Source organism: Ursus arctos, unplaced genomic scaffold (genome assembly GCF_023065955.2).
Source record: "Ursus arctos isolate Adak ecotype North America unplaced genomic scaffold, UrsArc2.0 scaffold_29, whole genome shotgun sequence".
In the NCBI taxonomy this organism is placed as follows: Eukaryota; Metazoa; Chordata; class Mammalia; order Carnivora; family Ursidae; genus Ursus; species Ursus arctos.
Genome location: NW_026622974.1, coordinates 5,464,663 through 5,602,016, shown reverse-complemented (window position 1 = coordinate 5,602,016; position 137,354 = coordinate 5,464,663). Strand labels below are relative to the sequence as shown.

Below are 137,354 nucleotides of genomic sequence, written 5' to 3'. Positions count from 1 at the left end.
ATATCATGTAAAGCTGACAAACCAATAGTAGAAGCCCAAATAAGACCAGCAGGATCTTACCTGGGCAATATAGAAAGATACTAGCATAAAGAATCACTACAACAAAACCACAAGCATTCCTTAACATCAAAAGAAATAATTCTTTTTAACTTTTGCTGAAGCAATCAAGGAAAACAGACTTATGATAAAAATAATACACATAATAAATGTAACAAAATATTATGATAGAATTGAAATCAAATCTGTCAAATCATTAATTCAAATTATCTTAATTCACCTATTTTTTTAAGATTTATTTTTTATTTTAGAGAGAGAGCTCATGCACATGAGCGGAGGAGGGGCAGCGGGAGAGGGAGAGAGAATCTCAAGCAGACTCCCCAGTGACTGCAGAGCTCCGTCTCACAACCCCGAGACCATGACCTGAGCCAAAATCAAAAGTCTTGGACGCTTAACCGTCTGAGCCACCCAGGAGCCCCTTAATTCACCTATTAAAGAAAACAATTTTCAGGTTGGCTCACAAAAGCAAAATCCAACTCTGTGTCTAAAAGACAGACCTAAAAAAAAGTGATTTGAAAGTCTAAAAACAAAAAAATGGGTAAAGGTATATTAGTCAAATGCAAACAAAACGAAGTAAGAGTTGTAATCTTAATATCTGGCAGTGTATAATACAGGACAAAAAGCATTAAATGAGAAAAAGAAGGTTTTTAAAATTTTTAATTCCAGTGCAGTGTTATAACTTACAGTGTTATATTCATTTCAGGCGTACAATATAGTGATTCGACAATTCTCTACATTACTCAGTGCTCATCATGACAGGTGCATGCCTTAATCCCCATCACCTGTTTCACCCATCCTCCCCACCCACCTCCCCTCTGGGAACCACCAGTTTGTTCTCTACAATTAAGAGTCTGGTTTTGGTTTGTCTAAAAAGAAGATACTTTTATAATGTTAATGGATACAGTTAACAATAAAGATAGAAATACATTAATATTAACCCACCCGTTTTCAGTCCAAACTAAGTCAAATGAACAATTTTAATCAAAAAGATAAATCTGGAGTGCCTGGATGGCTCACTCGGTTAAGCATCCAACTCTTGGTTTTAGGTCAGGTCATGATCTCCCAGTCATGAGATCGAGACCCTCATTGGGTGAAGAGTCTGCTTCAGATTCTCTCTCCCTCTCCCTCCCTCCCTCCCGCATGTGCGCTCGCTTGCTTTCTCTCTCTCTCTCATGCAATAAATAAATAAAATCTTAAAAAAAAAAAGGTAAATCTTCTGGGTATGTATCTAACTTTGCATCCTGTTGAAGTAGACACACCTTCAAATGTATGTAGAGTCAGTCCCCAAATTGAGCGTGTATTAGGTCACAAGGAAAACTTGGTAAGTTCCATAAAATAAAAACAATAAAAACAGTACTTTCTGGTCATTAGGTGATAAAAGTAAAAATTGAATTACAAAATAAAAATCAAAACCTCTTCCACTTGGAAATTTTAAATCTGTTAAGTAATCCTTCAGCCAAAAGGAAGAGATCAACACAAACGGCAGAATTCTTTAAAAAATAAGGATAGGGGCGCCTGGGTGGCACAGCGGTTAAGCGTCTGCCATCGGTTCAGGGCGTGATCCTGGCCAGCGTTATGGGATCGAGCCCCACATCAGGCTCCTCCGCTATGAGCCTGCTTCTTCCTCTCCCACTCCCCCTGCTTGTGTTCCCTCTCTCGCTGGCTGTCTCTCTCTCTGTCGAATAAATAAATAAAATCTTTTAAAAAATAAAATAAAAAGAAAAAATAAGGATAATCTTGGGTGCCTGTGTAGCTCAGTCGGTTAAGTGTTCAACTCTTAATTTCGGCTTGGGTCATGATCTCAGGGTCCTGGGATCGAGCCCCATGTCAGGCTCTCTGCTCAGCAGGGAGTCTGTTTCTCCCTCTGCCTCTCCCCCTTGCTCATTCTCTCTCTCTCTCAAATAAATAAAATCTTTTTAAAAAATAAATAAATTTTTAAAAAGCCCTTTCATTGATCTTTTCTATTGTCTTTTTAATCTCTATTTCATTTATTTCCCCTCTGGTTTTCGTTATTTCCTTCCTTCCACTAACTTCAGGCTTAGTTTGTTCTTTTTTTCTAGCTCCTTGAGGTGTAAAGTTAAGTTGTTCACTTGATATCTTTCTTGTTCCTCAACATAAGCATTTATTACTATCAACTTCTCTTTTAGACTTGCTTTTGCTGCATACCATAAGTTTTGGTATGTTCTATTTCCATTTTCACTTGCCTGAAAGTATATTTTTATTCTTCTTTTCATTTCTTCTTTGACCCATTGGTTGCTCAGGAACATGTTGTTTATCTTCATACATTTGTGAACTTTCCAGTCTTCCTCTTGTAATTGATTTTTATTTTCACACCATCATGGTCACAAAAGATACTTGATATGATTTCAGTCTTCTTTTTTTTTTTAAGATTTTATTTATTTATTCGACAGAGATAGAGACAGCCAGCGAGAGAGGGAACACAAGCAGGGGGAGTGGGAGAGGAAGAGGCAAGCTCCCAGCGGAGGAGCCTGATGTGGGGCTCGATCCCATAACGCCGGGATCACGCCCTGAGCCGAAGGCAGATGCTTAACCGCTGTGCCACCCAGGCGCCCCTGATTTCAGTCTTCTTTAAATGTAAAAAGACTTATTTTGTGCCCTTGCAATTACTTTTAAATATTCTAGCAGAGTGTTTCCAAAAAATGTACAGTACAGACATGCGAGGCCCTAATTATGTGCCTCAAGTAATAATACAGTATCGTGATGGTACTTAAGCTCCCAAGCTTGGAATAAAAGGCTTTTATTTCCACTGAGCTCCGGGGTTTGGTCTCCCAGCTGAGCTCTGGTGGGTCAGAATGTGGGTCACTTGCCCACTCTAGCCATACTTATGTGAGACTGTTTTGTATTAGAAAGTGAAATTGGGGGGGGGCGCCTGGGTGGCTTAGTTGGTTAAGCGCATCTGCCTTCAGTTCAGGTCATGATCTCAGGGTCCTGGGATCGAGCCCCAAATTGGGCTTCCTGCTCAGTGGGGAGTCTGCTTCTCCTTCTCCCTCTGCCCCTACCCCCCCAACTCAAGCTCCCTCTCTCTCTCTCAAATAAATAAATAATTTTTAATTGAAGTTATTTTAAGATTTACTTATTTAGGGGCGCTTGGGTGGCACAGCGGTTAAGCGTCTGCCTTCGGCTCAGGGCGTGATCCCGGCGTTATGGGATCGAGCCCCACATCAGGCTCCTCCGCTATGAGCCTGCTTCTTCCTCTCCCACTCCCCCTGCTCGTGTTCCCTCTCTCGCTGGCTGTCTCTATCTCTGTCAAATAAATAAATAAAATCTTTTGGAAAAAAAAAAAGATTTACTTATTTATTTAAGAGAGAAAGAGAGAGAGCGCACACACAAGCAGGGGAGGGCTAAAGGGAGGGGCAGAGGAAGACAAGCAGACTTCCACTGAGCAGGGAGCCTGGCACAGGTCAATGCCAGGACGCTGAGATCATGACCTGAGCCAAAATCAAGAGTTGGTCACCTAACCCACTGAGCCACCTGGGCACCCCTGGAAAGTGAAATTTTTTATACTCACACATATCATTTTCTAGGTCTAAACCCTACTTGGGAAAATAAATGAGGTTCAGAATGGAGCTGAACTTAAAATATCAGATCAGAAGGATGATACTTCCCTTAAGCGTGAGAATATTCTGATGGCTTTTTCTCTGCCTCTTCAAACTCTAACCATCCTCCCTGGTTGCACTCATTTAAGCGTGGGTCTTTCTTTTCCAACAGCTCTTGGGTTTTGCAAATCAGGGACCTTGTCTTTTTGCTCCATATAAACCCCCCATAGTGCATACCTAGCCCAACACAGGGCCTCTGGTGGACTGTCCATATTATTGGCTAAAGACATGGGCAACCCAGATGCCAGACTCCACAGCACTTGTCCTCCTAGTGTCTCACCAAAACCCTCCACACAAACTGCCCCACCTGCTGGGATGTCAAAGGTCCCTCTGTGTTGGGTGTCTATGAGCTACTCCATAGGAGAAAATTATAAATAACTGATAACTTCATAAAGATCGGATAATACAAAACCGTGGCACAGAACTCACATAGGAATTTGTGGAAGAGGCTCAAGTGGAATAAATGTATCGTATTTCTTTTCATAAGGCACTCTGAAAAACAGAACAGACAACCATATAATCGGTATGGCTTGGCAGAGGGATCGATACATTTTTTTTTAAGTGAAAATGTCTTCTTTTCTGGTTTTAATGGCCACCTATGGGCTTCAAAACTGTAAAGGTCATGATTCTTATTACAATTTTTACTAAACATCATTAAACCAAACATGATTATTTTTTTAAAATATGAATGTAATATACTAACTATTTTTCTTTTAACTTAATGAACCTCCCTTTCTCCTCAATCACTTTGGTCTGAGATTAGTTCCAAGGGTACATCAATCCAAACTGTAGTCGCTAATAAACAATCTGACTCGGTATGAAACTGAAAAGACTTCGGATTCATGGTAACAATAATAGGGACAAAATTAACAACCCCCTTTTTGTAGTCAAGATCCTGTGTATAATTTCAATTACACACACGCACACGTGTGGACGCTAAGGGACTAGGGATGAACTTTTTTAGAAATTGTCAGCAACCATGTTTGTTGGAATCTACTCTTTATGAAATATAACATATATAGTACGGAGAGATATAAGTCCTTTAAAATTAACAAACGAACCCTAGTATTCACATACACTTACATGGAGAAATTCACTGGTGGGAGAGTTGATCCCCCTTTGTGGAAGTCTTTACTCTGTTCTGGGTACATATATGGATTATCTCCTGGAGTTAACTTTGGTATTCCATTCCTAGGATCAATATCTGTGAAAAATATTTAAAAACAAGATCATAAAAAGGACTGACGGTAATCCAAAGATAGGCTCTATCGATATGACAATGGGAACTAGATAATTTCATGTTTCATTATGAGGTACATATTATTATTGTGTTTGTGATGGTCTTGCCTTGAGAAGATGAAAAGTGTGCCTGACAAACGCTGTGTTTGGGAGATTTTCCAGAAAGTGTCATGATTACCCCAGCCTGGGAAAGAAGAATAGCTTAGGTTCAGAGGGGATGTTTTGGTGTAAAGTGAACAGTGAATCAAGGGTATCTGCAAAGGATAAGCAAGAAGTCTGCTTAAAATCTGAGCATTGGTGCACTTTGAATCCCTGTGTCCTATAAAGCTTAACAAACAACCGTAATTGGGCTCTGTCTCTCCGACTGGATCTCAGAAGGAAATTAGCTAATGAGGAAGAGCTGCAGAAGAGAAAAATTATATTTTCAGGTCAATTTCCCTACGACCTACAACCACAGATGACATTTTATTATTCCTTCTATGGCAACAAATTAGGCCTTTAAGGAACTCCACCAATGGCCTGATGATCATAGCTAATGGGTTAGAGCCAACCATTAATGAAACATAATTTGATTCGTTTTTTTCTATAATAAAGGTGTTGAATTTCAGTTCATAATGGAAGCTGACTGGCAGTCATGATGCTGCCTGTCCATCTTATCCAAGAAATAACAAGAGAGAAGAGAATGTCACGAAAGAAAAAAATGTCCAGTGCCAAGCTTAAAAGTATCGAGCGCTGCAAGAGATCGAGGAAGAGAAAAAAACGGGAAAAGACCATTGTATTTCGGGTTTAAAGAAGTCATTGGATGTCACCTAAGAAGTAATCACACTAAAAGGAATCAAGCCTATAGGTCCAACTCTCAGTTTACAAGAAATACATAGGACAGAGAAACCAGTTAAATGGTACCAAGGGGTGTAATCAGCAAAATCCTGACTGTGGCAAACTCTGCAGGATACATGACCTAGTTTCTTTTTTTTTTTTTTAAGCCATTATTTATTTATTTGAAAGAGAGCGAGTGGGTGAGAGAGCACATGCAGCGGGAGCAGCAGAGGGTGAGGGAGAACACGCTCCCCACTGAGCCGGGAGCCCAATGCAGGGCTCGATCCCAGGACCCTGAGATCATGACCTGAGCCAAAGGCAGACGCTTAACCGATTGAGCCACCCAGGTGCCCATGACCTAGTTTCTACACCAAATAAATTGCAAGAAAAAAGAAGGGGAGGACTTATTAAAAAGAGACTTGAAGGACACCTGGGTGGCTCAGTCCATTTGGCGTCTGCCTTCAGCTCAGGTCATGATTCCGGGGTCCTGGGATCCATCCTGAGTTGGGTTCTGAGCTCAGCAGGGATTCTGCTTCTCCCTCTGCTCCTCCCCCCATTCATGTTCTCTCTCTCTCTCTCATAAATAAATAAATAAATAATTTAAAAAGAGAGAGAGAGAGACTTGAGAGACATTTTAACTAATTGCCAAGTGTGGACCTTATTTGGATCCTGATTCAAACTAGAAATATTTTTAAATATTTCATTTGTGAGGCAATTGAGTATTTGAACACTGACTGGATACTTGGTGATATGAAGGAATTCTTGTTCGTTTTTTTAAGATATGAAAATGGTATTGTGGTCATATAAATAAAAATAATCCATATCTATTAGATGTACACACTGAAAATGTATACAGATGCAATTATCTGCTGCCTGGAACTTGCTTTAAAATAATCCCTGGGGGAGAGGGGTAAAAATGAACCCGGATAAGCCACCTGTTGATAACTGTTGAAGCTAAGCGATCAGGTAATATTATGCTCTTCTCTCAACTTTGGCACATGTTTGAAAATGTCCCCAGTAAAAAGTTTTTCTTTGTAATAAAGGTAGAATAGGGGTTCTCAGTGGAGTTGGGGGGAAAGATGTCGTATTCAGGAAGGGGCCTCTCGGAACCTTTGAATATAAAGACAATACTCCATTTCTTAAATGGAATAAGGAGCACGCAAGTGATTGTGATACCTTATTCTATATATTCCATAAATATTTCAAAATTGCACCTTTGCATTTATTCAGTATGTATAGAGATCATAAAAGAAAGGAAGGAGGGAACGAATGAAGGAAGGAAGCACGGAAGGGAAATAATAATACACAAAATTCAGGATAATGTTTACTTTGAGTTAGAAGGGGAGTGATGCATGAGGGTTAGGATTTGAGTCCATCGTGATAATCCCATTTATCCTTGATAAACACTTGCCGCTGGCCCAGGTCTAGGCAGTGAGACACAGGTGGAAGGACGTCTCCTAAGGACCATATGAGAAAATTTTCCCTTCGTTCTAAAAGGGAAAGGCAACAAGAGAGATTCCTCTTTTTCATGTTTCGAAATATAGATGTGATGCTTGGAACTGCAACAGTTCTCTTATGACCATAAGATTATGGTCAGTGTGAAGACAAAACTCCAACACAATCTGAGAATAGCAGCACAGAAAGACAAAATGAGCCTGTATCTTCAATGACATCACTGGGCAACCAGTCCATATATAGGCCACCTAGATTTCAAAGTTTCTAGTTAAATATATAATAAATATCTTAAAAAAAAAAAAGCACATATTATCTGGGGCACCTGGGTGGCTCAGATGGTTAAGCATCTGCCTTCAGCTCAGGTCATGATTTCAGAGTCCTGGGAGCAAGCCCCACATCAGGCTCCCTGTTCAGTGGGGAGTCTGCTTCTCCCTCTCCCTCTGCCTCTCCCTGCTTACGCTCCCTCTCTCAAATGAATAAAGAAAATCTTTTTTAAAAAAAAAAAGCATATAATATCTTACAATTTAAGCCTCTGACAATTTGGTTTTCATCCTACTGTGGCCAAGAGCATTCCTAAGTACCATACAGCTAAACTTAGTCCCTTCCTGATTTTTCCCACTTGTTTCATATTTAAATAGATCTTTCTTATTCTACCCGATGGCTGCATCTCAGCTGAGGGTGAGAAGTCAGGGTGTGCACAGGCTCACATGCTATCAGGGCTTTGGTGGAAGGCTTTGGGTCCAGGGTCACTGACTGCAAACCACACTGGAATCTGATATTCACCTTATCTCCGCTACTCTCTGAAGGCTGGCATTTGCTTCTGTTGTCTGCTAACATGTGTCATCTAGTCTGATCCTCAGCAAGCCAGCCCCCTCCACAATGCATCAGGTGAAGCAACAGTTTATTCTCCTACGATCCCTGGCTTGATGGTCCCCAGCGCGTCATACGGTGGTCTCCCAGCATTTCAGTTGCGAGACCTGGGCAGCCCTCCCGGCTTGCTACCTTTGTTTCATTCTTTCTCTGGGTCCCAACCTCCATAGTCTTCACAGGGCACAAAAAAAGCAGCTATTCCTCCATATCTCCCGGGTGGGTGAGACCCTGAGGCCAGCTTTCTGCCCAGACATTGCCCACAGCTCTCGAGGCTCTGCTGCTCAGTAGAGCTGGGGCCACTTCACGCTAAGGCTCAAGGTCTCGTCCCAGCCACGCTCTGAGGCAGAAACCCCAGCTAGAGGCCCATCTGATCACGGGCTAGACTTTGATGCAGGACTCCTCAAGCCTCCCCCACACCTCCTCTAGAATGGCTTCTTGTGTGTCCTCTATCCAAACGAAAGCCTTGATCTTCAAAACTATTTGTCTCTGCTCTGAGTTTAAAAGCCTATTTTGAAACTCAAAAACGAGAACTTTCTATTTCTTTCTCTCTGTATTCCTGCTACAGCAATCCATGAAGCAATGGCTGCCTCCCATACAGGTATTTCCTGAGAAGAATGTGCTATCACGGTCCATTGGTACTCAGCAACCCTAGGATTGTTCCATAAATCTATTATGTAGGTTGGGACAGAGAACTCACCATGTTCCAAACTCTTTCTCTCTCTCTCTCTCCCTATATACATATATATACACATCTCAATTACCTTTAATTAAATAAGCTATGAAATAACAGGCTAAGGTTTATGGGATATTTTCCTTTTGAAGAATATAATGTACAATTTAAATACACATGATGGGCAGCATCTAACTGAAACATAAATTATTTTCTGCAGACTTGAATGAAGGTTTCTATTAATAAGTATCTGAGAGAACTTATCTGAGGACTTAAATGTCACATTAGCATTTTATGAAATTCAGAGAAAAACAAAAATGTGGATCAGCATATGTTGTGAGTTCTTTGCCAGAAAATGCAGTCTGCCAACCATCCCCTTCACTTTCCCATCTTCCTGGCTGCACTAGAGTGACATGGTGACCCCAGAGGGCGGAGGCCAGCCATGGAATGTTGAACCACATCCAGAGTGTATTTTTAGGCATGGCACAGTCAAGGTCCAGGAGGAAAATATTACCATATTTCTTCCTCCCAAAGCACTTGTCCACCATTCTCTCTGACAGAGACCTCCTGTTGCCGAGGAAGACGCCATTAAAGAAACACTGCTTTCCAACGTGGTAGGTGTGGATATTGCTGCTAAATCTCGGGTAAAATGTCCATTCCGGACGCTGCCCATCTTCTGCAAGACATCAGAAATCCTTCCATCAGCATCGCTCCCAGCCTCACATAATGCAATTAAATGACAGAAAAGTCGTCCCAGACGTTCTCTGACTGGCCTGTACTTTATCAACCTGTATAATCCCTTGGCTCTATATCAGGAGCAGTGTTAACCTCTGGGAGACGAGGCCCAAAAAGAAGGGAAGTGGGGAGAAAGGTATCTAAGAGGCCTTTTTCCCCTTTTCACCCTCTCCTCCAAAAATAAAGCCAATTTTATGGTTGGAAGTGATGTATGGAATGGGAAGCTCAGAGACACTTTCACACACACCTACGATCCAACCTTCACTCTGAGAAGTGGGTAGGAAGAACAGAATGCCCATCAGCCAGCGAAGGGCTGGGCAAACCACGGCAACTTAGCCTGATGGACTGCAGTGTGGGCAGCAGCAATGGCACACGCATGCGCTGGAGTGACAGGCAGATGAGAAAGGCCCGTGTGGAACCTCAGGCAAATTGCTGGACCTGTCTGTGTCTTTGCTTCCTCATTCAATACTTTTCCTATAAACCGCTAAAGCGATTTTAAACAATGAGAGACTCCCTAACAGCTTTAGGGTTGCTTGAGAAGCCCTTGGGCTCCATGGTGGCCGAGAAAGCACACAGGCTCTGGAGTCAGGCGTGTTCGGATTCTGATCCCACCACTGTACTTCCTAGCTGGGTGTTCTCGTATGAGTGACTAAGTCTCTCCGAGCCTCAGTTGCCTTCTGTGTAAAATGGGTAGGTCTATATTAGCCACCTAGATTTATATGTATGACACAAAAAGAGGTCCATGATCTATTTGCCTTGAGTGAAAATAGTTTGTATCCTATTTTCCACAAGTGCAAGTATGGTTGTATATATACTACAACCCATATATACCTAAGTACGTACATACACGCCCATACATGTTTCAAAATGCCTCACGGCTAGAGGGCATAATGGGGTTACTGCGGGAAAACACTGGGGAAGGGGTTTCTATACTATAAATATTCCTTTATTATTATTTTAATAATTTGCCATGGTACTTTTATGGTTTTTATATAAAGCCATTTTAGTTTTGGAAAATACATAATGACAGCTCCCCCGCAGTCACTATGAGAATTAGAGATGAAGCATGTCAGGCACGCGGCACTTCCTGAGTCTCCAGCGAACGGTGCCCGACAGTATGGCAGACTTCCGGAAAGCCCTGGGCGCGGAGGCACGCAGGGGCGGGGCTATGACGTACTCACTTGTCTGCAATTTAAGCAGGCTGAACTCCTCAGGATATTTCTCTTTTGGGACTTCAGGCAATGAGGTTTCAGAGGAGTGATCAGAATGTGAGGAGGAGGATTTCAGATCCAAATCTGCAGCCAGGCTGGAAAGGAAGCGGAAGGATTAGATTCTTCCATGTGTTTAAATTGGTAGTTAGAACCTGATTTTACATGTCTTACGCTACAATAACCCTTCCTCACGACAACTAGGCCTGCCGTTCCATAAATGTCCATGACATATCATTTATTTACTCACAATTTGAGGGGACTGACATAGTTGAAAGATGCATTTTTAAAAACAGTGTAGTGGTTCCCCAAAAAGTTAAATATAGAATTATGCTGTAACCCAGCAATTCCACTCCTAGCCATATACCCCCAAAGAATTGCACACAGAGACTCAGATACTTGTAAACCAACGTTCTTTGCAGCGTTACTCACATCAGCCACACAGTGGAAACCACCCAAATGCTCACTGACCGATGAATGGAGGCATTGACATGCAATGGAATATTATTCAGCCATAAAAAGGAATGGCGTTCTGATACATGTTACAACATGAATGAAACTTGTAACACTGTGTTAAGTGAAATAAGCCAAACACAAAAGGACAAATATTGTATGACTCCGTTTATATGAGATATCTAGCTAGGTAAATCCAGAGAGACAGAAAGTCGATCAGGTTAGTAGATTAGGGTAGATTAGAGTACCAGGATCTGGGGAAAGGGGAGAATGGGGAATTGTTGCTTAATGAGTAAAGCGCTTCTGTTTGGACTGATGAAAATGTTTTAAAAGTAGTAATGTTGGGGGTGCCTGGGTGGCTCAGTCATTAAGCGTCTGCCCTTGGCTCAGGTCACGACCTTGGGGTCCTGGGATAGAGCCCTGAGTGGGGCTCCCTGCTCAGCAGGGAGCCTTCTTCTCCCTCTCCCACTGTTGCCCTCCCGCTTGTGTGTGCTCCCTCCCTCCCTCTCTCTCTGTGCCAAATAAATATATAAAATCCTTAAAAAAAGATGGCAGTGATGGTTGAAAGGTAATTAATATCAATGGGCAAAAAGGGATAAAATGGCAAATGTTATGTTATATATAATTCACTCCTATTTTTTTAAAAAAAGGAATGATGTACTGATATATGTTGTAACATAGACGAACCTTGAAAACATAACACTGAATGAAAGAAGCCAGACACCAAAGACCACATATTCCATTTATATGAAAGGTCCAGAATAGGCAAGTCTATAGAGATAAGAAGTACATCAGTGATTATCTAGGCCTGGGGGAGTAGGGGACATGGAGTGACTGCTCAAGAGGACGGGCTTCTTTTTAGGGGTGATGAAATGTCCTAAAATTGATTGTGGTAATGGTTTAGTGAATATACTAAAAACCATTGAGTTGCACACTTTAGAAGGGTGAAGATTTTTTTTTCTTATGCACATAAAAAAATAACATCAAAATGTTAACACTAAGGGAGCCTGGCTGGCTCAGTCTGTGGAACGTGCGACTCTTGACCTCAGGGTTGTGAGTTCAAGCCCCACATTGAGTGCAGAGATGACTTAAAAATAAAGCTTTAAAAAATACATTAAAATTGATTCTCTAAGGGGTGGAATTACCATGATTTTTATTTTTAATATTGTTTTTATTCTTTCAAAATTTCTACAGTGTACTTACTTTCCTTGTAACAAAAGCGATTAGAAAAAAGGGCTTCCAAAACTTTTTACTGTAAAGAAATCTAAACAGAGAAAAGTACTCACAACCAATACAGTTTTATAAATAATTATAAAGCCAGCCCTCCCCTCCCACTCTTCCCCCAACCCACTGCTCACTAGGAACCATTTGTGTGTCCCCATCCGCGAGGATTAACCACTCTCCTGACTCTGACTCTTATGGTAATCATGGCTTTGCTTTTCTTTAAGATTTACCACCTAAGTATGTATTCCAAAAAATATAGCTTAGTTTCCCTTGCTTTTGAACTTCATAATGACAAGCATGCATACAACACGTGTTGTGTGTCATGGAGTCTTCCAATCACTTTCCCTGTATTAACTCACTTAAACCTTAAAATAATTCTATGAAGTATTATCTCCATTTTACAGATGAGAAAACTGAGGCCCAGGAAGGTAAAGTAATTTTCCCAAGTTCACACAGACGAACTTGGCAGAGCTGGGGTTTGAACCTAGACAGTCCGGCTCCAGAATCCACGCTCTTGCCAAACATGTCATGACCTCTCAGAATGCTGGCTTCCTGGTCAGAATCTATCCCAATAGTTAGGTCTTTACTGCACCCTTACTTACTCTAGGTGAACGGACGCTTTGCAGAGGCCTGGAGGCTCACTCACACTAAGACATGTTTCAACAGAAGAGGAGGGGCCGGCCTTTCTGCCAGAGGATGTTGTGTTGGCCAAGCATCCCTTAGATTCCAGAAAACCCCTGTGTTTAGTACCTGTAACACATCACCATTGGATTTCATCAATGAAATGAAATACCTACCACTCCATCTTACTATTTTTTATTGTTCCCTAGATTATATACATTATTTTTTTAAACTAACATTTATTGTGCGTGTATCGTATATAGAAGATTATGTTAACATTTTATACGCGTTATCCCACTTTAATTCCCATTAACACCACCCCACAGATAAGTATTGCTTATCCTTCCATTTTACTGATGAGGGAACTAAGGCAACTTGCCTAAGGTCATGCAGAAAATAAACACCTAGGTCCAGGTTTGATCGCAGCCCTTGTGACACTGAAGTCAAAAATCCCAACCACTAGGCTAGACTACTTGTGTCTCCAGAGTTTACCCACTTGGAGTTAAACGGAAGGGACAACATCTGAATCAAGCTAGGTATCTGTACATCGTACTGAGCATCTCAAGACAATCTTCCAAAGGATTTATTCCTGGAAAGACTGATGAATAATCCAAAGAACTGCCATCAGAAATTTCCACGGGTTCCCCCACGCTGTAGCATCGTCATTAACTTATATACACATCTTCCCCAGCAGACTTATGTCTTATTCATCTTCACAGCACCCAGAACAGTGCCTGACACAAAGTAGATGCTCAACAAATATTCGAGCAAATAAGTGAAAAAGAATTGTAACTCCTCGGGGCGCCCGGGTGGCGCAGCGGTTTAGCGTCTGCCTTCGGTGCAGGGCGTGATCCCGGCGTTATGGGATCGAGCCCCGCATCAGGCTCCTCCGCTATGAGCCTGCTTCTTCCTCTCCCACTCCCCCTGCTTGTGTTCCCTCTCTCGCTGGCTGTCTCTAGCTCTGTCGAATAAATAAATAAAATCTTAAAAAAAAAAAAAGAATTGTAACTCCTCAAACTCCCCAAGTAAGGGAGTCCTGAAAGCCAGTGTTCTCAAATACAAAATCATAACCATTATCTTCACTCTGCTGTAGTTACTGATTCGTGAAAGTCAGTCTGTTCTCTCATCATTCTATGGAGCTATGTGCCTGCCCAGCCACTTAAAAAAAAAAAAAGTCAGAGGAATGGATATCGTATTTCTATATGCATAGCTTTCTAGTGCATAAAAGCTTGATAGATACAATGTAGCCTCTGGTTATAAGAAAAATTACAAAAACTAGGAGTCAGACTTCTGTGACTCTTGAGTATGTTTCCCTCCCCTCCCAGGATCCCCATTCTCGGTTTTTCCAGGGTATGGCATAAGGACTGCCTGTGTCGGAATTACCTGAGAAGCCTGTTAAAAATACAGATTCTCGGGACACTTGCGTGGCTGAGTCAGTTGAGTGTCTGCCTTCGGCTCAGGTCATGATCCTGGAGTCCTGGGATCAAGCCCCAGGTCTGGGCTTCCCTGCTCAGTGGGGAGTCTGCTTCTCTCTCTCCCTCTGACTCTCTCCTGCCCCACTCCTGCTCTAGCGTGCTCTTTCTCTCTCAAATGAATAAATAAAAAGTCTTTTTAAAAAATAAATAAATAAATAAAAATACAGATTCTCAAATCCCATCACAGACCCACTGAATTAGAATCTCTCTAAGTGAGGCCTGGGAACCCACATTTTGAGCAAGTCCTCCTTCCCCTGCAGCAATTAGACTCACGTTCTGCAGTGATATTCCTCCTTTTCAAGTCTAGCTCCACCACTGCATTCTATCCCATCCCACTTCCTGATCCCCAACTGCACAGAGTTTCTCGAATTTGCTGAGTCATGAGGATCACCTTGGGACACTTCAACACTCGGATCCCAGGGCTCTGACCCAGACCTACAGGGGAAGACCTGGGTGTCAGTATGGTTAAGAAGCACCGCAAGTGATTCTCAGAGCTGGCCAAGCATGGGAAGAGCTGTTCTGGAATATGCCACGGCACCTAGAGAGCCCCAGGTAAAGGAAGGGTCAACTGGTTGCTTGAGGTGTGAGGAGCTGGGTGGAGTGGAGCCCAGGGGGAGGGGCTGAGAAAGACACAGAGCTATGAAGAGGAGAGCACAGTTTCCCAGGAGCCAGAGGAGTAACCACCCATCTATGAGCCCTAAAAGTAGTGTCAACAGATGTAACACAGACCACACTCTCTGACCACAATGCAATACAATTAGAAATCAATAATAAAAAGACAGCCAAAAACATCTGTACGTTTGGAAACTCAAACCACACTTCTAAATATTTCATATGAAAGAGGACATCGCGATGGAAATCATGAGGTGCTTAATGGTCAATGACATAAGTACTATAAATCAAAACTTGTGGTTATCCAAGTAAAGCAGTAAGTAGAAACTAGAGCCTGAAATGCATTTACTGTCTATCCTGTATTTCACCAAATATGAAGCCTCAGCACTTACAATAACATTAGTATTTTATGTACCACAAAGAACAAAGGCTGCCAATTAAACTATGACAGAATGCTTTACCACTTCGGTTTTTTTAAGATTTTATTTATTCATTTGTCAGAGAGAGAGAGAGACAAGAGAGAGGACAGAGAGAGCACAAGTAGGGGGGAGTGACAAGCAGAGGGAGAAGCAGGCTCCCCAATGAGCAGGGAGCCCAATGCAGGACTCGATCCTAGGACCCTGGGATCATGACCTGAGCCAAAGGCAGACACTTAACCGACTGCGCCGCCCAGGTGCCCCTACCACTTCGTTTTTATTATATATTTATTGAAGCACTCTTTCAGACTTACTTAGATGTAGATTTTAAGCACATATTATTCATGCACATGTTTAAAGAAGGAAAACATAAGCAAAGCAAATTGGTGAAACCATTCTGAAAACTTGCATTTAAAAGTCTGATTACTGAACCGCCTTTCAACTCAATCACTGATTTCCACATTTTCCACCTAAATTGACCTCAGTGCAACAAGCACATGGCTGATGCAGCACTTCTTAAGTGAGTGTTCCTCAAATGCCTCTGGAATGTTCTTCCAAGACACAGATACACCTTCTGCATTATTCAGTGCTCATTCAGCGAAGTTTCTAACAACTACTTCACACCTGCTGCTGGGCCCAGTGTACTAGTAAGACCAATCCAACCTCAGAGATGCAAACTCTGAAAAATGTCCATCTTAGAATTGACAGGTTATAGTGCTAAAAAAACCAAAGATTCCAGGGGTGCCTGGGTGCCACAGTCAGTTAAACATCCGACTCTTGGGTTCGGCTCAGGTCATGATCTCAGGGTCATAAGATCGAGCCCCCCATCGGGCTCCATGCTCAGCACGGAGTCTGCTTGAGATTCTCTCTCCCTCTCCCTCTACCCCTCCCACTGGTGCTCTCTCTCTCTCTCCCTCTCTCTCTCTAAAACAAATAAGTAAATCTTTAAAAACAAACAAAAAAACAAAGATTCCAAAATTAATGAGCTAAACTTGCAATGCAAGAAATAAGGAAAGAAAGAATAAACCTCCCAAAATGATTTTTAAAAAAGGATATCATAAAATAAAAACAGAAATGAATGAAATAAAGATTATTAGAACTATGGCCTCATGGAAAAAAAGAATAATGTAGATAAACAAAGTTCAAGAAAAACAGATTTTTAAGAAAAGTAAACAGTATTAGCAATGAAATACCATAATTGCAAATAAAATAGAAATAACTTTACACATAAAGAAATTAAGCGTCCAATTACTTGTTCAAGGTTACAAAGCTATAGAGTATAATTTATAAAATGTAGCTTCATGTTACAATAATCGAGATGGTACTGACACTAACCCTAACAGATAAATCAAGAGAACAAAAGAGAAAATGCAGATAGAATAAAATTTTATATAATAGTGGTATTTCACGTCCATGAGGAAAGAATGGATTATTCAAAAATATTGCTGAAACAGGGGCGCCTGGGTGGCTCAGTGGTTAAGCGTCTGCCTTCGGCTCAGGATGTGATCCTGGCGTTCTGGGATCGAGCCCCACATCAGGCTCCTCCGCTGGTAGCCTGCTTCTTCCTCTCCCACTCCCCCTGTGTTCCCTCTCTCGCTGGCTGTCTCTCTGTCTGTCAAATAAATAAATAAAATCTTTAAAAAAAAATATTGCTGAAACAATGAATTAACCATTTGCAATGAAAATAAAATAAATTAATTAGTTAATTTCCAGATAAATTCCAGATGAATTATAGATTTGAATATAAAACTTCAAATAAATGATGTACCTGAAAAAATGATAATTGAATGTTTATATAATCTTAGCTTGGGAAAGTTATTTCTAAGGAAGATATCAAATATAGGCAAAAAAAAAAGGAAAAGACGCATAGATTTATTTTTTTTTAAAGATTTTATTTATTTATTCGACAGCCAGCGAGAGAGGGAACACAAGCAGGGGGAGTGGGAGAGGAAGAAGCAGGCTCACAGCGGAGGAGCCTGATGTGGGGCTCGATCCCAGAACATTGGGATCACGCCCTGAGCCGAAGGCAGACGCTTAACCGCTGTGCCACCCAGGCGCCCCATGACGCATAGATTTAAATACATATACATTTAAAACTTCCATAGCAAAGTATAAACCAGGGGAAAGTTTATAGCATACACAGTAAGAAAAAGAATTAATGGTCATGACAAATTATGAGTTTTTATACATTTATAAGATGAAAATAAATACCCAAAGAGAAAAAAAATGGGCAAAGGACATGATTAGGTGATTCATTAAAACACACACACATACACACATATGCACAAATAACCAACACACACTTGGAAAAAAAATTCATCCTTCCTAGTAATCAAAGAGCTGAATTTAAAACGAGATACCAGTATTTGCTATGAGCTTGCAAATACCCCAGGTTGGCTCAGCTTGGAGGAATGGCATTCTTGTACATTGCTGGTGGAAACGTCTCCATCTTACTAAAAAGCACCTTGGCCATATGCACCCTCTAAAGCCTGTGAGAAGGGCACTTTTGATCCAGTGGTTCTACTTCTAGAAACATATCTATGAAAACTATACGAAATTTATCTATAAGGATGCAGAAAGGATCCACACATGTAGAGAAGAAGTAAGAGCAAGAGTAGAGATATCTTCCGGGTTGATACTCATATGTAAGTTCTGAGTTATTTATTAGAGCACTTACTTATAATGATTTTTGCCCATAGGTTTTAACAGTTTAAACAATGGTTGCTTTTTTTTAAGATTTTATTTATTTATTTATTTGAGAGAGAACAAGAGAGCACAAGGGGGAGCAGTAGAAGGAGAGGGAGAAGCAGGCTCCCCACCAAACAGGGAGACCGATGACAGGCTCGATCCCAGGACCCTGGGATCATGACCTGAGCCAAAGGCAGACGCTTAACCATCTGAGCCACCCAGGCACCCAGGTTGCCTTTTTTTTTTTTTTTAAGATTTATTTATTTTAGAGAGAGAAGGAGAGAGCACTTTGGGGGTGGGGGTGGCGGTGGGGAGGGAGCAGGGGGGCAAGGGGAGAGAATCTTAAACATCTTAAGCAGGCTCCACACCCAGCCCGGAGCCTGAAGTGGGGCTTGATCCCATGACCCTGAGATCATGACCTGAGCCAAAGTCAAGAGTCAGATGCTTAACCTACGGAGCCGCCCAGGCGCCCCAGTGGTTGTCTTTTCATAGCATGTAAACAAGTCTAATGGTATGTTTGCCACTAGAGGACTTGAGAGTTCACCAAAGCAAGAATTTGTTGCTATGGATGGCATCACAAGTTTCTTGGTTTGTTTTTCTAATTTTTTCATTTTAGGGGCAAAACTGAAATATATTACATAACCTGGGCCGCAAGCAGTGAAATCGCTGTCTACAAATTTAGCATATTTCCTTGTTTGTTTAAGAAGTCTCGTGTTGGCAACTGTCTAGAAGGTGGCCGCCGTAACAGGGAAGGCTTGTCTGACAGGCAGGGGTAGGAGGAGCGGTCTCTCTGCTCAACAGGCAGAGAGCACATCCTCCAAACCCAGCTGACTGCAGGATCTTCCTGGAAGAAGAATACAACCCGGAGACACTTAGACACGGCCTCTGGCTGCGTCTCCCCATCTCCTCAAGTAGAAGAGGGCTGGAACTGCCAAGTCTGACCCCTTCCGTTCTGACAGTAACGCTCCCATCGTGTAAAGTAACCTCCAGTTACTTCCAGCAAGTCGATGACCTCTCCAGCCCCGCTCCCCACACTTCCCCTACCTCTCCAGCGCAGGAGGCTGCAGGTGACACAGAGAAGCTAAGGCACACCCTTCTTGAAAAGGTCATCACTTAGCGAGGTCATTGTTATTCAAATTCCACGTCCTGTAATCCATACCATAGGAAGCTCTAACAGGTGCACTAAAACGGGAGGATAAGATGACTCAACAGAAAGGACCGAGAGAAGGTTCTGGCAACTAGAAAGGGATTTAGGCGGAAACAGGGAGTTAAGAAGAAAGTCTGTTTCTTTGGTACCATCTGGGGAATTGACGCTAATTATTTCCATGTCTTTGGGCAGGAATAACACCTTACATAACCAAGGCCGTCTCACACACTTGTCATCATAGCTCATTTTCACAATAGCATGGTCTGGCGGCAGAAAATAATACATCACACCAAGTTAGTTCAATGTGTTTACCTTTTAAACAAACACTCAGTTTCTCACCCCTGCTTATCGGCTCAACAAACAGCCTGAGGGTCCAGGATGGTGGTTTTTAACCCTTTTTTCGATCACAGACTCCCCTGAGAAGTCATGAAAGCAATGGGCCCTCCTTGCTGGAAAAATGCACCTCCACCCCCAGTTTTGCGTTCATCTTCAACTATTTCATGGAACCCCTTCCTTCCTGACACCGGTGGATTCCACGTTAAGCTGAGCACAGATGTGTTCTCCTGAGGGGACACACCTACAGGGCAGAAAAGGAAGTCACAGATCTTTGGGGATCTCAGGGTCCGGGGCTCTTCCAGTACCCCTAACTCAAAAACATGAAGCGCCTCTACCCCACCTTTAAAGCAGCAGCTCCCTCCCTTGCCTGAGCTCAACCTGCAGATTATTGAAAAGTCTGGAGCTTAAAGCTAGAATCCCAAAGCCTTTTTCTCCTTGCTGACCTAGCCACATTGGACATTATTGGTTCTAACTCCTGCTCTTCTGGTCCCCGCTTATAGGTGCATATGGGACTCAGACTTCCCTCCTCTCCATGCACTTGTAAAGGAGAATGAGATGGGAGATCTGTAATACAGAAGACTGAGGACCAAGCTATGATTCCAGTGGGGCAGAGACAGAACATTCTACAATGTTCCCTTTCTGCAGCATACAGGCCACTCACAAATGCCAACGCAGGCATATACCCGCTCCAAGGTTTCCTGAGAGACCGTGGCTGTTCTGCTCCATGGCCATGTTCTGTAAAGGCAGTGCGCCCCCAAACATCCTTTTCAGCCTTTAGAACCAATTAGGGAGCCGCCATCCATTATTTAATGTAAGCCTTTCCTTAAAATGTTCATACTTTCCACCTGAGCTGTCCCATCCAATAAACAGTGCCCCAAGTCTACTGTCTGAGCAAAGAAAAAGAATGAAAAGGCACGGGTTTGGGGACAGGAAGACTGGTCAAATCTCAGCTTTTACTGACTGAAGCCTTGGGCAGGTCAAACCTCTGGCTCTCTCTACACATTAGTAATACACCTCTGGGGCTGTTACGGGATCCAAGGGGGTAACCTGTGAGAACCTCTGCTCTGAGCTACTATCTGCCTCATGAGATTCTGGGGTAAGGGGCAAGCCTCTCGGGTCCCTCCCTCTTCAGGAGCTTTGTACTATCACTCCATAAACTTTGTTTTTAAAAAAAAAAAAAAGATCTTGGGTTAACACAGACATAGGCTACTATTCAAGGAATTCTTTTAATATGCCCGCAAACTGGCCTCCCTTTAAACTTCAAGTGGTTGGAACTTCCCGGCCTCGGTATACTTGGATCTGGTGACCAAATCCACACCCAGCCCTCCCGACTTCTTCAACTCAACTGTCTCTCTTCTCCACCGTGGTCATGTCGGAGTCTCCTTTCTCTTGAACTTTCTCCAGCTCTCTGCTGCAGGGCGCTCTGCAGATGGAGGGGAGAGGACAGTCCCGTGGACCGTTTCAAAAGTACGTGGACTCAACCTCGAGTGTTGATTTTAAGTATTAAAAGCAACACGGAGACCAAGAAAAGACCTTTGTAAGAAAGGCATCAATCAAAGCAATGAGAAAGTCTACAAGCCATTGAAAAGTCCAGAGGGCAGGGTTGGCATCTTAATCCGAGCTTCCGACCCTCCTCCCTCTCGCCGAGCTTTTCTCGGTCGGGACGTCCCCGGAGTTCCCGTGGGTTCTCTCCCGCGCCCAGACTCACTGCCCCGCCCGTCCCAGGTGTTCCTTCCCTTTCCACCTCCCGGGCTTGCACCCGTTCCCCCAGAGGAGACCTCCCCCGAGAGGGCGGCGAGCTCAACGCACCAACCGGCGGCAGAAGTGCCGGGCGCCGGACGAGCCAAGAACCGGAGCGCAGGGCAAGAGCGCAGCGGGGCCGCCGGCTTCCGGCGCAGAGACGCGTTCCGGGGTTGCCAGGACACCAGCTGCGCGCGCTCCCGCCCTCCGCCCTCCGCCCCGCGCGCTCCCGCCCTCCGCCCCGCGCCGGGGTCCCGGGAAGAGCGGCGCTACCCACCCCCAGCCACTCGGGCGGGCGGCGCAGGCCGGGACCTCTGGGAGAGCTGCTCAGTGTTTCCGGATTTTTTTTTTTTTTTTTAAGTTGTGGTTTTTCTCCAGGCGGATTTTGTTATTGGAACTGCAGCCTCTGGTGGCAGTGAAGGATGGGCCCCGCACAGAGCTTGCAGATGCCTGTTCATAATTGGCATTGATGAGGCGGGATCACCTACCACTTTTCTGGGCCAGGCGCCCTGCTGGATGTTATCTTCCCTAAGCAGCCAGCTGCATTTTTCAAAATAGAAAGCTGAATTTGAGCAAGGACTTGCTCAAGGTCACCCAGAAAAACTAAGATTCATATCCAAGCTTCCTCGCTCCAAATCGACCACTCTTTCCCTCATACCAACTTGAATGTGTCTCTAGTGCTTTCCAGCATCTAATTAATCTTGCATGGAAAATTTTTCCCCAAATCTGGTTTAAGTCCCTCAATTCAAATTCAGACCTAATTTCTCCCTTGGTGAAGTGGGAAAAAAATTAGACTGTGTTTTTTTTTCTTCTTCTTCTTTTTTTCTAAAGATTTTGTTTATTTATGTGAGAGAGAGAGAGCATGGGGGGGGGGGAAGCGGAGGGAGAGGGAGAAGCAGACTCCCCCTGAGCAGAGCCCTGATGTGGGGCTCCATCCCAGGACCCTGGGATCATGACCTGAGCTGAGGTCAGCCGCTCAACTGCTCAATCCACTGAGCCACCCAAGCGCTCCCGTGTTTTTATTCTGAATGACAATTATAAAAGAAATAAATGGTCACTGCAGAAATCTTGGAAAATATAGAAAAGCAGTGTTGATACCCAGAATCCCAAATCCTAATAAACCACTTTTCCTGGATATCTATTGCCGTATAACAAATCACCCCCAAACTCTGGGGCTTTAAACAACCATCATTATTAGCTCCCGAGTTGGGGGGTTGGCGAGGCTAAGCTAGGCTGTTCGTGCTTGGGGTCTCTCATGAGGTTGCAGTCAGAAGGTGCCTGGAGCTTCCTCCTTCATGTCTGGTGACTTGTATTGGCCATCAGCTGGGACCTCAGCTGGGGCTCTGGCGTACATACACTTCTAGCAGTTTCCACAGCGAGGTCAATGGGAGGTAGCCTGGTCTTTAGCCCCCACTTTCCTACTTTGACGTGGGTTCGTGTTCACGGACCCAGACAGGGGTCAGCTCTGAGAAGGGACAACAGACAGAAGGCAGGGTGGGGTAAGCAGGTTGATGAGGCAAGCTGCTGCAAGCCCCAGCTCGGGAGGGTCCATTCCCGTTCTCACCTGGATCCGATGCCGCCTGTGACCCCCAGACCCTTGGAGCAGCTGGGACAGTTCTAACAATTAGGTGCCCAGGGATTCAGAAGAAACCAGATAGCAGACGCATGAATCGTATTGAATAAACTCAACCCCGTTCCTTTTTTGGCCAGGGCCAAACACAAAGTGCCTGAGAAATTTGAGCCTACAAAGATGGCATTATCCGATGGCCAAATGGTCGGGGACGTTGCTATAAAGCCTCTTGTGTTTGGTAAGCCTCATGAGTTGCAAGCTAAATTGGGGAGGGGGTCTTAAACACCACCTCTCCCCACAAGAGCACTGCAAAGAGCCCCTATAGGGGGGCCTCTCTTCTCCAATGTCAAGAAAAAGTCACCGCCAACCCTCCTTTAACATGCTTGTCCCGCAAGCGCACGGCAGAGGGCAGTGTAAGCCAGGCCATGGGAAGTACAAGGTGCCGGAGTCTACTGTTGCCCTCAGGCTGAGGCATCACAGGGCCTCCGACAAAGAGGGCGCTGGGAAAATGGATTACTGACACACAATCACCTTCGAAGACCTTCAGTGCTAGGCAAGGGGGCTCTACAGAGACAAGGGAGAGGAGCATTAATTACATCGGAACCCGATAACGCTTCCAGCACCCAAATCCTCCGTTCGGGTCAGGAAATAGCTCCCAAGCACCTGCTACGTGCTGGCCCCTGTGCTGGGGGCAGGGATTCAAAGGTGAGTAAAGCCCAGCCCCTTCCCGACGGGAGCGCCTCTGATGTGCCACTTTCTTTACATTCATGATCTCATTTAATCCTTAGGAGAGGAAAGAGCTGTAAGAGCCATCCCCACAGATGAGGAAAGACAGACTCCAGGGGGTGAAGCACTAGTCCAATCAGGAACGCACAAAGTTGGAGTGTAAACCCAATCTCTCTAGATTCGGAGCTGAGAGTCTCAGCCACTCCACGAGAACCTTCTTGCCTTCAGTATGTGCTCTGAGCAGGATGAGGGTCCATTTGCCATCTCCGTGCCGACCAGGCTATTCCCATCCTCGGCTGCCAGACTGCCCCGGAGAGGCCCGTGGTGATGCTTGTCCCCACAAGCACAAAACTCCCCTTGGCCTGGATATCAAAGTAACATAAACCAATAAGATTTTAAATATATATAAATAACATACACAATATATAAAACAGACACACAGCATAAGGATACCAGCAAATGGAGTGCAAGGCCCATTCTCTATAGATTCAGAAGGGAGAAGGCTGAATGTGATGGGGTTGCTGTGAATTCCTTGAAGAGCAGGTTTGACCCAATAAGACATGGTCCCTGCACATCCCTCGTTGGAAGAAGGAGGCGAAAGTGGTGTATGCCACGTATCCTCATATCCTCCCTGTGCCTCTCCGGGTCCACTTCCCACTGTCCCCACCCTACTCCGTGCCCAGAGGCTGACCTGTATGGAATGCATTCCCCAGCAACCTCGAGAGGCAGTGGAAATAAGGAAGAAAGAGGAGGGAGGGCTGGGGGGAGGCAGCTGTGCACCTCCAGGGAAGCTCCTGAGCTTCTGTGAGGCTCAGTTTCCTCATCTCTAAAGGAGGACAATGGTAGTACCCACTCTGAAAGGTAATTGAGAGGATTAATGAATAAACACGCATAAAGCACTTAGAATGACAGGCACATGGTAAGAAGCCAGCAAGTGTGCACTTTTGTTAAGAGCATTTCCTGCTATGACTAGATTTCTATAATGAAGTACAAACTCAAATCTGATGCAAGAGGACCCGAACAACATTTGGCCTGTTCTCTCGGGGAAAGAGAGAGGAGAGAAAACAGTAGAAGCCATTTTCATTGTTGCAGGTTGTTGAAGAGTCAGAGGCCTTTGGGGAGGGAGTGAGGGCATCCCCCTTACCCCATCACCACATGCTCTGTGAAGAGGGGGGCTAAATCCCCTTGTGTCCCCACTCAGCTATTGAACCAGGACCAAGGACAAAGAGCCCCCCGAAGGACCGATTATTGGAAGCAAATGCTTTCTGGGGCAAATGGGCTCCTCTACACAAACGCTAAGAAAAATGTAAAAATGGCTGGGCAGGGAGCCCAGTGATCTGGAAAATTCTCCCCCTGGAAAAGGAGAGCACAAGACAGAACCGAGCAGTCATATACAGTAGGTGAGGAAAATAAATGCAAGTGAGTGTTTAGAGAACAGTCTCGCTAAGTCTACCGCAGCTGAAGTTGTGATAAGGTCATCTGATCCTTTTTATTCCCCATAGGTGTGACAGAGGGGCTTCCCAGCTCGCGGTGGAAGAGCCAACTAGAAAATAGTGCTGCCCACAGCCCAAGCTGGTGTAAGGTGGGGCACCCTTCTGAGCTCGGCCATCTGTTCCTCGGGTCCGCCTCCACCTTGCTCTCCCCTACAAGCTTCAGAATAAACAGACTTCCCTGAGAAAACAAGAGGGACAACAAAAGCCAGTGACTTTGGACTGATGTGGACTGAACAAGAACGTAAAAAATGGTGGGAGAACTGCTTTCTGCTCGGAGTAGGCCAGTAAGAGTTCAGGACTTCATAATCCATTGGGTGGAATTCCTGTCTTTATGAAAGATCTAGGCTCAGAAAAACAAGATGTGTCAATTCCTTCCCGAACACTGGATATCAGTTCTTGTTACAAAATGGCAGCATGGTCATTGGTGGAGGGCCTCACTCTGTGCCGGGCATTGTGGCAGGGGCTCACTGTCTCTCACACCTCAGGACAAGCCTATGGGGTAGGTACTAAGACTATTTCCGTTCTCCAACTCTCCGTAGGAAGAGATTAAATTACTTCCCCAAGGTCACAAGACCTTACAGACCCCAGCTCACACCAGGCTTATGTGCTTCCAAGGGCCCATCCCAGGAGCACCTGGCAGGCTCAGTCAGTAAAGGGTGCAACTCTTGATCTCGGGGTCATGAGTTTGAGCCCCACATTGGATGTAGAGATTACTTAAAAATAAAATCTTTAAAAAAAAAAACAAAACCATTTCGGTAACTGGGTGATGGACATTAAGGAGGGCATGGGATGGAATGAGCACTGGGTGTTATATAAGCCTGATGAATCACTGACCTCTACCTCTGAAACCAATAATACACTATATATTAATTAACTGAATTTAAATTAAAAAAAAACACATTTTGATGGTGCTAATACCCATTCAGCAGAGTTCTGTCCTTAGATCTCACATGCCCCACCTCTCCATTAGTGCTCCATCCATATATTGCAACCACGAGCCCAGGTAGACCCTAAAATTGGGAGTCTACACCTTCCTAGGAATCCAACACCGACTCCCTCCCCAGAAACCTCCCAGATGACACTGAACAATGACACCAGAAAAGCCCACTGCTCATCAAAGGCACAGAGGGGCTAGGGTGTGTGTGTGTGTGTGTGTGTGTTGCTCCCATGCCACGGCCCATCGCAATATCTGCAGGAGCTGCGGCAACTCTAATACTCCTTGCCTCTTGTCCTCACCTTATTCTTCTTGGAGGCCCTTCCCTACTCGCTTTTTGTGCAGGCCCCACCGTCACTTCCTTCCTTAGGCATTAACCGTCTGCTTCACTTAACCTTCTACTCTCTGCTTCTGCATTTTGGCCTTTGCATTAGTCAGCTATTGCCATAATACTGCCCTGTAACAAACTTCCCCAAATCTTAGCAGCCTACAACAAGCATGTATTCAATCATTCACGAATTTAGAGGCCAACAAGGTCAATATACTTTAGGCTGCGGGTCAGCCTGGCTCCAAGGTACAGCTCAGATTCAGGTTTGCTCCCTGAGATTGGCCTCATGCTCCTGGATCAGCATCTCCCCGAGGCATGCTCTTCTCACGTCAACTGGCATGAGCACAAGGGGGCTGAGTGAAACGGCGTGCTGTCACTTCCGCCCATATTCTGTTGGCCAAAGCAAGTTATGTGGGAAAGCCTAAAACCACTGAAGGGAGGACAGAGCCTCCATCCATACCAGTGGGGGAATAAACACAAACTCACGTGGCACAGGGCGTGGCCGTGTACTTCCAATACAGGAAGGGCATTATGCTTTGAGAACCATAATTTCATCCAATGAAACTTATCCATCCTCAGTAGTCCCTCCAAAACAACAGGGGTTAAAGGTTGTTGGTCCTTGTTACTTTATTTTTTTTTTAAGATTTTATTTATTTATTTGAGACAGAGAGAAAGAGAGAGAGAGAAAGCATGCGCAAGCAAGGGAACAGCAGAGGGCGCTGCAGAGGGAGAGGGAGAAGCCGACTCCCAGCTGAGCAGAGAGCCCGATGAGGGACTCGATTCCAGGACCCTGGGATCATGACCTGAGCCAAAGGCAGACACTTGACCGACTGAGCCACCCAGGTGCCCCGGTCCTTGTTACTTTAAAGTGGAGGGAAACACAGCTTCTCTTCTGTCTTCTCCAACTCCTGTGACAAAATTCTGATCCACTTTTCTGACGCCTGGACCGCTCACTGGGTTGGTTCTATGAGGCTCTGGAGAGAGGGAGGCCTCATTTGCAGGACTGCCCGCTTCCTCCAAACCAAATGTCCTCACGATTCTCAAGCTCTGGAATAAGGCATGGACACATTCCCCCAACACACTCCAATCTTTTCAAATTCTGATTCTGCTTTTTCATTTTCCAGAAACACTCTAAACCAGATGTGCCTTTCCCCCGGATGAAACAGGTCTTTATAAGTTCCAGCTGTTCCTTGCTCAGCTACACAGGATTCAGACTTAGGGGAGGAATTGGGGCAGGAACGAGGCAGAACTGCATACTTAACACATTTTTCTTCTAAGCAGAGACGCTTGAATACGAAAACTTCATATTTAGAGAGCAAGCCTTTCAGAGCAGATGAAGAAGAAAAATTCAGAAATCATCACTATTGGAAGCAGCATCCTTCAAACATGGCTTCGATTTATTCTAAGAGATGGCATTCAAACCACCACCGAGCACTTAACCAAATCCACTTAACGGAAGGAATCCACTGATTACTGTGACAGGCAAGAGCAGTTCACTGGGCAGCTCCTGTTACTCACGCTGGAGACCACGATCCGACTCTGAAACATTAGCGGCAGAGCAGTTCTCCCAGTGATGATAGGAAATGAGAGAAAAATCTATGAGAACAGTCTTCAAGCACCTTTGCTGGCTGGGGACTGTCAGCACTCAGCTGGACATTAATTAATTTACACCAGTAAAAGGAAACGAGAGGCACATTGTGTCTGGTCTTAGGGCCACAGGCAGTCCACTTCCTATCAGAAGTTCACGGCCCTGCAGGAGGTCCCCGGAGAAGTCAAATGCATAGAGACAGAAGCAGAATGCTGGTTCCCCGGGGAACTGGGGAGGGGCGTAGGGAGCTGGTGTTGCCTGGGGACACAGTTTCAGCTGAGATAGACGAAAACATTCTGGAGACGGGTGGTGGTGATGGTGGCCCAGCAATGCAACTGTCCTGAATGCCACCGAATTGTACACTTAAAACAGTTAGAATGGTAAGGATGTTCTGTATATTTCACAAGAAAAATACATTTCTTAAGCCCATGACGATCGGAAAATCCATCCAGCAGTTCACCTAAATGCACTTTTCTGCACCTATATTATATTTCAATGACAAGGTTAAAAATGGTGGAGGGGCGCCTGGGTGGCTCAGTCGGTGAAGCGTCTGCCTTTGGCTCAGGTCATGATCTCAGGGTCCCAGGATTGAGCCCTGGGTCAGGCTCCCCGCTCAGCATCATGCTCTCTCTCAAATAAATAATTTTTTTAAATGGAGGGAAATAAATGTGAAGATGAGAGATACAAAAAAGTACTGTGAAGAAAGTGAAACCGGGTAGGGGGACAGAAAATGCAGAGGGGGACGCAGAGCTCGGGACACAGGGCTTCCTAGCCTAGGCTGCAGATTTCACTCTCTCCTAAGAACATCAGGAAGCAATTTATACTTTTCTTTTTTTTTTGCAGGGAGCTATTAAATTAAAATTCAAGTACTTAGCTCAGTGTGCCAAAGAGTTACTATTCAATAGATTTATCTATTATGTCAAAGAGGACAATGTTCATTACAAGTAAACAGAAGCCTTCTTATTTATAATTGAAATTTCATTTCAGCAAAATTCAAGGGCTTTTTGTTTTGATACTTTATTTATTTCATTTTTAGGATCTTTTTTATCCGGCCACAGTTTTGCATGAAAAACAAATTGTGACAAGTGTTCCTTAAAAGTCAAAGAAAAACATTTATGTTTTTTTAATTTAAAAGATTTCATTTATGGGGCGCCTGGGTGGCTCAGTCGTTAAGTATCTGCCTTCGGCCCAGGGCGTGATCCCAGGGTCCTGGGATCGAGCCCCGCATCGGGCTCCCTGCTCTGCTGGGAGCCTGCTTCTTCCTCTCGCACTCCCCCTGCTTGTGTTCCCTCTCTTGCTGGCTGTGTCTCTCTCTGTCAAATAAATAAATAAAATCTTTTAAAAAAAAGATTGCATTTATCTATTTGAGAGAGAGAGAACACAAGCAGGGAGGAGGTGCAAAGGGTAAGGGAGAAGCAGACCCCCCACTGAGCAGGGAGCCCACTGTGGGGCTCGATCCCAGGACCCTAAGATCATGACCTGAGCTGAAGGCAGATGCTTAACTGACTGAGCCATCCAGGCACCCCAAAGAAAAACATTTATATGTATATATACGTACATACATATATGTGTACATATATATACACACAGGTATATGTATGTGTGTGTGCACATATATGGGGGGGCAAGTTTCCTTAAAATAAAATTTAAGCAATTTTCTTAAAAATCCATGACCAGCCTGGTGGCTCAGTGGGTTAAGCATCTGACTTCAGCTCAGGTCATGATCTCAGGGTCCTGGGATCGAGCCCTCCCCCTCCCCCCGTGGTGGCAGGCTCCTAGCTTCCACTCCACGCTGTGCGTGGAGCCAGCAAGTTCCCTTCCCTCTGCCCCTCCCCCAGTTTGCACCTTTTCTCTTTCTCTCTCTCTCAAATAAATAAATAAAATCTTTTTTAAAAATCCATGACCATATACTGCTAAATTTTGGCTTGATTAGGGCTCAGCTAAAATCAGACCCAAGTCCTAACTCTGGGGACTAGAAAGGTAAAGAAAGTCTGGGGTGAGGTCCCAAGGAAGCTAGCCTCAAACCCCATTCCAGGGAAAGACAGCTCTCCTGACTGCTCTACGCTGTCTTTCCTAGCTTCTCCTCTGTGTTCTGCAGCTCACCCCTCTACCCCAACTGCCACAGTCTGGATGCTTCTCCTGAGTTCGTAGTGTCTGGGGAAAAGAAAATGTCAAGTGTCTTTCAGGCATCAATATTTCACGAGACTGCTCCAAAGTCATTAATTACTGCCTTTCTTTCTCAGGCTGCCAAGTGCCCTCTAATACCTTCAATTTATCATTCCCAACAGTCCCCTGCTCCAGGGAGGGTAACATCATCATCCACAGAACTGACAACTGGAGTTAAAAACCTTGCCCATTATCTCTCAGCCTGTCATTGAGGGCGAGAGAGTGAGCCAACCCGTCCTTTCGTGACCACACGCTTAATTTCTGAGGCCACTCCTTCAGCTCTTACCGCTACTTAACGATGAAAGAACAGACACTATTAGCTAAGACCCTCCTGATTGCTGGAGGATATATCCTAGGTAACATCTGCTTACCCACATCCCTACCCTCAAGCTTACCGGAATCTGTCCTACGCATGGGAAGATCTTGGAAGGAGAAGGAAAGGAAAAAGAGGGAAACTCGAGATGTTAGTTTCGTGAGTTACATTTCTCAAGGCAGAGAATCCTCAGAACGGGCTTTTCAGCTCCAGCTTCCATAACACACAGGTACTCCTCTCTTTAAGGAAAGTGTAACACTGGCAGGAGCTAGAACCATGGCCAGCAAAGCTTCCACTCAGCCTTAGGACTCTGCTTGCAGATTCCTCCAGAAAGCCTCGCCCGATGCCCCAGGTCAGGGTCAGTATGTGCCCACCAACGTTGATGACTTTTTATGTCCACGTGCTCACCTGCCAGTGTCCTTGTACACCCCCCACTTGACTGTAAGCACCCTGAGGGCAAGGGCTCTGTTGGCCCATAGCAGCCTTTCCATAAATATTTGTGGGACCGAACTGAATTTCTATCCTCCCCATATTACAAAAACCAAGTGGAGTATACTCCTTTTTCTGCCAGCATTGAGAAAGTTTCCGGGATGTTTCCAAACACGTAATGTGGCCCCTATTAGGCCTCAAACCCTGTTACTGAGCTCTTTCTAAAATGCTTTGAATATTTCCTTGGTTTGTTAACAAAATGCAGCAAACATAATGTAACCTTTCCTCGACGTCCTAGGTGTATTCATTGGCTTGTGAGTTTGGCTGCTCTGAGGGAGAGATTTAAAATGGCTTAAATGAGGGGCGCCTGGGTGGCTCAGTCGTTAAGCGTCTGCCTTCGGCTCAGGACGTGATCCTGGAGTCCTGGGATCGAGCCCCACATCAGGCTCCTCCGCTGGGAGCCTGCTTCTTCCTCTCCCACTCCCCCTGCCTGTGTTCCCTCTCTCGCTGGCTGTCTCTCTCTCTGTCAAATAAATAAACAAAATCTTTCTTAAAAAATAAAAATAAATAAAATGGGTTAAATGAGAAAGTTCGTTCTCTTGCCCGGAACACAAGAAGGCCTGGTCCAGGGCGCCCGATGCGACTCCCCAGGATCGGGGTGAAGCTGTTTTCGTCCCTTGCTGTTATCCCTGGAGGTTTCCCTTCTCACCACCCGGACCCCTAAGACCACATCCCAGCCTGTGGAGAGAAAAAGGCAGAGGGCAGAGCTTGTGCGAATGGGCACATCTCACTTCTCCGAGTCCAGCGGCCAAAATTTAGCCACTCGGCCATGCTTAGCAGTAAGAGAGACCCAGCAGGTGCGGTCCATGGGAAATTTGGGGAGTTCTCGCACTAAGAGAGAGAAGGGGATGTTGAACGTCAGGGCCGGCTTATAGTGTCTGCCACAGCCGTCCTTTATACATTTATTCATCATGGCTTTACCCTGAACCGTGCAGGGCTGACTCCTAGCAAGGACCCAGATTGCTCAGGGTTGTGAGTTCTTCCGCTCCATCACCATGAGGCCATCTCTTGATGTTACGAATATGCTTGCTTCCAGTGGCCCCACTATTAATGTGCTGAGAGCTGGAAAACCGACTAGCCAAGGTTTTTAGTTTTAAACACGCGCATGCATGCACGCACGCGTGCAAACACACGCTCAGCCGGGAAGTCAGGAGAAGTGGTTGATAAGCTAGGCTCGGGAGCCGGGCTGCCTGGGTTGAAATTCCTGTTCTATCCCTCACTGTCTGTATACCCTTAAGCAATCAGTTAACCTCCCTCAGTTTCTTCATCCATAAAATGGGAACAATAATAGCAATTTACCTCGTTGGGTTGTGAGGATTAACTAAGTTGTTACATAGAAAGCATGTTACCTGGCACATAGTAAGTGCCCAATAAGGGAAAGCTATTATTATTAATATAAAATACGTTACTAATTCCACAGGCCCTGAGTGAGGGGGGGAAGGACCCTCCTTAACTGAGCTTCTCGAGCTTTAAGGCAGCTCTTCTTGCGGCTCAGGGGATCTTTGTCCTCACCCACATGCTCTGGGCTGGGCCCCAGATGGCTAAAGCCTCTAGAAGCCAGAGGGCCAGAGCAATGGAGTGGCAGTGGAAATTGGAGTCAATCTGAATTTTGATCTGTTTCATCTCATGCACATCCTGCATGTATTTTTAACAGCATCTCAGAGACAACGGAGTAAGCTGATAGCAAATGAAAATCGCATTAAGGTTAGGATTCCTTATTCTGTGTTTGGTTTTGCATTCTCCAGACAAACTCGCAGACAGACAGAGGCCCCGTTTCGAGACGGGATAATGGAAGTCTGTGTTCTAATTTATTCAATACATTTTGCGTAAGGGCTTCTCATCAGAAGTCTCGAGACCAAAGCCAGAGTGACGACCTCTCCATCCCTAAAAGCTCAAGCAACAAGGTGGGAGCCACAGGGAAGTCAGATACCCTGGCGAGTCACCGGATTTGATTCCCAGGAACCACAAACATCACATAATGTCTGCTTTTGTAGCATGTGCTCTAGAAGACAACATTATCCTGCATCCCCCGAGTCCCACAAAGGCAGGGGTCTGCCCACGTATCTCTATGAAAGGGGAAGCATGTGATGATAAACACACCTATAGTATAAACAAACAAAATTTAAAAAAAAACAAAGAGAAATAAAATCAACCAATAAATTCGATCAATAAAATCAAAGTATTGTACCTTGACACATTTGTTAAGACACAGAGTCTTGGGGGCGCCTGGGTGGCTCAGTCGGTTGAGCATCCGACTCTTGATTTCGGCTCAGGTCATGATCTCAGGGTCGTGGGATCAAGCCCCGCGTCCAGCTCCTCGCTGGGCGTGGAGCCTTCTTAAGATTCTCTCTCTCTCCCCCCCCGCCCCTCCCCCTCTCAAAAAAAAAAAAAGACAAAGTCTGTCTGTCACAGTGTAGTGCTGGTCCTTATGACTGAAATCGTGATTAGTCAGGGAATGCCGAAGCCCATAAAAATTAACCCTTTTTATTTGTTCCATACTATAATTTTGAATAGGAATCCACGTACATATGTTGCAAAATCAAACACTATAGAAAGCTATACAAGGCAAACCTCGCTCCCATCGCTTCCCCCATCCAGCCAGGCCCTACCTCCACCCATCCCAACGGAACCCACCGTTACTGCTGTGTGCCCCTTCCAGAGCTAGCCAAGCAAATGTGAGTATGTTTTCTCTCTATCCCTTTGTGCACAGCACTAGCATACGTTCACACGATTCTCTCACCGTTGGAGGTATTTTCATAGCATTACATACAGAATTTCTTTATCATTTTTTAAAGCAAACTCAACCCCCAACATGGGGCTCGAACTCACAACCCTGAGAACAAGAGCCATTTGCTCTATCGACTGAGCCATCCAGGCGCCCCCAGAATTTCTTCTTTCCAGATTCTCTCAAGGAAAGAAAAAACACAACCCAGGACCCCTGGCCATGGTCAACACTGATAAGAGAATAGATTCATACTCGTGCAACCCCTAAGAAAGCTTCTCAGGCACTTCCGCCAATGCCAGTGAGGGGCTAGTCGAAGCCACTGCTGAGCAACGGGGCAGGGCTCAGGGACATGCTCTCTGTGTATTGTTAAAATGAAAACCACAGGCCCAACATGGTGTCACTTAGGTTAAGGCTCCAAGTCAGTAAACCCAGACTTAATACCTAACCTAATTGCAGGGTCAACCCCTCGGAAATGTGGCCTTTCACCTGTCAACACAGGAATTTCCTGGGCAGCCCTAAGAAATTTACTGACACACCCCTGCAGTTCCCCTGAGGAGGGCGACCTTGCCTAAAACAATGGATTCTTTGCTGATCATTTCCTTTTTCCCATTCCCTCTCCACCTTTAAAAATAATTCCTTTTCTGTAGCCCTTTGGAGATCTCCTTTACTTGCTAGACGGGGTGCTGTCCAATTTATGAATCGATTAATAAAGCCAATTCGATCTTTCGAATTTCCGCAGTTGAACGTTTGTTATTTAACACCTTACCCCCTCTTCCAGCCCCTCGCAGCACCAGAGTATCTCAGGCCCACAATGGAAAGGTGTTTTCCCACCCAACACAACCTCATCATTCGCAACCACACTGAAATGAAGCTACTCAAATCTTCAGCTTTTTTACAATACACATGAACTTCTTCTGAAATCAGAAAAAAACTTAATAAATACTACTTTTTACATACAAATCAGTAAGCGATGTTGCGCCATTAACACGTGGCCTACAAGCTCTGTGTCTGTTTCCCCACTGTCTAAAATGAAGATCTCGAAATTCACCTTATTTCAAATGCATTTCACAACATGTTACAAATATCAGAAAACTTTATCCCCTAAACAGTTCAGCATTGCATGTCATCAACTAGACTCAATATCGGTTTAGGGGTGTGTTTTTTTTAATTACACACAATGAAATGTTTTGACACAAGTCTTGACAAACGCCTACAATACCTCCGTTAGCCAAGATCGTGACGATGCGTAATTTTCTATCTGCCAGTCAGGTAGAGGCTGCTCTGTTAGGAGCTGCTGCTGGGATGGTGAGAGAAAATCCCATCAGACTCAACATCAGTGGTAAGTGGAGACTTGATTTAGCTCAAACCAAAGATGCGCTGTAGGAATAGAATGTTACAGAAAGATGCCACTTTCCAAAGCATGGGAAGTGGCTCCATGTACCAGCTGGGAAGGATAAGTGGGAGGCATGAAAAACTCACAGGATTAAATCCAAACAGAAGCCACAGAGACTATAAACCCTGAAAAGGATCTGACTTAAATAGGGTATTCAGCTGGCGATCTGTCTCTACAATCAGCCTTTCTTCTTTCTTAGCACCTCCCACCCCCCAACCAGGGGTGACCTTAGGTACCTCTGATTCCTGCATGCAAAGTGTGGTTAAGAAGTCATTGAAAATACCCAGGGGATAACTGACGTAAGATGTCACAACCTAATCCATTGTGTCACCTGAAGGAAAAAAATCTGGTAACGGAAGAAGTGTAGTATCTGGAAAGGAGAAGACCACAGGTCAAGAACGTGGGAATGTGTCTCCAGCCCTGTCCAGGGCAGAGTGTGCTAAGTCCGGCCAAGGCAAACATTCCAGCTGGACCTGCAGGCCTGCATCCAACCAGCCTAAGTCAGTGTCAGCCACTAACCCAGCATCCCACTCATTCCCTCGCTATGTTGCTCTGCTCGCTAAGGAGGCTTCTGTAGATATTGGTTTCTCAAGCCCACAGGAGAGAAAATGCAATGGCCATCTGCCCCAAGCATCTGATCCACTCAGCAATTCCCAATCTCACCGTTCTGGTTTGTTAGTAAACTCCCGTGAAGGGGGCTAGCAGGATCTGGGCACACATGGGGCACTCAGATGTTTTCATTTCTGGATTCGCAATCCTGAGAACCTAACCCTGAGCCCTGGTACTATCTTGGCCTTTGGAAATCCTGCCCAAGTGGCAAGCTGAATTCCACTAGCTCACATTGCTATCTTGGCTCTCTTGAGCTTTAAGTGCCTAAGACAACAGGAAAACCAGTAAGTACTATATGTAATCTCCTTGTCCAAGGACATTCAAAGGTAGATTCCAATTGCCCTCCTTCTTCCCCACTCTCCATACCTGGTCACCTTGATCCTTTTACTCTTTCCTGTTCTACCCTGGCACCCATGTACCTCCAGGGTCCTAGTTCTAGGCCAGCTGGTCCCCCACAGTTTCCCCCTGAGGACCTTTGCATTGTTGGAGGGGTCCCCTCAGCCTCTTGAGGCCCCGTTCACTAAAGGACTCTCACTCCTTCGCAGCAAACCTTCCCCAAGACGAATAAAATTTCCCCCAAGAAAAGATCACGAAAACTTCAAATACAAAGAGAAGTTGAAAGAATAATACAGTGAGCACTCATATGCCCACCGGGATTCTACAGTTGTTAACTTTTGTCTGTATGTGCCCTGTCCCCACACCACACACCTATCCCATCCGTCAATGAATCCGTTTCTGATGCAATTCAAAGTCAGTTCAAAGTCAGTTGCAAATATCAGGACACTCCACTCCACTCCTAAACACTTTGGCAGGCTTACCATCAACTAGACTCTATTTGTTTAGAGAGGTTTTTTAAGCCTTTTCTACCCTTTACTCTTGCTATCAAAAGAGTTCACGGGGCGCCTGGGTGGCTCAGTCAGTTAAGCATCAGACTCCTGATTTCGGCTCAGGTCATGATCTCAGGGTCCTGAGATCAAGCCCCGGTGTCAAACTCCACAGCAAGTGTGGAGTCTGCTTCAGATTCTCTCCCTGTCCCTCTCCCTCTGCCCCTCCCAGCAGCCCAGGCTCTCGGGCATACATGCACTTGCGTGTGCTCGTGCTCTCTCTCTAAAAAAATAAAATAATAAATAGTTCAACTCCTCTTGCACATTTAGTGTTGTGGGTTTTTCAGTCATCTACTGTGTGCTTGCTTCGGTAGCGTACATACTAAAACTAAAACGATACGGAGACCTGCACGGTCCCTGCACAAGGATCGCATGCGAATTTGTGACGTGTTCCACATATTAAAAAAAAACTTGCATGTATATGTAATATGTAACACCTTACATCCATTAGGATGGCTACCATGAGAAAAATACCAAATAACAAGTGTTAAGGGTATGGGGCCCCTGGTGCACTGCTGACAGGAATGCATAGCAGCCACTGTGGGGTGCCTGGTGGCTCAGTCAGTTAGGCCGCTCTTTTTTTTATACTTTTTTTAAAATATTTTATTTATTTTATTTGAGAGAGAGAGACCATAAGCAGGGGGAGCAGCGGAAGGAGGGAGAAGCAGATTCCCCACAGAGCAGAGAGCATGACGTGGGGCTCGATCCCAGGACCCCAGGATCATGACCTGAGCCAAAGGCAGATGCTTAACCGACTGAGCCTCCCAGGGGCCCTTCTGACTTTTTTTTTTTTTAAGATTTTATTTATTTATTTGAGAGAGAGAGGGAGAGGGAGAAGCAGGCTTCCCGCTGAGCAAGCAGCCCAATGCAGGGCTCAATTCCAGGATCCTGGGATCATGACCTGAGCCAAAGGAGGACGCTTAAGGACTGAGCCACCCAGGTGCCCCTCTTTACTTTTTTTAAAGATTTTATTTATTTTTTTGAGAGAAAGAAAGAGAGCGCGTGTGCTCATGAGCATGCTTGAGTGGGGGGAGGGGAAGAGGGAGAGAGAGAATCCTCAAGCAGACTCCCCTGCTGAGTGTGGAACCCCTCGTGGTGCTCAATCCCAGGACCCTGAAATCATGACCTGATCCAAAACCAAGAGCAGGTCAACGAACCGAGCCACCCAGGTGCCCCCAAGTCTTTCTGTTTTTATTCAAGTATAACTGACATAGGCCGTTGTGTTAGTTTCAGGGGCACAACATAATGATTCCACTATTCATATACATTGAGATATTTATAGACATGATCACCACAATAAATCCAGCTACCATCTGTTACCCTACAGAGTCACAAACAAGTTATTATTACTCCGGATCTGAAATGAGCAGCCAACACTGTCCTGAGATCCTGCATCAAGCCCTGCACCCCAGCTCCCTGCTCAGCAGGGAGTCTGCTTCTCCCTCTCCCTCTGCCCCTCCCCTCCCCCGCCCCCTCCCCCTGCTCACGCATGCGCTCTCTCTCTCAAATAAAAAATAAAATCTTTAAAAAACAGAATCAAATGCATGTTTGCTTTAAAGGAGCTTTTCAAGGCAGCAGTTTCATCTCTTCTGCTCACTACGTGTTCACTAAGGAAGTAGACCCAGGAGGAGGAGTACTCCCGCGCTGTCCCAGCCCTACCTCCACCGGCCTCCTAGCATTGGTATCCGAACCGCCTTCCCGAACCATATGATAGAAGGAGTGTCACAGCCCCTGGCTGTGGCCTATGTCTCCACTTTGTACTGAAGTTTTCAATCTCTTCAAATACTTAAAAACTTTGCCGCTGCAGTAATCCTCTCGTTCCCTGGCTTGATCACGTTTCTTCTCTGGGCCGGATCCTACGTATCTGCACACAGACAAGCCGTAATGTGGCTGTTCTTACAAAGAAAGAAACATGGTCTTTTGAGCCCACAGCCCCTTCCAGCCTCTACTATTTTTTTCCTGCTTCTCTTCCTGCCAGTTCCCTCCAAAGCTGTCTGTATTTCCTGGGTCCGCCTTCTCAGCACCCCCCCCCCCATCGCCTTGGCCTTTCCTTCCCAGCCGCCCACTGACACTTCTCCAATCTCACTCCGTCCTCTGGTCAGGTCTCCACTCTCATCTTGCCCAACCCTCAGCAGCACTTGATACAACTGGCCACTCCCTCCTTCTCGAACATCATCTCCTCTTCTTGAGGCTTTGGGGTGAATACCCTCTTTCTCGTTTTCCTCCTGAGCCCCAGTGCTTTCTCAAGCTTTCCTGTGGGACTCTGCTCTTCCAGCTCCCCAGGATGCAGCTGAGGACTGAGCCTCTCTGCTTCTCCTTCATCTCGCTCTTCCGCTAGAAGATCTTAGCTCAGCCAGGACCCCCGGTGTACTAGAGACTGCCCTGTCTATAGCTGCAACTCTGACTTGCCCCTGCATTCCAGACTTGTGTACCCGTCAAGTGACATCTCCAAGATGTCTGAACTTAGTATGTTCAAAGCAAACTCTTCTTTTCCCTTCCACAGACCTGCCCCTTCTGCAGGCTTCTCCCATGCCACTGAATGGCAGCACCAGGCGCCCAGTTCCTCAGGTCATAAACTTAGAAATGAGTCTCTTCCCTCCTACCCCGCATCCCATTCATAGCTGTGTCCACATATGGCCTGAATCCAAGCACTTCTTCTCTCTGCTGCTTCAGTCTTGTCCTAAACAACATCCTAATAGGCATTCCTGCTTCCCCCTCATGCCCTCATAGTCCCTCCTCTCACAGTGGAAGGATCTTTCAAAAGCATAAAGCAGGTCATGTCACTCCTGTGCTTAAAATCTTCTAATGGAGAGGCGCCTGGGTGGCTCAGTTGGTTAAGCGTCTGACTCTTGATTTCAGCTCAGGTCATGATCTCAGGGTGAGATGGAGTCCTGCATCAGACTCTGTGCTGGGTGAGGAGCCTGCTTCAGATTCTTTCTCCTGTTCCATCTGCCCCCACTTCCCTCCTGCCACCTGCTCTCTTTCTCTCTAAAAAAACCCAAAAAACAAAAAACCCACCTCTAATGGAGCATTTTATCTGTAAATAGATATTCTTCCTATTTCTGTCCCCCATAAAAACCTAGAAACAATGACTAACCCAGTAGCAATGAGCATCCCTAGCACCCAGTTTGTAGTTTGGAAATATCGTTTCCCACTAAAAGTAACCAGGACTTTTGGAAATGGCAGTTTTAAGGCAAAAAAAATGTGCCATGTGAGCCAGAAATATTTCGCCATAACAGAAAGCAAGAAACCTATCAGTGACTACCAGGGTCAAGACAAAAGGACTTGGAAGTCAAATCTAAGGGGCTCCCGCTGAAGAAAGATGGAGCAATCGGTTTGAACATGGAGTTTTAACAGAGATAATAATTGCAATGGACTGCAACCATCAAATATGCTGCAGTTCATGAGTTCATAATTATACTGAAAAATATAATAATAGGTCACTTCGAAGGGTGGTAGGAAACAAATTCATTATCTTATTTTTTTTAAAGATTTTATTTATTTATTTGACAGAGAGAGAGACAGCCAGGGAGAGAGGGAACACAAGCAGGGGGAGTGGGAGAGGAAGAAGCATGCTCTCGGTGGAGGAGCCTGCCGGTGGAGGAGCCTGACGTGGGGCTCAATCCCAGAGCTCTGGGATCACACCCTGAGCCAAAGGCAGACGCTTAACGACTGCGCCACCCAGGCACCCCACAAATTATCTTAAACACTGATAACTCAATGGGGAAAAGTCAACCATCTATCCTGTCTTTTCTGCATTAACTGTACCACTGGTGAAAAAAAATAAGATTAGAAGAAGCATCTCTTTTTAGAAAGAGTCCAACTAGGGGCGCCTGGGTGGCACAGCGGTTAAGCGTCTGCCTTCGGCTCAGGGCGTGATCCCGGCGTTCTGGGATCGAGCCCCACATCAGGCTCTTCCGCTATGAGCCTGCTTCTTCCTCTCCCACTCCCCTGCTGTGTTCCCTCTCTCGCTGGCTGTCTCTATCTCTGTCGAATAAATAAATAAAATATTAAAAAAATATATAAAGAGTCCAACTAATAAATGAAAAAGAGATGATAAGATGTGAATATCACCATGTTGCACCGTTCAGTGAATTAACAGATACAGACATCCTGTATATGTCGCTGTGAAGATCATAGATTGGTAACCAGACGTCAGTGTGCCCTCTGGGGAAGGGTATCCACATAGAGTCTCACCAAAGGGGTCCAGACCTGTGTCTGATTACCATTCTGGATCCCCACGTACTAATCTGATTGAAATAAGAGAGGGCAGAGGAACACGTTCAATGAGTTGATAATTGAATATGCCGTCAGCAAAGACAGACTGAAAAATTCTACACTCTATAAGAAAAAGGAGATTAAGAGGGAATCCACAGATAAAAAGACCGAAAATGCATTTCGAGTATGCTTTTTAAAATACATCTAAGGATGTGATACATCTAAGGGGTGATAAAACTATAAAGACACCCCAAACCGTGATTACTATGAAAATCACGGTAGTGGTCACCTTTGGAAAGAGGAAGGTGTTTGGGTAGGGGAAGAGTCCAGGGGTTGCTGCAAAGTTCTATTTTGCGATCTGGATGGTGGATACAAAGATGTTTGCCTTCTAATAATTATGCTAAACATTTGGTTTGGTTGGCTTTTCTACATCTGTGTTTTATTATGTGATTTAGAAAATATATATATATATATTTCATATATATTTCATATTTATATATATATGAAAGAAAAACCACCTCTTAACACAGGCGTTGGCCATTTTTTCCCCAGAGGGCCAGAGAGAAAATGTTTTAGATTTTCCTGGCCAAGAAGCAACTCGAGGATAGGTAGGTACCTATATATAACCATTTAAAATGTTATCATTTTTTAAAAATGCCTAAGGACAAACGCGGGCATGGCGACGCTGAGAGTCCACTCATCGCTGAATTCCCGATCCCAGGAGGCCCCCATCCGTGGAGCCGCGCAGCCCGCGGGCGCCGCTCCACTCCCATCCCCCGCCGCCGCTCCCCTCAACCTCCGCGTCTCTTAGCAACAGGAGGACGCAGACGCCACCCTCGCGTGGACTCGAGCTGGAGCCCGTGAGAGCGAGCACGCATGCGCACGAGGAATTCCTGGCTCCACCCACTCGCTCAGGGAAAAAAGGGGACCCCGCCCCAAGGAAAACTTTGTGTCCCGACTCTGACCATGAGTCGTCTACCACAGTCTCATCACTCGAGATATGGTCTAGTAGGCTAGGAACAACAACAGCATCACCTAGGAGCCTACTAGATCTACAGAATTTCGAGCTTACCCAGACCTACTGAATCAGTGTTTGCATTTTTAGCAAGATCCCAGGAAATCCCTATGCATACTGAAGTTTGACAAATGTTGCTTTCACAATCCAGAGAAGGCAAAGCTGTAAATCAATCAATCAATCAATTAATTAATTAAAAAAACTAGGAATACCTCTTACAGGTTGAACTTTTAACCTCGACACTAAAAGACAGCTTTTATGATGAGGAAGTTCCCAAAGCTGAGTTCCCTATGCTCAGTAAGGGTAAAAATTCCCTTGTGTCTCCTCTGACCATCAGTCCAGGACAGAATGCATCACTGACCTCAGGTTCCTGCTCTCAAAGCCAATGGGGAAATCAGGAAGGACCATTTCCATTCCCAGAGTAAGGGCATTGCTTCTCATGAATAAGGTGAAAACAGAAGGCGCAAAGAATGGGTGCCTTGCACCTGCCAAGAGAAGTAAGTCAAACAACACAGGAGCAATCCCAGACCAGGGAAGGCAGCGGCCAAACCCAGCTGAACAGCTCCCAGGAAACACACTCAATTTGCGTTTTAAACCTCAAAATGAAATGCTTTTTAAGATTTTTATTTACTTATTTGAGAGAGAGAGAGAGAGAGAGCACAAGCAGGGGGAAGGGCAGAAGGAGAGGGAGAAGCAGGCTCCCCGCTGAGCAGGGAGCCCAATGTGGGGCTCCACCCTAGGACCCCAAGATCATGACCTGAGCTAAAGGCAGACACTTAGCTGACTGAGCCACCTAGGCACCCCCCAAAATGAAATTCTTATAAATACTAAGACAGAGACAATAAGTGCTGCTGAGAGAAGTTCCCAGGTCAGTAACTTCCCAGTCTGGTGAGTTCTCTCCACACATATCTGTCCTGAGAAACTGCAGACCTTAAGCTTCACTTCCTCACCCGAGGACAGTGGCAAATCAGAACAGATACACGGCAATCCTAAAAGAGCCACTTGGCTTCCCTGGGGAAAAAAAGAGACTGACTTACCAGAGAATACCACAATTAAAGAAAATGATCTTTTTTTTAATGGCAGGGACAAAATAATAAGATGGAGGAAAAACGCTTCCTCAAACAGAGAACAACTCAAAAAACGCATTTCTAAAAATCCACAATACATGCTATTACATGGACGAACCATTATGCTAACTGAGCCAGTTACAAAGGACCATGTATTGTGTGATTCCGTTTATACGAAACGTTCAGAACAGGCAAAGCTACAGACACAGAGAGTAGACTAGTAGTTGCCTAGGGCTGAGAGGGCTGGACGGGCGGTTAACAGCTAAAGGGTGTGAGGTTTCTTCTGGGGGGAAAGTGATTATGGTAACCGATAAGGACTCTGGGAAGGTACCGAAAGTCACTGGATTGTACCTGTTAAATGAGTGAACTGGAGGGTATGTGAATTATATTTTAATAAAGCTGTTTCGGAAAAAAAAAAAAAAATCCATGGCTCCACACCAGATCCATGTTAGTCTAAAAACACAGAGTTCCAGGGACGCCTAGGTGGCTGTTGGTTAAGTGTCTGACTCCTGGTTTTGGTTCGGGTGGTGATCCCAGGGTCATGAGATCAAGCTCCGAGTCAGGCTCTGCGCTCAGCACCGAGTCAGCTTGAGATTCTTTCCCCCTCCCTCCCACTCTCCCTCTGCTCCTCCCCCTGCCTTGTTCGCACTCTCTCTCTAAAATAAATAAATAAACAAAATCTTTAAAAACACCGATCTCCTACTATAATACAAAAAGTTTCTGGAAAAAATCTGAAAAAGAAAGAAAGTTGACATCAGTGCTGGTTAGAGGCCCCAGCTAGATTTCTCTAGCAAAACACTCCCATCTCAGTTTGGGGAAGAATTTCACAGTCTTGTCTCAAGATCATCAATCTCACAGAAATCCCCATCTGGTCTAGGTTCCTGTTCCAAAAACATTGGAAAAACCAAAACAGGCAAAACACACTTTCAAAACAACTCTTTTAATCTACGTGGGCAAGGGAGGAAACAGAGGAGCATGGGATATATGCTATGTGCTCTGTCAGAATACAAAGCTGACAATCCACTATTGCTATAGAAACTCAAGTCCAAAAAAGACTACACATTTCCCGAGGAAACCATGTTTCAAAAGCCCCTAAATAACATAACTCATAAAGAATGAGCAAAAGAGCCCACATGGATGGCTGAGGCCTTGTAGGTAAACACACTGATTTCAGCTCTGCTGCCCCTGTTGGGCTTTAACCTCCGCAATGTCTCTTCTTAACCTGCTTAATTTCTCAAACCAAGATCAGAGGTTATCGTGAGAAGCCCCTGAGGACCCTGGCTGTACCCACAAGGATCTGTGTCAGCACCACGGTCACAGCTGTTACCGTGGAGAAAAAGACAGAAGTGGGAGGCGGAACAGGTATCTCTCTTACCCTAATGCAGAGCCCACAAAACCCTAGGGCATCGGGAAGCTGAGAGAGGGAGAGAAGCCTTTGCAGCTATTGGTCAACAGCTTCATTGATTCTCTCTCGTCCCCTGGCAAATTAAAAGACCAAATGTTATTAAGCAGTTAATAATGGAGCAGATGCTGTTTGGCTTCGGTCTCCACTAGGCTCCTGTTCCAGAGGGCCTGCTTCGGTCCCTAAGAACAAAACAGTCATTTCCAATGCCAAGGGCAAAGGGCATTGGCAAGTGTCTAGAACAGTGCCTGGCACATAGTTGATAATCGATATATATTTCTTTAAAAGATTTTATTTATATAAGAGACAGGGTGAGAGAGAGAGAGGAGCAGGGGGGAGGGAGAAGCAGATTCCCCACTGAGCAGGGAGCCCTACATGGGACTCGATGGCAGGACCCCGGGATCACGACCTGAGTGCAAGGCAGATGCTTAACCAACTGAGCCACCCAGATGCCCCTCGATATGTATTTATTGAATGCTTCTTGAATCAATGTTGATATTACCTCTCTTGGCACTCTGCCTTCTTCCCTCAGCCTGAAAACGCAAACACACATGCGCACACACATGAAGTTGAATCCATGCCTGTTCACCACAACTCCAGTTGTAACCTTGCAAAATTAATAAATAGAACAATTACTACTACAATACAAATTTCTGGAGAGCAAGGATTTTTGTTAATGTTGTGACTAATATACCTTAAGGGCCTAAAACAATGCCTGGCACTAGTAGGCTCTAAATGAATATTTGTTTAATGACGAATGAAGTAAGGGCCTACTACGTGCCGGGCAGCTGTGCTAGCTACGCCTACTCCTGCTGAAGTCCCCTTCTGAATCACTCTACCCGGCGGTAGAGACTGCCTAGAGTCCTCCTACCGCCAGGGGCCGCTGTATAAAGCGCTCGGTTTCCTTTTCACGTTACCATCTATCCCCGTGGTGCCCTTTGACCCCGTGAAGTCACTGCCCCGAGTTAAGATGGCGGTATCGATGGCAGCTGCCGCCGGGCGACTGAGGCGGGCCATTCGAAGGTCGCCCCTGTGGAAGGGCCCCAGCCGTCGGCCGCTCTCATCCGAGCCTCCTGCAGCCCAGGCCAGGGCCGTGCGGGACGCCTTCCTGAACTTCTTTCGGGACCGCCATGGCCACCGGCTAGTGCCGTCCGCTTCCGTGCGGCCCCGCGGCGACCCCAGCTTGCTTTTCGTCAATGCGGGCATGAACCAGGTGGGGGCTGAGCCACCCTAATCGGGGGCGGAGTTTGTGGTTTTTTGCAGGGAGAAAGGCGCCGCGGGATTGGGCGAAAGAAGTGAGGGGCGGAGCTCATGGCTTCTGGGGCAAGGGCAGTTCGTGGTTGGGCTAAGTGCTTGGGGGCACAAGTTTGGGCTTGGGGAGGGTTCGACTGGGGAACTTCCGGGTTTGGATTGAGCTTTAGGTCCAAGAGTGGAGGGTGTGGAGTTTTGTGGGTGCAGACTGGTGGGGGAAGCCTGGCTTCATTTATTCATGCTTTAAATAAAGATAACTAATTCATTAAATAAATGTTTATTGAGCGCTTACTATGTGCTAGACTGTGTTCTCTTAAGCTTTTGACTTTGAGCACCACTTACCCTCTAGATTTGTCTTCATCTGTAAAATGGGCGAGGAGGGGGGAGTAGGTTAACCCTAGAAGCTGTTAAATGCTGACTTTGTGAGACATGCCCTGTGGTCTCGGTTTTATACCCTGAGGTTTTTGGGTGTGGTTTGAAGAAGCTGAAATGGAGGATGAAGCCATTCAGTGCCCTGTTTCCAGCCACCAACACATTCCTCTTGATTTTACCTTGTCTAGTGTACTAGCAGAGGGTCTCTGTTTCATGATTTATTTACCCCTTGTCAGCTACGTAAACATCAGAGACGGGCCCCTCCAGGTTCCCAGATTGCCCCATTGGCCAAGCCCACACTGTACTCTCAGGGGCACAGTCAGCCTTCAGTCTGAACACCCCACTCCCTTCCTCCTCCTTCTGTTGAAGGAATGAGAACTGGAACCTTCATGTGTTTCCAGTTCAAGCCAATTTTCCTGGGCACTGTGAATCCACGAAGCGAGATGGCAGCCTTCCGACGTGTGGCCAACAGCCAGAAATGTGTGAGGGCTGGAGGACGCCACAGCGACCTGGAGGATGTGGGCCGAGACCTTTCCCATCATACCTTCTTCGAGATGCTCGGCAATTGGGCTTTTGGGGGTGAATATTTTAAGGTGAGTCTCCAGGAAGCCCTGGAGTTACGAAAGGGTCAGTGGTCAACCAAGAAGGGCTCAAGATTAGTCCTGCCTCCATTCTTAGTGTCTGCTTAGACAGGACTCATACTGGACACAGAGGCGAAGTGCTAGGTGAACATGTATGGTACGAACGTATTTCACTTCCCTAACTGGATTGTAAGCTGCTTGAGGGCCAGGACTGTGCTTCTTGCCTAATGGCTAATCAGTAATTGTATGAATAAATGGTCAGGCAGAAATACTAAAATGCAGGAGTTAGAAATCAGCCCACGTTAGGGTGGAAAGGATGGAGAGGATGGGACTTGAAAGAAAGGATTTAGAAGAAGGGGAGGAGCTTCCTGGGCAGGAAAAAAAAGTCAAGCAGAAAGGGTCATGGCTTGTTCTGGAAACAAGGTGGGCAGTGGAATTTTGGTTGAGGGCTGAGGGCTGAAACTCACGTGGCTTGATTGGCACTTCAGTTGGGCCCTCTTACCCATTTTCCTCCTCCCACCCCATGTGGGTTTCCCCTGCAGGAGGAGGCTTGCAGCATGGCCTGGGAACTGCTGACTCAGGTCTATGGGATCCCTGAGGACAGGCTCTGGGTCTCCTACTTTGGTGGCAACCCCAAGGCAGGGTTGGACCCAGACCTGGAGAGCAGGGACATCTGGCTCAACTTAGGGTAAGTCTGCCTCTGCCCATTATTCCACTTTTGGAGGGCAAGAGGACTGGCAAATAGTACCAGCATCAGTCCCCAGAATCACAGCGTATCCTAGGAGTCTGGGGTCAGCCCTGTTTGTCCTCTTGCTGAGCTTGATGGAGAGGCTGTCATGGCAGAGGGGGTTCTGGCTTCCAGGTTTGTCTCCCTACCACTCACCTGGCTTTCTTCTCAGGGTACGTGACAGCCATGTGCTTTCCTTTGGACCAGAAGAGAACTTCTGGGAGATGGGGGACACTGGCCCTTGTGGACCCTGTACCGAGATCCATTATGACCTCGCTGGTAGGGTGGGAGCCCCTCAGCTGGTGGAGCTTTGGAATCTGGTCTTCATTCAACACAACAGGTAATAGGGTGCTGAAGAAGGAGGAAAATCCCTGGCCAAAAGTGGAAAAAATAGCAGTCAGGAGACTTTGATCCATTTCTTATAAAAAACAAACACTTAAATGGTGCTTACTGTGGACCAGGCACATTTCTAAATACTTTCCAGATAATTGATTTTAACTCTAGTCTGTGCTCATACCTGTTTGTATTCATTTATTTTTTTAGAGTGCAAGAGCACACAGGAGTTGGGTGGGGGGAGGCGATGCAGAAAGAGAGAGAGAGAGAGAATCCCAAACAGGCTCCATGCTCAGTGTGGAACCCAGTACGGGACCTGATCCCACAACCCCGAGATCATGACGCCAGCCGAAACCAAGTCAGATGCCCAACCGACTGTGCTTATAATGGTTTAAACTAGTCACTGCTGCTCTCAGGCGTCTGCTCTTTTATCACATGGTGAAGCTGAACTTCATGATCTCTAAGATTTTCTTCCAGCCTTGACCTGTCTCTTTCTCAGGGCAAAGAATTCTGTCCCAGAAGGGGGATGTGTGGGTCCAGGCAAGGGCCCAAGCAGGGGTGAGGGTGGAGCTCACCCTTTATGAGAAAGTACTGACAGGAACCAAGGCCATCTCTGTGTGCCTTTGGTGGGGAGGGGTGGGTACTGCCTTCTGGTTCCTCCCCCTGTCAGCCCCTGCCTCATCCCTCCACTGCACTTGGGCATCTGCCTCCCCCCTGTAATCCTGTGTGGGGCCTCACCTTGCACACCTTCCCTGGCCAGAGAGGCAGATGGAAGCCTGCAGCCCCTGCCCCAGCGGCACGTGGACACAGGAATGGGCCTGGAAAGGCTCGTGGCTGTGCTGCAAGGCACACGCTCCACGTACGACACTGACCTCTTTTCCCCGCTGCTCAAGGCCATACACCAGGTGAGCCTGCCTCTTCCCTTCCAGAAGCTACTGCTTTCCGTTTTTGTTGAGAACTCCGCATATTCCCGCATGTGGAAAGAGTGACCAACCAAGGACACCAGGGTCAAACATGAGGCTGGGGTTCATGTTTATTACCTGATATTGCTCCTAACTCCTTCCTTCCTTCATTGACTCAAAAAAATGTGTGTTAAGTTCCTACTTTGGGTGAAGTCCTTTGTGCTTGGTACAGGAGAACAGCCGTAAACAGAAAAGAGATCGTGGAGATTACATTGTAACCTAAAAGATAAATAGTAATATATTTAATGTATTTAAGAACAAGATGGTAGATTTGAACAAGATTGCATTTTGTGACCAGGCAGTAAACATGGGTCATAGTACCTGGGCGGGAGCCGTGGTACAGAGGAATCTTAAACCAAGTGTTTGGGGAAGGCTCAGCAAGCAGATGATCTCTGAGCTGGAACCTAAAAGAGGAGGAGCCAGCCACAGGAAGCTCCTTCCAGGTAGAGGGGATAGCAGGTACCAAGGCCCTGAGGCAGGAAAAGAAGGCAAGGGTGGCCCGCTAGCTAAAGAAGAATCACGTGGGATGTAGCTGGAGAATGTGTCTCTGAGATTTTGCTGTGTAACAAACCACCTAACACTTCGTAGTTACTCCGCGTATGAGTCTGTGGGCTGGCAACGTTGGCCAGGCTCTTGAGTTCATACATCTGTAGTCAGCTGCTAGGCAGTTCTACTTGAGGGTCGGCTGGCTGGCTGGCTGTTTGGGGCACTGCGGGTGACCAGGCTGTGTCAAGCAGCAGGCTAGCTGGGGCTTGTTCACATCACAGCTCAGCAAGGTTCTAAGAAGGAGAACAGAAGCACGCGAGGCTTCTTGAGGCCTAGGCTCAGAGCATTGTCACGTCCACCTCTTTCTGTGGGCCAGAGCAGGTGACAAGGCTAGCCCAGATTCAAGGGGTGGAGAAATAGTTCTGTCCCTGGATGGGAAGAATCTCTTATCCGCAGCTGTGGTCACGTTGTAACGTCGCATGCACACAGAAGAGGAAAAGATTGTGGCCATTTTTGCAAACAGTCTAACATACAAAGGAAAGCAGAAGTCAAACCTTGTGGGGCCTTGAAGTCCAAAGTGGGGCTTTTATTCTAAGTGTGGTGACAAGTGTTCCGAGGCGGGGAGGAGTGTGATCTGACTGACACTTTTAAAAGCCATTCTTGTTGCTGTGTGGAGGATGGGCTGGAGGGAGACCTGAGAAGGCCAAGAAGCCAACCGGGAGGCTACATCATAGTCCAAGGAGGAGACTAGGGCAGGGCTTAGGCTGGAGACTGTGGAAGTGGAGAAGAGTAATTGATTTGAAAGATCTCACAGACATAGGAGCAAAAGGCCCCAGTGATGGATGGGATGGGGAGGGGAAATAAAAGTGAAGGCCTGCTCCCTAGTTTTTGCCTTGCGCAGTGTGGTGAGTGGCAGGACTGTTCATGGAGAGGGGGGAGCTTGGGGAGGAGACAGGTTTGGAGCTCCAGGTGCGGAGCTGGAAGAACCAGGCATCTGCTTTGCCTGCCCGCCACGAAGGCTGGAGGAGTGGCTGTGGGCAGCGGAGAGCGCCTGGAGTCCGACGGCCAGCTTCAGGTCTCTGATCTGCTCCGATGCGTCGCGTGGCCTGTGGCACTCAGCTAGCTCCTCTACGCCTCCGTTTCCCCTTTAAAGCGAGGCCAGTAGTACCTCCCAGAGCAGGGTGTTTCGGATCTCAGACAACGCGTCGTTCAAGCACCCACCCCGTTCTGGTAGCAGAAATTCAGGACGGGGTCACAGCCGTCATCATCTAGTGCTGAATGTGGCCCCGGGAGGCCAGGGACTGGCCTCCTTTCACATTGGAAGCTTCTCCAGCCAGGACGTTCCAGATGTGGTCGGCTTTAGGGGTGAGGGCAGATGCTCTAGGGCCGGTGAAGAGCACCCCACCTGGACCACATCCGGCAGGACCAGCAGCCGTGTCTCCTTGTCTCCCACTTGCCAGGGTTGCGGGGCACCCCCTTACTTGGGCCGGGTAGGGGCAGCAGACGAGGGGCGCACAGACATGGCGTACCGCGTGGTGGCCGATCACATCCGCACGCTCAGTGTCTGCATCGCTGATGGCGTCTACCCTGGAATGTCTGGCGCCCCGTGAGTCTGGAAGGGCTACACAGAGAGAGGCAGGTGCTGCTGGGGGGTTGCAGGGGAGAGGAAGAAAGGGGATGGAGAGGTGGGTTGGGTTAAGATCACAGGAGGAGTGGGGGAAGGGCGAGGGCTCTGGGATGAGAGCACACACTCTGGACCTTGTCCTCCCCACTCTCCATACTGCTGACCAAGGGTGGCTGGGGGTTCATAGCTGGCCTCTGAACCCCTCTAGGCTGGTTCTTCGTCGGATCCTGCGTCGAGCTGTGCGGTTCTCTACGGAGGTGTTACGGGCACCGCCTGGCTTCCTAGGCAGCCTGGTGCCTGTAGTGGTGGAGACACTGGTGAGGGCAGAGCGTACTCTTCTGGGCCTCCCTGGGTGCTGGCAGCTGAGCCCAGGCGGTGCCCCCAGCCTAGGCTCCCCACCCTAAATGTCTAGCCCAGGTCCTGTGGGGCTGAGGAAGCTGGGATTGCATACAAGAAGCGGGGAGCCCTCGGGAGGCTTCCTTGGCCGGGCGGCTGAGCCTTTGAGTTTGGAGACCCCCTTCCACCGTATTCCCTGTTTGGGTCCGCTCCCCATCCATCGGCCTGAGCCGAGCTCCCAAGGCGGGTGTCCTCGGGGAGGCCCAGGGTAGGGAGGCGCAGAGTGGGCAGGTTGCCTTTCACGCTTCTCAGCCCTCTCCCTCCCTCAGGGGGACGTGTATCCAGAACTACAGAAGAACTCAGCCCAGGTACTGGCTTCGGATGGGGAGGGAGGGGCCGACGAGACAGGGGTGGAGAGCGGCTCTCCTTCTGAGGAGGCCTAGCTCCAGTCCTGCCCGGCCCTGCCCTGGTTCAGATAGCCCACCTGGTATCAGAGGACGAGGCAGCCTTCCTGGCCTCCCTGCAGCGGGGGCGGCGGATCATCGATCGGACCCTGAGGCGCCTGGGGCCTTCTGAATTGTTCCCTGGTGAGTGAGGTGCCTAGCCAAGGTGTGAGGGCCTCACTTACGTGAACCAGGGCAGCCAGAGGAGGGAGCCCTGGGCCAGGCCTGGGCCCAGCATCCACACCCTCCTCCCCCCATGTCCCTCTCCCTGCACTGTCTCCAACACCCAGACCTGCTTCTCCCCACTGCCCAGCTGGCCCTGCCTCCAGTCCCTCCTTTCCAGGGAAGGGACACTTGTGCTTGGCTCCTGGTGGCTTCTATGTGCTTACAAAGGCCCTGGCCCTTCCTTCTCCCTCATTCCTTCCCCTGCGGTCTATCCTGCCCCTCCCCCCTGAACACAAGGGACACTTGTGCTTGGCTCCTGGTGGCTTCTATGTGCTTACAAAAGCCCTGGCCCTTCCTTCTCCCTCATTCCTTCCCCTGCGGTCTATCCTGCCCCTACCCCCTGAACACCCTTTGTCTTCCTTCCTCAAAGCCGAAGTGGCCTGGTCCTTATCACTGGCTGGGAACCTGGGGCTCCCCCTGGACCTGTTGGAGTTGATGCTGGAGGAGAAAGGGGTGCAGCTGGACTCGGCTGGGCTGGCGTGGCTGGCTCAGGAGGAGGCCCAGGTACAGGCTGGGGCACCCCCGCCCAGGGTTCTGTGGGGACAGCCCTTTCCCCAGCCTTGACTTCCCTCAAGGCAGACTCTCAGGAGGCCGAGGTAGGGTCTGTCCCCTCACCTCCGGCCCCACGCACAGCCTGTAGAGAACAGTGGGCTAACCAGGAGCAAAAGGGCAGAGGCCAGCACAGCCTCCTAGAGAGGGAGCCTCCAAGGGCAGTCGTGGGTGAGGGACGCCTGATCCCAAGACCCTGCATGATGGGCGGTTCACCGGCAAGCCCACGGTCTCTAACCGCCAGCCACACCCTGATGGCTTATTCCACAGGGTCCTGCAGGGTCCACACAGCTGTGTGGCCGGGACAGGCTCTGGGGAGGCTCAGGTCCCATTGCACTGGCCACGTGCCCCTTCCAAACGCATACGCCCATCCCGCAGCACAGGTCACAGCAGTCCGAGCCTGTTCAGAAGCAGGGACTGCAGCTGAATGTCCATGCACTGGGGGAGCTGCAGCGCCAAGGGGTACCCCCCACTGACGACAGTCCCAAGTACAACTACTCCCTGCGACCCAGCGGGGGTTATGGTGAGAGGCTGGACTGAGGCTGCTGGCTGCAGCTGTACCTGGCGGGGATTGGGAGGGATGTCTGCAGTGGTTGCTGCCGGCCCTATGCATTCCCTGGGGCAGCCCCCAGGGGTCGCTGTGGCACCTGAAAGCGTCCCCTCCTCCCCAGCCACGTGTCTGTTGGCTTCAAGTAAGGCACAGACCCACATCCCACATCCCACACCCCTGCCTAGCACTGATGACCATTCTTCTCCCTGGCAGAGTTCAGCGCCTGTGAGGCCCAGGTGCTCCAGCTGTATACAGAGGACGGGACAGCCGTGGCCTCCGTGGGGAAAGGCCAGCGCTGTGGCCTCCTCTTGGACAAAACCAACTTCTATGCTGAACAGGGGGGTCAGGCTTCAGACCGAGGCTACCTGGTGCGGGTGGGCCAGGAGGTGAGCCCCCCATACACACACACAAGTTAATTTCTGCCGATGGCTGGCCTGAGCTGGGAAGGGAGCCAAGGGGAGGGAAAAGCTACAAGCCGTCACTCCAGTGCCTTGGCCCCCTGCCCTTCCCCAGGATGTGCTGTTCCCAGTGGCCCAGGCCCAGGTCTGTGGAGGCTTCATCCTACATGAGGCTGTGGCCCCTGAGGGTCTGAAGGTGGGGGACCAGGTACAGCTACACGTGGATGAGGTAAGGACACCACCCCTGATACTCGGGATATCCTGCAGCCTCTGGACTCTCCCCACGCCCCAGGATCCTGGGTGACCAAAGTGTTTCAGGCCTGGCGTCTAGGCTGCATGGAGAAGCACACGGCCACCCACCTGCTCAGCTGGGCGCTGCGGCAGACCCTGGGCCCTCACACGGAGCAGCGAGGTTCCCACCTCAGTCCCGAGCGCCTGCGCTTTGACGTGGCCACCCAGGTGAGTGGGGCAGGGAAGGGCTTCAAGTGAGGTGGCAGGCTTCCAGAGAGGTGGTCTGGCGTTGGGGGGTGTTTGGCCAGTCCGAGGACCCGGGCCTCCTGTTGCTCAGTCCCTGTAAGGCCGTGGGGGGCGTCTTGCCTTCACGCTCCTCGCACACCAGGGAGGGGCTGGCCAGACAGTGTCCAGAGCCCTCCTCGCACCTCCAGCCACCCAGCTGCCTTGTTCCTGCTGTCACCCAAGACCTTCTTGCTCTAACCGAGCTGTCCTCCTTTCCCTGCCGCCCTGTCTCCCCTCCCTCCTTGCACATCAGGCTCTTGTCCTTGCTCCCGCCTCCCCCCCCATCCCGGGTTTCTCTTCCGTTGGGCTGCCCCTTGTTCTGAGCTCCCTCGGTACAGAAGAGCATGTCCGTTTCTTCCGTAGCTTTAGTGCCTGCTGAAAGGCCTGCAGTTGCCAGCAGGCCCCACTCGCAGGTAGCTTTCTAAGGAGAAGAACTGTGTGCCCCACAAAGGTTGAGAGAGCACCGCTGCGTGCTAGCCACTGTTCAGAACCCGAGGGTAGTCCGTCAGCATTGACAGCTTCTTACCGCCTCAGTTACAGGCGTGGAACTGACTTTCTGCCAGTCTGTCCATTTTTCCCCCCACCCCGCCAGGCTCCACTGACCCCAGAGCAGCTCCGGGAGGTGGAGGGCACTGTGCAAGATGCCGTGGGGCAGGACGAGCCAGTGTACATGGAGGACGTGGCCCTGGCACGCACCGCCCGTGTCCCTGGCCTGCGCTCTCTGGATGAGGTGAGTTGGGGAGTCCCCCACTTGGTGAAGATCACCCGCCCCCCCCACACACACAGGCTGGTTAACAGACTTGTCCCCTTACACCCTCAGGTATACCCAGACCCTGTGCGGGTGGTGTCAGTGGGGGTGCCTGTGGCCCGTGCGCTGGACCCGGCCTCCCAGGCTGCACTGCGGACCTCTGTGGAGCTGTGCTGTGGGACGTGAGTCTGCCTGCCTGCCCTGCCTGCCTGCCTGCCTGCCCTGACCCAGGGCCCTGGACCCTCACCCTTCCTTGGTCTTTGGAGCCACCAGCCCCCGGTTCGGAGTTCAGGCTGCTCTTTCCTGTCCCACCGTCCCCACTGACTTCCTCTGCCCGCAGGCACCTGCTGCGCACAGGCGCTGTCGGGGACCTGGTCATCGTTGGGGAGCGCCAGCTCACCAAGGGTACCACCCGCCTGCTGGCTGTCACTGGGGAGCAGGCCCAGCAGGTGGGCGTGCCAGCAGGGTCCGGGAGGCTACTGGATGTGGAGCGGGGTTGGGGGGGAAGGGGACACACACCGCTGACACGCTCAGCCTGGGGCATGCCCGGCAGCAGAACCAGTGTTCGGACACGTGTGCTGACAGGGCCGTGCCAGCTGCTGGCCGCTGTTGTGATTACCTGGGGCCTCGACTCGTCCAGGTGGTTGAATATTTCTAACTTGGCCCTGACTAGCAGTGGGTTGGGAACCCCTATCCCAGGGGAGGGGAGGCGGGGGGGGGAGTAAGCCGAGCGGCCCTGAGCATCCTATTCCAACCCCGCAGGCCCGAGAGGTGGGCCAGAGCCTGGCCCAGGAGGTCGAAGCGGCCACAGAGCGGCTGAGTCGGGGCAGCCAGGACGTGGCGGCAGCTCAGAGACTCTCCAAGGACGTGGGACGGCTTACTGATGTGAGGGTCACCGCTACCATGGAGCTGTTCCGCACCCTCTCCCGGCCCTCTTCCCTTCTCCGCGCCTCCCCCAAACCCTTCCCCGCGCTCCGCAGCCTTCCTGTTGGACTCCAGCTGGCCTGCATGTGTGTCGCTTGTCTGCAGGGTGGGGTGTGGTGGGTGCGATGTCCTCCCCCAGGGCCTCAGAGTCTGTGGCCCAGGAAGGGCCCAGCTGATAAGCTTCTGGCCCTAGGCCGTGGACACGGCCGTGATGCCCCAGTGGCAGCGGCGGGAACTGCAGGCCACCCTGAAGGCTCTGCAGCGGCGCGCCAACACGGCCATCCGGAAGCTGGAGCTGGGGCAGGTAAGACGACGCGCAGCTGACACACTGGGCCAGGGTCAGAGACGCTGGAGTGGGCACACTGAGAAGCCTCCAGGCCTGACAAGGCGGGGGGGACGGCTCCTCCCTCTCCCGCCAGCTGGGCACCATCACCAGGCCATCCCCCCACTTCCCTCTCTGCCACACTGTGCCTCTCCTTCAACTCCCCAGTCTGGCTCAGACTCTCCCTCCAGGAAGCCGACAGACTTGATGAGGCCACTCAGCCCTCATTGCTCCTTGACTGCGGATTCGCCTTCCTCCCGCCCCCTTTCATCCATCTGGGCTCCAGCCTTAGTCCTTCACCTTCGGCGGCCTATTTGTGGGGGCCTGAGCTGTGGCGAAAGGGAAGAGGTTGGGGGGGAGAGGAAGGACACAGGTCATTCGAGGCAGAACCCTTGGCGCCTCTGCTCAGAGCCGCAGACCTTTGCTGGGGGCAGGATTTCCGGACCCGGGCTCAGTGTGGAGGTGGGGGCCGATTGCCTTCCCGCCTGATGCCCTGCCATCCTTCCTGCCCCCGCCCACCCCCAGGCTGCACAGAAAACCCAGGAGCTGCTGCAGCGGCACTCACAGGGGCCCTTGATCGTGGACACGGTTGCCGCCGAGTCCCTCTCAGTAAGCGCGGGGGCTGGGGGGTGGCCCCAGGGAGGGGGAGAGGCCTGAGCGGGAGGCAGCCGGGAATCCCGAGAGTGGCGCGGCCACCGTCTGCCCCCCTTCGCAGGTGCTGGTGAAGGTGGTGCGGCAGCTGTGTGAGCGGGCGCCCGGCACCTCTGTGCTGCTCCTCAGCCCCCAGCCGCTGGGGCATGTGCTGTGTGCCTGTCAGGTGGCCCAGGTGAGCCGCAGAGGAGAGCAGACCCCCCCCCCCCCCGCCCATCCCGGTCCAGCCGTCTGGTTCCACGCCTCTGATCTCTCCAAGGCGGGGCAGAGGGGATCTCTGTGGACACCCCAGGGACAGGGTTAGGGCCATCTCTTAGCCCTAACCACACCCCCCGACCAGAGAAGGTGCCGTGAGCTCCCCTAATTACCACCCCCCACTCCAGGCCACACATCCCTTGCAGACAAGTAGCAGACATTCATTAATCTGCACCCACGTTCCCAGCCCGGTGCTCTCCTGTCTCCTTACTGATTCCCCTGCCGTGTGCCCAGCTCATCACCGTGATGCCGCTCTCGAGGGTAGGTGGAGTGGGTGGTGGTGGCCAGGGCTGCCCTGCATCACTGCCCCTTCTGTTTCTGTCCCCAGAGTGCCACGCCAGCCTTCACAGCAGAGGCCTGGGCACTGGCGGTATGCAGCCCCATGGGGGGCAAGGCCTGGGGCTCTCGAGTGGTGGCCCAGGGTACCGGAACCACTGCTGACCTGGGAGCTGCCCTCAGTATAGCACGAGCCTATGCCCTCGACCAGCTCTGACCCAGCTCACCCAGGGACTCGCCTAGACTAAACAGACAGCAGACGGCCCGTGCCAGGAGCCCTGGAGGAGCCAGCAGAACCTCCCTGGAGGCTGAAGCAAGGGACTGAAGGCTGGAGGCCAAGCAGCTAAGCCTAGGAGGGCCACCTTGGGCCAGGCCCCGTGCGGACACAAGGAGATGGGGCTGTAGAAGGGGCAGAAGTGGACCCAGAGGCATTACCCCCCCACACTGGATGAACATGGAGCCACGGACTGTCTTGGCTCACTAAGAAGTATTTCACCAGGGGGCGCCTGGGTGGCTCAGTCGGTTAAGCATCTGCCTTCGGCTCAGGTCATGATCCTAGGGTCCTGGGATTGAGCCCTGCATCGGGCTCCCCGCTCAGCAAGGAGCCTGCTCCTGCCTCTCCCCCTGCTTGTGATCTCTCTCTGTGTCAAATAAATGACATCTTTAAAAAGAGAAAAAAGTATTTTCACTGAGGCAAGGAAGCTCTAAAAGCTCTTTCGCTTAAAAACAAGAGCAGCTTTCCCCACCCAGCATCCACATCAGAACCATCCTCCTCGCCCTTGGTGCTCAACGGGGTTTCCATGCCAGCCCGTTCTGGGCACTCACAAGGGTCTCCCTGGCCACCGGGACCCACGCCTGCCCTCTGAAAGCCATGACAGCAGGACGGATCCTCTGTGGTGCCTCTTGCTTCATTAACAGTGACGTCGCATTTTCAGAAAGGCCCTGTCGCCAAAATGAGCCACAGGTACTGGTCAGTTCCTGAGAATGTGGCCAGAACCAAAGGCCTGAAACTTGCTGCACTTCCGGGCTTGCTGCTAGTGGGGAAATAAGCAGTAAAGAGAAGGAAGCGGAGGTAAGGCAGCAATGAGGTCTGCAGAGAAAGTGGGACGGGGGTCAGGAGGGCGGGTGACGTTTCCCCGGGAGGTGGCATCTGAGGGGAAGGTGTGAGCCACGAGGGTATCTGAGGGAGGAGTGCCCCAGACTCAGGGCACAGCCAATGCAGGGGCCCTGCGGGGGAGGTGAGGCGGCACAGTGAGCTGGAAGCGCGGCAGGTGACGGGGTCTGGAGAGCACAGGGGCCAGAGCCATCTGACTCTAAGACAAGTTGCACAGCACCTGCCCCAAACCTGGGCTGAAGCTGAGAAGTGGCTCAGAGCGGGAGGAAGCCCTCCTTCCCTACAGAATGAACGTGCTCAGCACCCAGCCAGACTTGGGAGCCCCACCTCTGTTCCCAGATCTCTGTTGCTAGAGGAGGGAAAGGACCTCAGGGGACCCATCTCCAAGTCAAAGGCTCCCTGCTGACCAAGTTCTGGGGCCTTGTAGTTAAAACTGTAAGCACAGAGCATGGCTTCTGGCATGATTTCTCATTCTAATTGCAACGGTGAAAGGACTCGCAAGGGACCAGTCCCTGCCGGGATGGGATGCCGGGGATTCTGCCGGGCCGGACTGCTTGCTCAGCCCTATGGGCTTGCAGAGCTGTACTTCCAGACCTCGGCACCTGCCACAGTAGCCACATCTCAGCGGTGCTCACTGGAAGACCAGCTCTTTACCGTGGACGCCGGGGGGAGGAGTTGTGGCACCCCTGTTTTATGATGAGTTATCTGAGCTTCTAGGATGTTAACCTACCCATGGTAACATATTAGTAATTGGGAGAGCTGAAAGTAAAGCCTCCCCCCACCCCAGGATCCTGTAAGTCTACTTTAACATATAAAAATCCCTTTGGAATTTTCCTTTATCTCTAAACCCCCCCAAGATATGAGTTGGCAGTCATCCCCCAAGCACATGGCCCACCGATATACATCTGAAGGGTCTCATGAGTAAGGTTTTATTAGACGGTAATAAATGACCTTTTCCCAACAATAGCTAGCCCCCTCAAGGTCCTGGGAACCTTGCTTCCAAAATTCCTTAGAGACTTACGCTATCCCTAACCCCCTCCCAGCTTGAAAGTTTAGAATGGGCCACTCCTCATGACCCCACTGCAGCTCTTTCTGCCCATGGGTCCCGTCCCCATGCTTTAATAAAATCACTTTTTTTTGCACCAAAGACGTCTCAAGAATTCTTTCTTGGCCATCGGCTTCGAATCCTAAGGTCTTTCCTACATCAGTCCCCCCCATCCTGGTCGCCTCTCCCCTCCCAGAGGACAATTTTTCTTCCTAGCCAATTCCCCTAAGATGGTCATTCCTGTCCATCAGGAGTACCACCTCCCATCAGGGCTGGGGGGGGGGGGTACATAACCCTTAGGGCTGTGTGAAGGAGCACTGTTGAGACCTGGAACCTTCCTGCCTGGTGCCTGACATCAGCCTTGTTTACATCCTGGAGAAAGGTGGAAGGTGCCACTGCATGGTGCTGCAACCCACAGCTCTCCTGCAAAGCCCGGGGTCAACAGCAGGCCTCAGAGGAGTTCCAGGAACCCCTGCAGGTGCCCTTCCACCTCCTCATCTTCCAGAAGAAACTGCTGATGCTTTTCCTGGACTGTCTTTCCACTCGTCACCCGCACCCCCGCACCCCCCCCCCCGTTTCCACACAAAAGGTACCAAGAAGGAACCGCACTGCGCTCCAGGAGCCCTGCCCTGGCTCCCAGTTCTCGCCTTCCCCCAGAAAAGCCCATCTATTCCTAAACATGTCCCCCAGAACCACAGAGCACGCCCGGCGACCACAAAGCTCGTGGTCCCACACAGCCGCGCACCGCGGACAACCGGTGCACAGGCGCTTGTGCTCGCGCACATGCGCACCGGCCCTCGGCCCCGCCCCCTGGCGACGCGGGGCGTCCCTAACGACCGGCGAGGCCGCGCGGGGGCTTGCAGGAAGGCGACCGCCCGGGCACCGAGAGTGGGTGAGGTGAGTCCCGGAAGAGAGGACGCTCAACCCCGGGTCTCCCTAACTCCCTCTGCCCCCCACTCCCGCCAGGCTGAGGCTGGCTTGGCTCCGGACCGGTCTGCTCCGGCAGGAGGCGCCCCCCCCGCCCCGACCCATTTGAGGCGGGACTCTTGCCTTCTTCCCCGCTATGGTCGCTGTCTGCATACTGGCACAGAGGCTTAGGGTCTGCTAGTAAAGGGGTGCTGGGGTGTGGGAGGGGGGCACTGTGAGAAGGACAAAGGGGAAAGTGGAGCATGGGTAGGTAGTGGGGGAGAGCTGTCCTGAACCCCGGAGCCGCAGGCTTCTCAGAAAGGCTGACTCCCATGCCCAGCTCCTGTGGGCTGCGGTCCTTCCTGCAGGTCCAGAAGCTTCGGCACCACCCTTCCTCCCTCCGCACCCCCCCCCCCCCAGCATGGCAGGTTTCCCTTGGTTACCAAGGAGCAGCAAGGGCCTCTGCAACACAGACAGGTTGGGGGAGGGACTCCCTGGCCTTTGGAGCTGAGCTTCCCTGCTGGGAGTCTGAGCCCAAGGCAGGAGTGAGGGGTGGGGAGCGAATACTCTGGAGTTCTTTTTAAGACAACAGACCAAGTGGTCAGGAGTTGGGAGGAGGGCCAGGCCCAGGGGTGTGATAAGTGCGCTGTCTCTCTAGGGCCCATCACCGAGCATGCTGGGCCCTGGCTCTGGCAGAGAACTTTGTTGTCCCTCTTTTGTGATTTCACAAACTGGGAGTTTCCAAAATGGGAACTGGGAGTGATATGGCCTGAGGTAGGGTCTGATAGGGGCCTGAAAGAGATCAGGGGAAGTCAGACAAAAACCCAGGGCCCCTGAGGACATGCCCAGGGAGGAGGGTTCTCCTTGGGGATCCTAAGGTGAAGGAGAAGCTGGCTGAGAAGGGAGAGGAAGCACAGTGGAGAAGTGGGAGGAGGGTGGAACCCACCCAGCGGAGCCGGCCCCAACGGTGGTGCCCAGGGGCACAGACCTGCTTAGGCTCCTCTGTTAAGAGGAAGGCAGGGGAGAACCGGGGCCAAGATGTGATGAGCAGGAAGGGGAGACCCTGCTTCCCCAGCCTCTTCAACTTTCCCATTCAGGCAGGGAGAGAAGCCTCTGCCCGCAGTGGTTAGATTTAATTGGGGACTGGAGAAGAGTAGGGAAGTCTGAGGCGTCCAAGAGGAGGGAATGTGCTAGAGATTCAGGCACTGAGTCCCAGGTCTGTGAGGGACATCAAGGGCCCAGCAGCCCTGCAGGATGTTCTTGGGTCCCCAGAGGGCCTCGGGCTGAACGATACAGGCAATGGCCTAGCTCTGTGGAAGGGCCCCATGCCGGGCAGTGATTTAGGGGTTGAGGGAGCCTGAGCTGTTTAGGCCAGCATCAAGAGGGTTACTGTGAGATGGCGAGAGCTCAGGAGCTGGGGAAAGTGGGAGGCCCACTGGAAAAGCGCTGTGAACAACCGAGTCTGGACAATTTAGCAACCCCAACAGCTCGTTATTTGTCTATGATTTTGTGCATGGAAGTAAGGGACAGCTGTGGACGGATGTCAGCTCAAACCTTAGCTTTCCCACTTACTAGCTATGTGATGCCTAGCAAGTTACTTAGGCTTTCTAAGCCTGTTTCCTCATTTGTGCAACGGGGATTATAGTGTCATAATAGCAATAATAGTCCTCAGTGATACATTCGAAGATTTAATAAAAGTACGTAGGTGAAGCCTGTAACATCTTCATCACAATATCTATCACATGTTTTGAATGCTGGCTCTAGGCCGAGCACTGTATGAAACGTCTCACACACATCAGCTCCTTTAATCTTCTGGATAACCTTAGGAAGTAGGTACTATTCATTTCCATCCCCATTTTACAGATAGAGAAATGGAGGCTTAGTAGGGTGAAATGACTTGCCCAAGGTCTCACGGATGCTCCGGGGCAGAGTGGAGATTGACTATAATAATAATAATTCCTGAGTCCTTGGCCAGCTGCCTCCTGGTGTGCAAACGCTTTGAGAGCCTAACACTCAATAAATCATAGCTGTATGAAGGCAAGGATATAGTTCCCAGCACACTTGTCCAGCAGAGGCAAGCCATCGAAAACGAGGACAAGCTGGCTGAACGAGGGCATGTTGTCCCTTTATATTACCTTGCTTGGGCACATAGAGAGCAGACTTTAACACCTAACCCTTTGAGTTAGGGCCTGAATGTGATTTCAGGACGCTGGACCATGGTCCTAAGGACACGGAGTGGGGACCCGGTTGAGGGGAGGATTGGCCTTTCTACAAGGATGTTAAATTAGGTTGAGGCCGGAGACACAGCATGTGAAGCCCAAAAAGCCCATGAAACAGGTGCCAGGAGATGAAAGGTCACCAGGACATGTCCCCACTTTCCCCATCCTAGGGTAAGTTATGCCCTTGGGAACACCAGGTGGTGGCACAAGAGGCAATCACTCCCCATGGCCCCGACCTTCTCTCTGGAATGTCAGAAAAGATTGCTGCCCCAGAGAAGAATCAGAGTCTTCAACACGCTTCCAATCTTCAAACTCTGGGGTTCTCTGTCTGCCCCCATAGGTTCCCTAGGGAGACAAAGCTCTGAAAAGGAAAGTGGCTGCCAATTCTGGGGCTGTCCTCCTTGGGCCCTTGGGAGCTGTCGGGGTGCCCCTGGGCCCCTGGCTAATAGGTGTCTATCCATCCCTCAAGCCTCCAGGGAAGATAGTACCACCTGCTGCCACCATCAGCTGCAGACTGGGGATGCCTAGGCCGGACTGAGGCCGCCCCGTGAAGCAGGGGGAGTTATCATGGGGAACGGGCCCTATTCTCCCGTGGGCCCGCCACACTCAGTGGTGTGTTCTCCTTGTCCCCTTCCTAATTTGGCTTTTTGGATCTGAAATTCATTCACGGTGTGGATGACTGATAAAGAGAGGAGATGTATACATATATGTTAGGGGCCTAAAATTTCCATAGCGGGGTGCCAAGGTCTGGTTGCTCTCGGCCTGCGGAGGCCTTCCCTGACAGGTTCTCTTTGCATAAAGATAGGACCCCAGCTTCCCAGGGAGCAGGGACTTGTGTTCTTTCCTGGTGGAGGGTGGAAAAGTGTGGGGAGCGACCGTGGAAGAGCAGTGTGCTGCAGTGAGGGGAAGGTGACTGCCCTCAGGCCCTGGGCCCAGCCCTCCTAGATGTCCGAGGACCCGTCCTTTCTCCATCCCTAGAATGGGGATAACAAGCCTGCCCTGCCTCCACCGTAGAGTGGCTGTAAGACCCAAATGACAGCAGAGCCCTGGAAGGAGCTTGTAACTCAGCACAGAGTAGGTCACGTTGCTGATACGTCCTACGGCTGGAGAGATGAGAGGGGAGGCTGGAGGCCCAGGGTGGTGAGGATAGGAAGAGCTCCCCGAGTGAGATGCCAGGCCCTGTGTAGAATAGACCTGGGGCCTCTGGCCCTTCTTAGCCACCCCATCGAACTATATCATCTGCTGGTTTAGGATCTTTTTTCTGTAATTCCATTCACCAAACCGTGAGCCTACCCAAATGGTGAGGACCCTTTGGTCACAAAGGGGCAGAAACCCAACTCAGCTTCAGCAAAAGGCCCATCAGAAGGCTGCCAAGTAGGTCTCAGAACCAGAGGAATTGCCGAGGAGCCAGGCAGTTCCAGGGTCCCCGGGTGTCAGACTGGGGAACCGAAGGTATGGGGTGCTCTCTGTCCACCTCTCATTTCTGCTGGTCTCCCCAGGCTTCATTCCCTCCTGCTGCAGACAGGTCTCCATGCGAAGGGAGACAGCCAGCAGCAGGAGAGCAGTACCCTTCAAGGACATCCGTCCTCGTGGCTGCCTCCGAGGCTGCTCCAACGAATCCCAGGAAGGACCCTGATTGGCTTGCATCAGGGGGCCACCCCTGAGCCAATCACCCTGAGCAATATGGGACACTCCTATTGGCCAGAGTCTGTTCTCGGAAGGGGGTGGGGCAGTTCCAAACACCAGCTACTCCTGTAAAGCCGACCGGACACAGGCCAGGGATTAGGGAGAAAGAGGAGTCAGAAACAGCCCCTGCACCTCAAGGAGCTGACAGTCTAGCGTGGGTGTGGCTGGAGGGTGTTCAGTCCCATCACTGATGGGACACCGATGCAGGGGTCTGATAAAGGGCAGGGGTCAGGTGCACCGCCTGCACAGGGAGGGGCCGTGCTTTCTATCCTCTTGGGCTTTTTTGTAAGTTTTTATTTATTTATTTATTTATTTATTTATTTATTTATTTATTTTTTAAATTTAATAATGATTTTTTATTATATTATGTTAGTCACCATACAGTACATCCCCGGTTTTCGATGTAAGGCTCGATGATTCATTAGTTGTGTATAACACCCAGTGCACCATGCAATACGTGCCCTCCTTACTACCCGTAAGTTTTTATTTAAATTCCAGTTGATTAACAAACAGTAGTTATCAGAGGGGAGGTGGGTGGGGTTGGGTTATATGGGTGACGGGAAAGTGAGAACTGTCCGCTCTGGCTTTATTATTATGAAGTTAATGGTTTCACGCTTTGCCTTACAAATGACGTCAGACCAGGTGGTATGGAGGTTTCCGCAAGCACTGCAGGACGATGGGGGCTCTTTCTGATACCCGCCGTGAGTATCTTTTTGATACTCCCCCTGAGGAGGTGGCTCAGGAGCCCGGAGCCCGCCCTGGGGTGGATCCTGCAATGTCATGCCCGAATGGGGGCCGCAGGCTCCAAACAGCAGCAAGAAAGATGAAGACCAGACCTCGGAAGAGATGTCGGGTCCTAAGACAATGAAGCGCCAGTGGAAACAGTGCCAGCCCGTTCCAGAGAGCGGCCCAGCTGGCGCCAGGGGGGGTTCCTCACACGTGGCCTCCCAGGAGGAAGGAGAGGGAAGGGCCTACCTGGATGGTGAGGCTGGGCAGCGTTGTGAGAACTATCTGGAGAGTCGGCTCCAGGGCAATACCAGCCAGAAACCTGGGGCTCTCCCCGCCAAGCTTGGTCCTGCTCCCTTGGGTGTGGCGCACAGCGTGTCTGGGCCCAAAGGGAATACTGGAATGTTTTCAGGCAGAACTCTGGAGGGAACTTTTGGCGGGAGCCCCAAGAGCCCAGATGCAGAGCTGGAAGGAGCAGGGCTGGCCTGTTGTCTCTTTCCTCCTCGTGCCCAGGCTGCCCGGCCCCTCCAACCTAATCCAGGCCCAGACACCACCAAAGCCACCTTGCCCTTCGCCTCTCCCCTGGAGATAGGGAAGAGACTCACTCAAGGCTGCCATCTCAAGTCAGCACTCGGAGGTGGGACTCCAAGGTATTCTCTCCCCAGCCTAAGACCCCTGTCCCCCATCCTCCATACACACTGACCCACAGTACTTGGTTCAGACATTATCTAAGAGGAATGTCTATAACTGCCTGCAGAAGGAAGATCTCATTATCCTGCTGCAGCTAAGGAAACTGAAGCTCAGACCGGTTAAGTAAGTTGGCCAAGGTCACACAGCAAGTCACCGGCAAAGCCCGAAATGCAAAGTCATGCAGCACCTCTAAGCAGCACCCCCTCCCAGCCACACCCTCAGAGGGGCTATTAGTCACACCCACCAGCTGCTTATTCCACAAATTTGGACCCAATCTGTTCGTGGATTTGCATTTGGTTTGCATAAGGGTGTCACAAATACATAGATCTTCCCCACACTGCCCCATGCCCCCCCACCCCCCCACCCCCGGCTCTCTCTCTGCCCCCACCTCCCCCCACACACACACAGCCAGGCTCTTCCTCCTTGAGATGCCTGGTGGACTGGAGAGTACCATCTGGTCCCCTCCATCTGCCAAGGACACCTTTGCTGGTTCAGAGTGTTCCTTCCCACCGGCCACTACACAGTGCACCGAGTCAGGGAGCAAATCCGAGGGGAAACTGCCCCGGTGGAGGAGCTCCGTGCCGAGCGGCCCCATTTCAGCCTGCAGCCTCCGGGCAGAGGCACCTGCCAAAAGGAGGCACGAATGGACAAACGCGGAGGAGGGTCCCCAGCCCCAGATACATGTCTTCTGTCTCCAGCCCCAGATTTAGCTGCCTTTTCGCCTCCCACGCCTTCCCGCTGCCGTCTGGAAAGTCGGGAGGCTGGGAGAACTAGGAAGACTGGATCGGGAGATGGTGGGGCGGGGCGGAGCCAGAGCTCTCAGAGGGGAAGAGGGAAGGTGCCGGCACCCTGGACAGAGCATGGGTCTGGTCCCTCCCCCTTCCGTCCTCTCAGCCTACACTCTACAAAACAGGAGCCACTAGCCACATGCGACTGTTGAGCCGTCCCATTTTGTAGGCTTAGTATGAAAATGTACATACAATATCTCATTAATTTTTATATTGATTACATATTTCAATGATAATATTGTGGACATATTGGGTTAAACAAAGTTAATGTCACCCATTTCTCTTTATTTTTTTAATGTGGCTGCTAGAACATTTTAAATTAAGTGCATGTGACTGCATTCTGACACGGATTGCACTTCTAGTTCTCAACTCCGTCCTCCTGGTTAGGCAACTGCTGTTGTGTAAAATACTTAACCCTGGGAGCTGTTTTGAACTAAATGGTTCTTTATTATATCTCGGTCTTTTGGCGATACACACCCCCACCCCTCACCCTCAGAGGGGCGGTACAACGTAGGGTTAAGAGTACGAACTTGAGGGGCGCCCAGCTGGCTCAGTCGGGAGAACATGCAACTCTTGATCTCAGGGTTGTGAGTTCGAGCCCCATGTTGGGTGTAGAGATTATTTAAAATCTTTTTTTTTTAAAGTTATGAACTTGATAGACTGAATTTAAATCCATCCTTGTTATTTATAAGCTGTGTGACATGGGGCAAGTCCATTAACCTCTTTGTGTTTCAGGTTCATATCAGAAAAATGGGAAATATATGAGTGCCTATCTCAAAAAGGCTTTTGTGAGGATTAAATGAGTTAATATGCATAAAGAACTTTTTAAAAAAGTGTCCAGGGGTGACTTGGTCGCACAATTGGTTAAGTGTCCTACTCTCGGTTTCGGCTCAGGTCATGATCTCAGGGTTGTGGGATCAAGCCCCACGTCAGGCTCCATGCTCAGTGAGGGGGTCTGCTTGAGATTCTCTCTCCCTCTGCCCCTCCCACGCTCATGCTTGCACACTCTCCCTCTCTCTCTCAAATAAATATCTCTTTTTAAGTAAATAAATACATAAGTGTCCAACACATATCAATTACTTATCTCTACTCCAGAGATGGACCCTTAAGAACTGCTCTCTTGCTAAATGCCCACAGACGCCCTCCAAAGTTAAGACCTCCACCCCTCCTCTCCCTCTAGGTTCCCACGGGCATCAAGGACCTGCCAGTGTGAGACTGTTCTCAACACAAGGCCATCACCGAGGGGCTACCTGCCTCTAGACTGCCAGTCCACAGCATGCAAGAAACCCTAGCGACATCGACACTGTCGGTCCCCAGCCGATCGTCAATCTCCACACAGGACAAGTTCTCCACTGCAGGCCAAACTTCGAGCACAGGCCCCCGGCCCCCAAGGCACTCAATCGTCCCACCCCCCAGCAAGTCCAAGGGCTGGAATTCCGGGACCAAATTCCATCAGATGCGCAGGACCATTGCCGAGGACACTGAGTGGTCACTGGCCATCGTGCCCCTCCTCACAGAGCTCTGCATTCAGCACATCGTCAAGAACTTCCAGAGTGAGTCTGTCCCTGCGCTGGGCAGGAGGGGAAAGCCAGGACTGGGCCAGGATGGGTGGGGACTGCCCAGAGGCGAGGCCTCAGAGGCTGGGTCCTGGGGCAGCCCCAGCCCTTCTGCACTGTGTCCTCATCTCTGCTCAACACTGCCCTTCCCCCCTTGAGGCTGGAACGGTTTCTGCTACTGTCTCCACTTCCAGGCCCCACCAGATTCCCACCCACTCTGTGCCCTGCGTGTCTATGCCCTCTCCTCACCTCTCCCACTCTCTCCAGCAAAACCCAGCCCAAACCATGTTTACCGAACACCTCCTCCAGTAAGCCCTCCCCGATGGACCCTCCTCCACTCTCTTGGAGCCTGCCACGGTCTGTATAGGTTCTTGTTCTGTACTGTGTGCTCTGTAAATGGCCATCCTTTTCAGAGATGAGTTGCCAGCCTCTCCTCCTGGACCGGGTGTTCTGAGGACAGGATCATCATTTTATCTACAGCACCTACCACCTGACCCAAAGTGTACTCAGCTGACTGATTTATTGTCTGCCTCCTCTCCTAAGAGGGAGTGGCTTCCTCTGTCTTGTTCGGTCTCACGTTCAAGGCACTTAGAACAGTGGCTGGTGCACGGTAGGTGCTCCCACATTTTCTAGTTTTGAAATGAACGGAACAGATCATTTGGGAATCTCTGAACTCAGGATCATCTCCTGCATCAGACCAAGTGATAGTTGAGGGCCAGACCTGAGATTCCGGCTCAGACTGGGAGCTCCAGGAACCCAGATGCTAAGCTGTCCACTTGCAGGCAGGGAACACCCCAAAGCCTGGGGCTGCGCCTCCTCCCTCAGACAGAGCATCCCTGGGAGTAAAAGCTCTCTCCCCTCTAGGGCTGGGGCTCCCTGAGGGCAGGGGAGGGTCTTCCATTTCCTCGGTGCCCCTAAGCAGGGGTACCCGGCACTGTGACTCCTGTTTTCCTTCCTGTTCCCAAAGACAACCCTCTCCTGAAGCAGCTGCTTCCCGCGCACCAGCAGAAGGTGCTGAACCTCTTGTCACCCGACCTGCCGCTGTCGGTGACCGCCAACCTGATCGACGACGAGAACTACTGGCGCCGCTGCTGCACGCAGCGCTGGCCCGTATGCCACGTGGCCAAGCATGGGGGCAGCTGGAAGCGCCTGTTCTTCGAGCGGCACCTGGAGAATCTGATAAAGCACTTCATCCCGGGCACCACGGACCCCGTGGTCATCCTCGACCTGCTGCCGCTCTGCAGTAACTACGTGCGGCGGCTGCGCGTGGATCAGTTCCTTCCGCCGGTGCAGCTGCCGCCGCCCCCCGGGGAGCTGTCCGACTCCGGCAGCGACGTAGAGCTCGAGGAGCCCGCCACGGACCACTACCAACTGCGAGACCTGGTGGCAGGCCTGAGCCATCTGGAGGAGCTGGACCTGGTGTACGGGGTCAAGGACTGTGGCATGAACTTCGAGTGGAACCTCTTCCTCTTCACCTATCGGGACTGCCACTCCCTGGCGGCCACCATCAAGGCATGCCACACCCTCAAGGTACCAGACGGCCCAGCCTTCCCCCACCTCCCATTCTCCGCGCGCCTCTCGGATTCCCTCTGCCCTCCTCTTCTCCTCCAGTCCCATCTTCTTCCTCCCATTTCGGTCTCATTCTCTGACCAAGTGCCCTTTAATGCACCGGCACCAAGCTGGATTCTGGGGATGCGGGGACAAACAAGGCACTGCTCTCCCAGTTCACTGGCCATTTAGCCAAGGAACAGCTGCACTCCAGGCCCTATCCTAGGTGCTGAAGATTCAACAAGGAGCAAAATTATACCATTTGTGCCCTCTGGAGCTAACAGTCTGGTGAGATAAAAGGCACTCATCAGCAATCATGTAAATGTGAAATTACAACTAGGATAGGCTTGCTAGATTTAGCAAATCAAAATACAAGACATCCAGTTAAATTTGAAACTCAAATACACAACGAATAATTTTTTTTTTAGTAAAGTAGGTCCCAAATATTCTGGTTGGAAGAGGGAAAGCCTGCCAAAAAGTCAGAGAAAAGGGGGGCATGGTCTTGAGTCACAGAGCCAAGAGAGGGGTGCATTTCAAGAAAAGGGGCAGGCAGCAATGGAGGGGGGATGATGCTGAGGACCGAATTTAGCAAATTCAGAGGTCACAGAGCTGGAACTGTCAGTGGAGTGCCAGAAACAGGGACCAGATCTGAGTGGTTTATGGAAAGAGTGGGAAGTGAGGAAACAGGATGGCTGTGATCAGCTTTTTCAAGAACTTGGCTGTGAAGGGGGTGAAGGGGAAATCAGTAATAGATGAAGGGTTTGGGTTTTCTTAAAAAGATATTTGCATGTGTTTAAAACCAATGTAAAGCTCCATCCAATAGCAAGAAAGTGGCTGGGTGCAGGAGAAAGGCACAGGTTCGTTGACCAAGGAAGGTTCCTGAGATGGCAAGAGGGGTGGAATTGACTGAGATGGGACAGTTGGCTCTGGGCAAAGGAGAGAGTGGATGCGGTGGGTAGCAGTGGGCTGCTGTTTGGTATTAGGAAAATGAGGGGTTCTCATTCAATGGCTGGGGAGGCAGGAGGAGGAAGGGAGGATGTAAGGTGGCCCCCTGAAGTTTGAGGAGGCTGGAGAAGGTTGAAATCATTGTTTTAGAGGAGGAAAGAGTATGTTGTCCAGAGAAACAGGGCTGAATTGGCACACAGCATTGAGGGTCTAATGGTGGTTCCAGAGATACCAACCAGTCCTGTCATGTGACATTTTCCATTGTGTCGGTTGCTTGGGCACAGATATGCAGAAAACAGAGAGTGGGGCTGATCCAGGGTTGGAGCTTTGCCAGATAGGTGCAATGAAATGACAAGAGGGACAAGAGGCTCTAACCTGGCTAAGAGGGACGTAAAGAAAGCAAGGGACTTGAAGGATGGAAAGAGGGTGGAGAGGCCTCAAGGAAGAGGGAGGAGTGGAAGGAGCTGGTGAGAAGGGGAAGGGTTAGGGCTCCCATCTCCTGTATTCCCCATGCTAGTCCTACCCCATTCCTTCATCTTTTCTTTCCATCCTCCCAGTTCCCATCTCTCACCCTGGTTCTCACCCTGGAGTCTCCTTCCAAGAGTTCCTCTCCTTGCCATGGTGGATCTTAGCCAGCTGAAGAGGGCACAGCGAGGGGCTGGGGCATCAAACAGACCTAGATTCAAACTGTCACTGGGGCTTGATCACTGTGTGACCCTGGGCAAATGACCCATCCACACTCAGCCTTCATTTTCTATCTGTAAAGTGCCTGGGATGCTGAGGGTTAGAGACAATGCTTATGACACCCTCTAGCAGCATGCCCAGCACGTAGTGATTCCTCGATAAATGTTAGGCTTTCCTTCTACTGCCTGCCACCAGTTCTGCACCCATCTGCCAGGTGGGGGAGTTCTGCTCTGCCCAAGGGCCAGTCAGGGGGCCATTGAATGAATGCCCAAGGCCTCCCCGGGGCTCACCTGCAGAAGGTAGGCAGGCAGGCAGGCAGGCAGGCAGATTCCCCCTGGCTGCCGGCTGCAGCATCCCCTCTACCTGCCCACAGATCTTCAGGCTGACCCGAAGCAAGGTGGACGACGACAAGGCACGCATTCTAATTCGCAGCCTCCTGGATCACCCAGCCCTTGAGGAGCTGGACCTGTCGCACAACCTCATCGGGGACCGGGGCGCGCGCGCCGCGGCCAAGCTGCTAAGCCACAGCCACTTGCGCGTGCTCGACCTGGCCAACAACCAGGTGCGTGCGCCTGGCGCCCAGTCTCTGGCTCACGCCCTAGCGCACAACACCAACCTCACTTCCCTCAACCTGCGCCTCAACTGCATCGAGGACGAGGGCGGCCAGGCGCTTGCCCACGCCTTGCAGACCAACAGGTGCCTCACAACACTGCACCTCGGCGGCAATGACCTGTCCGAGCCCACCGCCACGCTCCTGGCCCAGGTGCTCGCCGTCAACACCACGCTCACCAGCATCAACCTGTCCTGCAACCACATTGGGCTGGTAAGCTGTACCTTCTGGGGCCCTGGGGAGGTGGGTATGGAATCCAAGTGCCCTGGGTGCTTCCAGATAACTGTTACCACCACAGATTTTCCCTGGTTCTAATCCCAGCTCTGCCATGTCGCACTTGGTTAAATTACTTAACCTTTCTGGGCCTCCATGTCCTCATCTGTAGAATGGGGATAATAATAGTATCTACTTCTAAGTAGATACCGGTTGTTACTAGGAGGAGGAGATGAGTTGTACTTGTAAAGCCGTGAACATTGCAGGCACTGGCTAGGACTTCAGTATCGCTAGCTGTTATTATTATTCAGGGTTATAGCCTATGCTAGGCGCTGATATCCTTCAGTGTTCCTTTATTTCTCACAGTTACCTAGTAGAAGGTATACTTTCTTTTTTTTTTTTTTTGAAGATTTTATTTTTAAGTAATCTCTACACCCAACATGGGTCTCGAACTCACAACCCTAAAGTAAAATGTTGCATGTTCTACCGACTGAGCCAGCCAGGCACCCCAGCAGAATGTGAATTCTTTCTTTTTTATTTTTTAAGATTGATTTATTTACTTGAGAAAGAGAGAGAAAGAGAGATGGGGGAGGGGCAGAGAGAGAGGGAGAGAGACAGAATTTCAAGCCTGGCTGAGAGAGGAGCTTGACACAGGGTTTGATCTCATGACCCTGAGATCATGACCTGAGCCAAAATCAAGAGTTGGACACAACAAACTAAGTCATCCAGGCACCCCTAGGATGTGTATTCTTTAAAAAAATTTTTTTTTAATTTTATTTATTTATTTATTTGAAAGAGAGTGAGAGAGCACAAGCAGGGTGAGGGGCAGAGGGAGAAGCAGACTCTCCTCTGAGCAGGGAGCCCAATGCGGGGCTTGATCCTGGGACTCCTGGACTCCGGGACTATGACCTGAGCCGAAGACAGACGCCCAACCAACTGAGCCACCCAGGGGCCCCTAGGATGTGTATTCTTAACCCCAATTTACAGATGGAAAATTGAGTCTCAGAGAAGCTTGTGAATTGCCTGAGAGCATCCAAGCAGTAGAGAGTGGCAGAGTTGTGATTCAAACCCAGACCTGGTTGAAAACCAGATTTATTTATTTGGGGCGCCTGGGTGGCTCAGTCAGTTAAGTGTCTGCCTTCGGCTCAGGTCATGATCCCAGGGTCCTGGGATCAAGCCCCACATCAGGCTCCTTGCTCAGCAGAGAGTCTGTTTCTCCCTCTCCCTCTGCCCCTCCCCCCTGCTTGTGTGCTCGCTCTCTCTCTCTCTCTCAAATAAATAAAATCTTTTTTAAAAAGAGATTTATCTGAGAGAGAGAGAGAGTGTGCGCAAGGGGCAGAGGGAGAGGGAGAGAGAAAATCTCAAGCAGACGCCCCGCTGAGCATGGAACCTGATGCGGGGCTGCATCTCTGGACCCTGAGATCATGACCTGAGCAGAAAACAAGAGTCAGACGTTTAACCCACCGAGCCACCCAGGCGCCCCTCCTGGGTCCTTTCTGGTAGGTGATGTCTCTCATTTTCTCAACCAAGTCTCAGAATAAGAAATGCAATTTACGTGAACACCCAGTGAACATATACATCGGTATAGTACCCTTGAAATGTACTTTCACTACTTGTGATACATGCTGATATTTTCCTTTATATTCTATTCTATTTCATTTTTTTAAAAGACTTTATTTATTCATTTGACAGAGATAGAGACAGCCAGCGAGAGAGGGAACACAAGCAGGGGGAGTGGGAGAGGAAGAAGCAGGCTCCCAGCAGAGGAGCCTGATGCGGGGCTCGATCCCATAATGCTGGGATCACGCCCTGAGCCGAAGGCAGACGCTTAACGACTAGCCACCCAGGCGCCCCTCTACTTCATTTTTTAAAAATGCATCTGAAACCCATTAAACTGGCTTTGCAACACACTCTTGGGTCACAACCATAGAACACAACCGTTCTGCCTCCCACATAAACGTCTTTCACATCAAGCGTGGCCCACCCAGCCCAGAAGGGGCTGGAGCCGTGAGGACTAGGGAGGAGGACCCTCCGTGTGCTCCAGCTGGGGCACTGCACCCTCTACCGAACCTCTCCAGAGAACAGCCGCGTGCGCGTGCACACACACACACACACACACGCACACGCACACACACACTGTCTCCACTCGAGGTGCTTTGGCTACAAGTAACAGAAACCTGAACCAGGAAATGGCTTAAACCAGAGGAATATTCATTATGTCCCATAATCAGAAGCCCCAGGGTAGGGGGCCTCTGGAGTCAGTAAATTCTCTGGCCAGGTGCCGCCATCTGCTCTGCCCACCCAGCCGCATGGCCGTAACTTCCCACATGCTTCTCTCACGGTCCCAAGATGGCTGCTGCACCTCACATAGGGCCAGGCTCAGAGGCAAGCACCCCTCTCTCTCGTTCTCTTTTCAGAGTGAGAAGAACCTTCCCAGAAGCCACTCCTTCCATACTTCCTCCTCAGATGTCATTAGTCAGATCTGTCTCACATTCCCATGGCTGAACTGGAGGAGGGGAATTACCATCATTGTCACAGAGCCATGTTTTCCAAACCATGAGGGTTGAAAAATCAATTTAGCACGTCTTGAGCACCATTTTTCTTCTAGAATAGAATGGAACAGGATAGGATAACATAGAACACATTAGTGTGCTGCACGAAGAGGTTAACTGTTGTTTGGCGAAACTCTCGTTCTAGTCCCGTCTTTATATAAACGTGCATATGAGTGTGTGCACGCATGCGCGTGTGTGATCCTGGGCAGTGGTATGAAATGGCCCCTTCCCTTGTACTCCTCTCCCAGGACGGCGGCAAGCAGCTCCTGGAAGGCATGTCAGACAACAAGACCCTCCTGGAGTTTGACCTGCGCCTGTCAGATGTGGCCCAGGAGAGCGAGTACCTCATTGGCCAGGCCCTCTGTGCCAACCGGGAAGCAGCCCGCCAGCGGGCCTTGAATCCCAGCCACTTCATGTCACCAGTCATGGCCAAGGGCCCTGAGAACCCTGCAGGATAGGGTGGGGGACAGGGCTGGGGCAGTGACAGGACCTGGGTCACTGCCCTAGCCCCATCCCTCATTTCATGCTCGGTCATGCCTGCTGTAGAGTGTCATGCTGGTCTAGAGGGAGGAGAAAGGGGGAGACCACGGATATTCTTGGGGTGAGTGATCAAGGGTGATGCGGATAAAGATGTGAAGAGGGGGAGGGGGCTGGGATGGGGGCGAAAAGGGGTATGAAGTGGGATCCATTCCCTGTATCCTGGAAGTGTATATTACCAGACCCCCTGAAATGACCGACTGCTTCCAGGATTAGGGAAGGCAGAGAAGATTCTGAAAGCCTGTGCCTGCCCAGAATCTCCCATGGAGGCTGTCCATCTCCCTGACTGCCTGCCCCCCGCCACCTACTTAACAGATCCTGGACTTCTTCACCTCCAGACGTGGGCGTGCCTGCACGCATGGGTACACACACACACACACACACACACACACACACACGCTCTCTCTCTCCTCTCTGGCTACTCTCTCTCTCTCCTCTGGCTACTGCAGAGCTTTGCCTGGCTCTTCCACCCTCACCCCTGCCGATGCTACCTCGCGATTACTTGACTCTGCTAAAGCGATCCCGTTCTACAGGCCATTCCATCTCCTAATTCCCGCCACCCCCCAACCTGGGAAGGGGGCAACAGAGTTGACAGGAGGGCCTCAGACCCACTGCCCCCACCAGGGAGCTTCTGCTGGGAGGAGGAGAGCGTGGGGGAGATGCCACACCGCGGAGGGAAGTCAGTGAGTCATCCACAACTTTATTATCCACCAGTTTGATTTGTACAATCTTTGCGCTTGGAAGTCCACAACAGAAAGGCCACAGTGTGATGCACCCAATTGACAGAGACCTGTCTTCTCCCCAGCCAGGCCCAGCCAACCCCACAAGCCCTTGTCCTCAGCACATATGGAGCCTTCCAGGTGCCCTCCAAGAGTCCCCATCGCTCTGTGGCTGCCCACAGGAGTCGCATCAACCCACAGGGCCACAGAGGACCTGATAGATTCAGGCTGAGCCCCGCCCCCCATCCACCTCCCACTGAGGGGTCCAGAGCCTCCAGACCCGTGGTCTTTCCAAAGGGTGGGTCGTGGGCTGCAGCCACAGCCTGGGGGTGCGTGCTCTCCAGGGACTCCTTCCAACAAGCAGGTGCCAAGCAGAGCACCAAAGAGGGCTTGGGAGTGACTGCACTTGTGTGCCTGTCTGGGCAACCTAGAGTCTGTCTGTGCCTGACACCCTCTGACAGTTCTGGAGTGCAAACGTGTAGCTGTGAGGGTGTGTGAGTGAGTGTGTGTGTGTGTACATAGCCACAGCTGCTAGCAGAAGTTCTAATTAGAGAAACAAGAACATTCAGTGTAAAGTTTAATTTTAGAGATTAATTAATTTTCTGGTTTTCGTTTTCCCTGGCAATCAATAAAGCTACCAAGAAAATAGACCAAAGAATCGGTTTCTCTCTAAGTCTGTGCGTGTGTGGAAGGTGAGGCTGTCTGTGTAAGGAGACCTAGGCAGAAATGGTCGATACAAGCAAAAATCATAATAGGGGGCCCCCTGTCCCCTCCTCCTAGCTCAGGCTCCATCTCAGGAATGGGCCTGAGGGAGAAGGAACAGTCTCTCTCCCTCCTTGGAGCCATAAAGTAGCCAAGCTGCCTTCACACAAGGGCATGACATCCCAGTGCCAGCTGGCCGAGAACTGGGGCCTGCAGCCACAGCTCACCACCTGGACCTCACAGATGTCCGTTCAGAGGAAAGAGGGGTACTCCAACTACCAGGGCCCCAAGGAGCATAGACTCGGGGTCCAGGCAGGTTCAGTGCTGGCAGGCAGGTGACCACGGCTGCCCAGGGAAACCTAGTGGGCAACTGTTCCCTCCTGCCCAAGCCTGCCCTTCTCCCGCCTCTGCCTTCCCACTCAGCCATCTCCACAGGAAAGTAAAGCTCAACCACAGTGGGCCATGAGCCGTGGTGTCCCCACAATCTGTACCTCCCAAGTCCCCCAGGGAAGGGGGAAGGGGAGCCAGAGGAGATGTTGCATAGGTTGCAGTCATGCCCTTGGCAGGTGTAGGCCTGGCTAGGCTGGAGGAAGATGGGAGAGGAGGCTGAAGGAGGGGAAGGAGGAGCTCGGATGGCTCAGGCAAAGTGAGGAGCATCGGGGTGAGCGATGTTGGTGGCCCAAAGGGTTATCCTCTCCAGCTTGACATGGGAGCTCAATCCCTGGGCACTGAGTCCGCTGGGAAAACTTTAGCCAGGGGAGTCAGAAGGGCAGGAGGTTGTACACAGACATGCACACCGAAGCACATCAGGGTGGGAGTGGTGGGGGAGAAAAGGCGGTGTCAGAACTTCAGGAGAACAGGATGTGGGGCCAGCGCCCTTGGGTGGTGGCAGGGTGCCCTTTCGAAGATCCTGGGGCACCCTGCAGGGCTTCAGCTCATGGGATAGGGGAGGACAGAGGGTTGGGCAAGATTTAGAAAATTTCTGCCTCTGACCCTGCCACTGGAATTGAGTATTTCTCCAGTCAGGGCTCGTGAGGACAGCCTCAGCCCTGCAGAGGTAATGTGTGGGGACAACCGCTCTTCACACCACCCCCCACAAGTCTGGGGAAGGCGAGGGTCACCCCAGACACCCCCACCTTTGGAGGTCCTTTCCGTCTCCTCCCACTGCCCACTCCCACCTGCTGTGAGAGTGCCCCTTTGTCACCCAGGTCTGTCTCACACTCTTCCCACCCAGGCGTTCACCTTGACCATCTTTAATGAACGTGGGTGGGGGTATCTCACCCCCCAGAAGGCAGAGCCTCCCAGAACCCAGGTCAGGACGCTGCTGCCAGGAGGCTGCAGCTTAGAGACAGGACTGAGGTCCACACCCTCCACATTTGGCCTCCCTCCTCCCTGGGCAACTGCTCTCCAGCGCCAGCGAGCAGGAGGGGAGGGAGGAGAGTGACGCGCGTGTTGTGTGAGCACAGTCCCTCCAGGACCCACAACTCCAGGGACCCAGCAAGACAAACAGCAGTGGAGGGAGTGGCAGAAAGGAAACCCCGATGTTTGGGGCCAGCGCCAAGAAGAGGAGATAGCAACATTTGCACGGTTTCGAGACGGAGCATCGGGGCTGACCCCTGGCCCCCGCCTCAGACCCACTGAACTCATTAGCTGGGTGGAAGCCAGCCCTGCTGTTCACCAAACCACCGCCCCTCCGTAGAGAGAGGCCCTGGTGGGGCCAGGCAGCGAAGGAAGGAAAGCCCCACTTTCCCTTCCCCACGCTTCTACACCTCCCCAGCTGCACAGCGAGGGCCTCGCCTTTGAGACGGGCCCCACGCGGTGCCCGTGCACAGTCGCCACTAGCAGTCAGAAGATCCACTGAAAGGCTGGACGGGAAATCTCGAGTGTGCGAGAGTGCGTGGAGGAAGGGGAGGTGTCCCCCTAGGAACTGAGTGAGGGGCGGGGCTGGAAGAGCCGACTGTGCCCGGGGCGGGAGTTCCCGCCCGTCGGTTTCTTTATGTACAGGAAAGGGGGGGGAGGGTCCGGACCCCATTGGGGTCGGTCCCGCGCCCCCTCGCCTCCCCGCGCCATGCCCAGCACAGCCCTCAGTCACCATCATGACTCCCCCGGCGACACGCCAGGGGCACAGTCCGACGAGGGGCCGGAGGGAGGACCGGCGGGCCTGCCCGGGGCCGGAGGTCACAGTGAGGTCTCTACGCAGGAGCCGTGGCGGTGCAGCGGACGGTGGCTGTGGCCCAGACACCCCTCCTGCCGGTGCACGATGAGGACCGGGAAGTAGAGGGCGTCGTGGTAGGGCGGCGGCGGCCCGGCCTCCTCCTCGTCGTCGTCCTCGTCGTATGCTGGCCTGGCTCGACAGGCGTGTCTGCTCGGTGGGGCAGCTCGCCTCGTTGACGCTGCCGCTCCGGCTGCGCCACAGGCAGCTGCGCCGGGAGCCGTAGAGGCGGCCGAGCGAGAAGCGGCTGCCCCCGCAGCCCGGCCCGCCCCCGGGCGCCGGGCCGGCCCGCGGGCTGGCGCAGATGCTGAGCGCGCTGCGCGAGAAGATGGACGAGCTGCTGACGGCGCGCTGGCAGTGCTCGCAGCTGCGCCGGTACGGGGCCACGCCCGCCGCGCCCGGGCCGCCCACCCCGCCGTAGCCGCCCGCGGGCGCGTAGCCACCGCCCGCCGCCCCCGCGCAGCGCGCCCCCAGCCCCGCCAGGTCCATGAGCACCGCCTCCGAGTAGCTGGGCACCAGCTGCTGGTTGGAGCGGATGTGCCACTCGAGCTCCGTGCTGTCCACCGTGTTGACCCGCGGCAGGCGGTGCGTGAGCGGGGGCAGCAGCTCGTCGCTGGGGCTCAGGCCGCCGCCCGCGCTGCTCGCCGAGCCCGGGCCCTCCAGGCCGAAGAGCTTCTCCACGTGGTAGTGCGCGTAGGCCGTGCGGTACTCGGCCAGCACGCGCAGCGGCCACGACAGCGTGAGCAGCGCCGCGGCCCAGAAGGCCGACGAGCAGGCGTACCAGGGCGGCCGGGCCGGGTCCGGGAAGGCCACCATGAACTCGCGGAAGTCCACGTTCTTGAGGTGCATGCCCTCGCGCGCCTCCATGTAGTCGTCCAGGCCCTCGTTCTCGGCGAAGAAGCGCGCGCGCTGGCACAGGTAGGCGTTCTCGGCCTCCACGCTGGCGAAGCTGAAGCACTTGGTGAAGCGCAGGCGCGTGGCCGGCGCGCCCTCCAGCCCCACCAGCGCCTTGGACACGTCGCGGACGCCGCAGCGCGCGTAGTCGAACTCGGCCTCCGCCACGTGCGTGTTGACGCGCTCATGGTAGACCTGCGGCGCCGGGGAGGGCGGCGGGAGTCGCTTCTGTCGGCTCACCCTCGTCCGCCCCATCGCCGCTCTTGCTGCCCGCTCAAACCCTAGGCTGCCCCGCTTTAGAGCCCGCTCGGAGCCGGGCACCATCTTATCATCGGCTTTACAGGGCCACGCAGGCCCTCAGCGTCCTCCGTTACGGGCTGGAGCTCGGACCTACCGGTGTGCATGCTAATTGTCATGAAGCGCTGCCTCGTCAGGGGGTCAGGTGCTGGCGGTGAACCGCCCATCGTCGGGCTTGCCCAGCCTTTTTGCCCTGTCTCCCAAGTCCCCCGCTGCCCCTTCTTCCCCTTTTACAGTGTGTTCCCCAGTGGGCGGAGGAGCGCCCTGTCCACCGGTCTTTGTCTCTGGTCTCCCTGTTCCCACCTTAGCTCTCACCCAGCCCCCTCCCCGATTTCTCACAGGCCCCAGGCTTCCGTTTACCCATCCCAATACTGAGACAGAGGTCGCCCTCCACTGAGAAAATATCTTCTCCCAGGGCTCTAATAAGGCCCAATCCTGGCGGGTCCAGGAAGTGCTAATTAGCCCCCACCCCCACCTCTCCATGGGGCCTCCCGCGCCTACGTCCATCTCTTTGCCAGCCGACTCCCACCTCTGGGAGCCTTGGACTTGGGATCCAGGGCCCTAGGTTTGAGTCTAGCACTACCGCTTAGAAGCTGCAGACCTCGGGCAAGTCACTGAGCTGAGGATTCCTTACCTGTGAAAGAGGACCTGGTAGCAGCCACCTCACTGAACGGGTGAGAGCATGCTGTGAGATAGTGCCTGGGAAGCCATCTCCAACCATTAAGCACTAAGCAGTATAGACCCTGGAGCCAGACTGCCTGGGTTCAAATCCCAGCTCCACCACATACTAGCTGTTTGACTTTGGGCAGGGTACTTAACCTCTCCAGGCCTCAGTTTCCTCATCTGTAAAATGTGGATAGTAGTTACCTACCTCATAGGGTTGTTACGAGGATTAAAGAAATGATTTGGGATTTATAATGTATGTCGGGCAGAGCCTGGCTGCTAGTGTTTGCTGTTATTATCATGGTTGTTACTGCCCTCCTGTTTCCGTGTCCACAAGAGCTCACCGCTGCCTGTGCTCCTCCCCCTGGGGGCAGTCAGTCAGGGTCCCAGCACCCCCCTCCCATCTGGACTGGCCTGTGCTCCCCTCCAGCCCCTCACCTGGGTGGTGGTGTAGGCGTCTCCATTGCGGTATCGGGTGACCTGGCGGGTGCGGCGGACATAGTGGTAGCTGATGGCCTTCCACCAGATACAGGGCGTGGCCTGCTGCATGCGGCCCACACGCTCCCGCACGCTGCTCACATCAACACGGTGCTGCAGCTCATGGCGGGCTTGGCAATGCCAACACTCCACCAGGTAGACGGCGTACAGCATGAGCAGGAAGGCCAGGGGGATGTAGACATAGCCGTTGGAGCAGGGGCTGTCGTGGTACATGAGGCTGTTGCCCTGGTAGGCGCTGCTGAAGGTGAGGCGGGTCACCGTGGTTACGTGGCACCAGGCCACGGCCCCCAGACAGCCGTACATGAGCAGCGAGAGCAGCAGGCACTTCCAGTGGGACTCACGGCAGAGGGACTTGGTGAAAGAGGGCTGGATGGGACGCTGCTGCTCAGATGGGCAGGGGAAGGTCCGAGATGAACGGGGAGTGAGACGGAGTGGCGGGACCCGGCACAGAGATGGACGGAGGGGTGGAAGCCAGCATCAGAGATGACAGGCAGACAGGGACGCGGAGAGAAAAGGTAAGACCGAGATGGGAGCCGAGGACCAAAGATAAATGCAGAAATGACCCAGAGTGAGCCACAAGGACAGGAAAAGAGACCAGAACGCCAGTACAGGAAAGTGCAGAGAGAGACAGACACCCCAAAAGGCAGAGAAGGATCAGAGCCAGAGATGGAGGGAGGAGGCCCAGGTGGCAGAGAAGACACAGACGGATAGGATGGCACCCAGAGAAAGAGAGTCCAAAGACAGACATAAAGATGGCCATGAAACAGGAGGTGTGGATGGGGAAGACAAGGGAGGACAGATAGGCATCAGCGAAGGCAGGTCCCCAGCCAGGACTCCTTCCAGGTGTTCCAGGAAAGCGGGGAGGGACCCACTGACATCACCTTCCCACTGAACAGGTGGGGCCCTCACACCTTCCCGATTCTTTGAATCCTGGGTTCTGCAGGAGCCAGTCCTCTTTGACCCATCCACCTCCCCGTCCCTCACAGACAAGTAGTCTCATACCTCCTTTGGAGGGGTGGGGGGGGTTGCCCAGGAAACCCCAAGCTCTGACTCCCCACATTCTGACCCCGAGGCCTCCTGTAAGTCTCCTTCCTGGACCCTAACATCCTTCCCGTGTTCTAAGTTGAGAGGGAGAGGACTGGCATCTCTGAGTAGAAGGCAGTCCAGGAGGAGATATCCAGAAGGGCAGAGGCAAGTGGCTGCGGAGTGGGGATGTGGGACCGGGTTAGGGGGGTAGGAAGGAGGACGTCTGCAGTCCAGTCATTTGTCAAAATGATTCTTGGGGCTTTCTGGGGGCCTGTTAAAGCACTTGGCCCGTTCGGTCCCACGGTCGCCCCAGTGAGTTGTTTACACGTGTAGACTGGGTGCTCCTGAGGGCAGGGTCTCATTCTCTGCATCCAGGGTGCCCACCATGGTGCTGGCACCCAGCAGCCAGGATTTTGGGTGGTGGGCTGTGCCTTCCCACTCCTCATCCCTGCTGTCTAGCTTTAGGAACTCCCCCCTCCCACACACACACCCTCCTGCTGAGATCCTGATTTCCTCCAGTTTGCCAGGCCTGACCTGGAGGCTAGCCACAGGAAGGGAGAAAAGGGTGGAAACGAAGGGCACAGTCACAGGCAGCGGGCCCTGAGCCTGGTGTGAAATGAGAGGAAAGATCTGGAAGTGCAGATAGGTAGGTGGGCTAGGCAATAGCACACAGCATATACAAACAAGATTAGGGTACATGTACCTTTCCAGGAGCCTTGTCCTTGGGGGGTGTGCAACGTGTACCTTCGTGTGCCGGCCTGAGGGTGCACGTGTCCCACTGAAAGCACAGCTGAAAGGGTCTCTACCTGCAGGTCTGTCCCTGCCCATGTGCTTCTGCCCTAGTGCGGTGTGTACACTGTGTGCACAAGTGTGCACGGGCGATGGGGGAGGGGAGCAGTGCTACTGGTACCTTCCTCAGTCTCTTTGTTTCCAGGTTAAGAGGACTGAAGAACAGGGCCCCCAACTAGGGATATGCTTATTTCCAACACTCTGAAGGATTCCTGGGCTCAGGGCCCCCCTGGGAGTGGGGAAGCTGCATGGACGTTGGGAGAGAGAGGTGCACTCACAACCTCCTAGTGACCCCAGGGGGAATCTCCTCTGTACACATTTGACCTTCTCAGGACCACAGCTCAGGTACCACCACCATTTCCCCATGGTACTCTCCTGCCTCTGCAGCCCCTCCAAGTCGCCCTTCCTGGCCTTCAAGATTGCATCCCCTCAGCGAAACAGGATTCCTGCCACGGTCCCCACCCCATCCGCCCGGGGTCCGCGAGGCTCCGCCCCTAGGCCCCTCCCCCTGCCCAGGACCCCCGAGCCCCGCCCCCGGCGCAGCCCCTTCCCCGCCACGGCGGACATCTCCGGCCGCCGGTGGGGGCATCGGCGCGGGACTGCGGCTGCAGCGGCAGACTCGGGGTGCGGGGCGCCGGCCGCGCTGCGGCGGAACCGGCGGGGGCCGCGCGCCGCGGGGGATGGGGGGCCAGGCTACGGCCGCGCCCGGGGAAGGGGCGCCGCCTGTTCTCACCTCCTCTCGGGCGGGGCCCTCGGCCGCCGCCGCCGCCGCCGTGGGCTCCTCCGGGACCCCGGGGCCGCCACTTCCGCCGCCGCCGCCGGCGCTCTCTCCCGCGCCCGAGCCAGGGGGGGACATGGCGTAGAGGGGGTGCGTCGAGCTCAGGGCTGCCCGGGGGGCTGCCGGGGGCCGAGGGCATCCTGCGCGGGCCCTGGGGAAGGGGCGGGAGGGGGCGGGGCCCTCGCTGCTCCCCACCCCCCGCTGGGGGGAGGGGGCCTGGAAAGGGCACCGGGGGTAGGGGGCTTAGGGGCTGGGGGTGGGGAGGCGGGCTGGGGGGCCGGGCCGGGGGGGCCGGGGCCGGGGGCGGGTGTCACCTTGAGGCCCTCGCGGCGCCGCTCCGCCTCCCGCCCGCTCCCGCCGCCGCCTTTTGTCTGAGCCGAGCTGGAGCCAGCGCGCCCCACCTCTTCCTCCCAGCGCAGGAGCCCCGCCCCCGGCCCCCCAAACTCCGCCTTCCCCAAGACTACCTAATAGCCACCCCCCAAAGAGAAGAAGCAACAGGGGCTCCCCGCACCCCTTCCCCACTCCCAGTCTTTCTCACCGCACCACCACCACCCCCTTCCTGGGAAGATCTTTGCCGCAACTCCTTCCGTCCCTTCTCTGCGGAGTGGGCACCAGTGGTTCAGCCAACATCCCTCCCCATCGTTGGTTCCTGCAAGTTCCTGGGGCCGCGGGTGGGGAAAGGAAATTGAGTCTTGGAACCCTAGGGAAGATCCTTATTCCCAGTTGGCTGGTAACGGGTTAAGGCGGGAGCCAGCCTTCAGAGGCCAGACCCAAGTGAACAGAGAGGGAATCGGATGAAAGGGAAAGGATTGGAGCGAGATGTGAGAAAGGACTACCAGAGGGCAGAGGGGAGGACATTGGAATCAGCCTTCACAGAGCCATTTTCCTTCCCTAGAGGAACAGCCCCAAAGAAGCAATGAAGCATGTACATTGACCTAGGCTGGAGATCAGGAAGCCTGAGTTCTAATTCTTAATCCTGGCTCTGCCATTAAGGGGTGGCGTGACCTTGGGCAAGTGCCTTCCCCTCTTTAAGCCTTAGTTTCCTCATCTGTGCATTGAAAAAGTTGCCTGGACAATCTCTAAGCCTCCGCCCTTCTTCTGTGGGTGTAGGAGGCAAAGTCATAGACCCCAGGCCAGGCTGAGTGACTGCAAGTAGCCTGCCCCTTCCTGCCATCCACCCCCACTGCTTTTCCCTGTACTGCCTGGGACGGGCAGAAAGAAAACTGACATGCATTCATTCATTCCTGGATGCATCCATTCAATAAACAGGCATTAGGTACCTACTGTGTACCCTGTTCAGAAATGAAACATACAACAGTCTACCCTCAAAGCGCACAAAGTCTAATGGGGAGGGGCACTAATCATTATGATAAATAGTATAAAGGCTATGCATATTCAATCTGTTTCTGCACTGTGAAATCCTACTTTGTGCCCCGTCCTGTGTTAGAGTCTCTGACATATAGTAACTGGTCCCCTATTTACCCACGAGGAACTGATGAGGTTATGGGACATCGGTGAGGTGAGGTGAGGTGAGGTGGAGTCCGGAGCTGACGACCAAGAAAGAATTCTTGAGACATCTTTGGTGCAAAATGGTGATATATTAAAGCACGGGGACAGGACCCATGGGCAGAAAGAGCTGCACTGGGGTCATGAGGAGTGGCCCATTATATACCCTCAAGTTGGGAGGGGGTTAGGGATAGCGTAAGCCTCCAAGGAATTTTGGAAGCAAGGTTTCCAGGACCTGGAGGGGGCTAGCTATTGTTGGGAAAAGGTCATTTATTACCGTCTAATAAAACCTTAGTCATGAGACCCTTCAGATGTGTATCGGTGGGCCATATGATTGGGGGATGATCGCCAACACATATCTTGGCGGGGGGGGGGGGGGGGTTGAGATAAAGGAAGTTTCCAAAGGAAATTTTATATGTTCAAATAGACTTACAGGATCCTGGGGGAGGAGGAGGGTGTCAGGCCAGGACTGCCTTTTGCCCTTAGCAAAGTATTATCACTGAGGCAGTGGAGTCCCTAGAGGAAGGTCACTCGGCCTGTTTCAAGGACTTGTCAATGGGCTGTAGGTAGTAAGGAAATTTAATCATTTTTCTTCTGCCTTTGTTTCCCACATCAGAACCAAGGTATAGGGAGTGTGAGCGATTTACTCAAGGTCACCTGCTAGTACTCACAGAGCTAGTCCTAGAGTCCAGATCTTTTCCATTCCAAAGGCCATGGGGCTGTTTGTGGGTAGGAAGTCAACTTAAGGCAAAGCTTTGGAGAACTGTCTCTGGGCTAGGGGACAAGCTCAGTCATCTGCTGGGGTGCTCACCTGAGGCAGAATATGGCCCCTGCCTCGGTCCCACTCTCCCCCACACACCCGCTCCTGGTCCTGCCTCCGTTTTCCAATTCTCCTCTTTCCAGGCCAAGCTAAGGTGGCTGGCTGGCGGCCTCCTGCTACAGAACCATCCAGCCTGCATGATCCCCCACTGGTCAGTCATGATCCCCCACCGGTCAGTCATTCCATCCTCCAGACCCAAACAGAGGAAGGGTGTGGTCCTGAAGAGGCTGGCCTCTCCCCCATTCTCAGCGCAGAGGAGGAATCTCACTTGGTGGCTCACTCCAGTGTCTCCCACCCGTATTTTTTTACGGGAAGCCCTGCCTCTCAACTAACTCCAACCCCACTTCTGGTCTCAGCCGGTTCCACTTAGTTCAGTCCTCACTGCAGACCACGCAGAGTTCCTAGCCCTGCTCTTTCCTAACCCAGATAGGAGGCTCACACTCCCCATTTAGTTGTTGTGATCTTGCTCCTGTTCCCCACCCCTACTGCCTTCCTGTCTCCACCTCAGGGGGGCTTTGGAGGACAGCTTGCCCAACTCCTTTTGGCCAACCCCAGAGCTCCCAGGAGATAAAGGACCCCTAACAACCCCCTCCATCCACACACATTACCCTTCCTTGGAAGCTCAGGAGAAAGAGGGGTGAAGGGAGGGGGCAAGGAAGGAGCCAGCTGACCAGCTGGTCACCATGGCAACCGGGCCTGTTTCCTGAAGAGGAGACTGGCTGGGGTGGGTGGAAGCTGGGAGTGGGGGCACTACAAAGGGAACCAGAAAAAAAACAGCAGAGAGAAAGAGGACTGGAGGGGCTGAGGAAGCAAAGTCAGGCCCCCGACCATGCTGAGGCCTGAGTCAGAGTCCCCAAGTCATCTTTCCAAATGGTACTGTATGGTCCCTCTCCCCATTCTGAAGGGTCCCCAAGAAGGGCTTCCAGTCAAGAGTGCAGGCAAGGTGCTGGAAGCAGTGAGTGACTCAATGCTGACCTCATGTGGCCAGAAAAGGGGCTGCTACACACCTGTTACGGTTCCGAGCGGGACACGGGACCGAATTGGGATGGATTTTTCCTTAAATTCAGCTCTGTCTGAAGGAAAGCGATGGTCACTGCATACTCTGAGTTCTTGTGTCCTTGCGGTGGGTGCCCCAACTCCTTAGACCTTCATAAAGGAAACAAAGTTTCAGGGAAAATGTTTTTCAGAGTTTGGGATTAGGGACAGGAGAACCCGGCTCTGTCCTTCCTGACTGATCTTGGGCAGTTCAACTCACCTCTCTGGGTTTCAGCTTCCCAACTTTAAGATGGGGATGTGATAGTGCCAGATCTGAGCCCAAGCAGTCTGGGTCTGGAGTTCCCGACTGTATTTTTGCTCTAGCCTTTGAGGATGAGAGAGGAACATGTCAGGGGAGGAAGTTGAGAACATCTGAAATCACACTGACCTCAAGGGAAGGAGATGCCTCAATTTCCTTGGGCTTTCCCCTCATGGCTTCTCACTGCCTCATGCTCAACACATCCTCTCCGCTCTGCTTCTCCACAGGGATGAAGAGCAGTGGGGCATCTCCTCCCATCTGCCCACCACTCTTCTCTCTTGACTCACCCCTCCAAGCACACACACTAGGTACCTCTCTTCTCCCCAGCCCTCTTCCCTTCCCCTCACTCCACTGGGTAGTTGACCCCCCTGTGTGCCCCCATGGCACCCTGTTCTCACTCCTGTCTTGGCACAAGTACTCTGTATTATAATTGCCAGGGAGATTTTTGAAGGCTGGGACCATGGGACATTTTTGAGTGGGGGTGGGGTTAGTGGTTGCTGGTTATTACTGTTACTCGGTTTTGCTTCCAGCAGAAAGACCAATGTCAGGCATATAGGAAAAACCCCATGCATGTTTGTCAAACAGAGGAATAGATGGATGAAGAAAATGAAGTTACCTGGAGGAGGGCAGTAGGAAAGCTGGCTCGTAGCTGTCTACACTCACTCCACCTTCTTTCCGCCAATGCCAGAGATGGAAAAGGGAGGTGTTCTCTTGGGAATGATTGTCTAAGATCATTGCTGCCCCTGGGTTGATGGCACTTGGGGTAGGGGATGAATCATGGGGAATGGGTCGGGGCTCACCATGGGGGTGGAGTTTGCCTACAACCTCCCTAGGCCCTTCAGGCCCAGGGAAAGAAGGGACAGGAAAGGAGGAAAGATGTGCTGGCATTGGGGCTGTGGCTGTGGTGGGGACCTCAGCAGAGCATGGCCCAGCATGTCTGGGGCCTCCCCATCCTGGCCCCACCATGAGGAACTAAACTTCCCTGACGGCTAGGGGTAAGCAGATGTTGTAACCGCCCAGAGCCAGTGTTTCATCCCTGTGAAGAATGACCGCTCTGCTTTTTTAGACAACAAAAAACATGACCACTCTGCAATTTTTTTTTTAACACAACAGCTTGCCTGAGAAAACCCACTTTCAAAAAAACAAAAACAAAGACAAAAAAACATCCTCATGCCCAATTCTATATGATCTGGGAAGTTGATGCAGAAGACCTCTAGCCAGGACCCAAAGAGAGAGCTCTTCCTTTAAAGACAATAGATATCCCCTTTCGTTCCCTACCCAAACTCCTGGGCACCAATAGATGAGAAAACCACAGAAATTGAGAGAAATGGGTAGGAGATAGGAAGCAGTGCTCTCCCTGCAAGATGCCCAGCCTGTGCAGATGATTAATAAATATTCCTTTAAAAACAAACGAAAACGGGCGCCTGGATGGTTCAGTTGGTTAAGCAACTGCTTTCAGCTCAGATCATGATCCCGGGGTCCTGGAATCAAGCCCCTAATTGGGCTCCCTGCCTGGTGGGGAGCCTGCTTCTCCCTGTCCCCCTCCCCCTGCATGTGTTCTCGCTCTCTCTGTGTCAAATAAATAAATAAAAATCTTTAAAAAAATAAAAACGAATAATGAATGAATTAATGGAAAAAATGAAGAAATGGAAGAAAGGAAGGAAAGAAAGAAAATGCATGGAATTAATGAATGAAAAGAAGGGAAAAAAATGAATGAATGGATGGATGGACGGACGGATGAATGAATGAATGAATGAATGAGTGGGTGAATTAACGCACGAGTGACTCAGGACCGGGTAACCCCTGACTCGAAGCCAACCCAGAGGGCGGGGTAAGGGGGATTCCGGAGGGCGGGGCCTCGGTCCGGAAGCGCCTGTCGGGGGCGGGGCCTGAGGGGCGGGGCGAGAGAGCGAGTCCTACTGGGCAGTCCAGCTGCCCTGAGTAGCCGCTGCCGTGGAAGCCTCCGGCGCTCCAAGCCTCGCCCGCGCTTCTCGCCGACCCCTCGGGCTCCCGCAGCCCGGGAAGGAGGCCACTCCCGACCGGGCGCCAGCTCTGCAAGGCGGACCTGCAACCCGGAAAGGCGGCGCGGCGGAGCCTGGAGCCGGATCCTGCTCGGACCTGGCCCCCGCGGGCCGGCACCGCTGGCATGTCGGAGGCGCGGAAGGGGCCGGACGAGACAGATGAGAGCCAGTATGACTCGGGCATCGAGTCTCTGCGCTCTCTGCGCTCCCTGCCCGAGCCCACCCCGGCCCCAGCCTCTGGGCCCTCGGATGGCGGCGGCCCCCAGCCCTGGACTCATCCTCCGGGAACAGCCAAGGAGCCACAGGAGAAGGAAGACACAGATGGGGAGCGTGCTGACTCCACCTATGGTTCCTCGTCGCTCACCGAGCCCCTGCCCTTGTTGGGGGGCACGGAGACCGAGAACCCAGCTCCACGCTCGCCGCTCCCCGCCGCGGGGGCGCTGAGCCCTCAGCAGCTGGAAGCACTCACTTACATCTCCGAAGATGGAGACACGTGAGTATGGGGTCTAGGCTGAGACAGGGACCCCTTCCAATCGATGCTAACTCCTGGTCTGCCAGGATCTTCAACAGGCCGGGAACCCACTCTGTGAGGGTACCTCAAGACACCCGCGCTGGAAGGGGCAGTCCCCACTCTCTCTTCCAAACTCCAGACTTCACTCTCAGCCCACTTTTGAGCTCTGGCCAGCCCCGGACCAGAGGCCATGGCATCATCTCTCTGCTTTCCCTTTGGAAGGTGGGCAGAGCTGACAGGGCCCTTACCAGACACCTGGAACCCCAGCTAGCAACTTGGAAAGCTGCCAATAACCCACCCCTTGGAAGTGAAAATTCCCCTGACCAGTCCAAGTTTTTTTTTTTTTTTTTTCCCTTGCTGGGGGAGAGGGCATCCTTGTTTGCTCAATATCTGGGATTCCCAGCCCCTGACCTCAGAATACCCTGTCTCAAGGAACAAAAGGTGCCAGTTACAGGTTGCCAGTGGGGGTCAGGAAGCTAAGGATGGGGGTACTGCCAGGGTGCAGAGCCGAGGCTAGCTCCGAGGAAGAGGGGGTGAGCCAGGCTGGGGCACTCTTGCCCCAGCAGACAGACAAGCGACTGGCGGCCCAGCATACTTCCTTCTCTGCTGCAAAAGGGGAAGTGAGGGCTGGAGTCAGCTTTACCGACACCCTCCACCTCCTGAGCCCCCCAAGTCTCCCTCCCTGTCCTGTCTGATCCCTTTAGTTTACCCTTCCTCTCCCGGGCCCAGGCAGTTGGGGGGCAGGCAGTTGAACCAAGAAGCAGTTTGTGTGGGAGGGACTAGCCAGTTGAAGATTTGCCCCTTAGGAAGAAGAAACACCGTCAGGTGAAGGGGTGGCTGGGATTTGGGGGCGAGAAACAGAGTGGAGTGGGCCGGGGTCCCTGATCAGGGATGCTGGAATGAATGGTGGTAGGGTGGGTAGAGGAGGCCAGAGGTGTTTGTCCTGACCTGCTTTTTGGAGATGGGAAGAGTCCTAATCCTGGGTGGCCTTTGACAAAGACAGCCCGTGGACCCAGTGGGTGGGAAAGGAATGACCCCAGGCCTTTTTGTAACCAGATCACCAGCCTCAGGCCCAGAACCAAGATTTGGGGGGCTCCATGTGGAATACCTATGACTGACCTTTGACCTAGGGATTGAAGACTTCTGACACTGCCGTCCTTTGTTAGCCTCTCCGCTGCTGCAGCCTTTACCTAGTTAGAGACAGGTGTCTATCTAGACTGTGGGGGGGGGGGGCAGAGAAGAGGCGGCAAGACTCCCCAGGAGGTCCCTAGGGAGGAGAAGGCACTCTCTTCCCTCAGAGGTGTCTGGCCTGTAGGACTTATGGAAGTGGGAAGAGGAAGTGGGAGGAGGGGAGACAGGGAGAGAGGGAGGTGGCTGCAGGAATGTGACCTAGAGAACAGGCCCTGGCCGAGGGGATTTCCAGAGCGGTTCCTCCCGCCCTCCCTCCGTCACTCTCTCCTGGGCCTCTCCTGCCGCCTGCCACCAAGCCTGCCCTCCTCGTGCCTGAGCAGCCCCCTCCCCAGCCCGGATACGCCTTTACCCAAACTACCCCTTGGGGCAGTTAATGCCCCAAGGCAGCTGTCCTGGCCTAGACCCTCCAGCTCTGGCTTTCGTTTTCCCCACCTGATGTGGGGAAACCCCAGGACTGGAACTTCCCCTCCCAGCTGCCCCCTCCCACCTTAGCAAGAGGCTAAGGCTCTTTGGCCCCCAAGAGACGCACATTTTCTGCACCGCACAGACCTCCCCTTGGAACTGTATGCGGAGTGGAGGGCCTCTGGTCAGGCCCCACCCAGTCTGTGCTGTCTGCAGACTGACCCTCTTGATTCCCCTGTGACGGGCGGCAGGACAGGATGCCTCGCTGTCTCCAGGCTCCTCTTCCAAGAGCTTCTGTTTTCTCTCCCTTGGAACGTGGAACACTGAGTCGCTGGGAGTGGGGGCACTCCTGCCTCTCAGTCCTCCCCGTTGGGGTTGGCGGAGGTGGGGAGCTCAGCCCCGGAAACCACCTCTGTGCTACCCCAGCAGCTTTCAGTTTGGCTTTGAGCTGCAGCCGGCCTGGCAGGGCCCTGGGGCCAGAGGGGAGTGGGGTGTGGGCAGGCCGAACAGGAAGGACCTTGTCCCATCAGCACCCTGCCCACGCTCCCACTCCGCCAAGGCCCTCCTGAAGGCCAGAGATGGGAACTTGGAGCTCCCAGCCCCAGGATCCCCGGCTTCCCTCACCAACCCTCACTTCCTGGCCCAAACTCTCACTTCCTACACCTGCCCTATGAGTGGCTTCTTGGAGATTGATGTGCTCTTCCTTCTAACCCCAGGACCCCAGGACCCTAGCTCCCTAGCTCCCTCTCTAGGGCCTGAGCCCTGACACTAAACGCTGTTCCTGCTGCTTCCCCCTCCCAGGCTGGTCCACCTGGCGGTGATTCACGAGGCCCCAGCTGTGCTGCTCTGTTGCCTGGCTTTGCTGCCCCAGGAGGTCCTGGACATTCAGAACAACCTTTACCAGGTGGGTGGAGAGGGTGGGCTCTGCCCAGATACCTGTACCTGCCCCATTCCTAGCAGCCGCACGAGTATACTGAGGCTATGCACTCCGGAAACCATATGCCGGCCACCGGGATAGAAGGCAATGATACAGACATGAGTAAGACACAGACTCTGCCCACAGGGTGCTCGAGCCTGGGCTAGGGGACTCATGTCAACACCTAATTACATAGCACAGTGACAAGATTATGATAGAGACACATAGCAGCTACTGTGGGATCCAGTGTCTGTAGGGAGCAGCCCGGGAAGGCTTAATATGGGAGGTGGCATCCGCATGGAGGCTTAAAAGAGGAGAATGCCCGGTGGAGGCTGCCTGGTACCTCTGTCTTTCCTCCCGCCTGCCTTTCCTTGTCACCTGGCCCCTGGGGATAACAGGGGGCTCCCTGGGAGGTGGGGGGGGGGTAAGACCCCACCCCCATCTGTCCTTTCTCCAGGGGCTGAAGGGACCTGCAAGAAGAGCAGGGGCCCACTTCCCTCACCCTGCCTCCGGAACTGGGGGTCCCAAGAGCTTGGCGGGCGGTGACAGAGGGAAGGGTTTTATAGCATTTCCTTGGAAGACCAGGGCCACAGTCTTTATAAGCTGCCCTCAGAGAAGGTGCTGGCAGCTGCTAATTCCTGGGTCTACCCTAGCATGTCCCCAGAGGTAGGCGTCTGTACATTTGCCCTGTGCCCCTTCATGCCTGCAGACCGCACTCCATCTGGCTGTACATCTGGACCAGCCTGGAGCAGTTCGGGCCCTCGTGCTGAAGGGGGCTAGTCGGGTGCTACAGGATCGACATGGTGACACGGCCCTGCATGTGGCCTGTCAGCGCCAGCACCTGGCTTGTGCCCGCTGCCTGCTGGAGGGGCGGCCAGAGCCAGGCCGAGGACCATCCCACTCCCTGGACCTCCAGCTACAAAACTGGCAAGGTATGGCAGCCTCAGGGCCCGTGGGATGAGAAGGGAGCAGGAGATGGACCCCCACTCTCAGGGAAAGGAGGCTCACAGCGTGTCCATCAATGCACCTCCAGTTCCAAGCACATAGGTACTCGGTACATCAGGAAGGAAGGAAGGAAGGAAGGAAGGAAGGAAGGAAGGAATTTGATTGAGAACTGAGAGCCTGCTGTGTGCAAAAGAGAGAGCCAAACCTTGCCCTCAAGCTATTTAGTTTAACAGATTTCGATGAACTCGTTAATTCATGTGACAGAAATGTACTGAGGGCCTGCTCTGTGCCAGACAGTACTCCGGGAGCTGGACTGGCGTCTGTGAACAAAACAGACAATGATGGAGGCCAACAGGAAGCCTAAGCAGGGAGTTTTCTAGCAGGTTAGCAAGCAGCAAGCCCTTTTCAGGAGAGCAGAGTGAGAACTAGAATGTCAGGGATGGGGGGGTGATTTTGAAAGAGAACGGCCAGGGAAACCCTCAAGGAGCAGGGAGTTGGAGCAGAGACTTGAAGGAGGTGAGGGGTGTCACTTTGAATCTAGTTTGGGGCGGGGGAGTCCACACCAGAAAGGAGACAGCAGAAAGGTTAGGGGAGCCCAGGGAAGGGCTGAGGCCTGGGGATCCTGGAGAGCTCTGAAGAAGGTGGTTTTTGGATAGGTCTTGAAGGCAGGGAGAGTTTGAGAGGGGGGGAGGGGAGAGGGGAGGGGCATGTGGGGGGGAGGGTGCGCGTGTATATGGGGTGTCACTCAGCCACCTGACCCCTGAAGCGTGAAAGTTTCAATAACATGACTCTGAAAAAGTGGAAACTTTGAGTTCCTTCCCCCTCAGACTTTTGAGGGGGTTTTTTGGGTTTGTGTTTGAACAGTCCTGTGATCAGAGGCACTGAGTGGGCAGTAAGTCCCTGGGGGCTGAGGGGCAGGGAGGTCCCTGAAAGAGGGGGAGAGGGAGTTGGTGGCTGCTGCTGAGCAGCCCCCACCCTCACCCCATCCCAGGTCTGGCGTGTCTCCACATTGCCACCCTGCAGAGGAACCGGCCGCTCATGGAACTCCTGCTCCAGAACGGAGCCGACATTGACACGCAGGTGAGGGGCTGTCAGGACCAGCCCGGGGCCTGCGCCACCGCCCTGTCCCGCCCCCGGCCCCCTGCCCAGCGGGCAGACCCGGTGGCCCTCACCTCCTTCTCCGGGCCCGGGCCCAGCATGATGGCTCTCGAGGCCCCCGGCTGACAGCCTCATTCCCCTGCAGGAGGGCACGAGTGGGAAGACGGCGCTGCATCTGGCTGTGGAGACCCAGGAGCGGGGTCTGGTGCAGTTCCTGCTCCAGGCGGGCGCCCGGGTGGACGCGCGCATGCTCAACGGCTGCACACCCCTGCACCTCGCGGCCGGTCGGGGCCTCAGCAGCATCTCGTCTACTCTGTGCGAGGCAGGCGCCGACTCCCTGCTGCGGAATGTGGAGGACGAGACTCCCCAGGACCTGGCTGAGGATGTAAGAGGCACAGGCTCGGCTCTGCTCGCCAGGATCTCCCAGACCCATAGCAGAGACAGGCCCTGGGGCGGCTGAAAGGGCCGAGGAGCCGGGATTCCGGGGTGCAGTCCACATCCACGACTCTGCCACTCACCCACTGTGGGACCTTGAGCAAGCCTCTGCCCCTCCCTCCACCTGTCTTCTTAGTTGGTCAAGACCAGGGAGCTCCAGCTTGGACTGGAACAGGAGCCCTGCAGTTACAGTGGATCAGTGAGGTGTTAAGACAGGGTGGTGGGGCCTGTGGGAGATCAGAGGCTATGCCCAAGGGTCACTGTACTTGGCTTCAGCAGGTAGTCGCAGAGGAGGAATGTGGGCCCAGTACTTCCGGGTCTTGGAATTTTTTTAAGAGAGATGGAACCTAGATTTCCTGTATATTCTTTCCCATTTTAAAATGTTCAGTGTCAAAAAGTATTCAGGGGCGCCCGGCTGGCTCAGTCAGTAGAGTGTGTGACTCTTGAACTCAGGGTCATGAGTTCAAGCCTCATGTTGGGCCTAGAGCTTACTTAAAAAAAAAAAAAATTCAAAATGTTTCATAAGTACTCCACCCCACTGCCAACAAAAACCCCCAGTCCCATGGGCTAGATCACTTCTGGGGTCCTTGTTGGCTCTGATATTCTGACATTAGCTTAGAGAGTGAGGGCCTGCCTAAGGCTTCAGGGCTCTGCCTAGCCCAGAGGGGCCCCTATTTGGGGGATTAGTAGGAAGATTTGTTCCGAGATGTCCTTCAACTGTCATTTGGTGGAGAGGAAAAGGCCCAATCTGTCTCCCCAGCTCCCTTTCACCATTGCTGCCTTTTTCCCGTGGGCCCTTATCCTGCTTCTCTCCATTCTCTTTCTCAGCCCTTTGCTCTTTTGCCTTTTGATGACCTGAAGATCTCTGGGAAGCCACTGCTGTGTGCCGACTGAAGCCAGGGCAGAGTCTGGGGCCCTGGAGACTCCATCTCTTTCCATCTGGAAGCTGGAGCCATAGCTGCTGCAGTTTGGGCCCAGACAATGTGCCCTCCTGGTGTCCTGGGGACTGCTGAGGCCACAGCCTGGGGCCGGCACAGTCCTGAGCTGAGAGGAGGGATCGCAAGTGAGAGAAGGCCAGTCTGGAAGGAAGACCTTCCTAGGTGGACGGAGATTCTTGAGGACTCCCAAAGCCCGAGGCATCCTGGGCGAAGCCTGTTTGCTTCTAGAAGATGGCAGGGGCTCTCGTTTCTACCCACGTTGGGTCAGCCTTGAAGCTGCCAAGCAGTAGGAAAACATGGACTCTCCCGAGGGAGGAGAGAAACTGAAATCAGCAAGCAGGACCCTGAGGGGTTCCAACCCACTGCTGTTGAGGACTCTTAAACATTGTTGTTTAAAGACTTTACACAGGAGGCCCTGAACTGAGCCTTTGGAGAAGGGGACGTTTCAATAACATGACACTAAAACAGCAGAGACCTTTAAAAAGTCCCCCCCCCCAGAGTTATTTTGCGCACGCGCATGTCTGTGTGCGTTGGGGATTTTTAGATAGGCCTGCCTTGTGACTTTATGGCAGAGACAGAAGGAAATTGCCACCGGAGCAGGGTAGGACCTTGCTAGGTGTGGGGGGTTATGGGGAGAGCTAACAGTCCTCAGGCCTGTCTGTCCATCACAAACCCTTGCCCTTCCTGCGGACACAGATAAATGAGAAGAACCCCCCACCCCACCCCGAGGGTGGTGCTCGTCACTGCCCTGGAGGACCCCAGAGAGAAGGGCTAGCCTTGGAGGCTAACACGAGGGAGCTATGGCTTTCTCTGTTTTTCCTTTCATTCCACGCGTTTGAAGTCCCTGTTAGGTGAATATGGTCGTCTGGGTGTGGGGGAATAAACCAACACAATCTCTGGCCACTTGGAGCTTACAGTCTAGTGAATGAGACAGCCATTAAAATCATAAACGTCCAAATAAATAGATAATTACAAGTTGCAGTGGATGCTGTGAAGGAAAAGTAAAGTGAGAACACGAGTCGGTGGAGGGCCCTCCTTCGGGTAGTCGGGGGAGTGTCATCTCAGCCTGGACAGAAGGACGAGTGTCCAGGGGAAGGCCTCTGCTGAGAGGCCCCGGAGGGCGGGCCAGTGGGACTCGGCAGAGGGTGGGTGAGTGGGCGAGGTGGAGGGGCCAGGTCATGCAGAGCCTCGAAGGTCATGGGTGGTTGGTGGACAGAACTGCAGCCCAGCGGAGAAAGGAAGGAGAGAGCTTCCTGTCAGAAAATGGGAAAGGGGTAACGTAAGAGGAAGTGCTTGGGACGCAGAACCACAATGCCCCCGTCCCAAGACGGCAGGGGGCACCACCACCTCCCGGGTTGGTTGTGAGGGCTAAGGGCCAAGGCGAAGCGGGGTCGGGGTGCGCGGCCTGGGGGCTCCCCGCCTCCCCCCGCCCCGTCCGGGGCAGCCCGGCGCCCGGCTCCCGAGCCGCGTCTCCCTCCGGGCCACGCGGGGGCGCTGTGGCCCGCCGGCGGCCCGGGGCGCTGCGTGGTCGCGGCTGGGGGCGGAGGGGCGGCCGCGGGGAGGGAGGCGGGAAGAGCGCGGCACTTCCGCTAGCCGCTCGCTCACTGGCCGCTGCTGGAGGCCGCGTCGGAAGCGGAGGGAGAGCGCGGCCCGGGGACCGCATTCCCCGGCCCCCCTCCGCCCCACGCGGCCCGGACCATGGACGCCAGGTGCGGGGCTAGGGGAGCGGCGGGCCCACGTGACCGAGCCCCCGGGCCACGTGACTGCCGCTGCTGGGCACGGAGGGGCCGGGTGGGGTCCCAGCTGCTGGGCGGCCGGCCCGCGGGGCCCGGAGCCGGCAGGGAGGGAGGCGCGGCGCGGACTCGTGCTCCTGGCGAGGGTCCGGGAGTGTCGGGCGGAGGAGTTGGGAACCCTGGCGCTCCCGGATCCTGGAAGGCGGGGTGGGAGGAGGGGGCGCCGCCTGTGGCCAGAGCGGCCGGCGAGCGCTGGAGGGAACAGAGGGAACCTGTGTGGTCAGAGGGGCGGGTCCGCCCCCGGGGAGGGAGGGAGCCCTGCTTGGCCCGCGCCGCCCCCCGTCCCCCCCGCCCCAGGAGAGAGAGAGGCTCTTTGTCCGGGCTGGGCTGCAGCTGAGGGGGGCGGGGAGACTCCGGGCCCTTCTCCAGTGTAGTCCCCTCTGGAGGGCCGAGTGGATGAGGAACTGCACCCTAACCCTTACGTCCGCTGTCCCCGCAGGTGGTGGGCAGTGGTGGTGCTGGCTGCGCTCCCCTCCCTGGGCGCAGGTGGGGAGACCCCCGAAGCCCCTCCAGAGTCATGGACGCAGCTTTGGTTCTTCCGGTTTTTGGTGAATGCTGCAGGCTACGCCAGCTTTATGGTTCCCGGCTACCTGATGGTGCAGTACTTCAGGCGGAAGAACTACCTGGAGACAGGTGTGTGCGCTAAGGGTGGGTTGGTGTGCTAGGTCCGTTTTATGAGTGCTGACTAGCAGTCCAAATAGGGGTGTGGCTTGGAAAGGGAGGGAGGGGGACCTGCAGGCCCGGCAGCGGGGTAGCTGGCTGCTCTGGGGAAGATGAGGTCTGGACCTTGTGTGCCTTTTTTTAGGCAGGGGTCTCTGCTTCCCCCTGGTGAAAACTTGTGTGTTTGGCAACGAGCCCAAGGCCTCTGACGAGGTTCCTCTGGCTTCCCGGTCGGAGCCGGCAGAGACCACTCCCACTTGGCAGGCCCTGAAGCTGCTCTTCTGTGGTGCGGGGCTGCAGGTAGGTAGGCGGGCGCTGCTTCTCTTCCTGGGTGGGGTCCCGGTGCACAGGGACTGCACGGAACCGAAGTTTTCATCCTACCAGTCCCAACAGTTCCCTGGCTAGTGTGTTATGTGGCCCCTCCTCCCAAGGGTGCACTGTGCCATCATCTTCTTAGAAGTGGTTGGAGGACGTGCTGTCTTTTCCTTCCTTCTTTCCTCTTACCCTCTTTTCTGTGATGTCTTTTGTGCTGCTCCTGCACTTCCCCCTTGCGATGATGTGTCTCATGTAGTGTTAACCCACTGATCGAAGTTTGGGGAAGCCCTTCAGCCTTCCCCGCTACATGTGAGAAGGAGCTAAGATGCTGAGCTCTCGGCACTTGGGCGTGCGCACTGCTACCTGTCCACATGCTGACCTAACAGGTGTCCCATCTTTTAACTCCCTGAATTGACTGAGAATAGATAGGAAGATACCTGGGATGGAGTCGGCTTTAACAGCCCCTTGTGTGGGGCGCACAGGGTCTTCACACACACTGGATTCTCTCCAAGGTGAATGCAAGCTTGGGAGGGGAGACGAGTTACTATGGAGGGACCAAAATACGTCTGCTGTCCTTTAAATCATTTAGATACCTGAGGAGAGGGAAGTTGTCCGGATGCTTTTTTACCCCTTTCCCTTCTCTTGCATCTCTTCTCCCCTGTCCTCGTCCTCCCCCGCCCAGGTGTCCTATCTGACTTGGGGAGTGCTGCAGGAAAGAGTGATGACCCGCAGCTATGGGGCTACCGCCACATCGCCCGGCGAGCGCTTCACGGACTCCCAGTTCCTGGTGCTAATGAACCGCGTGCTGGCGCTGGTGGTCGCCGGCGTCTACTGCACCCTCTGCAAGCAGCCCCGCCACGGGGCCCCCATGTACCGCTACTCCTTTGCCAGCCTGTCCAATGTGCTTAGCAGCTGGTGTCAGTACGAAGCGCTCAAGTTCGTCAGCTTCCCCACCCAGGTGCTGGCCAAGGCCTCCAAGGTGATCCCGGTCATGCTGATGGGCAAGTTGGTGTCTCGGCGCAGCTATGAACACTGGGAATACCTGACAGCCGGCCTCATCTCCATCGGGGTCAGCATGTTTCTGCTGTCCAGCGGACCGGAGCCCCGCAGCTCCCCGGCCACCACGCTGTCGGGCCTCATCCTGCTGGCAGGCTACATTGCCTTCGACAGCTTTACCTCCAACTGGCAGGACGCCCTGTTTGCCTATAAGATGTCTTCGGTGCAGATGATGTTCGGGGTCAACTTCTTCTCCTGCCTCTTCACGGTGGGCTCCCTGCTGGAGCAGGGGGCCCTCCTGGAGGGAACCCGCTTTATGGGGCGACACAGTGAATTCGCCGCGCACGCCCTGCTGCTCTCGGTCTGCTCCGCGTGCGGCCAGCTCTTCATCTTCTACACCATCGGGCAGTTCGGGGCCGCCATCTTCACCATCATCATGACCCTCCGCCAGGCCTTCGCCATCCTCCTCTCCTGCCTTCTTTATGGCCACACTGTCACTGTGGTGGGGGGTCTGGGGGTGGCTGTGGTCTTTGCTGCCCTCCTGCTCAGAGTCTATGCCCGGGGCCGCCTAAAGCAGCGGGGCAAGAAGGCTGTGCCTGTCGAGTCTCCGGTGCAGAAAGTTTGAGGGGCCTGAGGGCTGGAGTGGAACAAGACCCTCACCACGCCAGTTTCCCTCTCCTACTGTAACTTTTGAGGCGGCTGGCTCGGGGGAAGAATGCAGGTTTTTTTCTCAGTATCACCAACCAGCTCCGCAAGTTGGGGTTGAGTCCAAGAGGCAGCCTTCCCCTTTGCCTTAAGTCACCCGTTCTCTAGTAGGGATTCTGAGGACCCGCCTCAGTGCGGAGGGGAGCCGAGAAGGCAGAGGCACCTTCCGAAGCCCCCACCCCCTCCAATTTCTGGAGGTCTTGCCCTGTGGGCTCCACCAACCTCACCTGTGCTTGTCCACTACCCTGAGTAGCCCACCCTTGCAGACGCCCTCCCAGAGACCTACGGTTCTTACTCTGGGGAGAAAAGCACAAGTGTTGTAGGCTCCAAGTGCTGCTTTCCCAGGAGTCTGTGAAAGATGGTGCTGTGCTGGAGGAGGGGGATGGGAGAGCCCTGCCCAGTGACACCACCTTCTCCGCTCCTGGATCCCTAGGCTCTGCTCCAAGAGGCAGTTGCAGGTTTTGGTACTTTGGAAATGTAATTTTGCTCTTATAATTTTATTTTATTAAATTAAATTGCAATGGGCTTAAGTCCTGTGTTTTGGCTCACTCGAGTGTATGCTTTAGGAAGGGGACCAAGAGGATATTATACGTGCTAGTTTGCAGCTACCTTTTAGAGTCAATGTTGGGGAACTTCAGAAGTGCTAAGTGGCTACAGGTGACCTTAGCTTTCACTGTACCAGAAATACCTATCCTCAGAATGACAGCAGGTACGACTTGGGATAGAGCTAAGGAAACTCAGAAGGCAGCATAACATCCACTTTACAAGGAGAGCATAACTGTATAAAACTGTGTCTTTATTTGCATACTTTAATCTCAACAAAATAAACAAAACCACAATACACATCCAAACCCCTTGTCAAATATCAGAAGGGATAGGGCTTGAGGGCCTTCTTTCCTGCCTCAAAGACAGGAGAAGGGAAAAAAAAAAAATCACTAGACATCGGCAGAGGGAACCAGGTGAACCAGGGCCACTCAGGGCTGCTGGGGAGCCAGGGGGACACTATACAGTGGGCACAAGGTCCGCAGGTAGGACTAATCTACTTCTTCCATGCGAGAGGCATCCTCATCACCCTCAAGGGGGGGGATCTCATCAGGAACAGCAGCACTGGGTTCCTCTGCTGTCACTTCGTCTTCATCAATGCCTGGAAGTAGAAAAAAATGGCACATGAACTTTGATCCAACTAAATCAAAATTTGTCCCTGTGAGACCAGCTCCCCGGTTCCTTGCCCCGCCCTCTGGTAACAAAGGTACTCACCCAGGCCTAGCTTGATCATGCGGTAGATGCGGTTGGAGTGAGTCTGGGGATCCTCGAGTGAGAAGCCAGAAGACAGCAGAGCCGTTTCAAAGAGCAGCACCACCAGGTCCTTGACAGCCTTGTCGTTCTTGTCCGCCTCCGCCTTCTGCCTCAGTGTCTCCACGATGGGGTGGTCAGGATTGATCTCCAGGTGCTTCTTGGCCATCATATAGCCCATCGTAGAGTTGTCCCGAAGGGCCTGGGCTTTCATGATCCGCTCCATGTTGGCCGTCCAGCCATAGGTGCTAGTCACAATGCAGCAGGGTGAAGACACTAACCTGTTGGAGATTGTCACCTGTGGACAGCCACAAAAACTTACGTTGATAGGAAATCAGGTTACCATTTCCAGGCTTAAATGACCGTATGTTAATTTCTATTCTCTGAAGAAACTCAAGCAAAGCTGAAACCTTTGTCCAATATTACAGATATACCAACCTTAAGTTAAACCTGCCTGGTTTAGACAAGCTCTAAACCAACGAGGCTACTTACAACTACTCATTGCGTAGCGCCCCGAGATTAGGAGGGAAGCAGCCCTAAAAGCACTTGTTTACAAAATACATCCTAGGTCCCAGAATTGTTTACCTTCTCAACTTTCTTATCCAAGATTTCTTTCATGAGTTTGCAGAGGTTCTCAAACTTGGCCTTGCTCTCCTCCATCTTCTTCTTCTCCTCCTCATCCTCAGGCAGCTCTAGGCCCTCCTTGGTAACCGAGACCAGACTCTTCCCATCAAACTCCTTGAGCTGCTGCACGCAGTACTCGTCGATGGGCTCCGTCATATACACGACCTCGAAGCCCCGCTTCCGCACTCGCTCCACGAACGCAGAGTTGGCAACCTGCTCCTTGCTCTCACCTGTAGGGTTATTGAATGTGACTCAGGTCAGAATGTCAGTTCCCAGGGATGCCCAAATGCCCTCCCTACCCTCCTCACACCCGAGAGGCTTTGATCAGACCCAGGCTCCAACGCACCAGTGATGTAATAGATGGACTTCTGGGTCTCCTTCATGCGGGACACATACTCGGACAGAGACGTCATCTCATCCCCAGACTGGGACGTGTGGTAGCGCAGCAGCTCAGAGAGGCGGCGCCGGTTGGTGGAGTCCTCATGGATTCCAAGCTTCGAGGGCGGGAAAAAAACAATTTTACCTGTAAATAATCTGTTACCCTCTATGTGAATGAAAAATAACCGTCCACCATAAGTTTTAAGTAACTGTTTTGCGTCTCTACCTTAAGGTTTTTAGAGAACGCCTCATAGAATTTCTTATAGTTCTCTTTGTCTTCTGCCAGTTCAGAGAAGAGCTCAAGGCACTTCTTCACGATATTTTTGCGAATGACTTTCAAGATTTTGCTCTGCTGGAGCATTTCTCGGGAGATGTTCAGGGGCAGGTCCTCGGAGTCAACCACACCACGGATGAAGTCTGCAATCAACCAGGGAGAAAGAGAGTTAAAAATACACAGGGCAGGGACACCTGGTGGCTGTTAGTTAAGCATCTGCCTTCAGCTCAGGTCATGATCCCAGGGTCCTGGGACAGAGTCCTGCATTGGGCTCCCTGCTCAGTGGGGAGCCTACTGCTCCCCGTTTGTGTTCATGTGCTCTCTCAAATACATAAAATATTTAAAAAAATAAATAAAAATAGGAGTATCTAAATTCAATAGGACCCATTTTCTCACCAAACCTTCATTTGCCATGTTATCTACAATAAAGACTTCATTTTCAAAAAACCCCCCCAAAACCAAAAAAACCCCAAGACCTCCCTTTCTTGAGAATGCTGAGGGGGCTTCAACGGCCTGTGCCCAGCTACATGAGACCAGGCCCGCACTCACTGAGATACTCTGGTATCAGCTCATCACAGCTGTCCATGATGAACACACGGCGCACGTAGAGCTTGATGTTGTTCTTTTTCTTCTTGTTCTCAAAGAGGTCAAAAGGAGCCCGACGGGGGATGAACAGCAGTGCCCTGAATTCCAGCTGACCTTCTACAGAGAAGTGCTGAAAAAAAAAAATCCAAGACGAACCAATAGTATACTTCAAGACAGAGGTGTTTATTCCCAACATCACTTCAATGAACAGTTTAGAACAAAGACCTTCCCCAAGAACCAAGGATAAAAGAGATGCCCTAGGACAGCTGTTGAGCAAATTTAGCTCTCACACCCTGAATTAAGCTAAACTGGGACAGCTGTGTCTAACCCTTCGAGCAATGAGAAAACAATACCATCAAGAACCTGCCATGCAGACAAAGTGAGGTCACTGGGAAGGATGTCCTTTCTTCACCCTGGGTCACCAGTAGGTGAATGGACACGGCTCCGTGGCACTCAGTTCCCACCTACCGACCAGGTGGGCAAGTTCCACTTGTCCACCACCAGCAGCACCCTTCTGCCTGTTTCTCTTATTGGGTCCACATGGAAAGCTTCTCACCTTGACCGCCAAGTGGTCTTCCCAGTCATTAGTAAGGCTCTTGTAAAACTCTCCATATTCCTCCTGGGTAATGTCATCAGGGTTTCTGGTCCAAATGGGCTTGGTCTTGTTCAGTTCTTCCTGATCAATATATTTCTCCTTAATCTTCTTTGTTTTCTTTTTCTTGTCCTTCCCACTATCATCCTCCTCATCTGAGCCCACATCTTCAATCTTGGGCTTCTCTTCATCATCTTTATCTTCTTCCTCTTTCTCCCCTTTCTCCTCCTCTGCCTCATCATCACTGATTTCTTTCTCTCGCTCCTTCTCCAACTGAAAGTACAAAACACCCGTAGTTTCAGAATACAGAACACCGAAACACCAGGGCCCATCCCCTTCTCCTGAGCAGCAGACATGGTATGTGTGAGGATCGCCAGCCCACACTCACATAAAGGGTGATGGGATAACCTATGAACTGCGAGTGCTTCTTCACCACTTCTTTGACACGTCTCTCCTCTAAATATTCTGTCTGGTCTTCTTTAAGATGGAGGATCACTTTAGTACCCCGGCCAATGGGCTCACCTAGGAAAAGTCAATTACGATACAGTAGGGACAGAAAATGAAATACAGAACTGTAACGAAAAAACTACTTTACAAAGAACATGCTTAAGATCTCTATTACAGATTTCCCCAGAATTCTAGACCAGACAACTTAACCAGAAAGTCAACTTACCATGGTCTGCACGAACGGTGAAGGAGCCCCCAGCAGAAGACTCCCAGGCATACTGCTCATCATCATTGTGCTTTGTGATAACAACCACCTTTTCTGCTACCAGGTAGGCAGAATAAAAGCCAACGCCAAATTGTCCAATCATGGAAATGTCTGCACCAGCCTGCCAAAAGTTTTTAAAGTCAAACGCTAGTTTAAAAAAACACAAAACAGCACACCAAACCAAAGAATATCCCCAAAAACGAACAGTGCGTGTCTAGCTAAAACACCACATACCTGAAGAGCCTCCATGAACGCCTTAGTTCCAGACTTCGCGATAGTTCCCAAATTATTTATGAGATCCGCTTTGGTCATACCAATGCCTGTGTCCACTAGAGTCAGGGTGCGTTCCTGGGGGTTGGGGATGATGTCAATTTTCAGCTCTTTACCGCTGTCCAACTTGGAGGGGTCTGTCAGGCTCTCATAGCGAATCTTGTCCAAGGCCTAAAAATACAAATTTCAATTTTACATTTCTGCTTCCCAAAGCTCATCTTGATCCAAAAGAAAACTTTTTCACGTCCAAGTAGCCTTAGTTGTGATTACCACCCCAACCTGAGGTTTAAGAATCACAGTTAGAATTACAATATTCCAACTATGCCCACAGAGTAAAGCAAACTCTTCTAAGAACAGTAGCAGTTTTATCCCCTCCAACGGCAGCCCCACAAAATGCCAAACCACTCTTCTCCCTTCTCCTGAATGCTGAAAACAAATACCACAAATGAAGGTACCCAAAGCACTCACATCAGAAGCATTACTGATCAACTCCCGAAGGAAAATTTCCTTGTTAGAATAGAAGGTATTGATGATGAGGGACATGAGTTGGGCAATTTCTGCCTGGAAGGCAAAAGTCTCCACCTCCTCCTCTCCATGGTGCACTTCCTCAGGCATCTAAAATAAGAACGGTCAAGAATTACAAAAGAACACCATGGCCCCATATTTAACACTCAAGTTCATCCCAGTCTCAATGAAAACTCAAAGAGATTTACTTCAAACTGCTTTGAGCTGGGTACTAAACATATTCCTGAAAGACTGTAAAACGTTTTCTTCAAAGATACCAGCCTATACCCTTACAAGGAACCCAATTTAGAAAGAAAAATTCAAAAAGCTTCTTTAACACAATATACAATGTCAAATGTTTCGGAAAGGTATCTTGGAGTCTAAACACTTTAAATGGTCCATGGGACCCAACAGCCTCATCATCACTGGGTACCTTGTTGGACATGCAGTTCGCGGCTCCAACACAAAAAGGGCTCCAGGCATTTGAAGGAGAAAACCACTGACTGCAGTTCTGTTACCTTTTTGGTAGGAAAAACAGTAGCCCAAAGTGACTGATTTCATGTTAAAAGAGGAATAATTGGGAACTGGCTCTCCCACTGGGTATCTCCCACAAGCACATGTGGGATTGCTGCCTCAGGGCACAGGAGGATTACCCCTGAGACCGGTGGATACCCGCCCTAGAAGCTACTAAGACAAAGAGCCGAGAAAAGCAAAAGCTCCACCGTGACCCCCTGAACACACGTGACTACAATACAGGACCAAACCAAACCCAACTAAGATGGTGGCTGTAGTCCGCTGGGCAGACCCTCGTCACTGCCGGACATGCGTCGGCCAGGGCCACGCGAGGAGGGGGCGCCACCGCGCAGCCTCCCTTCGCCCCAGCATCCGGGCACCAGGGCGGGGCGCCGGGCTCCAGAAGCTTCCAGAACAATCTCAGCTCTCTGGGAGGGGCGGGGGAGGAAAGGGCCCATGAATCTTCCAGAGCCTGCCCCCTCTTCTTCCCTCCCCCACACTGACACTGCAGGAAAGATCTGGAAGAAGGGAGAAAGCACCATGGGCCAGAGCCAGCCGTAAACGTTCCTCACCGAAAAACCTCACAGAAAAGAACCGAAAACACTTGAAAAACGCTTCCCACAGGGCAGATGCCAAAGCCAGGCCAACACCAGGCTGTGCTGAGTCACGTCCAGCGCGCACACCCACCACCCTTGGGGACTCTCCGGCGCCCCGTAGCCGCGTCCGGAAGTGGAGAGGCAAACATGGCAGCGTCCCGGACCGGCGCGGACACCACGTGCAGCTGCCCACTACCCCAAGCCCACTTCGCGGCCCATCTCCCCCACCGCTAGTCGCCGCCCCGGGGAAGCCCCCCCACCCACACACGGATTTAAAAACAAGCCTAACTCGCGAACCCCCTCCCTCAAACGAAATTTGGAGTCGTCCTATTCCAGGGGCCGCTCCAACACAACAAAATCTAGGCTTTGATAAGGACACGAGGAACGAAAGCAACTCAAAAGACCATTCCAGGCACAAAAGTCTGAATGGAACTCCAATCTTACCTTAAAGGAAAAAACTGTAAGCACTACAGACCACGGTTGGTACGGGCTGCGTCTGCCTACGAGTCCGCAAAGGGGCTGCGCGGGGGTGACTCAAGAGAGCGGCTGTGCGCCCCCAACTGCTCTATATACGGCGAAGCACAGCCCAGCTGCCCGCCCCCGAATCCCTCCGCCTTAAAGGAGGCTGACTGTCAGCCCCGCACCTGCCGCTGCCCGCCCACCTTGACGTCATGGACCAAAATAGGGGAGGGGGCGGGGAAGGGCGGGAGCAGCAGCTCTCAGTCTCCGCCTTAAGAGCACACGCAAGTATTCCTTTTTGTGGCCACATCTCCACAATTCCAAGGCATGATCCCTCTCCAAGAGCTAAAGATTGGAAATGCTCGTATGTCATAAACGGGGGATATAGGGGCGCGGATGCCACCGACCTTCCTATAAACCTGTGAGGCAGGCGCCTCCAAACCCAAGAGTCCTGTCCTGGAGGAACATCTAAAAAGGTGGAGGGCGGAGATAGAAGCGGCCAACCACTCCGACCTCGGCTCCCAGGTTCGACTTTTTTGCTACAATCTGCCCTACGCACTCCTACAGCCCTGATAAGGGGAAGGGGTTTTCTTTAGGGACGGTGCGAAATTCTAGGTCTAACTTAAGGCAGCCCCCGGATCTCGGCCCTCCCTGAGGCAGGAGGAAGAGTCCGGGCTTTGCAGCGGGGCGTGGCTCCGGCTGGGGGAAGGGCGCCGGCCTGGGCTGGCAGGGGGACTCTTTGCCTGAGCCCAGCGGAAGGAGCGACGACGGCGGTACTGCGATTACTTCCAGCAGCTTCCAGACCCGCCTTGGCGGCCCCGCCCCTGCCCCGCCCCTTTCCTCCAGGCCCCGCCCCGCCTTCTGCGGCCTGGGCCGTCTCTGCAGCTGCTGTGTTACCCATGCGACTCTGCTGGGGTCCCCGGGGAGGAGGAGGTGGGCTCTCCCAATCCTGTTTATCCTAGGAAGCGGCGGGACCCTGTTTTCCACCTGCCAGGCCCAGCTAGCTTGGCACTCCCTCGGGAGTGGGACGGAGCATAAAGGAAATGATTGACCCCCCCCTTCCCTATCAATCACACGGCCCTGGGCTGTAGGGGCGGTTGTGCCGGCGCCGCCTTCAGAGAACAGAGACTGGGGATGCGTTCGCCACCGCGGGGGGATGGGAAGGGGGACCCCTCCCCAACTCCTGCAGTCTCCCACGTGTGTAGAACACTGAGACATGAGTCTCCCTTGCGTGAGCACATCGAGCCATTTCTCAGTCTGGTTTCATTTTTTTTTTCGCCCTTTTCGCTCCTGCAGCTGCCAGACCGGAGGAGGAGGGGGTCTCCAGGGACCCCTGCAGAGTGGCAGGGAGTCTTGGAGGTCGCTTGAAGACGCTGGCCAGAGGGCAGCCCGCTGCAGTTTGCCAGAGGTTGAGCTGTGGCGCCGGAGCTCCCAAGCCCCCACACCCTTAGCCTGCCCAAAGAGCTTTGGGACGCCATCCCTCACTTGGCTCTGCCCCTATTGCGTGCCTTCCTGGAGGGGAAGCTGTCCTTGTCTATCCAAGGCCGCCATCTAGGAATCGTGTCGGACCCACAGCCCCTCCGGAAGAGAATGGCCACTTCCTGCTCTGTGACCTTGTAGATGTCCATCAGCTGCCTTCCTGGCCCACAGTGTCCTCCACTGGAATGCTGGGGAGGGGTTTCCCCCAAAAAACCACCACCACCCCTAGTCCTTCTTCAACAGCCCTGGTGCCCCCATCTTCCTTCCTTTGTATTTTCTTTATTCATGTGTTAAATTCCAGAGAACAAAGGACCCTCCCTTTCCTTATCTTTGCCCCACACTCCAGACCTCATCATCCCGCTGCCACCACAATTTCATTTCTCCTTACTCTTCTGTTCCCCTTCCTATGGTGTGTGAAAAACCTGATACTGAAAGTTAATGAGCTTGGGAAGGGTGCTGTTACCAGGAATCTCCCAGGATTTCTGTTTCTGATCAAAATCTCAAAGGAAGTGTGTCATCCCTCAACATACCCTCTCTCCCTCTGGGCAGAAGGGGTCTAACAAATTAAAAATCTCCCTAGTTCACAAAGAGCATTCACACCATTCCACGGTCCTGTGAAGTGGTGAAAGTGAGTCTCCACAGTCTAGGAACTGGGACAGCAAGGCTTCAGTGAGATCAGTCAGCTCAAAGCCTTTGTTGCACCAACCGTTGCTCCTTGCTCCAGAAATGGAGTGGAGATGCTGTCTCTCCCCCCAGGTCCCAAGTCCAGGGCAGAGCAGAAGTCACTCCTGGTCATCAGTCTTAGGATCAGAGACCTTTCAGGGGTCTTCTAATGGGAAGCTTTCACATCTTGTACTAGCACAGAAATTCTACCTCCTCTTCTGGAAGCCTTCTCCCACTCATTGACACTCACTTAAGCCCCCACAGTAAGTGCCTGGGAATGCAAAAATGCATAAACAAGATGGAGCTTTCAGCCCACAAGGGGCTGCTGCAGGACAGGCGTGAATCACAGCAACGTGGGAGAATTATCAGACTCCCAGCTCAGCCTGAGCAAGGGGGCAGGCTTACGGCTAAGGCTAGCCAGCCCATGGCACAGATCTATCCCCAGAAGAGGGAAAAGCATGGAAAGGCACCGCCCTGACAGAAGGGCCATAGCCTAGGAGCCCCAGAGGGAGGCAGAGGCGCTGAAAGTGACCCTGCTGGCAGGGTTCGGGTCACCAAGGGCCACAAATGCCATGCCAAGGCGTCCTGACCTTAACTTAGAGTGAGGGAAGCCACTGAAGGCTATTAAAAACAGCTTAAACCCCCTAGATCTCCAGAATCCTATTTCCGGCAGCACTTGGAATGCTCACTGTTCCCAAGATACCCTTTGTTCCTGACCAGGCCGCAAAGACCCAACTCAGCCTTCTGTTGTTGGAGGGTAGCCAGATGAAGCAAGAACTGACAAACTGTGGCCTGCAGCTGGTGGGCCTGTCGCTTGTTTTTATATGGCTTATGGGGAAGAATGTTTTTCACATTTTTTACACTGTTGAAAAAATCAAGAGAAAGAAAATATTTTGGCATGTGAAAAGTACATGAAATTTGAATTTGTGTTCATAGAGCTTCACTGAAACATAGCCCCGCTTGCTTGCTTCCATGTTGTCTTTGGCTCATTTTATGCTGCAGTGGCAGAGCTGATAGCGCCACAGAGACCAGGTAGCTTGCGCAGTCTGAAATATGTAGTCTCTCACCTTGTACAGGGAAGACTTACCCCTGATCTAGCTAAAGCAGAGCGAAGTCTTGGAGCACAGACTCAGGGGCTGCTCAGCTGGGAATTCTTCTAATGAGGCTGCACCACTGACCTTTTAAGGGGATCAGGAAGGCTGCCAAGGTAAGAGGCAATGGATGAATAAAGCAGCCCAAAGCATGAGGACCTCAGGGATTGTGTAAGCATGGGGAGTAGCTCTGGATCCTTGACTCTTGGAACATGCACCCATCCCAAGCTCAGTGGCTGCCAGATGGGTCCTGTCTGTTCCGGTTCTACCCGGTTCCATGAGGCTTATATCTCTGACCTCCGTGGGGAATACCTGGCACTGACATCCTCACAGGCCGATGGACTTGATGTTCAGAGAGGTTGGACAATTGAGCCAGTCTGCATGGCCAGCCTGGGCTCCAGCTCTGCCTCAGTTTCCACATTCAGTTGGGACATGAGACATTTCTTTCACAACTTTCACTCACTTCATTGTTAGTACTGTACTTTTTGTTTTTGATGCAATGGCAATTTTCCTTCATTTTAAGTTTCCTGAAGACTTTGGAAAGCAATTGACTTTTGTTTATTGGTCCCACAACTTGGCAAACTACCTTATTATTCTAATTTGTTTTTTGTGTTTTAGGTACAACCCTATCTATCATCTGAGAACAATGACAGTTTGGTTTCTCACTTTCTAATCCTTGTATTTCTTATTTCTTGTTACGCTGCACCAGCCAGGACCTGCAAGTCGGCTTCTCCCTGTGCCCCTCACCCTACTTGTGCTCTCTCAAGCTCTCTCTCAAATAAATATAATCTTTTTAAAAAAGTATTCATTTCCAATTATTTTTATATTATCTTTTTAAAAAAGATTTTATTTATTTGTTTGACACAGAGAGAGAACAAGCAGGGGGAGCTGCAGAGGGAGAGGGAGAAGCAGGCTCCCCACTGAGAAGGAAGCCCGATATGGGGCTCGATCCCAGGACCCTGGGATCATGACCCAAGCCGAAGGCAGAGGCTTAACAGACTGAGCCACCCAGGCACCCCTATATTATCTTTTAATTACGTTATAGACATACAATGCAATGTGTTTAATACTGGCTCTTTTGTATTTTAGACTTCTTTTGTAACCTAGGATGTGGTTAATATGTGAAAAGTTTCCATAAATGCTTGAGAAAAATATATATTATTTAGTTATTGCATAAAAGTTTAAATATATTAAATCTTTAAGTCAAGCCAGTTAATTGTGATGCTCAAAGAAACAGAAAAAAACACATGGGGACTCCACGGGACACAGCTTGGAGAAGGCAAAAGCTGAAAGTGGGAAGATCACACCGGGGTAGGGAAGAGGCACGGTGTTCACCTTTTCTGTGGCAGAACGATGGAACATGAGGCCTGAAGGCAGGGGAGGAGGACCACTCTGCGTTGGAAGGGACCAAGGGTCTGTTTTAGGCATGTTATGGGGCACCAAAGAGAGAATTTTTTTTTTTTTAAGATTTTATTTATTTATTCGACAGAGAGAGAGACAGCCAGCGAGAGAGGGAACACAAGCAGGGGGAGTGTGAGAGGAAGAAGCAGGCTCCCAGCAGAGGAGCCCGATGTGGGGCTCGATCCCAGAACCCCGGGACCACGCCCGAGCCGAAGGCAGACGCCTAACGACTGAGCCACCCAGGCGCCCCCAAAGAAAGAATGTTCAGGAGACAGAGACTGATGGCTGAAGTCATGGACAAGAACTACTTTTCTCAGGGAGGAGTAGTGAAAAGGCCAGAGTTATGATCTAAGCCATTTTGAAATTGTAAATAGGGTATATTTGATATACGGTATATATAGGGGTGTGTATATATATATATATATATATATATATATATATATATATAGTATCTATTTATACACATATGAGTGTGTCTTGACTCTCTGAAGGCATAGTATTAGTGACCTAAGGCGGGGTGTGACTGAGTCCTGCCTGTCATTGTCAACTCAGCTCTAAATTGTCCTGCTCCTGCCATGACGTCCACCAGGTGTCCCTTCGTGTCTTGTGTATTGTTCAGTGTTCCCAGGTCCACCTGACTAAGGTAAAACTTAACGCCAAATCAGTTCAGCCCAGAGTAAATTACCGGCAGGGGAAGGGGTGGGGGGTGGGGGGGTTCTACCACAAACAACCCTGACCTACTTAACTACTCTGCTTGCCACCTGACTCGCCCCAGGCACAAGTCACTGCCCAATGTACAGTTCTCACCTGACTGGATTTCTGGGCCCCGTGCCTGCCTGGTCCACCTGCACCCAGATAAGGGACTGGCAGGGCTGTGGTAGTGCTACTGGGTGCTGAGGAACTCACAAACAGGAGGGACTAGGGTTAGACATCAGGAAGGACTTTGCTACTTTCACCTGAGGAGGATCACATGGGAGTTCCAGATCCTGGGAGGCTTGGGATCCTTGGGTATATGACAAGAGAACTCTCTGCAACGTTTTGAAGGCTAGGGAGGAATGTATACCGGGCTTGCGTTATGGTGTCACACACAGGAGGCCTTGTATCTCTCTCCCCTTCACTATCTGGGAATTCTCCCATCTCTCCGAGTCCATCTATCTCTCTGCTTATCTGATGGGTAGAGAGAGACAGGCAGAGACTTGTATTTACCCGGTGTTTTGCGGTTTACAAAATATTTTTCCATCCTTCAACCATTCCAGCTTCAGTTTTCTGGAGTGCAATGGGCAGCACCGCATAGGGTTACTGGGAGACGGGGGGCCACTAGATACTGAGGCTGGACCAGAGTGGTAGGTGAAAGCGAGTTGTTACTACCTCGGTCCAGAGTTTCATAGCCCAGAGAAAGGCAGCGCGAGTGTGCCTACCCTTGCTTTACAGACGAGCGGCTCCGAGATGGAAAATGCCTCGTTCAAGGTCACCCAGGCTTAAGGGGCAGCGCAGGTGGCCTCAAGACGCCTAATCCGGTCTCCCACTCGGCAGGGGTCAGGTGTGAACGGCCGCGCAGCACGCGGGACAGGTGACGTCACCACCCCCGCCGCCGCCGCCGCCGTGGGGCGGGGCTAACCAGACCCCACCCACCCCGGCTCCCGTGGTCCCGCCCCCCGCGCCCAGCCATGGTCGGGTTCGGTTCTGACAGTTCTGGGCTGTCAATCGCTAACCTGGGACCCGCGGGGCGGCTGGCACTGGAAGTGGCTACTGTGGGGGAAAATGAGGTCTGGTTCTCCAAGGCTCCGGGGACTGAAGCTGGGGAGAGGAGCAGCGAGCCGCTTACATGGGGGACGGGGAGCGCACTAGGCCGCGGCCTATCCTAATTGATTCTTGGTGCCACGTGTCTCTAGGGTAATCATTTCTTGCATCCAGGCTCTCCCGCAGACTCCCTAAATCACCTTAGCCAAGTCCATATATATAGGTCACCCCGTTTGAAGAAGAAGGACTTGGGCCGGGAGGATGGGACTTGCCCGGGGTCACACAGCTTGTACTTGGCAGGCCCGAGATGGAATCCTAGGCTCTGAATCGGAACCCACCCCATAGACAGGTCCTGGAGAGGTCCCCCGCTTTGTGGGGTCCTGCTGACTCATTTGGCAGTTGCCCTGTAGTCTGGGGCCAGAATGCCAACTGGCTCATTGACAGCAAGCACCAGGGCTGCCAAAGCTATAGAGGGCTCTCAGTGAGCACCTCCCCTCTTCGAGGGGTCTTGTGCAGGAGCTAGGAGCCCAGCTAGGGTACTGCACTGCTGGGTTGGGGAGGGGGGACGCGGGTTGTATTCATGTGAGGTGCCCATCTCCACACCCACTGCCAGCTTGCCCTGGAGACCGGATGGGCCTCACTGCCAGATCTACCGGCTGGCTGACTTCCCTCAGCCTACCACTCTTTCTGCGTGTCAAGACTCCGGGTTTCAGGCAGAGCCTGCTGGCCAGAAGGCACGGCTATCTCTTTAAAATGATTCTGCATTTCTCTGCTCATATCCATTTTGAATCATTATCATAGTTTAACATTCTGAGTATTTGTTTTCCGCATAACTGGAGTTTTCCCTGCAAGCCCCCCACCCATGATACTGACCTCACCATGCTCCTTCCATATTCACCTCAAAGAACAGATACAGATGTGTTCCAGTTCTTGTTATACCAGTGGCTTGACTTCTATCTTTTTAAGGATTACTGGTGATTTTACTGGGGCTCTTAAGCTTCTCAAATGTTTAGAGCCCCAACAATTCATCCATGTAACGCTAAACACAAGGGAAATGTCTGTGTTGCAGTGGTAACCACCCCAGGGAGGCCAGCGGCTAAATGCACAGACTGATGCTTCAGGCAGAAATGTCACACGGAAGGAAGGAGATGACCAGCACAGGTCACGCAGAGTCCGTGATAGCCAGCTGATTCTCCTGCTCAGCCCTTCCCCACCTTACAGGAAGCAGAGCTCGGGGGAAAGTAGAGGCCTGTCTCCTACTGGTGGTGTTGCCTTCAGAGCACCTACCGGGGTCAGGAGCCATCACTGTGCTTGGGCGGGCGGCAGACCCGGGAGCTACATTTTCTTGCCCTCACTGCTCGTCTTTAGGTGAAGACTTGAGGTCGGGAGAATAGAAACCGAGGGTGAGACTGCCCATTTTCGGCGTTTGCGTTAGAAACATTTTTGGAAAAGATATTCTAGTAATTTCCCTCCAACAGCTATTTGAGTACAGAAAGAAGGAAAAGTGATGTGATAATCTGTATTTTCCCTCTGTCAAATCGTTGCTGGGGTCGAGACCAACCTACTTAACGCCATCTCTAGCCCTTGAGCACAGGCAATGAAATGAGTGCCACCACACAGCTGGAGTCAGGTGGACAATGTCGTGAGCACCCCTGGGAGCCGGGTAAGGCACTCGCAGCCGAAGGAGGGAAAACACGAATAGCATGTAGACCCTATCTCGAAAACCGGGAGTTCTGTCTGGTAGCCGGAGGACGGTGAAGGCATGATGAACGTTGGGTCACCAAGTTACAAAAGCCCTGCGGTGCAGAAGGGGAAGGGATTGCGTAAGCTGGCTGCCATTGTTGGCAGGGGAGGGAAATCAGGAAATGCTCAGCGTACCCTGGAGAGTATTCGTTTGGTTTTGGCCCATTCTGTGGCCATGTGCGGGATGGACTGAAGGACAGCTGGACTGGAGGCCTGAAAGAGCAGGCGGAAGGCAGTTGGAGGGAACCCAGGGAAGAAACAGAGTCCCTGAGGGGCTGCTGGTGCCAAGGAAGGAGCCCAACAGGACTCTCAGGCTGGGGTACCACGGGAAGGTCAAGACGGGGCTGAGGGAGAGAAGGCGAAAAGCACGGGTTTATTTCTGCCTCAGTGCCAAAGGGCAACGGCAAAGACTGGGACATACTCCGGGAACCCCTGCTTTTGAATCTGACAGGAAAGGGGTACCTTATTTTCCGCCGGCCTCGGATATATACCTTGGTTTGAAGTGTACCCTTGGAGCCCACGGACTCCAGTTCTCCGTACAATGCTACGCTTAACTACCCCCTGAGAACTTCAGAGCTCATCAAACAGCCTTAAAAATGTGCTAAGAGCTCTTAATGAGGCCTGAAGCCTTCAATTAAATTAAACTGAGAAACAAAAGCCCTCACAGAGGTGCCAATTTGTAGCTATCTGCGGGTCAGGGATTAGTGAGCCGTCTGGGCTGTAGCCAGAGTCAGCGTGTGGCCAGAACCCTGGTCCCACTTCCAGTCAGGAAGAGTCATTTCTACGAAGGGGGATCCAGCAGCACTCCCTCCGTGGAGGCCCCTTACAGTCCCACACCATCCCACCCCTCCCAAGGCGAGCTGGAGAAGAAAGGGGGAGGGGGGCCAGTTTCTATGGCAGGACACATAGGCCCCATGTTCCCCAGGTGTCAGGGCAGAGTGCCAGGTAGGGGACAGCGGTGGGGCTGCAGCCTCTTCTTGCCTGGGGGTGTGGGAGTGCAGCCAGGGGAGGGGATGTTCGTGGGGTGGGGGGAGTGGCCCGGGTTCACAGGTTTATTCCCGGGGCTGAGGACAGTGAGGGTGGCAGTGAAGACAAAAGAAAGACAAAGCACTATCTCTACCCCTAGTCCTGTGAAAGAAGGAATTGAGCCTCAAAGAAAAAAAATGGCCTTTTTCTGTCTCAGCCAGCAGTCTGGGTGTCCAGGCTCTAGGCCTGTCCCTCCTCTGGGGCCCCAGCAGGGGGCACTGCAGCCCCTCTGAGGCTAAGAAGACGCCACCACCCCCCTCACCTCCCCCCCACCATTGGACACAGGCCCAGTGCTGGCCAGGGCTCAGCTGGGTAATGCTCATCCCCCAGATTCAGGCTGCCATCCTGCTGCCCTCTCTAGGGCATGGAGCTGTGGTTGGAGGACACAGGGAGCCGTGGAAGAAAAAAAAAAAAGGTTTATTTTATCAGAGAGCCTCTGAAGGCACCTGGTTTCTGTTGAATATAAAAGAAAAAAAGGCAGTAAAATGGCAACTGTACAGAGTGCATGACTGGTAGGAACCAGGCAGGGGGAGCAGGGGAGGGACACAGAGATGTGGGGGGAGGAGGCACATGGGGGCAATATGGAAATATTATCAGATGGGACCTCAGACAGACAGTCCTGGCCCCTAGCCACTGCTGGTATATAGGCAGATGAACAGATGGACACACACGCATATACTCTCTCTCTCTCTCTCTCTCTCTCTCTCAGCCTAGCAGTCTCCGCTGCCCTGCTCAAGCAGGGATCAGTCAGGGCCAAGTGTGGGGAGGGGGGGCTGAAGAGGACTTGAGCAGAGGCAGAGCCGCATGCCCTCCCTATATTCTGACCCTCAGGCTCACAATGTCCCCACTGTCCATCCGTAGAGGCTCCCTCCTCGGGGCCTGGACACCCAGGCCCAGAACAGGCCGTGAGAAAGCAGAAGCTGGAGAAAAGAGCAAACCTCCAGACCACCCCTGCCCATCCCTGAAGGAGAAGAAAGGGCGCAGGAACAGGTGGTCAGTGCAGTCCTTCTATCCATCCATGGTCACACAATAGACCGGCACAGGAAGGAGAAGACAGCCCCCAGTGCCAGGCCCAGAGACAGAAAGAAGGCCATGATGGCTCCAGCCGTCTCTGCCTCAGCCGGCTTCACTTTCCTAAAGGCGGGAGGGCAAGGCTTCCTCAGAATTGCCCACACCCCAGCACCCCCAGCATCCCCCCTGCTGATGACCATCCTACTTTCCCACCTCCAGTCTGGCTTTTTTCCCTCTTGGGGGAATGTGTACTGGGACTCATGTCCCCCCTTCCCATGTTTCCACCTGGGGACCCTGGCTGCCCCACCGTCTACCACGACCCCTTCACCTACATGTCCCTCCAGGATCAGGGAGTCTCCTGTTGCCCTCTATTCCTCCACGGGGTGGCCACCACTGGAGCTCTAGACCCTGCCTAATGCCACCCAGGCTCCACTCACTTGGGCCCGAAGCACATGCAGAGACTGGCGAGGTAGCCATTGGAGAAGGCGAAGGCAGCCATGAAGATGATGAACCAGGCATCGTGCTCGAAGACCACGGTCAGGTAGCGGCGGGGCTGGACATTGCACAGCAGCAGCAGGGGCACAAACAACATCCGGGCCAGCACCAGGCTTGGCAGCCAGTGGCTGTCCTTCCCAGGCTACGGGGGAACAGGCGGCGCCTCAGCCTGGGCTGGCCCCCAGCGCTCCATTTGGGGCCCCTCAGGATCTGAACTGGATGTGGTTACCCTTGGGGCAGACTGATTGTGAGGGAGCATGGTTGAGCAATCGCGAGTGCTGGAAATGCTCTGCATCTTGACCTGGCTGGTGATTTTGCAGCGGTGCCTGTGCGCGCGCGCGTGTGGTCATTAAGCCGTACACTTGACACTTGTACAACTTACTATATGGAGATTATATCTTGGTTTTTTAAAAAAGCATGGTCCCTTGACCACCATACTTTCTTGGCTGAGCTCTTCCCTCGCACAGGGGCTGGGTGCCCACTTACCCATGTAAATACAGCCGTGAGGCTCCGGCCCAACCAGTCAAAGACATTGAAAGTCAAGAAACAAGACACGGGAATGAAGTAATCTCCTGGAAGAAGAGTCGAGTCAGGGCTGGTTATTAGGTCCAGAGAGACAGACTGAGCAACTCTAACCCTCAATGGGGCTCAGTTTCCCCAGGTATAAAATGGAGAAGATGCTTCCAGCCCGGGGAAGGGCAAATGGGCCAGGAGAGTTTAGCCGGGGAGACAGAAGCCCAGGCTCCCCCTCTCCCCCACTCCCAAACCTGCTCCAGCCCCGGTCTGCCCCTATCCTGGGAACCCACAGTGTCCTCACCCCAGGCACTGGTACCAGCGATGCTGGACTGGACCTCAGCGGTCACGGCTGGAAACACCCCAATGGTGACCATGAAGATGAAGCAGACAGAGAGAGCTGGGACTAAGATCTGGTGGAAAGGGACCCAGAACCATGTCTTCATGGCGGCTATGCAACAAGGAGCCCAGAATTCCCAACCCCTGGTGCGCGCGTGCACACACACACACACACACACACACACACACACACACACGAGAATCCAGGGGAGTGGCCAGTCTCGGGCAGGAAAGGGAGCAGATGAACAGTGCACGGGCTGGGAAGGGCAAATGTAGGAGAAAAAGAGGGTAAGGGGCAGGAGGCAGAACACCCGTGCCCCCACATACACTTCTGAGGATGGATCGGATGGAGTGGCCTTGGTTGGCAGGCTGAGAGCTGGGGGCTGGAACTCTGGACTCCTCTTTGTTTGCTACTGGCTCCTCTCCTGGGGGGGGGGGGCGGGGTGACAGGTTGTGGGAGAATCAAGTTGTGGGGAGGACAGAACAAGAGATGACGCAAACATTCCCCCAAAAGGGCTGGGGTTGGTTGGGGGTGGACACCCCTTACCCGGGGCACAGCCACACCTTAACACCTAGCCCAGACCTCCCAGACCTGTAAATCGCGCAACACAGGTCCCAGGGGTCCGGACCTCTCCCAGGAGCCTCAGGTCCTATTACAAGAATCTGAAATTGCTTCCCATTGCCCTCAGACGTTCAAGGGCATCCAGCATCTCCCCTCATTTCACCTTTCCCAGCCTTTATTTCCTATTGCTCCCCTCACCCCAGCCCCAGTCCCTCTGGCTTCTGGCTTATCACTGCCAGCAAATAGGGTACACTCCTTCTTGCCCTCTCTGCCCAGGCCACCCTCTGCAGGCAGGTCACCCTTCACCTCAGCTTCTGCAGGTGATTCCGACCTTTACTGATGAGGTCCAGCTTGGTCTCCTGCTCCCCAGGCCCTTCAAGCTTGAACTGCTGGTAGTAGCGGTAGAATTCCTACCACGTGAGGGACACGGGGGAGGTGGGTTCAGAGGTGGAAGCTCCAGAACTCCCCCTACGTCAGGCTTGGGTCCCAGAACACCACTGGTCCGGAGCCCTGGACTGCCCAACCCCACCTCCACTCCGGCTTTCTGGCTTTTTCCACCTGCTTACCAGTCGGGGCAGGGCCAGGTAACAGACGATGGCCAAAACAATAACCACACAGGCGGTGATAAAGTAGCCGAAGGCACTTTCTGACAGCTCCGAGCCACCTGGGAGGAGCATGTGAGTGATCAGAGGCTCCGTCCGCTCCCTCCCCTCCCCCCACAACCCCAACAACCAGGCGGGCGGGCAGACAGGCGGCAGCACTTACTGGCAATGGCACAGATCATGGCCACGGAGGCAAAGAAGCCCGCCAGGCCCTGGCCACTCATGATGGGGGCAGTGTAGCTGGTGGGCAGGAGGCCAGCCAGACCGAACAGGCTGCCTTGCAGGATGGCGCCGAACGCTGGGGACACGAGGTGGGCGTCAGCAGGGGACAGGGAGCAGACTGGGACTTGCTTCCGCTGGGGGCGGCTGGGGGCCCGTGGGAAAACAGGTCCCAGTGGAGTCTTGACACCAAAGGGCCCTCTCTGCCCTGCCTCCCAGCCCTGGTCCATGCCTGCTCGGGCCGCTGGCGCCCTGACCGCCCACGGCATCCATTTATCCAGAGGGAGGAAGGGGCTCCGTTCCCGGCTGACTGTGGGTCTGAAGGAAGGGTGGGGGGATGTGGGAGGATCCCTGCCCCCTCCCAGCCCCGCTTACAGTTGATGAGAACGATCTTGATCATGGTGAGGACGAAGAAGGGCACGGCGTCCATCTGCACCTTCACCAGGACGGCAGTGATGAAGAACACCACCAGAATGGCCACCAGGGTGCCCAGGATCCGAACGGACTGGGGGATCCTGCCCAGAGGCCGGGGCAGTGAGGCCGGGCGCTCAGCCCAGGGAGAGCGAGAGGCAGCGAGGGGTCAGGCCGGGGCCCCGGGCGCTCACCTCTGGTGCAGGAAAGAGTTAAGGCAGGTGAAGAAGAGCAGGGGCAGCATGGCACACAACGTCATGACATTGTTGAAGACGGCACTGAGCGAGTTCCGCGCCGGGGAGGGCACTGTGGGGGTGGCTGAGGGCTGGATGTCCTTGCTCAGCTCGGCAGTGACCAAGGACATATTCTGGGACTCATCCAGGCGGTTTGTGAAATACTGTGGGGGTTGCAGACAGAAGCCTTGAGACATCTCTCCTGGAGCTCCCAAGTACACGGCCAGGCCCTATGTGCCCCCTGGAGCCCAGTCCCCCCAGTCTCACCCTAGTGGCTGTCATGAAAAAATTCCACGGGAGCAGCGTCCCCAGACCCAGCACGAAGAAGATAAGCCAGACGGCTTTGTACCTGAGGATGGGAGAGGAAAAAGGGGCCCAATGACCCACCATCCCACCCTCCTTCCCAGATCAAAACTAGAAGCTCCTCCCTCCCCAACTTTCGGGGTCTCCAGCTGTCGCAGGACACAGGCACCCGTGTTTATGTCCATGTGCCCAAGTCTTCCTATGGATTTATCTGGAAGGGAAAGCATCCTGGGATAGGGAAAAGGGCAGACAAGTCCCCCACGGGTGTGGGGGCAGGGGGAGGACCAGGCAGGGACACAGGACTGAAAGGCATGGCCAAAAAGACCTTGGTTCTCAGCCCCGAAGACTCGGGGGACCCTGCAGGCCTGGGAACCAGTGTGACCCACACATCCGGAGGTGGTTTTGGAAATCCTGCTAAAGGCTGGGGGTGGGTGGGGGAGCGAGAAAGCAAACAAAGTGACTCCCCCCCCCACCGGGCAGGCTGGAAGTGATTATGCCGTCTGGGCAGGCACTGTGTGGCTCCCCAAAGAGGAGTCTGAGGTCAAGAAACTCCCAGACCACTCTGGACCTGGTGGGACAGCAGGGCGGGGTGACTTGGGGTGGCTGGGAAGTGAGCGAGTTGTTTTTTCCCCAGCCCAGACAAAACTAGCTTTGTAGGTCCCACCACACAGGGGAGGCCAGGCGGTGTTGGTTTCGGGCCACTGGACGTCATGCGGGCCGCAGAGAGTAAGTAGGTGCCGCCCCAGCTCCGGCCAGGGAATTGGCCCCGAGCCCCACACCTCAGGGCCTGTGTGGGATGGGCCGGCCTCCCCCAGGCAGCCCTGGGCCCTCCCAACATGGTCTCCCTCTCCCGATGTGTCCGCCATACCCTCCCCACAGCCAACGCCTGCTTTCTTCACAGCGTGGCAGGGACAAAGCCCAAGGCAGGGAAGAAACAGGTCTGGCCAGAGTGCAGGGCCCAGCCTCACACACAGGAAAGCCCAGGTGAGTGCCCCTGAGTGGGGAGGTCCAAGCCACTGCAACTGCAGCGCCCCCCACCGCCCCCCGGGTCTCATACACTTGCAACCTTGAAGAACACAACTAAGCTAAGGGCTTGATTCAGAGGCCCAGAATGAAGGGAGAAGCTCCTGGCCAAGGCTGCCCAGAATAGGTCAGAGCAGGGCTGGGCGAGGGCACCAAGGTGCATGGAGAAGGGAGAGGCGTTCAGAAAACAGCTACTGACGGTTCTGACAGGGCCGGCAGCCTGGGAATGGAGGAGACAGGGAGGGACCCAACCTGGGGCCTGTACTTACCAGGTCTCCTTAAATTCCCTCCCATCCAAATAAGCCCCACCTCGATTTCACAGGTGGGAAAACAGTCGCAGAGAGATTGAGCTACGTGCCCGAGGTGCCACCGCCAGAAGTGGCCTAGTTCTGTGGCCTTTTGGCACAGGAGGAAGATGGGATGAGCGGGGGCGAGGGGATGGGGTTGGGGGGCCTGGGTTGAAGGAATTTTGGACCGCAGCATGGCTTCGTCAACTAGCTTGGGTCCCAGACTCCTTGGAGAGCTTAAACCAAGCCACAGCCTCTTCCCCCACCTCCACCAAACACATATGTACCATCGTGGTGGTGGGTCTAACTTAAAGGAGTTTATAGATTCCAGGGGTGGGGAAGTGAGAGGAAGGTCAGCTCAAGGACCAGGGTGGGCCAGGGTCATCTGAGGCAGAGGCTCGAGGCCAGGCAGGAGGAAGAGGGCAGTTCTGCCAGATGTGCTCTGGAACGAGGGGTGCCGCCAAATATTTCCCCAGAGTGATGGGAGGAGGAGCTGGAAGCTGCTAGCTGGCGGGAGAGCAACAGTGGAAACACTGAGAGTCCAGGGAGGGGCTGCCACCACCCACCCATCCTGGCCCTCCCCACAGACACCCCAGCTAAGACACTCATGGCCCCCACCCCCCGGGCAGACCTGACTCACAGCTACTTTGCTGGAAGGCCGGTCAGCAGGGGAAACCCCAAATTCCAAAGGACACGGCACCCAGCCCCTTGCAGACCCACTTCCGCTCCCCTGGATCCCCAGCCCAGGTCCCCGTACCTGTCCTGAGGCTGGTGACTGGTTGTCATGGTGATGGCGTTCTCGGTTTTGCCTGGCTGAGTGCTCCCTCCTTCTGGCGCTTGCTGGGGGCAGAAGCAGCGTGAGGCCACGTCTTGGCCCTGCTTCCCCATAGGCCTCTTTAGGCTCTTGTGGGGTAGGCAGCGGGCAGGGCACACAGAGCGGGCAAGATGAAGAGTCCAGAAGGCCCCCCTCCCGGCCCTGCCCCTCGGGACTGCTCAATCTGACCCCTGTGGCCAGTGCTGTCGGCCCCTGCCCGCTCAGGCTCTACCTGGCTCCCAGCCTGGCCACCGCTATTTTTATCCGGCAGCTGAAGCACTTCGTAAGCTGGGAAACAGGAGAGTGGCGAGCAGGAGAGGAGGAGGAGGAAGTATGAGCGAGAGGGAGGGAAGGACTGGCAAAGAAGGAAGGGAAGAGGATGAGAGGGGTCAGGGACTGGACCGATAATGGGAGGGAAGGAGGGACTGGAGGAGGGAAACAGGAGTCAGAGAGAAGAAGAGGGCGAGGGGAGGGAGGAGGGAGGGCACAAAGCAAACAGATTCCCAGCAGCAGCAGCAGCAGCAGCAGCAAAAGCCACGGGGAAGAGGACTGAAGCCAGAGATGCCTCCCCCCACCGCACGCCCAGGTCCCTCTCTGCAAGTCTGACCTTCACACCCTCTGGGGGAGGGGGCCCTGCACTCATGGCAAGAGTGGGCCCTGGAGAGTCTGTCCCCTCCTGGAGGCACCCCAGACTCCAGCCTCTACGCTTGTGGCACTTTAATCTTCCTTTCCAGTCACTGCCCAAGGGTTTCCTAGTTCCTGGCCAGTTTTCTAGGAAAACACTTCACCATGATGTGGGGACGCAGCCCTTCCCACACCAAGCTTGCCCCTCCCCCGATCCCCAGTGCTGGCCTCAGGGTCACCCCATCCCCCCTCGGTTCCTCTCTGACTCACTCCCAGGCCCCTGTCCTCTTCCCCTTTCGGAGGGCAAACTTGAAGGGAAGGCTGGAGGAGTAGGGGCACAGGCCTGACCAAAAGCTCCTGCCTCCACCCTCAGTATCCCCCTCCTGCTTCCCGCTAGTGGAGGGGAGGCACCCTGGCATCCGATGAGGCATGGAAAGCCAGGCAGGCGTGTGCGGGCTCATCCCCCACGTGCGGGCCGAGCCCTGGAGCCAGGTCTGCTCTTTGGGGTGAGGACTGGCTTCCCCACCCATCTGGGCCCGGGCCTGGGCCAGCACTCACCGGATGCCCAGACTTGCCAGCAGAAGGGTCAGAGCGGAGGGGGCCTGGGCAGTCCCTGGGAGGTGGTCCTAGCTCAGGCTCTGGCAGCAGGCCTTGTCCATGGGCTCCCCCTGGGGAAGGGTCCAGAATGAATAAAGTGGCAGAGGGCGGATGGGGAGAGAACCCCGCAGGCCTTGCTGTGGGAGGGATTGGCCCCATTCTGAGAAGCCTCTTACACACAGACACACACAACCAGGAGATAAAAACTGCTTCTGTAGCTAGCCTGGCAGATAAGAGACACCGCGGTCTCGGTAGGGGAGCTGAGGGGGTGGGGCAGCTCACAGGTACAGCCAGTGCTCCAGGTCCCAGCCTGAGACAGGCAGATGCGGACACATACCAGACACACACCGCCAGGGACCCCCAACACCCTTAATGGGCTTTTCTACCCCTCCCCACAATTCCTTTCAACCCCTCCCTGGGTGAACTCCGAACTCTCCAAAGGCCTTCCTCAGCCCCCCAGCCCACACCTGGTTGCAGGGCTCTCGGGAGATGTAGGGCGGGGACACGAGGAGCACACCCACACGCCTCCAGATGGAGGCAGAGGGTGTCTCCCATTCATCTTTACAACAAATATTGACTGAGGACCTCTGCATGCTAGCCAGGCACTGTTCTAGGCACTGGGGACAGACAGAGTGGTGAACAACAGTTTTTATGTTTTCAAGAAGGATGGGGGCAAGAAGGCTCTACCCTGGGGGGTAGGCAGAGAAGGCTCAAGACTCAGATTTGCTATTAGGTAGCAGGGAGGGGAACTCCCAGCTTCACACCTCAGCACACCCTGTGCTCCACCCCGTGGCCCCCACAGGCAAGATTCCTGGCAGTAAAAAAAACCAGATGGGAGCTGGGGTGGTGAGAATAGAGTATCTCCCCTTCCTTAGTAATATCTGCCAGAGGCTGGGGCAAGTATTCATTTCTGCCCTCTCCCCCAGCTACCCTTCCACGTTCTGTTCATGTTCGCAGCCGTCCCCACCTCAGTCCTGGGCACAGTTCAACTCCAGGGGAGCCTCTCCTCCTGCCCACATCCTGACATTCAGCTGGCCAGCCCAGGTATTTGGTCTTGCCTGCCTTTGCCCAGAAGCAACCAGGGATTTGATACCAGCTCAGAGCATCTGGTGTCCCTGCAGCCATGCCCTGGCCTGCCAGGATGGAACCCTGAAAGTAACCACCACACCGAGCACCTCCCCACCCCCAGCACCTCTCATGCACCCCAGCTTCTAGACATACCTTTGCGGTAGCATCCTATTCTCTACTCCCTGGGGTGGTGTGTGGGGCCAGCCACTACCTGCAGATAGCCCCTCTTGCCCTCACAACCACCCATAAGCTAGTACTAAATTGTCTCCATTGAAGAGATGGAGGAGGCTGAGGTTCAGAGAGGTCGAGTCACTTGTCTAATGTCACAGAGCTAGTGAATGGGTGCACTGGAGTTCCAACTCAATGTGCAGCTTATTCTAGCCCCCTTCTGGGGTGGGGAGGTAGGTATAAAGGCTGCTTCCCAGCTAGCCTTGTATATTGGGAGATGAGGGGAAAAACAGGGTGGTGGCTGAGGTCATCTCCAGCCTGAAAAGAGCTTCAGGTGTAAGGCACCCCCCCCCCAATAACACACACATCCTGGCACGGAGAACTCAACAGGCAGAAGGGCAAGTGGGACGTTACTGAGAGGAATGCGCAAAGGGGCCGCCGCAAGAAGGGTGAAAGGCAGGGCTGAGACCAGCCCTTACCCACCCCTGCTCCCGCTCCCCCGAAGGAAACCAGGGGTTCTGAGTTAAGGAAGGCTCCTCTCTGGGAGTAAATGAGGATGCGCCCAGGAAGGGGAGGCGAGGAACAGACAGCTCCTTCACCTTCAAGCTACGTGCCCTCATTACCATTCCCCCCACCCGGCGCAGTTACCGGCGCGGCCCCTCTTCTGCACCGACAAGATTCATCGAGATTACCCATCTACTCGCCCGCCCCTTGCGGAGGTCAGCTCGGCGACAGCCGGTTTCAGGCCCAGGAGCCAGGCCGCCCACGCCCCGCTCGGGTCGCGATCTCCGCAGAGTCCCCACGCGCCCCGGCCCCGGCGCGCCACGTGCAGCGCGGCTCCGCACGCTCGGCGCGGGGGAAGCGGGGCCCCCACGCGGCGCTCCCTCTGCGCGCCGCGTAGCTGCCAGGCCCGGCCTCCCTGCCCTCGTGGCGGCGGGAAGAGGCGCCTTCCGCGCCTGCAGCTCCCGGTCCCCTCGGCCCCCCGGCCCCTCGGCCCGGGCAGCACCTGCTAGGAAGGAGTCCTACCGCGCCGAGATCCGCGCGCCCTCTCGGCAGCTTCCCGCGCCCGCTCGAGCACATTCAAACCCGCCCTCCGCTGGGCCCGCCCCGGTCCGCGTCCGCAGCCCGCCCCCCCACACACCCGCCCGCGCCGCCGCGGCCCCGCCCCAGCTACTCCCCCCAAACAGCTCCGGACGCGAGCCCCCCCACCCTTCCCCGAGCCGCCGCGCTCGCGCCCCCCCCCCCCCCCCCCGTCCCCCGGGGCTGCCTGGCCCACACCTCGAGTTATTTCTGAAGACAGGACCTCTGGGCCGTGCCACACCAAACCCTGCCCCGTTAAACGAGCACCCGGGGCTGAAGGGGTATCATCCCTAGTCTCTTCTGCGCTGGGGGTCCAGAAACTCCTACTGTCCCTGCAGCCAACCCTCTGCTCCGAGCGGGGCGGACTCCCTCCCAGATAATCCGGTAGCACTCCCCCAACCCCCTCCCACGCCACTTTCTCCACGGCACCTTTTCCCTTTCCAGCGCTCGCTCCCTTTTCAGTGCCACCTTCTGCCATTCGCACCTATCCTGTGCTCCCCCAACCCCCATGCCGAGGGACCCCTCTGTATAATCAGTATAATCCGTGATCTGCATCGTGAGTTTTCCCACCTCGAACACACACAGACCCTCACACCCACACAAACACCACACCAACCTCACCTGGGACTTACAGCGGGATGCCTGTTGGGGCCGGGGGGAGGGGTAATAGATGGGGTAGAGGCACAGGTCTGTAGGCCCCTCAAGATTCACTCTTTTTTTTTTTTTTTAAGATTTTATTTATTCATTTGACAGAGGGAGAGACAGCCAGCGAGAGAGGGAACAGAAGCAGGGGGAGTGGGAGAGGAAAAAGCAGGCTTCCAGCGGAGGAGCCTGACATGGGGCTCGATCCCAGAACGCGGGGATCACGCCCTGAGCCGAAGGCAGACGCTCAACGACTGAGCCACCCAGGCGCCCCACGATTCACTCTTTCTAAATCCAGAACTTTAGAAAAGCTGAGGAAGAGCTGGACACGGTAAGAGAAAAAGCCCCAAATAGCCTTACACCCTGAGTGAATCCTATTGTCCTCAGAGGCAGAGGCCAAGCCTTGCTGAGTCCCCTCCACTGGCTGAGGAGGAAGGGGGTGGGAATGCTGAGGAGTGGTCAGACTTTCTTGCACCTCCAAGGGAGGGGGAATGATTCCCCTCCTTTTGGTTGGCCAGTAAATTGGGGGGAGGGGACAATCAGGGCCCCTACAGCAGCCATCCGCGCTGGAGGATAATCTCACTGCGGGTGAGGTGTGAAGACCGAAAGTCCAATCCAGCACACACCCCCCCTCACCCCAACTACCCAAGAGACCTGTCCCCTGGAGAAGCCATGACATTAATTAACAATTAGCAGGGGCCGCCTGGGTGGCTCAGTGGGTAAGCGTCTGCCTTCAGCTCAGGTCATGATCTCAGGGTCCTGGAATTGAGCCCCACATAGGGCTCTCTGCTAAGCGACGAGTCCGCTTCTCCCTCTGCCCCTCCCTTGCTCATGCTCTCTCTCTCTCTTAAATAAATAAATTAAAAAAAAAAAAAACCCAAAACGAAAAACAACCAATTAGCAGTACAACCATTCAGGATGAAGCGGGGTCATACCCTCTTGCCAGGAAACAGACCGGGCCCTGAAGGGAGGGGTAGTTTTTCTACTTAGGATCAGTGAACTGTCCCCAAGCTACTCCAGAAAGGGTGTTCTCAGCCTCTGGCTCTTCCCACAGAAACATGACACACCAGCATCTCCCAGCCTTAACCAAACAGAGGCAGGAAGAGGGGTATGGGTGGTATTTTGTTAGGCACTGCCCCACGACTTGAGAGCAGCTTCATGTCTGGGTCTACCCACCCCCACTCCCATCCTGTGTTTGTCCAGTCTCTCTCTCTTCCTTTCCCAACCCTCCTCTCCCCTCTTCCTTGGCCCCCCGTCTCTCTCCCCACCTTCGTTTCCCATCTTCGGACCCGTGGGGGTGGCAGGCCTTAGTGGCTCTGCCCCGGCATGGCCAGGCTGGTGGCCAGTGGCTACAGTTGTGTGCAGAGGGGGCTGGAAGGGGAAAGAAACTGGAGGGAAGTGGTGAGGGTCCCAGGCCAGACAGGGGAAGGCTATTTCCTCTCCCCACCCCCGCTGAGGCCTGGCCTGCTCACTAGATGGCAACAGCCAGGACTGTTATTGCTGGAGAGAAGCCCATCTGGCTTTCACCCTGCCTGGGCCCCCAGCCAGCATCCACGCCCCTTCGGAGCCCTTCCCTGACCAGAGATGGTTGCTGGGTGCCAGGGCCCTCTGCTGGACAGCCTCAGGGCCTCAACTCACACGAGCCTGTGCGGGGAGTTTTTCTGGCCAGGCCCGGCCAGTCCTGTCACCCACTGCCCTGTCTTATGTCTTTCTCCCTCAGGCCCCTGGCACAGGAGTCGGGTGAAAGGGCCAACCCAGCTGCACCCCCACCCCTCCCCCACTCTATTTGAGGCTGTCGCTTGCCCCAGACCGACTCCCTCCTCCCCGATCTAGGCCCCAAGTCTGCCCCACCACCTCACACACGGTCCACTCTCCTCAGCCTGTGTCCATCTGTGTTTGCTGGAAGTGCATTTGCTTGGCTTGGCTGCTTGTCACCAGCACCTGTCTCATGACCCTGCGTCCACTCTGTGTCAACGGCCTTGTGGCAGGGCTGGGGCCAGGGAGAGGCCAATGAGGCACTTGCCTGAGATGCAAATTTTAAGGGGGCGCCAAAAAATTCAGAAATCAAGATAAATAATATTTTACTGCGATATTTTTAAAAAACCAAAGTTAATGCAAAAAAAGATATGATGAACAAAACATCCACATTTAAAATAAAGACAGGATCCAGCCCTCTCAGGGCCAGACTCATCTCACTTCCCTAACTTTCCTAGTGGGTGTGAACTCGAGGGTGAGAACGAGGGTCAAGGTTCAAGACTTGAGGTTCACTACGTCTGGGTTTGGTCTTCCCAGCCTAATCTCCCAGAACTCTGCCCCCACCCTTTGCTCTGGGCAGGTCTTTGACCTTGGGGGCATCTGTATACGGTTGGGGTGGCGCAGAGGGGGTGGAGGAGTCGGGGGACGGGGTGGCCTTCAAAGTACGAGAAAAGCATCCCCTCCGCCGAAACCGCAGAGCCCGAACCCCCTCGTATATGCCCCGCCCAGCCCAACTGGGGCCCCAACCCCACCCCCACCTCTCTCCGCCCCGCCCCGCCCCGCGGGGCGCGTGGGAACCGCGCAGCCCCCGCCCCACCTCCCAGCGGCCCGCCCCTGCTCCCCGCACACCTGCCGGATTTGGAGGAAGACGACGAAAATCCTCCTCTGGTCCCCGTCCTGGCCTCCTCACCTCGGGGCTGGGGCCACGGCCGGAGTTCGCAGCCCACGCCGGGTCTGACCGGTCTCTGCTGCCGGCGGGACAGGGGCTGCAACCGGCTACGCCGGCGCCCGCCCCGCGCTCCGCGCGACCTGCTCTGTCCCGCCCCGCGCGGCTCGCGAGCGAGGAGCGCTTTGGGAGGCCGGCGGCATGGAAGGCCGCGATCAGACGGAAGAGAAGGCGCCTGTGACCCCGGAGGGGAACGGGGTGAGGGGACCGCGAGCTGGAACCCCTTTCACTCCGCCCCTTCTCCCGGTCGCCTTCCCGAGAGGGGCGAGCACGTGCACTGGCTTTAGAGGATGCCTGGAGGAAGCAGATGGTGCCGAGGGGTGGCGAGGCCAGGGTCTGGCGGAAAGCCCCGCGGGGCCGGGGTGGGGGCGCACAGCTCTGGCCTCACTTCTTCCCCCGGGTCCTCCCTTCTGACTTGGTGGGGACCGGATGCGGGTCCTCAAAGGGGCCCGCATCCCCCATTTTTCCCTTCTGAACCTACAGCCCGAGACTCCTGGAGGGGGGGACGGAGGACTATTGTTTGGGAACAATAAGCAAATTATCCGGAGGCTGAATGCAAATGAATCTGACAACTCTTATTTGACCCCTTAGGAGCTGCTCTTTGGGGAGGCGGAAATAATGAGGTGAATGCCTCTGGTCGCTTCCACCCCCACCCCGCCTAGATCTCTTCCGGGACACTGTGCCCCTCAGGGGAAGCATTCCTACACTGCTCCCCTGGGTGGCTGCCGGCAGCGTCCCTTAGCAAACAAATCTCCCTCTTCCCACACCACGAGGTGAGGAGAGTCTCCAGTCTGGCTCAAGGACGTGAGGTTTTTCTCCTTACCTTGAGCTGGCCAGCCAGACCTCCAAACTGGACCCAAGACTGCTGGGTCACAGTGTGACATACTGACTGAAGTTACACAAGAGAAACAACCTCCAGGAGATGAGGACTGCGGGACAATGGGATAGGAAGCAAAAGGAACCCTTGAGTGGTTTCCCCACCCCCTGGCCACGTTAGACTCTCTCCCTACTTAGGAGCATAGGAGCTGCGTAGGTGACACAACTTTCAGTGGCATCCCAAGAACTCAAATCAACAAACGTTTATTGAGCACCTGCTGCATGCTGGGCTTTGGGGCAAGACTGACTCCCTAGGGAACCAAGGTCCTGTTATTTCAAGGTAAATCCTGAGTCTGGAAGACAGACCGTCTGGGTTAAAATCTCACCTCTCAGGTACATTGTCAGTTACCCCTGGGTAAGCACTGCCCCTGACTGGACCTCATGTCACCTTTTGGGGTTGGGGGAGGAGAGTCACTTCCTCCCCTCCCTAGAGCCAGATGTGATTAGGAAAGGTGTCTTGGGAGGAGGAATTCAGGGAGGGGTAATGATCAGTTTCCTGCTCGATGCTGGGCGTCCTTCCAGACATTCCTGTTGGGAGTGGGGAGGCGTTCCGGGTCAGACCCTTCTTGTGCTCAGCCCCCCACCATGTCTTCCGCACACTGGGTAGGCTGCGCTCAGTGATGGTGCCAGGACTGTCATACTCCAAAAGAAAGGCTTTCGATGAAACGGCCAATATCAGGGATCCCAGCCTCATTTGGGGGGAGCTAGCCTCTCCCTCCTCTCCTGGCCGGCCACTCTGGAGGCCTCCTCGGCTTCGGGCGGGCGTCTCTGGCTGAGGACGAACAGCACACAGCCCAGCAAGGCCTCTCGAACATCCTGCGAGCCCAGGCGGCGGGCCAGTTGACGCAGCAGGGGCAGGAGGCGCCGGCGGGCCATGCGGGCCGCAGGCAGCAGCAGGCGGGACAGCAGCGTTCGCAACAGCAGTGGCAGCAGTGGAGCGGGCATGGTTGGCTCAGGGACTGTGGAGGCAATCCAGACTCTAGGCTTGCCCCTTTCCTGCTCCATCCTCACCTGGCAAAAACTTGGGATGGGCAGGCTTCCCCCCTCCACTTCAGTTTCTACCCTTCTGGTCCCCCCACCTCAATTCATGGCTCATTTTTGCTTTCCAGAAGCCCTTTCTCTTGGCAAGGTAGCTGGGGCAGGAGGGTTCTTACCATAGCGCAGATGAAGACACCGAGCCAAGGCAAGAGTAAAGCTGGGGCTAGGACTTACAGTTTGCCCTTCCCAGCCTCCAGGGGCTCCTGCTATTCCCTAGATCCCCCTCCCACTCCTTGAGCTGCCCCCCCCCCCCAACAACCATTCACACCCGCAGTCTCCCTGGCAATCCCCAAATCTTCTCAATCTGGCAGTTCTTCCCCAAGCAATTTTAAGTTTTCTTCTGAGTGCCCTTGATCCACCCTGACCTGACCCTTCCTACCGTCCCAATCCCCCGCACCCACCGATCCGCAGCAGCTCTCACCAGTCAGAACTGTTGCTCAGAACGAATCCCTGGCACAGAGGGGCACAGCCTCACTGGACACTACCCGGCTGCCCCAGCAAGCTCAGCCCCACCCTAGGACAGCTTGCCTGGGTGGGGGGAGCCACAAAGAGACAGCTGTGTGCTGGCACCTGGTATATTGAGGGGAGGAGGCAGCTGGGCTGGAAGAAGTGGAAGGAACAGATGCAGGAATTGTTCCTGCTGGGGGTAGAACCCAGACTGCACTTTCTAAGGGTGCGACCTGAGGCACATTGATTCTTCTGGTCTCCAGTCCCATCCTCTGTTAACTCAGTAACTGCAAGTTAACTGGAAGGGGTAACTGGAATGGGACGATGAGAGAGATCCACTTGCCCAAACCTCAGAAGCGGGAAGGCTGCAGCCTAGACACACCGGGCACACCGGCAGAGAGTGGCCCACAGAGGGGGACTAGGACATGGGCGAGCACTTGTGAGCGGTCTCCTGCGGGTAGAGGAGTGGGGTCACAGTCCATCGGGTAGCTGGGCCCAGATGGATACAGTGGGGTGGCACTCGCACTCAGGACAGAGAGAGGGAGACCCACTTTAGGACCCTTTTGAGCCACTTTTTTTTTTTTTATAGATTTTATTTATTTATTTATTCGACAGAGATAGAGACAGCCAGCGAGAGAGGGAACACAAGCAGGGGGAGTGGGAGAGGAAGAAGCAGGCTCCCAGTGGAGGAGCCTGATGTAGGGCTCGATCTCATAATGCCAGGATCACGCCCTGAGCCGAAGACAGACGCTTAACGACTGAGCCACCCAGGCGCTCCCCTTTTGACCCACTTTTGCCCCAAGATTGAGTGAAGTTCCGTGAGATAGCTTGATACAGAGACAGCTGGGTTTGTTTGTTTTTAAATACCTCATCCTCCTACTTCCTAAAACGGGTCTACTTTTTGCCTTTCTGGACTCAGAAGAGATAAGGGCCACAAATTCTATTTTGTAAGCCTCACAGCCTCGGAAATACCATTTATCCTCATCCCGCCACCAGTCTCCGTGAGTACCATCTCTAAAAACGTCAAAGACCTTGAAGAAAGAAAACGTAAATATAGAAAATGCCCGTCCCACTTCTGCCTGGAGGAAGTAGGGGAGAGAAGCTCGAGACCAGATTTATTGACCTAGGGCGAGGAGCTAAAGCGCAGGTTTATTGGCCTAGCATTCCTCTCCTTCCGGGTGCTTCTTGAGCAGATGCGATGGCCATGGGCCACCCCTGGGGCATGGGCGGGACAAAGACGGAGTCCGCACAGGTGCCAATCCTGCGAATTCATGATCTCACTCAGTTCTTACATCCACGGCAGGATTGCCATGATTATGACCATTGTAAAGATGAGGAAACCAAGATTCAGAGTGGTTAAGCAACTTACCCCAGAGTCATATAGGAGATAAATGGCCTGATCTCCCCGCAGTGTGGCCCCTCCCTCAGGCCTTCCCATCTCTGTAAGGGGCAACTGCCACTTTCTAGTTCCTCTGGCCAAAATCTTGGATGTTATCTTGACTTCTCTCTTCCCATCACAGTTCACTACCCATATTAGTAAATCCTGGTAGCTCTACTTTCAAAATATTCAGAATCTCATCACCTCACTGATGTCGTCATGACTACCAGTTCTGAGCATTCATCATTTCTCACCTGAATTATTGTAGTCGCCCGCTAACTGCTGTTTCTGTTTCTCTTCTCCATACAGAGACCATTTTGATCTTTATAAAACATAAATCAGATACTGTCTTCTTTCTACACAAACTGTCCGGGGGGTCCCATCTCACTCAGAGTTAAAGCCTAAGGCTTTCATTGTGACCTACAAGACCTTGCGTGGTCTGACCTCCCCTAGCTTTCTGACTCAACTTCTATCCTTGTCTCTGTCATTCTGCTCCAGCCACACTGGCTTCTTTGCTTTCCTTAACTGTGCCTGATATATTTTCTGCCTCAGGGCCTTTGCGCCTACTGTTGCCCCTTTGCACAAGGCTCTTTCTCCAGGTATCCATCCTGCTCTCTCTCTCACCTCCAAGTCTTTGCTCCTATTTAAAAGTACATCCTATTTAAAAGTACATTCCTCCACCCCATCTCCTCTGTCTCCTCTCTATCCAAACCGCTGTTTTTACTTATCCCCACAGCCAATCATTACCGGACATGCTATATATTTTATTTTACTTCCTTATCTTGTTGATTACCTGCCTCCCCCACAGGACTGTAGGGACTTACCTCTACCCTATCTGCTGCTGTGTCCTCGGTGTTTGGCAATAAACAATGTAAGAATAAATCAGTAGAGGGGACGCCTGGCCTGGGTGGCTCAGTTGCTTAAACGTCTGCCTTTGGCTCAAGTCATGATTTCAGAGTCCTGGGATCCAGCTCCTTGCTCAGAGAGGAGTCTGCTTCTCCCTCTGCCTGCCCCTCCCCCTGCTGTGCACTCCCCCCACTCTCTGACAAATAAATAAATAAAATCTAAAAAAAAAAAAAAAAAAAAAAGACTGAATCAGTAGAGGTTCTGTGATGGGACCCAAACTCAGGCCTGCTTGTCCAGAGCCTGTGCCGCAGAGCCCCGGAGCTCCTTAGATCTGAATATACTCCTAGGATGCGAGAACCCCAATTGCCATGAACAGCTGGAGAGAGCCTTTTGGAGAGGGAGAACCGACCACATGAACCCAAGGGAGAGGAAGTCAGACCTCGATGGTTCCCGTTGGGACCCTCTGAAATGTGTAATTTTGAGGGAACCATGGAGTCCCAACCAAGCACGGGCCCTCATAAGCCGCTGCTGTGACCTCAAGTAAGTCATCCCCCCCCCAACCTCAGTTTCCACAGCTGTGAGATCCTCAGACCCTGGACCTGGAGCCAGAGGCTTGTCCCATCCCCCATCCTCCATTCCCATCCCCCATCCCCCCACCCCCATCCCAGCAGAGTGAGGGGATCCAGGCCTGGGCCAGTGAGGCAAGTAAGAGAAACAGGATGTTGTCTCTGGTAACAATGGGGAACCCCAGAGGGGGGTGGGAAGGGAGGGGGGAGGGGAAGCAGCTGCCGGTACGTGGCTCTAGTCGTTGGTTATTCCCTACCCCCCCCACCCCCCCACCTCGCGCCCCTGGGATTAACTCCCCTGTCCACCTCCTTCCCACCCTCACCGGGATTAATCCTTCCCCACACGCACAGCCTGCCCCAGACATTTTTCTCCAAGGTAGAAAAGCAAGGCTCTGCTGAGGATTTCCTCAGCCTTTCCTGGAAAGATAACCGTCCCCTCTGGCTGCAGAGCTACCAGAGAGCAATTCCTTCTGTTCCTGATTTAGCCTGTGTAATGGATCCTGCCGCCACCACCCTGACCTCTACCCCCCACCCTCTGCTGCTGGGGAGAGGCCAGCAACTTTGAGGAAACTGGCCAAACCTCCTGTTCCTTAAAGTCAATTTAAAGAAAAGAAAAAGATCTGAGTGCCAACTTGTGAAGTTGAGGCCTGCGGACTGGACAGTGAGTGACCTCTGCAATCCTCCTCCTTGCTCCTGTCCCAGACCCTCAGGGCCAGCCAGAAGCATTCTGGAGAGCCCCCTGTCCCCCCCCCCCCCATTAGGCATCAATTAATTGGACCATTCACGTCAACAGCACGCACTGAGGCAGGCAGCTCTGTGCCAGGCCTGTGCAGGGCCTGGAGGCCACGGAACAGATACACTGAGAGTCAGCAGATAGGGCAACAGACAGGCAGCTGCGGAGACCAGGGCTGGGGGTGAGAGTTGTAATATAGCTAAAGGTTTTGCTGTGTTGTTTGTTTTGTTTTGTTTTTTAAGTAATCTCTACACCCAATGTGGGGCTTGAACTCACAGCCCCAAGATCAAGAATCGCGCCCCACCGACTGAGACAGCCAGGTGCCCCATATAGCTAAAGGGTTCTTGCGAGACTCTGGAGCCCTGGGCCTCGTGCGCCTCCCACCCCTTTCTGCTTGTCCCCTTCCAGGGGTCCACAGCACCTGACTGCCTGGCCACCTCAGAGGTGAAGGATGCAGTCACATGCTGGCTTGGCCCTAGGGATGCCTTGAGCAGACTGGGTTTTTTTTAAGATTTTAGTTATTTCGGAGACAGAGAGCATGAGCTGGGTGGGGGAGGGACAGAGGGAGAGGGAGAAGCAGACGCCCCGCCGCAGGGAGCCTGGCAGGACGTGATGCGGGGCTCGAGCCCCACTACCTGAGCCGAAGGGAGCCACCCAGGCGCCCCAGGAGCAGACTGTCCACTGCGCATGTGGGGACAGGAATAACCCCCTCCAGGAGCTGTGCTGTGTGCTGGCCCTCTTCTCTAACGTGGGAATGAACTACCGTACCTCCTGCCTCTGACAGGATCGAGATGGGGAAGATACTAGGTCCAGGGCTGGCTCCTAGAAGGTGTCCAGTAGACAAAGAGGCTCCTTCCTTTCATCGTTTGGGTTTTACCTGTCGCCACACCCTGTGTGTGAGGCCAGCCCGACTGGCTGCTCCTCGAAGGCCTTGCATGAGGCACCCTGACGGTCATGACCAGCCCCTGAGAGCCGATGCGGGGCCTCAGTGAAAGCTGGAAAAATCGATGGAGGCCTGGGTCCCCTTGAGGCCCCTGGCTCTGTCAGGTTTCACGGTCCTGTTGTCCCCTCTCAGGGACCAGCACTGGCTTGGAGCCCTTCCCATTTATAGGAAGTTGAGGGCAGTGCTGACCCCCCAACAAGGAGTTCTGGAAAGAAGCCATGGAGGCCTCATCAAGGGCAGGGGTGCTGACGGGCAGGTGTGGAGGCCAGCCAGGTGCAGGAAGTGTTGGCGGGGAAGGGCAGAACACTAGCCTGGAATTCGGAGTTCAGCCCTGCTGCCTGTCACACCTCCTCTTCGCTGGTGACAATAGTCACTCAATTATCTGAGTGGAGCTGTGGTGAGGATCTGGGGCCTGCATGTGGTGACAACTCAGAGAACGTTTTGGGAACTTGCAGCTCCTCCGAGGTGAGAGATCATGCCCTTGGGAGGGACAGTCCCATACCTACGACCACCGTTCCTCTGCCCCCCAGTTCCAGGCAATGATAGACCCTGAACAGACAACTGGGCAGGAGAACATACTAGACATGCTTACTGAGCATGAAGACATGGGCCAGGGAGTTGGGTGTTGCCTGAAGCGTAATTAGAGCTGACAGGTGGGGCCCTACCCTATCTGCAAGAACAGTTGCTGTGGCCAGGGAGAAGGGGGCCCAGAGAGGAGCCTGCACAGAATGCAGCCCATTGTCCCCACCGAAACAACTGTCACTCTCCTCAGACTCCGCTGATAGGACTGGAGGCGGGAAATGGGAGCTCTACCCTCTCTGGCAAGACCTCACAGGAAAGTCAGCTGTTGGGGCAGGACAGCTGCTCCCTGGAAGGTGGGAAGGAGGGGTGTGGACCAGGAGGCAGGAGGTGAGGAAGGACATGCCTGGCATATTTGATGCGGGAAGGGAGGGCGGCAAAACCCACAAACCCCAGGAGGAAATCTAACAAGGGCTGAGCAAGACCCTAGTGGTGAAAGCAAGCAGTGTTTACAGAGGGACCAAAGGAGAAGACATAAATATATGGATTAATGTTCCAAGGTAATAATGGTCAGGGAAGTATCACGTTATACAAATGTTAGT

At 52.8% G+C, this 137,354-nt stretch overlaps 9 protein-coding genes, 2 long non-coding RNA genes and 1 other non-coding gene across 20 annotated transcripts in view; 6 read left to right on the top strand and 6 right to left on the bottom strand.

The window, feature by feature from the left end:
- SPATS1 (spermatogenesis associated serine rich 1) overlaps positions 1-13,149 on the bottom strand; it is a 14,272-nt gene extending 1,123 nt beyond the window's left edge. Inside the window, exons 1-5 of the mRNA XM_057303887.1 lie at positions 13,142-13,149; positions 10,641-10,765; positions 9,239-9,400; positions 4,758-4,878; positions 4,104-4,166 (exon numbers count right to left, since the gene is read on the bottom strand). Of these exons, the coding sequence (XP_057159870.1) occupies positions 4,104-4,166; positions 4,758-4,878; positions 9,239-9,400; positions 10,641-10,765; positions 13,142-13,149 (479 nt within the window). The remainder of the gene's footprint in view (positions 1-4,103; positions 4,167-4,757; positions 4,879-9,238; positions 9,401-10,640; positions 10,766-13,141) is intronic.
- A 23,746-nt stretch (positions 13,150-36,895) lies between these two features.
- On the top strand, positions 36,896-36,999 carry LOC113261385 (U6 spliceosomal RNA). The gene has a single exon (XR_003318368.2). It is a non-coding gene; the product is annotated as a U6 spliceosomal RNA (small nuclear RNA).
- An 8,246-nt stretch (positions 37,000-45,245) lies between these two features.
- On the top strand, positions 45,246-57,507 carry AARS2 (alanyl-tRNA synthetase 2, mitochondrial). The gene is made up of 22 exons (XM_048219688.1): positions 45,246-45,512; positions 46,324-46,515; positions 47,046-47,191; positions 47,403-47,570; positions 48,324-48,468; positions 50,472-50,617; positions 50,844-50,952; positions 51,301-51,339; positions 51,447-51,558; positions 52,010-52,143; positions 52,567-52,711; positions 52,952-53,124; positions 53,252-53,365; positions 53,455-53,595; positions 54,245-54,382; positions 54,473-54,582; positions 54,741-54,849; positions 55,163-55,285; positions 55,518-55,628; positions 56,172-56,255; positions 56,362-56,472; positions 56,881-57,507. Exons 1-22 carry the CDS (start codon positions 45,270-45,272, stop codon positions 57,043-57,045), a joined length of 2,958 nt encoding a protein of 985 aa, XP_048075645.1. The 5' UTR covers positions 45,246-45,269; the 3' UTR covers positions 57,046-57,507.
- A 9,713-nt stretch (positions 57,508-67,220) lies between these two features.
- On the top strand, positions 67,221-74,628 carry TCTE1 (t-complex-associated-testis-expressed 1). Its single transcript, XM_026506952.2, has 4 exons — positions 67,221-67,555; positions 68,526-69,088; positions 71,109-71,558; positions 74,359-74,628. The coding sequence occupies exons 1-4, from the start codon at positions 67,279-67,281 to the stop codon at positions 74,566-74,568; spliced, it is 1,500 nt and encodes a 499-aa protein (XP_026362737.1). The 5' UTR covers positions 67,221-67,278; the 3' UTR covers positions 74,569-74,628.
- Positions 74,629-75,327: 699 nt separating this feature from the next.
- TMEM151B (transmembrane protein 151B) lies at positions 75,328-83,425 on the bottom strand. The gene is given in 5 exon segments (XM_057303960.1): positions 75,328-78,403; positions 78,405-79,369; positions 80,573-81,013; positions 82,362-82,448; positions 83,181-83,425. Coding segments are annotated over 5 exon segments (1,773 nt in total). The 5' UTR covers positions 83,304-83,425; the 3' UTR covers positions 75,328-78,246.
- A 345-nt stretch (positions 83,426-83,770) lies between these two features.
- LOC123001486 (uncharacterized) lies at positions 83,771-91,513 on the bottom strand. The gene is made up of 4 exons (XR_006410432.3): positions 91,193-91,513; positions 86,807-86,911; positions 86,559-86,697; positions 83,771-83,884 (listed from the first exon to the last, which is right to left on the bottom strand). It is a non-coding gene; the product is annotated as an uncharacterized LOC123001486 (long non-coding RNA).
- On the top strand, positions 88,745-96,278 carry NFKBIE (NFKB inhibitor epsilon). The gene is made up of 6 exons (XM_026506963.4): positions 88,745-89,359; positions 91,772-91,874; positions 92,596-92,818; positions 93,823-93,911; positions 94,075-94,314; positions 95,193-96,278. Exons 1-6 carry the CDS (start codon positions 88,992-88,994, stop codon positions 95,256-95,258), a joined length of 1,089 nt encoding a protein of 362 aa, XP_026362748.3. The 5' UTR covers positions 88,745-88,991; the 3' UTR covers positions 95,259-96,278.
- Positions 96,279-96,868: 590 nt separating this feature from the next.
- On the top strand, positions 96,869-100,296 carry SLC35B2 (solute carrier family 35 member B2). 3 transcript variants are annotated; one of them, XM_026507342.4, is made up of 4 exons: positions 96,869-97,011; positions 97,535-97,728; positions 97,901-98,055; positions 98,753-100,296. In XM_026507342.4, the coding sequence occupies exons 1-4, from the start codon at positions 97,001-97,003 to the stop codon at positions 99,689-99,691; spliced, it is 1,299 nt and encodes a 432-aa protein (XP_026363127.1). In that variant the 5' UTR covers positions 96,869-97,000; the 3' UTR covers positions 99,692-100,296. The 3 variants fall into 3 exon arrangements, with proteins under 3 accessions (XP_026363127.1, XP_026363128.1, XP_057160007.1); XM_026507343.4 differs by lacking the exon at positions 96,869-97,011 and adding an exon at positions 97,087-97,181; XM_057304024.1 differs by lacking the exons at positions 96,869-97,011; positions 97,901-98,055 and having other exon boundaries at positions 97,643-97,728.
- Positions 100,297-100,550: 254 nt separating this feature from the next.
- Positions 100,551-106,859, bottom strand: HSP90AB1 (heat shock protein 90 alpha family class B member 1). Its single transcript, XM_026507340.4, has 12 exons — positions 106,557-106,859; positions 104,968-105,114; positions 104,464-104,670; positions 104,191-104,350; positions 103,906-104,039; positions 103,482-103,790; positions 102,890-103,055; positions 102,293-102,483; positions 102,035-102,182; positions 101,650-101,918; positions 101,029-101,362; positions 100,551-100,915 (listed from the first exon to the last, which is right to left on the bottom strand). Exons 2-12 carry the CDS (start codon positions 105,112-105,114, stop codon positions 100,806-100,808), a joined length of 2,175 nt encoding a protein of 724 aa, XP_026363125.1. The 5' UTR covers positions 106,557-106,859; the 3' UTR covers positions 100,551-100,805.
- On the top strand, positions 106,852-111,009 carry LOC130542015 (uncharacterized). The gene is made up of 2 exons (XR_008956235.1): positions 106,852-107,096; positions 107,868-111,009. It is a non-coding gene; the product is annotated as an uncharacterized LOC130542015 (long non-coding RNA).
- A 5,106-nt stretch (positions 111,010-116,115) lies between these two features.
- SLC29A1 (solute carrier family 29 member 1 (Augustine blood group)) lies at positions 116,116-129,616 on the bottom strand. 7 transcript variants are annotated; one of them, XM_026507345.4, is made up of 14 exons: positions 129,310-129,616; positions 123,709-123,818; positions 122,470-122,552; positions 120,367-120,448; positions 120,061-120,263; positions 119,831-119,970; positions 119,400-119,534; positions 119,201-119,298; positions 118,966-119,044; positions 118,400-118,497; positions 118,038-118,146; positions 117,707-117,792; positions 117,163-117,362; positions 116,116-116,848 (listed from the first exon to the last, which is right to left on the bottom strand). In XM_026507345.4, exons 3-14 carry the CDS (start codon positions 122,496-122,498, stop codon positions 116,737-116,739), a joined length of 1,371 nt encoding a protein of 456 aa, XP_026363130.1. In that variant the 5' UTR covers positions 122,499-122,552; positions 123,709-123,818; positions 129,310-129,616; the 3' UTR covers positions 116,116-116,736. The 7 variants fall into 7 exon arrangements, with proteins under 7 accessions (XP_026363130.1, XP_048075518.1, XP_048075517.1 ...); XM_048219561.2 differs by having other exon boundaries at positions 129,371-129,580; XM_048219560.2 differs by lacking the exon at positions 129,310-129,616 and adding an exon at positions 126,262-126,408.
- Positions 129,617-130,346: 730 nt separating this feature from the next.
- Positions 130,347-131,227, bottom strand: MYMX (myomixer, myoblast fusion factor). The gene has a single exon (XM_026506953.3). It carries the CDS (start codon positions 131,225-131,227, stop codon positions 130,973-130,975), a length of 255 nt encoding a protein of 84 aa, XP_026362738.2. The 3' UTR covers positions 130,347-130,972.
- Positions 131,228-137,354: the final 6,127 nt, after the last annotated feature.

Bases quoted from the DNA above. Each gene is read 5' to 3' on its own strand.
- SLC29A1 (XM_048219559.2), bottom strand. The intron at 119,971-120,060 runs GTGAGCGCCCGG...GCCTCTGGGCAG, and splicing joins AACTCTTTCCTGCACCAGAG to GATCCCCCAGTCCGTTCGGA. The intron at 117,793-118,037 runs GTGAGGACACTG...CTCTTCTTCCAG, and splicing joins CGCTGGTACCAGTGCCTGGG to GAGATTACTTCATTCCCGTG.
- AARS2 (XM_048219688.1), top strand. From the start codon at position 45,270: ATGGCGGTATCGATGGCAGCTGCCGCCGGGCGACTGAGGCGGGCCATT. The intron at 51,559-52,009 runs GTGAGTGAGGTG...CCTTCCTCAAAG, and splicing joins GCCTTCTGAATTGTTCCCTG to CCGAAGTGGCCTGGTCCTTA. The intron at 55,629-56,171 runs GTAAGACGACGC...GCCCACCCCCAG, and splicing joins GGAAGCTGGAGCTGGGGCAG to GCTGCACAGAAAACCCAGGA.
- SLC35B2 (XM_026507342.4), top strand. The intron at 97,729-97,900 runs GTGTGTGCGCTA...GCCTTTTTTTAG, and splicing joins GAAGAACTACCTGGAGACAG to GCAGGGGTCTCTGCTTCCCC. The intron at 98,056-98,752 runs GTAGGTAGGCGG...TCCCCCGCCCAG, and splicing joins TCTGTGGTGCGGGGCTGCAG to GTGTCCTATCTGACTTGGGG.
- TCTE1 (XM_026506952.2), top strand. From the start codon at position 67,279: ATGCAAGAAACCCTAGCGACATCGACACTGTCGGTCCCCAGCCGATCG. The intron at 67,556-68,525 runs GTGAGTCTGTCC...CTGTTCCCAAAG, and splicing joins CATCGTCAAGAACTTCCAGA to ACAACCCTCTCCTGAAGCAG. The intron at 71,559-74,358 runs GTAAGCTGTACC...CTCCTCTCCCAG, and splicing joins CCTGCAACCACATTGGGCTG to GACGGCGGCAAGCAGCTCCT.
- MYMX (XM_026506953.3), bottom strand. From the start codon at position 131,227: ATGCCCGCTCCACTGCTGCCACTGCTGTTGCGAACGCTGCTGTCCCGC.
- NFKBIE (XM_026506963.4), top strand. From the start codon at position 88,992: ATGTCGGAGGCGCGGAAGGGGCCGGACGAGACAGATGAGAGCCAGTAT. The intron at 89,360-91,771 runs GTGAGTATGGGG...TCCCCCTCCCAG, and splicing joins ATCTCCGAAGATGGAGACAC to GCTGGTCCACCTGGCGGTGA. The intron at 92,819-93,822 runs GTATGGCAGCCT...ACCCCATCCCAG, and splicing joins CCAGCTACAAAACTGGCAAG to GTCTGGCGTGTCTCCACATT.
- HSP90AB1 (XM_026507340.4), bottom strand. From the start codon at position 105,114: ATGCCTGAGGAAGTGCACCATGGAGAGGAGGAGGTGGAGACTTTTGCC. The intron at 104,671-104,967 runs GTGAGTGCTTTG...TTGTATTTTTAG, and splicing joins TGATCAGTAATGCTTCTGAT to GCCTTGGACAAGATTCGCTA. The intron at 103,056-103,481 runs GTGAGAAGCTTT...TTTTTTTTTCAG, and splicing joins AAGACCACTTGGCGGTCAAG to CACTTCTCTGTAGAAGGTCA.